Source organism: Sturnira hondurensis, unplaced genomic scaffold (genome assembly GCF_014824575.4).
Source record: "Sturnira hondurensis isolate 20B ecotype Veracruz unplaced genomic scaffold, ASM1482457v3 Scaffold0002638, whole genome shotgun sequence".
Taxonomy (NCBI): domain Eukaryota; kingdom Metazoa; phylum Chordata; class Mammalia; order Chiroptera; family Phyllostomidae; genus Sturnira; species Sturnira hondurensis.
In genome coordinates this window covers 10,601,384-10,735,936 of record NW_028075269.1, presented here as the reverse complement: position 1 = coordinate 10,735,936, position 134,553 = coordinate 10,601,384, and the positions used below count along the sequence as shown (strand labels likewise).

At 46.6% G+C, this 134,553-nt stretch overlaps 2 protein-coding genes and 1 long non-coding RNA gene across 4 annotated transcripts; 2 read left to right on the top strand and 1 right to left on the bottom strand.

The window, feature by feature from the left end:
* The first annotated feature begins 1,584 nt into the window (after positions 1–1,584).
* CUNH11orf91 (chromosome unknown C11orf91 homolog) lies at positions 1,585–3,606 on the top strand. The gene is made up of 2 exons (XM_037040479.1): positions 1,585–2,117; positions 3,348–3,606. The coding sequence occupies exons 1-2, from the start codon at positions 1,640–1,642 to the stop codon at positions 3,431–3,433; spliced, it is 564 nt and encodes a 187-aa protein (XP_036896374.1). The 5' UTR covers positions 1,585–1,639; the 3' UTR covers positions 3,434–3,606.
* A 9,803-nt stretch (positions 3,607–13,409) lies between these two features.
* Positions 13,410–110,453, bottom strand: KIAA1549L (KIAA1549 like). 2 transcript variants are annotated; one of them, XM_037040476.1, is made up of 20 exons: positions 108,166–110,453; positions 107,184–107,795; positions 105,047–105,162; positions 102,301–102,520; positions 101,353–101,486; positions 94,981–95,143; positions 92,591–92,650; positions 86,844–86,995; positions 81,591–81,762; positions 72,929–73,092; positions 68,189–68,379; positions 61,660–61,784; positions 56,704–56,882; positions 52,010–52,227; positions 45,402–45,531; positions 29,372–29,722; positions 25,270–25,367; positions 22,941–23,089; positions 21,403–21,554; positions 13,410–19,800 (listed from the first exon to the last, which is right to left on the bottom strand). In XM_037040476.1, the coding sequence occupies exons 1-20, from the start codon at positions 110,372–110,374 to the stop codon at positions 19,519–19,521; spliced, it is 5,877 nt and encodes a 1,958-aa protein (XP_036896371.1). In that variant the 5' UTR covers positions 110,375–110,453; the 3' UTR covers positions 13,410–19,518. The 2 variants fall into 2 exon arrangements, with proteins under 2 accessions (XP_036896371.1, XP_036896372.1); XM_037040477.1 differs by having other exon boundaries at positions 61,660–61,787; positions 108,196–110,453.
* LOC118983155 (uncharacterized) lies at positions 94,909–99,473 on the top strand. Its single transcript, XR_005065660.1, has 2 exons — positions 94,909–94,991; positions 99,183–99,473. It is a non-coding gene; the product is annotated as an uncharacterized LOC118983155 (long non-coding RNA).
* Positions 110,454–134,553: the final 24,100 nt, after the last annotated feature.

Genomic DNA, 134,553 nt, shown 5'->3' with positions numbered 1-134,553 from the left:
AAAGGGAAAGGACAGAGTGTTCCTCCTAAGTCTTCTGTTCCTCAGTTGCCTTCAACTTAAAATAATTTATGCCAAAGGGGCGTGTTTTGGGGTGGCATATTCTGATCCCTTTCAGTTCCTACAACCCATTACACTGTTTTTAAAGTTCCCAAATAGGCCCTGGTTGGGTTGCTTAGTTGCTTAGATCATTCTCCTGATACACCAAGGGTGTGGGTTTGGTCCCAGGTCAGTGCACGTAAGAATCAATCAATGAATGCAAGTGAACAACAAATTGATCTCTCTCTCTCAAATCAATGAATACAAAAATTTTTAAGTTCCCAAATATATATTGAGCCCTATTATATGTTCAGCATTATAGGATCCTTGGACTGGATGCAGCTAAATATGGGAAGAAAAGCTTCTCAGTATGAGACACAATGCTCCTTGGAGGTAGGTGCCCCTTACATTTATTTGGACAGAGTTTCCGAGTTTCCAAGTGCTTCACACACACGGTTCTGTCTTCGGTCTGGTCACCACAAACAACTTTATGAGGCAGACTGGTTCGCATGTTTCTATTGTACAGAAAATTGACTTAGAAGTCAAACAACTTACTCAAAGATCTGACTCCCTTTACTGCTCATACACACACACACATAGCATTTGCTAGTGGAGCTGGTACAGACTCAGATCCTGACTGGAGCAGCCTGAACTCATCCCCACCCATCTTTGTTGATTCACAGCATTGATGGGTCATTAGGCGGAGGCTAATTTCAGAGAAATTTACTTCCTGTCAGTCTAATACTGGCTGCTTATAGAAAGGAGTCTCTTTTCAAAAAAAGTGTGCGGGCTATTAGGGGTAGGTTCAGCAGAATTTCCTTTTGGTGGTTAGTTTTTGCTGCCTAATAGCTTCTGATAATGATTGTGTTTGGAAAACTAAACTGCATCTCATTGAAGACACTCTCCTTAAGATCTATTACAAATCTATACCAAAGTCCCTTTTTCCACAATCTTGCACAACACGGAAACTTAGCAGAAACATGGGTTGGCTCTAACAGCCATCCTCAATCAGCCCTCTTGTCTGTAGAGGATGAAAAGTCAGCACTCATTTCCCCAAACTTCTTTGTATCGAGAGATGGTAGAGGAAGGCGGGATCAGAGGACGGGATGGCAGAGGACGGGATCAGAGGCGAGGATTTTTTTCCCTCCCTATAAAAGGAGAGTTCCCACTGAAGGACGTTTTTCTCTTACAGTTCTGGCCAGCTCTCTGTTTCGCGCTTTTGTGTGAAGCCCTGTTAGGCTGAGACAGCTCGGGGCGAGGCTTGTGGACGTTAGGGGCGGTGCGAGGAGCTGGGGGGTCTAACCCGGCCGCAGGCAGGAGGGGAGGGGTGCTGTGGTCCAGCAACGGGAAAACCGCTCGTTGGAGCGGAAACCGCACTCCCTTTACTCACTCCACCGACGCGCCTGCTGTAAATGGGCGTGGCCACAATCGGGGCGTGGCCGATCGGACCGTAGAACCCCGCCTTCTAGGGGCGGGGCTAATGCGAAGGGCGGGGCCGCGCTCCCTCCGGGCGTGGTCTATGGAATCTAAGAATCCCGGCTACTCGAGGCGTCCGCGAGTACCCCGGCGCGGGGTTCCTCCCACGCAGCCTCCCATTCAAAAGATGCCGAAGGGGCGGCGCGGCCGCCAGAGCCCCACGATGAGCCAGCGGCCAGCCCCTCCCCTCTATTTCCCGTCGCTCTACGACCGCGGCATCTCCTCGTCCCCTCTCAGCGACTTCAACATCTGGAAGAAGCTCTTTGTGCCGCTGAAGGCAGGCGGGGCGGCGGGGGGCCGGTCCCTGCCTCAGGCGTCTCCGGCCTCGATACCCCCGCCGCCACCCCCCGGCCTGGGTCCCCCCAGCGAGCGCACCTGTCCCCCGCCCTGGCCCTCTGGCCTGGCCTCCATCCCCTATGAGCCTCTGCGCTTCTTCTACTCGCCGCCCCCAGGGCCCGAGGTGGCTGCCTCGCCTCTGGCCCAATGCCCCACGACCTCCCGGCTGGCCTCTGCCTCCCACCCCGAGGAATTGTGCGAGCTGGAGATCCGGATTAAGGAGCTGGAGCTGCTCACCATCACTGGGGACGGCTTCGACTCCCAGCGCTGTGCGTGACTTCCCTGGGGCCGCTGAGCCCACCCTTAGCCTGCTTCGGCCCACTCCTTGGCTCCATGTCCCCCTACTGCACTGCGGCCTCGGGCTCAGACTCCAGCACCCAAGAGTCCCAGATCCCAAGTCAATCCCCCATCCTGGATTTCAACCGACTCCTTTCCCCACGGATCCTTTTGTCCCAAACTCCATCCTGAGCCCTTTCCATAATCTGGACTCTGAGCCCCAAGCCTGGAACTCCATCCACCACACCCCCCAGACTGAACTTTAAACCTCCTACACAGTAATACTACCACCCCTGGAGCCACACCCACCGTAGACGGTCCCTCCCTCTAGAGACTTGAGATTTAGTGTTGATCTTAAAGTGAGATCCTTGCCTGGGAGTTAGGGGAGGTGGGTGAAAGTCAGTTGGAGTGTCTGTAAGGAGCGGATGGGAATTGTGCAAGAACCAGGGGGCCCATGGACCTTCATTGAGGGGCTTTGGAACCCTCCACTTCTCAGTGCTGGAAGGTAGCTTTCCTGTTATACCCCCCCCCCCCCCCCAACTTGTAGCCCTTTCACCAGGGTTCTGGACTCTGCCATCTGATTTTGGGATTGAAGTCTCAGGGATCTTAACCAGGGCAGACCAGGCATGCTGATGTGGGTGGGATTCCTTTAGAATGTAAACAGACTGAGTCCTCCCTAGGTGAGAGTAAAATTATCAAGTTCAATTATTCTCCTAGAGAACCTACTGCCTTGCAGAATATTCAGTAACCATAGGCTGCTCTGCAGACTTTGTCTTTCCCATCACCTGTTCTAACTAAGGCTAGCACTTGACCACTGGAGGAGGGCAGATGGTTCTAGAAAGACCATCTTCATTATTGCATAAAACAGGTGAAACTGCCCCCTTTCCCCACTACCACCAAACTGGGAAGGAGGTTATGAAATAAGCTAAATGTTTAGGTCCACATGGCTGTGAGTCCTAATTCATTATATACCTTGTAATGCCCCGTTCCCCATAGCTAGGGGAAAAAAACAGTTCTTAGAAAACTTGGACTTAGAATTCTAAGTCCTGAATTTCTCAACCACATATTCTCCACTTACACATGTTTTGGCTATTAGGGATTTTTCCCCACCCATGTTGGACCATAACAGGTTTGTGGCTCATGTGAGGAGCACAGAATTGCTTCAGTGGCGTTAGAAAAAGCCTTATCTCTACTCCAGCTGAGTTTGTTGTGCTCTCCTGCAGATAAGTTCTTGAAGGCGCTGAAAGATGAAAAGTTACAAGGACTGAAGACCAGGCAGCCTGGAAAGAAGTCAGCCTCCCTCTCCTGAGGAGCTGCCCACCGAGAGTCCGGGTAGCCACCTCCTTAGGCGTTAGTGCTTAGATAATGTGTCCTGTTCGTTGTCATTTCAGAGATTGTTATTTTCTGTTCTGTATTTACTGCTGTTCTTGTTGCTCCCAGCATGTACTCCACATACAGTGCCCACTTACCTGCTAAACCTCATGGTCTCTCTCCTTTTTGTGCTGCTGCTGAGGAAGGGCGGGGGCCTCTCTTGCGGGATCTGGAAGCTGCCACCCCGCCAGCATTCCAGGGGTCCCAAACCCAGGGGAGGGGGCCTCCCCACACTGCCAAGTCAGGAGGGAATTGGGGAAAACCGAGGGCAGTGTATCCTCGGTCCTGTTACTGTGTCCCTGCTCAGAAAGGCTCTTGAAGGACAGGAATAATGGGTTTGTTTTTCAACAGTGTGAGTCTTTGGAAGCGTTTTGTTTTTCAGTGGTTTTTTTTTTTTTGACCACAAAACTCTTTGATAATCTTATCAAAGCCACAGTCCTTTCTAGAAATTAATATATTCAGGAAGTACTTTTGAGAGCTTATTCTGGGCCAGTAACCCTCCTGGGTTCTTATGATGGAGGTGGGGGAGACACAGATAATATTATAAATATTTTTATATATAGATCATGGTATATGATAATATAGATCATAGATGATAACCAAATCAGGAGAATGACCTGAGACATGGAGAATGGTCAGGAGAAATCAGGTCATTGCCTGCTGCCATGAAGGTCAAACTCATGAGGGCAGGTACTTGTTGAGAAGGAAAGGTTTATTCAGGAGTCGACAACCTGGAAAGATGGCAGGCTCATGCCTTCCAAACCATCTTCGCGTCTCAGGCATCCTGGCCAGGTTATATACAGGAACTGTGTGTGTGTGGGGGGTCGCTAAGGACATTCTAAGGAAACAGTTTCTCAGCTTTGCTCTCAGGTGGTCTCATCGTCACCGCCTGCGTGTGTCATCACGTAGTTCTGTCGCTCTGCCTCCAGTTTTATTGCTGGTGTTCAGCAGCAGGACGCGCAGCCCGCATTTCTGCTCTGATAGGAATTGCGGGCGTTTGCCCAGGACTTGTCATCAGGGCTGTTCCCTGTCAGGTGGGAGGTGCACCTGCAAATACCTACAAATTACTCATAAGGAAGCTTGTAGTATATGCTTTTTCTATGAGTCTGTTAGTACAACCTATTCTGTAATTATTACTTGATTAGCATATTATTTTTTATTTCTGTCAATTACTGCTACAATAACATACTAAAGGGGGAAATGGAGAGCAAGGTAAGGATAGTCAGGAGGGTCAGAGGAAAGCAAGGTGGAATTTCAAATACGGTTTCTTGGAGAGGTAGTATTTAAATAAGATTTGAAGGCGGTTGAGGGGAACAGTCGCTTGGCATCCTAGGAATGCTCCAGTCACAAGAACCAGGGCAAAGGCTGAAGGTGGGGACACGCTGCGATATTTGAAGGTCTGCCAAAAGCCCAGATGGCAGGAGCAGGAGGAGAGAGAGGAGAGTGGCACGGCTGCTCGCAGAGGGGCCATTCATATCAGCCCTCGCAGCCCTGGTAAGGGCGCGGCATTCTACTCTCAGTGGGGTTGGGGCAGGTAGAGGGTTTTCAGCCAGGGAGTGACAGGGACTGACTTGTGCTGGAGGTTGAGAACAGACTAAGGAAGGAGGCGGGGAAAGCAGGTAGGAGGCTGTAGTAATTAATAGTCCAGCTGAGCGAGAAGTGACAGTGCAGCCCCACCTGCCCTTTCCCCTTGCTTAAAGAGAGGTGTCCACAGGGCGCCTGCTGCCGCCACCAACCCCATCCCAACTTGCCAGGAGCTGCCTCCACGGTGAGGAGGAGCAGGAGTGAGGTCTCAGCCACACAAGCACACAAGTACAGGAAAAAGTATTTTATGAAACAAATCTTCAATCAAGTATAACATTTTGAAGTTTGGCATCTAGACACCCTTGCGCCTTCACTATGCCAGCAGCAACTGGAGCTAAAGGATTTGTGAAGTGTGGGCTTCTCACAAAGAAGAATGAAAAGGAGAGGCTAGTGAGTCAGGTGTCTTTGAAGCTCAGTGTAGGAAGTGCTCAGACCTGGGGCCCGCTCTGACAAACAGGGCGGAGCCAGGTGGAGACTGGCAGGCTTCGGGGCACATGCCTGACTCTGGCGGGCAGCTGATAACCAGCTGCAGCTACCTGTTGCCCAGCCAGGGGTGAGGGCTCAGTGTCTGGTAAAAACTCCGGCCTTCTAAGTCTTAGCAATGAATTCAGATATTTCCAAACAATGCAGGCAGAATACAACAAAGGCTGGGTGGTCCCCCCAGAGTTTGCAACTCCCACCCCCAGGAGTGCTAGCCAAGATTCCAGAGCAGCAGCCTTGTTCTTCCAGAAAACCTGGGGCTGGCAAGCTCAGTGAGGGGGTTGGAGAATCTTGATGAGAATAAATCGGGCATCAGGAAAACCCAGTGCCTAACTCGGGTGGAGACAGAGTGCCCTGGTGGGGGGCCTGTTCGCTGCCCAGAGTCCCAGTAGCTTCCACTGCTCCCTGCACTGTGCTCACAAGATCAGTAACTAGAAACCGGCTGCAATGGCAGTATTCACATTGTGGAAATAGGCAAATGTACAAATCAGAGTTGTTCCTTCCCCCTCCCTTGGTTGTTAAATGATCACTAGATAAAAAGGAACCCAAGTACCACTTCGTTTATAACTGAGCTAAGGGGAAAGCTGCATTGGAGCTTTCCACGTTGAGCTGAAGGTATCAGAGAAGCGGCTGGCTTCCTCCGGCTTCCTTTGCCCACTCAGTTACTAACGGGCAAGAGGACGGACGGGGGAGGGCTCAGGAAGGCAGGCTTCAGCTCATGATGGGCTCTCCAGGAGCTCACGTGGACTGGCTCTGCAGGGGGAATAAGCCTGCCCCTGGGGGGAAGCAGTGCCCAGGGAATGCCCTGGACCCTGACCAATCAGATTAGCAACTGTCACTTTCGGGAAATGAGGGTGGAGAAGGGCAGAGGTAACAGCCTGCAGGGGGAGGACTGAAGTCCCTCCTTTGCAGTGACAACTGTTTTGCCCAAGATGGAGTATGAAACCTAATAGTCCCTGGAACCAGCTATTTATATCATGACCCTTTCTTCAGAGAAATATAAATTTCAAGTGTGACGGGAAACCCTCCCTCTGCCTTGTCTAAGTAGTCTGCACCCCGCTCTGTGGCTGAAGGGGTCAGGCAGGAGCCAGCGCCAGTCGGCAAGGGCCTGGCTTCTCAGAAAAGGCAGAGGAGAGAGCAAATCCCCGCTTCAAGACTTCCCGGCTCCTGGCAGGCGAACACCATCTTGGCGCCTCCTGGAAGGCTGCCCTCTTCCTTTCAACGGTGTCTTGATTGTGTAACAGACCAGGTCTGTGACCTTGGCAAAATTACCTAACCTCTCTGAGTCTGTGTCCTCCTCTGTAAAGTGGAGACGCCAGCTGCTCTCCCAGGATGGTTGGGTGGGGTCAACAAGTAGAGCGATATGAAACTTCCGCCAGTGGGGAGTCATGAGCGCTGTTCTCTGCGTCTGAAGACACAGCCCTCACTGTGAAACTACTGGTGCATGGAAGGGTGGGGACCACAGGAGACGAGCTGCAGGGGGAAGCCTTGAATTCGCAAAGCCCAGAGCTCAGCCTCACAAAGGTGGCTGGGAGTGAGCCCAGCTGGGAGGCAGGCTGGCTCTTTTTTAGAGAGGGCTGACCACTTTCCTCCCAGGTACCATCAGACAGGCAAGGCCAAGGGCACAACCTCTGTGCAGGTGGTTCCCCAAAGAGAGGGCTTTAGTTGTCACTAAAGGGCTTTAGTCCTTTTGTCCTGTCCACACCAGGGCATCAGCACATCCAAGAAGGTGCCTGTGCGGTGATGGAGGCAAAGTGACCGGAGAGAAATCCAGGAAATGCATCCGTGACTCACAGCTGGGAAATGACTGCTGTAGCAGCTCTTTGGGTGGACAGAGAAAAGAAGGCCACTCAGACTAGCTTACTTCAACAACAAGAGTGGCCGACAGTGGGGTTCTTTGTCTACAAGCAATAGAATCTAGTGCGGGAGAAACAGAAAAGGGAGGCCTCCAGGCCTTCGGAAGGAAAGGAAGGACTAGCTGCCGCTGCACAGCTAGCACTCCTCGGACAGGAAATGGGACTGGCTCATCTGGACTCTATGCCCATGTCTGTCCCTGGTGGGGATGGGTGGCCAGGGTCCTATGATTGCAGCCCCACCAGAAGCACTTGGAGTGGGGGAAGCCACTACAGACAAAGACATCACATGTTTCCTCAGGGGCTTCATGCCTCTTAGCACCAGGGCTTAAAAGCCACCAGAAGCCCAAGCGGCTGATCTCCTATCTCTCACTTCATACACCTGTTGTACTTGCCACCCTCTCCTGCCTTTTTCAGCTATCTGCCTCATAACTTATGTACTAATTGACTCATAGGAGCCATGTGGGTTGTCCACAATGGAGTGACTCATTAGCTGGCTTTGATCTAAGCTACAGGTTGGTGGAGAGGAGAGGCAGAACAGGAAAGATCTTATAATCAGCTGATGATTCAACATGATTCTCCAGGAAGGAGGAAAAAGGACTAGCTATCCCACCTGTCTGTTATCAGGCAAGGCACCCGGTCCTGAGTGAGTCTATTTAGGGCTAGCTGGTAGTGTGTGGGTTCTTGACTTCATGCAAAAAAGATTTCCCAGCACAAGCCCAGGTGACTATGAGGATGCATTTATTAAAGCTGCAGACAGTGAAACAAGAAAGGGCTTAGCACAGAAGAAACCACAGGAGAGCCCAGGCTGGGCTGCCTTAGCTCACTGGGGAATCGGAAGAAAGGGGGCCCTTGGGGACAGGTGCAGGGGATTAGTCTGTGATGAGCTCATGCCCATTGCTCCCCCTGGTTGCAAGTCTCTGGGAGACCCTTAGAATGTAGGAGCTGTGTGCCTGTGGGGGAAGGAGAAGGAAAGGGGGAAGCCAATGGCTCAGGCTACTCCCCAGGAGGGAAGCCTTTTATCTCTGTTGCAGGTGGGAATTTTAGGAGCCGTCTCAAAGGAGGGTTCAGCAGAATATCCATCGGTTTTCCAGGTGTGCCCCTTCAGGGTTGGGGTCTGCATTGACTGGTTGGTGCCAGGGCAGAGGGTCCTTAGTCATTGCAGCTGGGTCTGAGTTGCTCAACTGGTTTTGCTGCTTTTCTGGGCCTGGAGCTGAAATACAAGGAGGTCTAGATGTTATCTCTAAGGGTGTGAAGTTTTAGATCTGGCTATAAATTGCTCTGATGTTTTGTTCAGCCCTCTCTCTCAGTTTCCCTATTGCACTTGTCCTGGTTTACTGACCTGTCCCATGTCCATTCACAAACTCACTCACATTATTAATCTCATCTGAGAGTTTATCTGAATGCAGCATACACATTCTAGAACTAAAAACATCGCTCCTGAATTAAGCCTGCATTCATGTACTCAGAGGTTCATTCATTTATTCATCCAATTGTTCTTTTAATAAAGCAGGTTCTGAACTCCTCTGAGTCCCTTAACTCATCAGAAATGGTGCATGATAACCGCCCCTCCCTGGGTGGCTGGGAATGAACTGAGATAAGGTGTCAATTGCTTAGCTCTCGACCCTTAGGGTCTGTGGGGCAAATTTGCATCAAGGTTTCTGGTCTTTAACACAAAATCCTCCTGGGTGTCTCATGGTGGGATCCACCAGATGGCAGCATGGATTTAGAAGTGGGATGAAAGAGCTCACTCCCCCCATTCTCGTCCTCTCACATCCAGGGCTGACATTTATTAGCTTGCTCCTTATTATCCAGAAGAAAATCCAATTTGGAAACCTTCTGGGAGGAGGAGACCCTGTGGCCATTAAAGGCAGCTGGTGCAAAGACACACACAGGTGCAGCCTGGCCTCGCCCAGAGGCTGCAGGTAGCTCCAAGGCCTCGCCCTTGGAGAACCACGCTTCACTTGCACGGGGGTAATCGCTCTTCAGAACCAGTTTAAAGGTGAAAAACCCAGTTTACACGAATAAAATAAGCTGGATTAAATATATTATCTGTATTGATATGCTCTGGCTGCTATAACAGAATACTACAGACGGGATGGCTTAACAACAGATTTTTATTTCTCACAGTTCTGGAGGCTGGGGAGTCCAAGATCGAGGTGCTAGCCAGTTGAGTTCCTGGTGTGAGCTCTCTTCCTGACTTGTAGATGGCTGACTTCTGGCTGTGTCCTCACATGACAGAGACAGAGCCCAGGTTCCTCTTCTTCTTACAAGGACGTCCCATCGATAGGGCCCAGGCCCTCAAGACCCTTGGGTGAACCTGTTCATCCCAAATCCCAACACAATGGGGAGTAAGGCTTCAACATACGAATTGGAGGGTGGGGGCGGGGAGACCAAATTCAGTCCATGGTAGTATTTACAGGGTATCCCTAGTTATTCCTCTTCTATTATATTTCTACCTAGAAAAAAAGAGAAAGTGTGAACACAANTAAAATAAGCTGGATTAAATATATTATCTGTATTGATATGCTCTGGCTGCTATAACAGAATACTACAGACGGGACGGCTTAACAACAGATTTTTATTTCTCACAGTTCTGGAGGCTGGGGAGTCCAAGATCGAGGTGCTAGCCAGTTGAGTTCCTGGTGTGAGCTCTCTTCCTGACTTGTAGATGGCTGCCTTCTGGCTGTGTCCTCACGTGACAGAGACAGAGCCCAGGTTCCTCTTCTTCTTACAAGAACGTCCCATCGATAGGGCCCTGGCCCTCAAGACCCTTGGGTGAACCTGTTCATCCCAAATCCCAACACAATGGGGAGTAAGGCGAATTGGAGGGTGGGGGCGGGGAGACCAAATTCAGTCCATGGTAGTATTTACAGGGTATCCCTAGTTATTCCTCTTCTATTATATTTCTACCTAGAAAAAAGAGAAAGTGTGAACACAAATATCCACTAATGCCTTGGAAGGAGAATTCCCAGTAAGACAATGTGCTTTACATCACAGGCAGGTTTGTCGAGAGAAAGCAGCCACAAGTTCGCTTAAGTTAAACAGAGTGATGCAGCGAAGAGGTGGTGTCCCTGCACGGCTCTGCCTGGTGCGCCTTTTCCGAGTTGCTCCACAGAGCACTGTATGGCAGAGGCGGAATAAGAACCAAAGCCCAGTCACTAATCATCCAGCTTCTTCTGAATGGCACTCTACTGAAATAACGCAAAAGGAGAGTGTTCAGTGTACTGTGTTCTCCCTCATAAAGTATATGTTTCCTAAAGTTTTCATTTGGATTGCATAATACACATGTAATTCCCACATCGGTTTTTCCTCTTCTTACAGGTTGGGCTCCGGATTCCCTTTGGTGGGGACAGCGCTGGGGTGTGGGTTTGTAACACTTGTTGATTCTTGGCAGTGGGCACTTTGTTCCCTATCCCCGGGGGGCTCCTGCGGGCACCTTATTCACTGGATAAAACTCACTAGGCAGGAAAGCCGTGCAGCTTAATCAGAAGACACAACGGCAAAGTCTGTCCTCTTCTAAACCTCAATGTTTCCAAAAAGAAGGGGACTTTCGTTTTACTGGGCTGCCTCATGAGAGGTAGAAAAAGCACTGAATGAAGGGTGAGCCCTTCCTGTGCCGGGCTTTGGGTCTCAAGGATCCATCTTCCTTGGCCGTGAGCTCTGTGAGGGGCAGGTCCTCTGTGACCTGCTCACCGTTGGATCCTCATCACCCCACATGGTGTTGGGTGCACAGTAGCTCCTCGGGAAATGTTTGCTTGGCCCATGAAGAACCAAATGGATGGCTATGTGGAAGGTTCTATCAGGGTTTCCTGCACAGGGTCCGTTAAATAAGAGATGAATGACCAACAGGACAACACCACAGGCAGACACACGTGCCCCTGACAGGAAGACAGCCCTGCTGTGGCTCCGCAGGCCTCATGTCCCAGTCCTGGTGTCCGATTTCCGTTCTTGGCCTTCGGTTCCGTTTTACCGGAGCCCATTCTAAAGAGTGGGTCCTTGGGGGACAGAAGGCCTGTTTGGGACGTACCAGCTTGAGAGACAAAACCCTATTTTAAACAGAAACAAACTGTTATTTCCCCAAGCACCTGATCGTTAATACACGAAGTGACTTGGGCCATTTGGTAGCCCTTTGTTTGCCGTCTTAAGACTCCCAAGGCCCTTTGTGTTGATGCTGCTGAAATGTGACCTAGAAAATGGGTTTCTGCAGGAGCCTGCACACAGCTTCGCACTTGGCCTCCAGGAATCCTAGCAGACCAGGATGAAGCATGAGAAACCCAGTCCAACATCTGGCTTATTGGTAGACCTTAGGTCCCAAACCCAACTGTTTCCAAATGTCCCATAGGTAAAGCATCTGGATAGTAGTAGCCTTTTTATTAGGTTGGGTTGGTATGTCTGGGGATGTGGCCTCATGGGGTGTGGCTTTCACAGGCCCTTGGGTTTCCCAAAGGCCTTGGCCACCAGGAGTGGGTGACGGAGTGGGCACCAGGGGCAAAAGCAAGCTCTTGTATGTGTTCAGTGAAGGCCCATCAGAGTCCAGAGCAGCTCATATAAGCCCATTTCAGAGACTAGGTGTCCAGGAGTGCTTTTACCTTTGAGTGTTTGCCAGAGCTCTTTGGCTTAGAGGAGAGGTTAATGCAGATACTATCACACTAGCAATACTTTACTTCAGGTCCAAGGAGTCAGATGGCTTCTCTCCAAATGTGGGTGTGTCCATGTGCAAACATGGACACTGAAACGTTAAGATAAAGTGCCCAACCGTGCAACCAGTATTGGAGGTACAATGTGATAGCTCCAAAAATTGTTGTAACTGTACCTCCAAGAGGTCGTGGAGAGAGTCAAAGCAAGTCTATTTCCCACTAACCATCTGTGCACATTTCATAGGTAATGGACCATCGGCATCCCCTGCACTCATGTTTCCATTACATGGGTCCACACTCCTTCCTAGGCACGTTCTTTCCGACTTCCAATAGCCATCAGAGCTCATGAGCTGGATGCAGGACATTTACTCAGAGAAGTCCAGTCTTGATTCTTGAAAAGACTTTAAGATTTCATTTATTTATTTTGAGAGAGAGGGAAAAGGAAGGACAAAGAGAGGGAGAGAAACATCAGTGTGTGGTTGCCCCCGACTGGGGACCTGGCCTGCAACCCAGGCACATGCCCCGATGGGAATCAAACCAGACACCCTTTGGTTTGCAGGCCTGCACTCAATCCACTGAGCTACACCTGCTAGGGCTGCTCTCCTATTTCTGATGGGGACCTAGCAAGGAGAGGCCGGGGCTGCCGCGTGTCTCCTCCAGCTCCCTGGGTCTGTCTGCCTGCCATTCCTGGGACTGAAGGAGGCTCCACCACTTCCATTCCTTTGATCATTTCATTTGTCCTGAAAAATAAGAGCAGCCAGGGTCCAGAAGGAAAGAAAAAGAACATGGAGGAACAGGGAACCGCTTAGTTACTCCATGTGCCAAGCCACATTCTTCTGTGGGTGGTCCGCCTATGAATGTGTGTAGCTCTTGGGTTGGGTGTCTCTCCTGTCCACTCAGCTTAGGCCAGCGGCTGAGCATGCAGTATAACACATGGTCCCTGGATAGGGCTGCACATAAGACAGACATAGTGATTGCTAGGAGTGGCTCCCACAAGGTGGGAGAGGTAGGTGGTCTCAGGAGTTCGTGTCCCATACCATGTCATCCCAAGACTCCTTGGGAGCCACTGACCTGGATGGGACTTCTTTATGCACATGAGCAGACATTGGGGTTTTCTTCCCCAAGAATACAGTCATGGATAGGCTGCTTCTTTGGGATCCGTGGATGGCCAGGGGTGACCTCTTTTTGGCCAAATGGCTCATGCCCCGGGCTGAGATGGCTTCGGAGACCCCACGGGGTCTGCCAAGCCTGTTCTCTACCAGCACCCCGCGGGCCCTGCTGGGCAGCTGGGCCGTCAAGGGATTCCATCTCACTGTCTGGCGGAGGCAGAATGAGAAGCAGGCAGGTTTTGGGGGTATGAAAGCCTTTGCCATTTTATTTCACAATAAAAAAATTCTGACAGCATAAGAACACTCTGTTCCTGGCAGAGGCCAAGGACACACAAAGTTAATTAGAAAGCAAAGCCTTTAATGACAACAGCTACAGTCAGAGCTCCTGTTCAGTACTTGTCTTTGTCCAATGTGTCTCATGTGGTTGGTGAGGAGTCGCCAGTCTGGGTTCTCCACCCAGAAGCCCATGTACAAGTACTTCCGTATCCTTCAAATCACAGACCACAGCAACACAGTATGGCTCCAGGGGAGGCTAGCTTTTGTGAGCACTTCCAAACAGGAACGTCTCTTTTTTTTTTAATGGAATTATAAAATTTAAAAATTTTATAGCACATTAGTTCAGTGGCTGGAAGGAGCTAACATATTTTGCTCGATAAAACTGAATTATGCAGCAAATACTTTAGTAAGAATACACGTTTCAAAGCATTTGTACATACACGATGCCACAAGCTCCTTAGGAACACCACTGGAGGTAGGAAGTGCTGACGTTGTCATACCCATTTTACAGATAAGGAATCAGAGACTGGTTTACAGTGCATTGACCAAGGCCTTGACCATTCATTACGCCTTTTTCAACATTTCCAGACCAATGATACTCCTCTGATTGCTTGCTACAAACCTGCTCTCATTTCATGTGTGGGCTGCGGGTGAGTTTAGGCATCAGATACAGATGGGGGGAAATAAGGTGAGGCCGCAGTTAATTTATGCAAAATCTATTGATGGCCTCCTTCCATGGTTTACAAAAGGCTGGTCAAGGTCAAAGAACAAAAGTAATCAATTTCTAGATTTCATTGTATAATGGCTTTCACTGAAGTGTGGGTTTGACCTATGGAAACAAATTCTGCCACTTCCCAAATCTCTTGGTTTTTGAGACCTGCATCATCCCAGCAACTTAATATCCTCAAACTTGTTTCTAGCGCTATCCATTCTATTTCATACGTATGCCTTTCCAGAAACACCCTACATGTTAGCACTTAGCATAGACTAGGATCCTGTAACATTTCACCTTAAGAAATCAAGAGAACTTTCAATTCTAGGGAACATTAACTTATACTTGGAAGGGCAGAGCTACGAGAAAATCAATTTCTCTGGAAACCAATTTTGTTTCCAAAGACTCTGTTGAGAGGCTCATGGGTTTTCTCATCCATGCAAATGTGTGGCCCTGAGCCATGTTAATAGCACCTGAGCTGAGATCATGCATTTCAATTTACAAGTATTTATCGTCTGCTGAGCAAAACGTTGCTAACCGGGCCTTGGTGAGAAACCCTGCCTTAGACCCAGCAGCAGCATCAGTAGCACTGGTGGTGGGTGGCAAGTGGTTGGGGCAGGTCTGGCTAGTCTGCCAAGGTTTCCAGCTCATGCGTTTCACTGAGGCACAAGTCAAGGATGCCTTCTCCTCTCTGCTGCAGTATCCCAGTATCCACAGGGACTCTTCACCTGCAGGCTGGCATCCTGGGAGTACGGGTCAATTCCAGTCCACAGCAGGTTCCTTTTGAAGGTCCTTTCCGCTCAGGAGCCCTCATCTGAGTGCTAGCCCCCAACAAAAACCGTCAATGAGAGGGCTGGGCCAGGGAGCCATGCTCTATTACATGACCCTGCCCTCCTTGGTTATAGCTGATTGGATAGGCACCTGACCCAAGGGTGCCTGATCCACAGGCAGATGAACTAGATCAATGACACGGTGAGGAATTTTCCCCAGGGGTACAGAGATGGTAGTTAGGGAAGGATGGCTATTAAAGAGGAGAGATTGTGTGGAGTGGATGCGAGGGTGGATTTTCATCTGTACATCCACCAGTGAAAACACTGAAAGCTAGGAGGCCAAGGGAAGCGAGAGAACGGAGCAGAGAGGCAGAGAGGAGATGAAAGCCCATATGGAGAGAATGCAGTCAGCAGAAGAGAAGACGCTGTCTTCTCTTCTCCCACATGGGAGCTCTGTTTTGTTTCTATGAAAGGGTCCTGGATCTCCGGTCAACCCCTGAAAGTGTGAATTAGCAAGTGTGAATGGGCTTCTAGTCCCTGCAAAGTTCTTTGCCTGGATACCTGTAAGATCAACTCAGAGGCAGACAGAATTCAATCTCTAATTCTTGCATCCTGATTGGTCACCGATCCAAACTAAATAACTGTCCTTCCCCAAGAGTGTGTGACTGTATTTTGTAAGGGAAGTCCAGAGTATTTTCTGGTGTATGACCGAAGGAATGGATTAAGTTTAAATTCTGTTCTCAAACTGTTAAGCTAACATCTGTTATTTTATTCATTAAACATTGAGTGCCTGTGTGCTATGTAGGGGGAAACAGTAGCTTATTTATCTGTGATCAACGTTTAAACCTTTTGATCCATGTCCCTAATTTCTGCCTGTCAGAGAAGCATTTCCTTTAGTCAGGCATGTAAATTCCTCTCCTCCATCTGTATTTTCTCTCAGAAGTTTATACTTTTTAGGACAAATCTAACCATTTCCTATTCATTCTTCCATCAAGAGTACTCAGAAATTACGTGTCTTTCTGCCAAATGCACCATATAATACACCATATAACTTCTCCTGAGTCCAGAGTCCAGAGAACTGATTCTTACATAATCCACCCTATTTTAGTCAGCTCAGGCTGCCGTGACAAAGTACCATAGAGTGTGGGGTTTATATACCACAGAAATTCATTTTTTAAAGAGGGCAAGAGAGCTCTCTGGGGAGAGGGGTGTCCCTTTTATAAGGGTACTAATCTCATTCAGGTGGGCTCGACCCTCATGACCTGAGTACCTCCTAAGGCCCTGCCTTGTAATACAAGCACACTGGGGGGTAGGATTTCAACATATGGATTGTTGGGTGGGGCACAAACGTTCAGTCCATAGCACCCGATGAAAGAGGCCACTTCCTGCTCCATAGGTAACATTGTCATCTTAGGTCACAGGGACCAGGGAACACACACAGACTTTCTCCTGCACCCCCAGACACTCCCCGACACAGGGCACGGAATCTGCTACCTCACAATGACAAGCTGGCATGGCCTCCCTGGCTGCCTGTCTGGATCCGTGGCATTAAGATAATAAGAATGCACCCCTAGCCTGAACAGCAGTTGAGAATCCCATTCCCTTGATGGCACTCTCTAGAAAAAGGCAAAATGCATTTCTTTTCAGAATGCAGAAAACTCACATCAGAAGTACAAAGGTTCCAAAAGTGTTTATTACATCTCAAGTTCATTGTCCTCTAGACGCTTATCTGAAGTTCTTTACCTACTCCATCATCCTTTTCCTTCACAAGAGTGTAGGGAATGTCTCATATGACCCTTGTCTACTTTTTCAACTTCCTAGCATAATTCAAAAACCATAGACAAGTGGGCAGGCAGCATGGTGACATGAAAGCAAGTTGGATCATGAATCAGCAGGCTTGGGCTGGAATCCCTGGGCAGGTCAGTCTCCTTCTCAGGACTTTGGCTTCCTTCTCCAAGGTCAGCTGGGTCCTTGTGGCTTCTTCAACTCTCTGGAGGGTCCTGAGGAACACAAGCCTCTGAGCTCTCATGGAACTCTATTTTAACTTCCACGAGACACTTCTGACCATTTGCCTTTCCTCTGAGTCAGCTGTCCAGGGACCTGTCACCTCCATGAGGCCAGGAGACTCTTCAGAGACAGGACTACATCATAGTCACAGAATATCAAACAATGGCATCTGTCTCCCCATTGGTGGGAATACACGAACAGACTGACCTCGTCGATTTAAGGTTTCCTCCCATCTACTTTCTTAAACCAGTGGTGTCTAGTTTGAGGGAGTGTCTGATGAAGCATGCTATATTTTTAGCTGTCTCCGTTGACTAACCCAGTATTTCAGGGGGCTCTGTAAAGACTGCAGCGATTCGTTTCTCCATCCTCCCAGCCAGCTGGGGCTGTAGCCTCACTCTCCGTGAGTCACTGGCACATCCAAAGCTCAGACACTATCTTTGAAGCAGGTGCATATATTTTAATTACACTAAGGTCTTAAAACTTCATTTTCACATACAGTATTTCCAGGCATTTACCGAGTAGACAAAGTACTGGGTTGAATGTCATTGCACTGATGAAATCTTAAGATTATTGATAAGGCGGGACAATGTAGCTGACTTTATCAGACTCATACCATTTGCATGGAAAGGCTGAGTTTCTTTGGCTCTTTGTTCATTCAAGTGCATTGAATACCAATTTGGATAGAATTAGGCGTTCTGTTAATCTGTCGATAAAATCTTGCACTGTCCACAGTGTTTTGCAAGCTGATTTAAGTTTTGGATTACAACAACTGGCCATTGGTAGAAATATACCATATATACATGTGGAAATTACAAAAATACATTTTATTTATAGCTGATTTTTTCTGAAGTAACAAAAAACTAACACTATGAAAGAGCAATCAGCATACCAAAAGACACGACCTAAAATCATCCGAACAAGAGACTTGTTTGGGGATTCCATGACACATCTCCGAAAGGGCAATTTGCCAGTGGGAAATAAAAACAGCTTCTTTGAAAAGTCTGTGCTTTGACTTTGAATCTCCCGTTCTAATCAGTTTCTCTCCTACTCTTCTCTCAACGTTTAACTTTCCCCTTCCCTCAATAAAGACCAAAGAAACTCATGAGAATGGAAAGATGGGCTCAGGGAATGGATACAGCTGAAGCGGCAATGACCTTGGGTGAAGGCAGGACAGGACCTCGTTCCCCGACAGACACCAAAGGGAGCCCTCACCGTGGTGCATGGCTCCCAAAGCTGGCGAAGGGACCAGTGTCTTCTCCCCAAGGCCACCTGTAGCCGGCAGTGTTTTGTTTTGCACTGACAGGCGCCTGCGGTGCCTCAGGCTGGGAGACACTGTCCACCCAGGGCTCTGGAGGCTGACTGGCCACGGCAGGGTGGGGGCGGGTGACTTGCAATGCCACCCTCACAAGGTCGGCAGCCCTGCCCATTTCAGCAAATGTCCCCTAGTGTCCATTAACCACGGGAGTTGGGGAGGGAGGGGACTGGCTAACTCCATACACTTTTTAAAATGTTATTCACATTTAAATGTAATTCAACCGATTTTCTGCATTCAGAAGCTTCTGTAAGCAGAGGCTGCAGGCTGGGCAGACTGTGGTTCCACTTCCCCTGCTTCTAGCAGGCATCAATCACTAGCTCCTTTTGTATCACCTGGCAGCCCAGGCTGGACATCGCTGTTGAAGAGACAGAGATTTTTTTGTAAAAGTCAATGTGTTTGTTATCCCCAAAGAGAGAGAAGCTTTGTTCTTGGGCCACCTTCACTGCAGGGCAAAGAGAAAGCTCTACCAATAACTGCTTTTCTTTTGTTGGATCCTAAACACTCTCAGCGCTGCTTCTCTTTCAGTTACATCCCAACTTGCCGGGTACGCCGGTTCCGGTGTGACACCACCTTTCCAAAAACCTGTCAACGCAAATCAGTCCTTCCCTCTCATCTCCTCTCTTTCTTGGCCTTTGTTTAATTAATGGAAGGAGGGGATCGGACTATTTATAGGTTCAGTCACTGATAGCCCTGACTTTCATCCGATGCATCTGACTTTGAGTATGAGTCTTTAAAAAGAAAAGGACTCAAGTTTCTTGGCTGGAGTCCGCGCCTCCCTTACAGACCGGAGGTGACTTTAACGATTACAGTCATGGCTGGATGAGAGAGAGTACAGTCTGGTGCTTCATCACACACCTGCACTGCCTTTAACACAGAGACAGAGTTAACATGCAGGGGTCACCAAAGACAGAGCTATGTCCTTCGCCTCCTGGTGACCGACTGAAATGTGGCGTTGGACAGGAACCTGGAGATTGGCTAGTGTCTCTCGTGACTAAGGCTTCCCAGGGAAATGTAGCCACAGTTCCAACATCGAATATAACAGAACATCAAGCATACGGTCCCAAGCAGGGACTTCTTGACATACAATCAGTTAAATAAGTCGAGAATCCAGTCGTTCAAGAGTTTCCTTGTTCCCCAGAAGTCCCACTGTTCACCTTTTCAAAAACTAAGGATGAGAAAGACTCACCCATTGTGTATGCCTCAAGTCCCAACACATTAGGCTTGAGAAGCCCGGAGACTGTTTCCTCAGAGTCTGGCAGTCCCATGGGGCTAAGGCATTAGACCTGGAACTCAAACATGTCCGTCTGTTTCTTGGCCAGCTTGGCCACTTCTTCCCGGATGGCCTTCACGAGGGCCGCAGTGGAGATGTTGGTCAGGGGTGTGTCGGACGGGTCGTTGTCTGCCAGGCTCTGCTGGGAGGCTGCCGTGGAGGGCACCGGGGCCTGCTCCAAGCTGGGGTGCATGCCGGCCGGCTGGCTGTACTGGCGAGGGAGCCTGGAGGGAGAGTTCTGCTGATAACGTGATCGGGGGTAAGCCTCGATGTACCCTGGGAGGGGAACCTGCAGAGAATGAGGAGAAAGAAGAGAGGTGTCAGGGATTAGGAAGGGGCTCGAGTCATAAGCTACACCTGATCCTGGAAGCAGGCAGCAAGTGAGGACAAGGAGAAGGATTCAGAACACAGAGGCCACGTACCATTGTACAGATACAAAACTTGGAGTCAGACTGGTTAGAAAATAGGTCATTTGAACTCACTGGATAGGCTGGTGGGAATATACTTGGGTCTAGATCTGAATCTACCAGGTTACCTTTTTAATATAACCAGAATCCAGTGAACAGAATCATTAAAAAAATCACAGTACTCTGGAGAAGTCTGGTGGGGGCAATAATTCCGCAAACCATCAGAGACCACCTTACGAATGTCCTTTTAGTATAATAATGATACTGAATCATTTGCTAAAGGCAACTTAAATTATGTTCCTCTTTTAAAAATGGTATATTAAAATATTTTAGAAGTTAAAGGGGTAGGCTTTGGTCACCAGGAAAATTCATATATGTAGAATAACTTCACCCTGGTGATGTCACTTAGATGGGACATCACTACAGTCAGAATGCAGACACCAACACTGAGGTTGAGTTGAACCTGTAGGGGTGGAAAGAATGGACCCCAAGAGTTTAGGCACAGAGGAAAGATGACAAAGGCCTTGGGTGTCAACACTTCTCCTAAATCAAGAATAGATTTCAGATGCTGAGACCAAACCCTAACATGACATGCGGTCCTGGGAGCCCTCAGGTTCAGCCTGGAGAGACAGCCTGCCTCTCTTGCCCATGCTGGATGGTCCCACACAGGGACCAGGGCAACCTGCTCTAGGGGCCATCAGTGTGTCATTTTTGTTCATGGGGTTTGTTTGTTTGTTGTCACTCAGCAGCCCTTGACAGGTAGCTTGGAGGCAGGGTTGGGTGTGAACACCCAGGTTCATAGGGTCGCTCCCCTCTGTAGTTGGGCTGGGCCAGGCCCACTGGGCCACCCGCTCCTAGTTCAATGACGGAAGAAACCAGGGATGATGGCTACCAGTCTTCGGCTGGAAGTCAGGCAGAAAGCCGCAGGGGGTGCACGCACAATAATTGAGTTTCTAACACTTCATTTTCCTGGTATTTCATCTAAAATGTTTACAGAATTTTAAAGCTAAAAGGAACAGATTTAAAAGGCTTTGCAGCCAGACAGATGAGGTTTGGAATTTGGCCCTAGCCCCCTACAAAAGCTGTGTGGCTTTAGATTAGGCCTCAGTGTCCTCATTAGCAAAATGAGACCGATCACGGGAATAATAATACCGACCTGATTCAGTAGAATGGTTGTGAAGATTAAATAAGATCATATAAGTAAAATAACTGACATGGTGTCTAGCACATAGAAAACACCCCTCAAATGGTAGTTATTATAAACATTCATTAGATTAAGGTTGCCCTGATGGGGGAGGTAAAACCTGGCAGGTCTCCAGTTCCTCTGTCAAAGAACCACCCATCTTTCCTGTCCCCTTACATGTCCCCTTTCAAATGGCTGACATCAGCCATCTGGTTGGTGGAAGGCGGGCTGAGATAACAAAACGTCCAGTCTCAGCCTCTCGTCCCTTTCCCCCCTGAAGAGTGTCGAGCCAGGCTCTCACCGAGTCGGCCCACTGGCTCGGGAGCTCGTTCTCTCCCGAGTAGGACATCCAGGCTTGGTTCCTGTAGGACGAGGGAGGCGTCGGGATGAAGTAGCCGGTGAAGCCCGGTCTGTTGGCAGCTGGGATGGCAAACACGGCCGGCACCGTATTACCTGGCATGGAGGAGATGGATGGGAGAGGTCAGGTACACCCCACCCACTCAGCTGACATTTGCACAAGCCGGGGAAGCTGAGAAACCAGGGGGTGGGGGGGGGTGAGGTGAGGGGGGCAGACACTCTGGAACTGGGGGAGTTGGTAATGGAGGGCAGCAGACCTCCACCTGTAGCCCCAGCCTTGTTCACCTGCCCAGTCAGTGTGAAAGGCCGGAACTGCTATGACTCAGACCTGGGATTCAAGAGAAAGGATGGCTGAGCTCCCCTCACCGAGCCCTCACCAAGTCCGCCACCCCCATGCCAACAGTTCAGGCCTGTTGACCAGAGGAAAGGACACCTCTGTATCCGGGTGTCTCCCTCCCAGGAGGGTGGGTATTTTTAAGGAGCCAAGAAAAGGAACCAAAAGGAATGGATTCCACTGGCGACACTTCCAACCGGTGCTTGCAGTTCCAGCTTAAAAGGGAAGGTGTGAATAAAGTAAAAGACCCATCAGGGCAGGTCCAGACCTCCATGTTCATTTCACCATTGTTTGTAATAATAAAAAATGAGAAACAACCAATAGGTCCCTCCCAGGGGAAAGGATAAACTGTGGCACAGCACGCCGTAAAATTATATTATGTGGCAGTTTAAACAAGTGAACTAGACCTATCTGCATCCTGCAACCCAGAGAAATCTTAAAAACAATGTTGAGCCAAGACAATGAAGTGCGAAAGGAAATACATAGCTAGATGTCAGTTGTGTAGATGTAAAGTATATAAAGCATTAATATATACCAGTGATTTTCAACAGATGTGCCACAAGAGCTTTTAAAACATGCAATACCTGACTATTCGGTTAGGAGCACCAATCTCTTTTCCCTTAGATTGTCAGATAAAAAAATAACAACAGCTAAACAGAACAATAGCCATCTGGTGTAAATAAATCAAAAGTATACCTATGTTTTTTGCCTGATCAGAAAAAAAATATATTTTCTAGTGTCCTGCAGAATGTCAGCAAGTAGTTTGTGTGTGCCACGAGACGGGGAAGGCTGCAGATGGCTGATGCACACTGTTGTACAGACATACGTGTGCAGGAAAAGGTTAACGCCCGGGGCTCAGGGACTGTGTTTACCTCTGGGGAGAAGGGGGGCGAGATGGAGGTGGATGGTTGTATCTATAATGCTCTAGAAATATATACAATTCAAAAAAACCCTAAAACCTGGCAAATGTTAACATATACCCTGACTGTAACATATCAATATTTTGTCAGGTTTCAGATCTATTTAAGAAGTAAAAGCACTCGCTCTCCAGAAATACAGTCGCTTAGTCTTGCGGGCGGCAGGTAGAAGGCGGGAGTGTGGCTTTACGGAGGCGCGGTTGGGGCCGGGCCTTTTCTCTTCTTGCCCACCTGAGTAATTTAACGCCGACTGATCCAACTGCGCCACGGACACGGGGCCTCTGGACACGTGCGCGAAGGAGGGGCTGTCGTGTAGCTGGGTGGGCTCAGGCCCGGAGGACTCAGCCATCCTGGTCTTGCTGCCGACGTCCGAGGTGGACCTAGGCAGGTAGAGGCTACGTTAGCCGCTTTCCCGGGCAGGGCCCGTCACCGTGCGGAGCCGCAGCAGCCTCCGAGTCCCCGGAGGGTGGGGTCCTCCGGTCTGGATTTGCTCCCAGATAACAAAGGGGGCCAGTGCGCCCAGACCCGTAACAACCATCACCGAGGTGGGGCATTCTTTGCCATTCAAGGTTGGTGCCCCACTGAGGGTGGCTTTTGTGTCTTCAGGGAGTATCATATTTAATTTACATAGAGAAATTAAGCCAAGCAATTAGCGCTGGGTATTAGCTGGGGATGGTCGACCTGGCAGGTGATGACATCATCGGCAGCCAATGAGAAGGCTCCGTCTGGAGTGCGAGGGCCCTTCCCCCCTCCGGACACCAAGACTGGGACTTGGTGGGTGAGGGCGGGGGTGGGGATGTGGGAGCGAGGAGCCTAGGAAGCTCTAAGCACAGGAACCTACTAGCACTTTAGCATTTCCTGAGCGTTATGAATAAGGACACATTTTTTTCCTTTTTTTGGGGGGGGGCGTCCCAGGCAAGCAGAGAATCTGGCCCATTTAACAAACCGTATTTCCACTTAGTGCTCTGAAAGCCATGGAAGAAGAGGGCAGCCTGGGCTCCACCGGCTGCCTCTCCCCTTATTGTTACGGGTGCTTTAGCCACAGAGTCTGTCTTCTCTTTCACAGAGAGACTCCAGGCTGCCCTAAAATTAAAATGGCAGGGAGGCAAAGGCAGCCACCACAGGTGGCAGGCTGCCAGCCATAGGGCAGGGGAGGGGGCACCCTCAAAGCAGAGATGTGAATCTCTGTGAAGCAGAGGGGTTTGTGGAGAAGGCAGTGACCTCTGGCAAGGATGGCAGAGGGTGCAGAAGGACATGGGAGGAGATTGGTGGTTGGGAGAAGAAATGAAATAGACCCTGGCCTTAGGCAAACCTACCACAAATGGTGGGTGTCGAGCTCCTCCCAGCCGGAACCCTTGGGAGTAACCAAGAAGCCAGTGCTATTCCCCAGGGAGGGTTAAACACAGAGGCTGTGATGACTTAGCTGTATCTGGGCGGCAGGCACTGGAGGCTCAGCAATATGGGGTGGGCCTTGCTTTCTTTCTCAATCCCTTCCTCCTCTGGCCTGCTCATTTCCACAGCTCCTGGCTTCCTTCCTACTGTTCCCAGCATCTGCTACTCGTCCAGAAAACCCTTCCCAGGAGAATCCCTGGGTTCTGCACTGTACACTCAGTCCCCTTTGAGGATTCCCAGAGCCTCTGAGATCACTTAGGTTATTGCTCTCATTTCACAGATAAGGAACCAGAGACCAGACAGGTGAAGCAACTTGGCGTTACAGAGCCGGTTACTGGCCAGTTAGATGGAACCCTGGTCTGCTGCTTCTCAGCCCACTCCGAGCTCAGCTGGGGCCAAGTGGTGGTGTGTACACACAGCTGGGCATTCTAAACTGCTGCAAATGAGGGCAGGGTTGTCGCCGAGGGGAGGTCGACAAATGCCCACCGGTGGTTCACAGAGAGGGTGTGACCAGTGTGATGGGGGCAGGCGAGGGTCTGAAGGCAAGGGCAGTGGCCTGTACGTACCCCTGGGACCAGATGTGCCTCCCAGCCCTGCACATGATGACTATTTCGATCTCTCCCAGGGCTCAAGGCCTTTGTGTTGCGTGTCTATCTTTCTTTAAAATCGTGCCTTTTATATTACAGAGCAAAGAGAATGCTGGACACATCCGAGTTCATGTGCTTTCAGCCTCTCCCTTTTGGGAGTCATGAGTTGGGGTGGGTGCTGAGACATGCGGCTCCCTGGCCCCTTGGACACCACCCCTAATAACGAAGGGACTTCTGGATGTGCACACATGACAGGAGGTGCCCAGGCTGGGGGCAGGCAGTAAGCTGGAGTAATTTTTAGATGTTCAAGGTCAAAGATGGGGCTTTCTGTATATGGGGTGGTTGACACGGGGCTTCTTCAACTGTGGGTTCTACAGGACTTTCTGTTTACAATGACAAAAAGCCAGCAAGCCCTCTACGGCTCCCACTTCCTTCATGGCACTTGGGGCGCCCTGGGCACATGGTTGTCTGCCCAGGTGATGTGCCCAGCATGGGGCACAGCGCGAAGGGAGTGTGTCAGGTCGGGGTACACAGGACCGAATCGTTTCCAAATATTCTAAACAAAGACAGGACTGTGTTACCGCCTGAGAGAAGCGACAGCCACAGGGCCAGTCCGGGGAGGTACAGGTGGAGGAGGAGAGCCCATGACCATTTCAGGAAGCTGGGAAAACCTGTAGGCCTGTGAAAGAGACAAGAAAACAGAGGGAGATGTGTTAAAACCCAGAGTCGATTCACACTCCAGTTGTTATTTAAAAGGGCAGCAAATTTCCCAGGGGCAGGCTTTCCTTCCTTCCCCAGAGTTTCCCCCCAGATCTTCCTTACCATGTCCCCCAGCCCCTTCTTCTATCTCATCTCCTACCACTCTCCCCTTTGCTCAGGTCACTGTAGCCACAGAGCCCTTCCATTGTTCTTTGCCAAGGCATTTTTGGCAATCAAACATGCCGAGTTCTTCTCTGCCTGGGCTTTTGTACATGATGCTCCTTCTCCCTGGTGTGCTTTTAACGTTGCCAAATGAACAAATTTATTATCTACCACTGCCTAGCCTGTAATGAGCGCAGGGACTTTGTTGCCAGCTATATCCTCACTCCTGGAACAATGCCTGCTGTATCAAAGATGATCAATAAATATTAGATGAATGAATGAATGAGCCACTGATTGCGTTCGACTTTCTCACTCATGGAAATAAAGTTTAATGGGGGAAAGCAGTGGATTTGGAATCAGGATGTATGGGTGGAGGGCCTGCTTTGCTGATGAATAAACTTTATTCCCTAAGCAAGTCACGTGACCTCTCTGGGCCTCAGTGTCCTTCTCTGAAATGGAGCAAAGACACTTGCTCAGAGGGGTACTAGGGAGATCAGGCAAGTCGGTGCATGTGTGAGTATTTTGCAATCTATAAAACACCAATCAAAGATAAAGGGTTGGAACTGTCAGGAAAATGAAGCCTTTAATCAACACTTGAGGGGTAAGAGGACAACGGTCGGTGACAGCCAGGACCAGAGAGCCAGGCCACAGCCTTCTTAGCATGAGAAAATCCAGAAATGCTCTCTGGGAAGACAAAGCTTAACCTGTACTTCTCATTCATCCTTTTCTTTAGGTACCATGGCCTGCCAGCCCTCTTGGGGGACAAGATGACAAGACTAAAACTGAAGGCATCAGGACCAAAAGCAGCAGTAGAGGGAATCTATAAATAGGATTCTTCAGACCGAATGAGTCTAAAGAATTAGACATTATGGCGATTCGGCTGGGACGACAGCCGAACATTATGGCAGACGACATCCTTGTAAGGGCCAGCCCACTAAATAACAGCAAGGTCCTGGATAAAACATACCTCTTAAGCACAGTGGGATTTGCAAGATGAAAGGGAAATTTCAAGGACTCCGTTCCACCTTTCGCATTGGCTTGCTACTCAGTATTGCCACCTCTGGTTTCAGCTCATGGTTTTATTTCAGTTCACAGAGGTGTTGGGGGGGAGGGTGGGGGGCATGGTGCTCTGGTGAATTTGGCCCCTTCATTACCTGTATGATGACAATCCTGAACTCTCAGGTTTTACTGAGAATTTAAACATCATTGTCCTAGATGTCCCTCCAGCTTTGCATTCCTTAATTATCGACAAACCAACAAATAAGGACATGCCTTCCCCCAAACAAAGAAAGGGATTTAGAGTCCCTCTTCTCTCGTCTGACCTCTCACAATCAGCATTTTACAGTGGTTCGTTCAGAAAAACAATACAATACTTAATAAATAATAACAAGAATAAACTGTTTCACATACTCACAACTGTAAACTTCGTTTTGCCCTACCCTCCACGTGATAAGATTAGAGCGTTTTCTAAAATCTCAACGAGAAAAACCCTTCCTCCCCCATAAAAGTGCATACTCATTTAACGGGCAACTCGAAAACTGTCATGGTGCAGTATAGTACGGTGACAGGTTTGTAAGGTTCAGTGAAAATGGGTTTCATTTTCTGAAAGAAGGACTCGGACTCCAGACTGACGGGAGCGCCGTGGCCGCCGTGGCCGCAGGTGCTGATGCCCCTCTGGAAGGCAGTGCCTCTCGGACCTCCCCAGCCAAGTCCCTGGCGGCAGAGGCAAAGGCGGATTCCCGAGATCTGGGCATTGCCCTAAAGCTGGGGTGTCAAGCTCATTTTCACCGGGGGCCACATCAGCCTCCTGGTTGCCTTCAAAGGGCTGAAATAATTTTAGGACCATATAAATGTAACTCCTCCTTAACCGTTAAGGAATTACATTCGGCCCTTGGAAGGCAACCATGAGGCTGATGTGGCCCCCGGTGAAAATGAGTTTGACACCCCTGCCCTAAAGCCAGATCTGTTTCAGCTTCAAAATTATATTAAGAAGTTTACATCAGTCCACCCACATCTCAGGAAACAGGATGGAAAAAGATGTCCCCTGTTCGTCCCATTGCCTTTACTGTCTGTACTCTCTGGATTTGCTTATCACAGACTGAGAAGATGACTTCAAGACCAACCAGTTCTTCTGATCATGTCTCACTTTCCCCAGATTGGCTTTTACTTAGTGAAAGACCCTGCTGATCAGCAAACAAGTATTCTGGCCCCACTGGTTGTCTGGCTTCTCACTGCAGGTCTGTGAGTTAGTCTTCTTAAATAACAAAGCAGCGGTTCTGGCCCAGTCAGCGTTGAGTCCGCGTCCCAGGATCTGAGCACTCTGGTGCGAGTGGACAAAACAGAAACAGTGTACCTGTCGGCCTCAGGACCGGTCCCCACCCAAGCCCAGCCACCCCTGCCCCAGGGGTTCAGTTTCAAATGAACTTTGGTCTCTCCTGCTACAGCTTAATCAACAGGAAAAGATTAGGCTCGAGGATGCCCTTCTAAGGGAGGGCACGACAGAGAGAGAGACAGAGAGGCAGAGGGCATCTGCAGCAGTGCCAAGGGAAGACACCTCAGTGATCTGGGAGTGAGGAGAGACAACTGGAACAAAGGAGAATAAGGAGATTCACAGTAGTGTGCAGACTGCGCAGTTACACAGCACACCAGCTGTTTACTAACTGCTAGCATAGTGTGGACTTTGGGCAGGTGTAAGGCAGTTCGATGTTATCACAGGCTCCACACTCCCAGAGGTGTCCCAAGTAGGATGGATCACCCTGGAATCAGCAGAAAGCAGAAAAGCACGCTGGTTAAGAACATGGGCTCTGGCACCAGACTGCGTGGCCTGGGGCCCCAGCTCTGCCCCTTTCTGGCTCTGCGACATGAACAAGCTATGTAACCTCAGCTTCCTCATCTGTAAAACAGGGAAAAAACTAGCACCTGTGTCAGAGGCTTATAGTGAGAACGAAATAAAGGAGTTAACATACACAGGACACCTGGATCAGTACCTAGCAATGCTCAATAAATGGTGGCTTTTATTATGTAATTACTTATCACAATGACAATTTATAAAATTGTCGTATCCCCTTACCCTTGGGGAAGGCTATGACATAGTACAAGGGCAGAAACTGTACACGTACAAAGTGTTGGCATCATGGTCTATGGCTTATAAAACTAAGTCTGTCTTTTAAAATTGTTGTTTAAGTCATGGAGCTTTTTGTCATTGGGTGCTTTCTCAATACTGAAGTGCATGCAGTTGCCACTAAATGAAATAACTGTGACCGATACTTCGATGGTATTTACTGTGCACCTGGCATTCTAGTACCTCACATATATATCAACTCGTTCCATCTTTACAATAACCCTAGGAAGTAGGTTATTTTTATTTGCTGATTTCATCAGTAGAGAATTTAAGTCACACCCCTAAATGACAGAGCCAGTGAATGGCGGAGCTGGGCCTCCAAATCAAGCCACCCAGCCCCAGAGCACCTGCTCTGAACCCCCAGCTCTGAGATGTGTTTTGACATTTAAAACGGGTCCTCGCACTTGGAAATGTAGGAAACCAGCAGTGCATGAAGAATGAGGTCAGCCCTTCACAGGAGGGCTGCTAGGAAAGGAAAATCACCCTGAAATGTTACACCAGGGCTTCCTGCATGCCTGTGCCCACAGGACTATAAGACTGAGGCCTGGAGCATGGGCAGAGGATGGGACGAAAGCCCAGCAAAGTTCTGTCTCCAAGTCCCAAGGTGGTTTATCACCAGAAGTCCCCTCTCTGAGACCCCTGTTAGAAGCCCCAGGCAGGACTGACCTGATAATAGTGGACAGGCAGGATGTCTGACTTACCGGCCGGGGCAGACTGTACTGGTACATTTCTGGGCGGTAGGTGGGCACCCACTGCACCCCAGCCCTGGGCCTCGTCATGGTCCCCGGAGCGCTGGTCACCACCTCGGAGTAGGGCAGGTGCTGGGTTGAGCCGTAGGCCTCCTGGTGCCGGCTTTGGCCGGCATGGCCCGCAGACGCCAGGCTGAAGGCCTCCTCCAGCAGCATGTGCATCTGCTGCCTGACCTCGTCGATGGAGGGCTGGGAGCTCAGCGTGGAAGTCTCAGAGTGGCCTTTCACTTGCCTTGACCTGGCGTAGCTCCGGGGCTCATTAACCCGGTCGATGTTGGTTTCTTCTATGATCTCGGGCTCAGTCTGTGGGATCAAAGAAATGCCCATTGATTTGTTCATTAATTTCCCTTTCCACTAACGCTACCTGTAACGTGCTCTAAACTGTTCAGCCTGAACAGGTGATATTAGGCACATGTGCTAATATAAGTTCTATTCCAGGTGTCCTATCCAGGATCCACACAATGGGGTAGTCAGCTACCACCGGAGCAGCGAGGCCACACTTCAGCCATCCCCGGGCACTTCAGTTGCCCAGAGATCAAGCAATGCCACCGGCTTGGCTAACTTCATTGATGACATTAATGGTATTCTCTAAAACCCTGTAGAGACAGCCTCTGCTCTCATGCCTTTTAGGTAAAGGAATCGAGAACGTTCTGCTGTTTATACTCCAAGGGCTGGCACTCTAGATTCTAGACTAACTCTCTAAATGGTCCTGGGCTCAGCCATTGGTTAGCAAATTGCTGGTTGCCTGATGCCAGTTTCGGAAAGAAAAACAAAACCTGCCCCCAGATCGCTGATCTCGAGGAGTGGCGCCCACTGACGCAGAAGCTCTGGGGGCAGGGCACAGCCTCTGTGCCTTCACAAACCCACCCACTATCTAGAATGTTCTCCCACCTTCCTCCAGTGGCCCTTTCATTTGGGGAGCAGCGGCAGTACCTAAGTGTGCAGGGAGCTAGGGCTCAGCACGTCCGGAGCAAGCTGCATGGGCTGTTGTAGGCCTGCCTGCTCATGAATGCTTATTTGACAAGCCTTCAGGTGTGGCAGATTTGGGTCTGAGACGGCCTTTTGTGATAACCTAAATGGTGAGGCCGAGGGAGAGCAGTTAACCCTCGGCCATTTCAGGTACGTCTGTGGCTACCATTGTCAGCTAAAGGAACTCGGGGGCTCTGTGAGGGTAAACCGGCATAGGCCAGTGGGCCACCCTGCTCTCCACTCACTGCCTCAGCACAGTCGTCCCTCCTTATCCACGGCGGGTACAGCCCAGGGCCCCAGTGGATTCCTGAAACCACAGGCAGTACTGAACCCCATACAGGGTGGGGCAAAAGAAGGAGGTTTTAAGTTGTGAGTATGCAAAACACCGAGTTTATTCTTGTATTACTGTGTATTATTATATTATTTTCCATATGAATGACTATAAACCTATTTTCGCCCACCCCTGTACATACTGTTTTTTCCTAGGCATACATACATGCACACATGCCTATGATAATGTTTAATTCATAAATTAGGCATAGTAACAGATTAATAATAACAAAACAAATAATGAAATAGAATAATTATAATAGAATAGAATAATTATACTGTAATCAAATTTACCTGACTGTGGTCTCTCTCTCTCTCTCTCTCTCTCTCTAACTGCTCTGGTATAACCCTGATGGCTACAAAGTGATGCCTGGGTGGGGAGCGATGATTGTCGTATCCCCTGACTCCTTAGTCAAGGGTTGTCACGGAGACTGTCCTTGCACCCTGAGACCTGTGTAGGTGCCAGATGGGTGGCGAGAAGCCTTAGTGCAGAAGTAAGAGATAAGGAGCTGCTGAGGTGAGCTGTCTTCAATGGTTAAAGACATTTATGTGTGTTTAAAATGAATGAAACAGCCCTGGCTTGTGTGACTCAGTGGACTGAGTACTAGCCTGTGAGCTACAAGGTCACTGGTTCGATTCCCGGTCAGGGCATGTGCCTGGGTTGGGGGCCAGGTCCCCAGNGAGACTGTCCTTGCACCCTGAGACCTGTGTAGGTGCCAGATGGGTGGCGAGAAGCCTTAGTGCAGAAGTAAGAGATAAGGAGCTGCTGAGGTGAGCTGTCTTCAATGGTTAAAGACATTTATGTGTGTTTAAAATGAATGAAACAGCCCTGGCTTGTGTGACTCAGTGGACTGAGTGCTAGCCTGTGAGCTACAAGGTCACTGGTTTGATTCCCAGTCAGGGCATGTGCCTGGGTTGGGGGCCAGGTCCCCAGTTGGGGGCGTACCAGAAGCAACCAATTGTTTCTCTTATGCATTGATGTTTCTCTCCTTCTCGTTCTCCTTCCTTTTTCCTCTTTCTAAAAGTAAATAAAATCTTTTACAAAAAGTCTAAGGTAAATGAAACAACCTCATTTAAAATGGAGCTGAAGGGGAGGCATGAAGGACTCTTGAAGCCAGGTATTCTAGAATTCCCTGAGTTACGAGCCCCAGAGTGGATAGATGTCTTACAATGTCCTACTTTGCAGGATACACAAGTGTGTGCAATATTGCTTTGCCTCGCCCAGGCACTTCATTTCTGGAGCACAAGCATTTGAAGGCTCTCTCTCCAAAATTTGCTTCAAGGCAGTGATTTGCAGCTCAGTGTCCATCACTGTTTCATCCATCAAGGAGACTGGATTCTGGACAAATTCTGCCACTTCACAGCAAAGACCAAGTAGGGGTTTCAGCAAGACAGATTACTGGGCCCTTGGCCATGATGAACTGCTCCGGCTCCATATCCACTTTGTCTCCACCAAATCAGGTCCTTTGGGCCACCTAAAACAGTGCTGCCTCTCTCCACTTGATGCCTGCTCCGGCTGTTTAACAGCCTCATTGCAAGTGCTGCCTGTCATCAAGGAAACAGAGACATTTGCAGAACTGCCCCTGGAAACCAAACCTCAGGGGCTTTCACTTTCTCTGCAGGAAGAAGCGCTGTCGCTGTCGCTGTCGCAGCACGGGGGCAGCCTTCGCCCACCTCTCAAAAGCCTCTCCGACAATAAAGGGAAGTTGCCCCTCAGAATGGGGGGCGGGGTGTCAGAATAATGGTTTGATGACTTCTCTTCTGAACAGGTGTGCAAATGGAATTTAAATAAAACTCTCAGCAAATTTTCTAATCATCCTGGTGGCTTTCTGAGGGGGTGACCCACAACCACACGATAAGCATATGACCACAGCATGGTGCTTCTGTATTTCAGGTGAGTAGAAATGGCATTACAGGGTCTCTCATAGATTTCTCAGCAGACTGGCATATTTTTCAGTTGTCTGTTGTCTTTAACATTGAAATAGATGACAACATGTTTTTCTACAATTATAATATGGAGCTGTCTGTAAACAAAAGAGACCCACTTTTTGGCAAATGCCTAGGAAAGAATGGTCAAGTTCATACAGGGTTTTAGGAAGCAACATCTATGTAGCTGGAGTGTGGTCAGTATTTGGGAACAGAGATAAATATCCACAATCTGTGCATTTCTTTGATTTTCTTTCTTGGTGCCTGACTTGCCATCTGGTGATGTTGGGTGGTCCTCTTTAACTTCTTCTGACTCGATTTGGAGTTCAAACACTGCCCCACAGCCTCCTGAAATGTCAGGTGTTGAGGGCAAGGGGGAACTAGCCAGAGCGTAGCTATAAGGAAGTAAAAGTTGTTTTGCTAACTAATGCAAAGAGGCTCCGGGACACACCCGAAGAACAGGGCGTGCCAGAGCAACTGACAGTCAGGCAGATAGCCATCTGAACAGTTACTAGGGAAGGAAATTTTACCCCTGTGCGTGAGCTCAACTAACCAATCAAGTAAGAGAGCACGAGCCAGTGCACGAGGTAAACTCACCAATAATGTGAAGCCCCATTGTACCCCTGAGCCAATCGCTAACCGCCACATCTGCTTCTGTATCCAGCTTGCTTGCGCGCCTCCATAAAACCCTAGGCCTGTAAGCGTTTGGCGCGACTCCCGTTTGCAGCCCTCTTGGGCACCGTGTCCTTGGACACTTTGAGAGTTCGCCCCTGCGCAGGTTAAACTTGGCCAATAAAGTAACACTTTTGAAACCCTGAAAGTCTCCGACATTTGTTCTCGAGGTTTCGAATGCAACATCAGGGACTTTGATAGCCATAGCTCAGGAATGTTTTCTTTGAGAATCGTTTTCCTTCAGCTCCTCCTCTGTGGAATGGGCGTGCATTCACGGAGAAGAGGAAGCGTGCAGACCTGATGGAGCAGAGGCGCTGGCTTCCAGGCCTGGCCAATTTGACCTGCTGCCGAGGTCACCAGGGACTCAGAGCCCCAGAGTGTTTTTTTTTTTTAATTTTCCAAAGAAAGACCCGTATTCTACTGAGATTAAGGGGACGGACAATCAAGGGTAAGAGAAGGTGCTTCAATGTCCTCAGCAGATGGACAAGTCTCAGCACTACTCATTGCTCCCAAGGGTTTTATAAGGATTAAACAATCCCGTAGCAGGAGTGTCAGGCTCCATCCTCTCATTTTTTCTCCCCCTTAAACTGCTGCCCCCCACAGAGCAGTGGAAACTCAATTACTGAGCGAGTCATGACACCCCATTTGCCCTGGGTTCCCCCTGGCTACCCTGTGTGACCTTAGCGGTCACTTTTGGAAGTGCGGCCTGTGTTGGGATGATGAGGAGAAGGTTTGGGGCACCCTTTGCAGAGCCCTTTTCTAGTCCCATCATGCTGGGAAAAGGCGCCATTTGAAAAATACAATCATCTCTTTGGCATGTGACAAAATCCACAGCAGTTCTGTGGTGTCTAAAGTGTTAGAAGGGAAAAGAAACAGAAAAAAGCGCATCCTTCTCTCCCCACTGGAAGCTGTTAGCCATAGTTGTGACAGGCAAAGTTCACTGTGTGCTTTGCCTGCATCAGCTTGTTCATCCCTCACAGGATCCCGTGGGCAGGACCACCTGTGTCCCTGCTTTATGGATGGGGAAAGTACAGCGCAGAGTGGTGACGCAGCCGCCCAAATTCCCACTGCTCTCAGCGTTCAATAGCTGAGCTGGAACTTGAATGCAGCCCGGCTCCAGAGGCCGAGAGCTTGACCATCCTATAGTACTTCTTGTGAACACTGAGAATAATGTAGGAATTACAGTCAATTAATTTAAAATGCCTTTTTAAAAGGAATCAATCTGAAAGCAAACACAAAAGAATGCCTTTCTTTCATGAGACGCTATTTTGCTCTTTGTTTTTGAGGTGAGTCATCACCTGCTTCTTCTCAGCTGGGCGTGCGCTGCAGGTGGCGGAGACAGAGGCTCAATCTTGAGAGTCGGCGCTATTTCATAACAAAACAGCCTCAACCCACCGCCAACTCACACCTGCTTTTTCTCCTTTCACCTTTTGAAAAAGCCAGACAGACTCACAAAATCTCTCTTTGTCACTCTATCTGCCTCCAAAACACAGTCTCTAACCACTCTGGACTTCTCCCCGTGCTCTTGGGAACAGTGGCCATCGGCTCCTCACCAGGCTGATCCTTCTCTTTAGGGAGGGCTGACCCACAATGAGAGGCCGTGATGGAGGGAGGCCTGGCTGGGAGGATGCTGCTGGTCTGGCTCCTTACGAAGACCAGATGCCAGAGTTCTTCCAGTAGTGGGTCTGTGATGGCCTCAGCAGCTACCCACTATTTCCCTGGTGTCTCTCAGCAAAGGGGCCTAAAGGTCTTGGGGCTAAGCTGGCCCCAGCTGCACTGGTGAGAGTCTATTGGGTTAAATCAATCAGTGTAAACCCCCTTCTCCCCTTACCCCCTGCTACAGTGGTTGATAGAGGGGTGGGCACTCGACCTACAGTGGCTCAGTTAGAGAAAAACCCATACACCTTGTTTCATGTTTGGGAAAAGACAAATGCTCTTCTTGCACTGGTCAGAGCAGTATGTAGGGGTGAGGCCCAAGGCTGTGCAGCCATTTCCCATCAGAGAGAACCAACCTGCAGACAAAGCCAGTGCATGAAGGAGGACAGCACTGTAGGAGGTAGTGAAACGAGCAGGAGCCCCAGCCCAGCCCTGCCTGGATTTACTGTGCCCAATACACCCCCTTAGTGACTTAAGACAGTGAGTAGGGTGGCTTTTCTGTTCTTCTAGCCAAAGCATCCCAACGGATAGCCTCCATTTAGACTGAACTTGGAACACTAACACACATTTGTCTGTACTCTTCATATGCGGTCAAATCAAACGTTTATATGGTGTGGAGTTATAAATCTGCCCTATTTTCAGATCTCAGCTCGGGAGTCACCTCTTCTGGTTGACACGCTTGCTTGTTCATTTGCCCAACACACAGGGACACTGCACCTCCTACGTGCAGTTCCTGCTCCGAGTGCTGAGGTTTCCGGGACAAATAAAACATGATTCCTGTCCTTGAGGAGTCCAATGGGGAAAAGAGCACACGTGAACCTGCAGGGGGAGGATGGGGAGAGCCTTGACTGGGGTGAGTCCCAGGGGCTGCGGCACCCAGGCATCTGAGTCAGACCCACGGAGACACGGGGTCGAGGAAAAGATTCTGGGGAAGGTAACATTTCAGCTGAGTTCTGAAAGGAATGCCTGGACAGGCGGTTCTCATCTGGGAGCGGATGTGCCCCAGGGAACATTGGCCACAGCTGGACACATGTTTGGTCGTCACAATGGGGAGGTGCCACTAACATCTCATGGGGAGAGGGCCAGGCATGCTGCTAAATGTCCTACCATGCACAGGACAGCCCTCCACACAAAGAGCTGTCCCACCCCAAATGTCAATAGCGCTAAGGTTGAGAAACCTTGTCCTGCATGAAGCAGGAATGTTCTGGGCAGGGGCATGAGCACGTGCAAACGTGCGTGCGCGCGCGCACACACACACACACACACAGATGGGAAACCACGTGACAGGTCTGGGCTGGGCACGTAGGACTGGAGCCACAGCATGGCCAAAGGAGTCTCAAGCTTCAGCTTGAAGGGTTTGTCGGGGTCAGCCAGAGCAGGAGTCCTGAGCCCGAAGCTTGAAGCCTGAGTCTGTTCCCCAAGGCTGTGGGGAGCTACTGAAGGATATGAAACGAGGGCGTGTGGTTTAGCATTCCTCTGGTCGTTATTTGGCAGCTTTGGCAGGTGAGTAATGGGAACTGGACCTGGCAGAGGAGTCCCTGCTCCCACCCAAGGTCTCTGCCGCAGTGCACCGTGTGTCTCCCCTGTCTGTCCGTAAAAGCACCCTGGGCAAGCACTAGAGTTAATCCGCCTTTCTCTTCTTGGCAGAGCCCCCCCACAGGTACCACCTGTGGGGCTTAGATGCTAATGCCAGTGTAGTAGAACTTTGAAAATCCCTTAAACTGGCCACATCGTACAACGTATGTGGCCGATGTATACAACCTTATAGAGATACACATAAAAAGAAATATACAACCTGCACTATATAATAGGAAAAGAAACATATACAGAAGGTATTTTTTGCAATATTTAAACTACATTTTTCCTTTGCCTTTCAGAGCTTATGTTGTTGAATTTTCCTATAATCATTGCAGATAGGATGCAATGATTCCACTCAGTATGTGTCTGGTGGAGGAAATGAAAGAAAGAGCAATTCCCAAGGGCCGTTCTCATTTGCCCTCTGGTCTCCTGCTCTTGCAGGGGTTTGGAGGCCACCTGTGGGCCAAGAACCAGGGTTGGGAGGGACAGGTGCCGAGAGGACAGGGTGCTGTGTCCGCTCAGCACTGCAGAACATAGTCTCCCAGCTGCCAGACACACTGCCACCTGCCTGCCCTCAGCTAGCAACTGGGAATTGCCCCTGTTACTCAGGACAACTCTGCAGGGCATGGGAGCTCCAGAGCTTCCTGTGGGATAAGCTGAGACCTTGTAGCATCTGTACCATAGCCCAGCTTTGAACTCTGCCCAATCCTGCTTCCTGCCCTTCTTCTCCAAGCGTTCAGACCAAGAGCATGCAGGGGACCCTAACATGCAGTAAGCAACTACCCTGGTCAAGGGGCTACAAGGTCTCAGGGTCCAGGAGAAGCAGGAGGGTAGGCGGCTACCAAGAGCAGAAGCAGGCAGCATTCAGATCCAAGACAATCCAAGAGAACAGGCGGCCAGATGCCACCTGTGTGCTCACAATAGCGGGGAAGTTGTCTGTCTCCTGTGCAGTGGGAAACTGTCCTCACAGGGGGAGAGTCCTGGGCCTGCAGGTGAGGCCTGGCTCTGAGGGAGGTCACCAGGCCATTGTGAAACCTGGCCTGCTCCCTCCCAAACCTGCCAACAGGAACCCACCTCCTGCCCCACTTGCCAAGGGGCCTCTATCTTTGTGGGGTTAACAAGCATCTTCCTGGGCAGCTACCCACCTGGTGAGACCTGCACCACACCCAAGCACCCCTCCACTGCCAAACACCTCCACCTCTTCGCCTCAGGCTCAGTGAGGGACCTTGATCTCAGATGATCATATATTTCTTTTGGATTAAAAGTTGCTGTTAAAATACAATGCACTATACATTAATTTGAGATAACAGATCAAGCCAGGGCTATTAATAGCTTAAGCCAGCTGGCAGAAGTAGAATAAAGTAATTAAACACTGAGATGGGAGACACATGTAACTCAGTTCCAGGTGGGATGCAAGGGGGTGATGAAGGGGGGTGGGGCCGACACAAGAGGATCTAGTTCAGGGGACCACAAGCAGGCTGGGGTGAAGGACAAAATCCCCAAATCCACCCATTTGCTTCCCAATGAACCCAAAATGTACCTATCACTGGGAACACCACACGGTGGTGTCCCTGGACATCCCTGCGCTTTGCCCCGGTCTCTGACTATCACGCCAAAGCTGGAAGATTGCTGGGGAGGGGTGGGGGTGGGAGTGGGAGCAGGAGAAACTCCCTTTAATAATAGAATTTACAAATTTATCTAGAAGGCCCCAGACTTGGTATAAGCTATTGCAGACAGTCAGGGGCTTTCCGGATCATATTTCATTCTCCTGCAAATAGCATACATCAAAAGAACTGTTCTATGGTATTTGTCCCTTACCGCCTAGCTTACTTCGCTTAGTATAATGCTCTTCAGTTCCATCCATGCTGTTGCAAAGGGTTTAAGCTCCTTCTTTCTCTCTGCTGCATAGAATTCCATTGTGTAAATGTACTATAGTTCCTTGATCCACCCATTTACTGATGGGCACTTAGGTTGCTTCCAGCACTTGGCTATTGTAAGTTGTGCTGCTATGATTCAACAACAATAAAGTAGTGTAAAAAGAAAATGTTCTTAAACCTAAAAAAAAGAACTGTTCTGATTCTTGGATTCTTTGGCCTCCTTCCAGTAACCCCTGCTCCCCTGGAACAAAGGGAAACTGGCTGCTTTGTCAGCCGGGACAGGCCAGCAAGATAAACACCCCACTGCACAGGATGCAACGCACCTGGGCCTTCAGCAGGTGGCTGGGGACTGAGCTCTGAGTGATGCCTCCATCTTCCCCTTTGCTTTACTTTCCTCCACAAACTCCTCCAACTCCTTCCCAGTATTGCTCTGCCTGCTAATTCTCTCATTTCCCTTTCACCTGGTACCCACAGTCCGGACAGTGGACCGGCATTTGGGAAGCTCTTTGCAGCGGTGCTCCCATAGGGCTGAGGCTGGTTAGCTACGCACACTGCAGGCCCTCCAGGAGGCGGTGGCTGTGGTGGCAACAATAGCTTAGGTTAACTGGACACACTAGTGTGCAGTCTGGATGGAAGAAATGTGGCAGGGCCCACCTTTCTGCTCTTCATCAGATCCAGGGCAGCCGCTTCCCCACCTTCCTGCTGGGGGCAGAGGCAGCAGGCCTCCAAAGACTTGGGCAGCGCCTAATTCCTCACAGTCATTTTTTTGTCGGTTGACATGGCTTCATGTTTTCTGTTTTCTGCAGCTGAACCTTGTCTGATTTTGTATCCCCACATTTTGTAGATTTACATATACTTTCCAGTAGTAAAATCAACTGGTGTTCACTAACATTTCAAAACATCTTCCTGAAGAACGCCCCTGAAGGAGAACTTATGGCTGGGGTTGCTATAGCAGAGACCTTCGGTCTCGATTCTGAGATACATGGAACAATCGGTCATCCTTCGGAACATCTGCAACCCACTACCCGTCGCTGAGGGTCTGGGCCCGCCAGTCTGCCACAAACGGTCTCTGAGTGCCTCCAGGGTGTGGGACCTTGGACGGGGCACTGGAGAGAAACCAAAGGGCGGTCGCTTGCAAAGGTCTCTGCTTCTGAGGGTAGCATTTCTTTTCTGAGTTGTAACTCAGGCTGTCACTTCAGGCTCCTCCACAGGCGGCACAGGGCTGACCCCATTCCTGTCACAGGCTTCTAAACTCCAAGCACAAATCAAGGTTGAGGAGGTGCATTTTTGTTTCTGGGGAATGATCTGATTACTACTTGCCCTTTGGAAGCAAAGGCTGATTCCTCGTCCACATTCAGAGGTTATTAATGTGGCTGACAAAAGACAATATCACTTGGGTTTTCAACCCGCCTGAGAATTAACATTTGGGCCATGTTCTTTTCCTCACTGCTTCATTAGTTTCTGTGACTTTCATTTGGAAAACAGCATTCAAAAATACCTTGAAATAGAGATAGTTTTGCTTTTAAATATTAGGCAGACATTATCTCTTCTACCCGCTTTATGCACTGGATGAAATTAATTTCAATGTCAAAGTTAGTTTAATGATACAGTCTAGCCTTTTAGGGGTGATCAGTTTTGGACATCTTTCTAAAATCAGGCATTCTTCTGTAAAGGGGGTACTTCCTCCTAGAAACTTACTACCCAGCAGAGCCACTACAAGCCACTATGAGCCACTACTGTTAGGGTGACAACAGTTAAGAGGCTGAGAATTCTTGCAAAACACACTCCCAGAAGCCTTGGGGCTAAGAGGCTCTTCTGCCCGAACAGGTCCCGATCCATAGGCAAATTCTGAGACGATCCAGGCTGCCATCAGTCTGGGGGTTAAGATTTGCCTGTGGAGCATGTATTTGCTCGATCATTTATTTATTCGTTTATTTTTACACACAAGCTTTTCTGTTGGGACTCTGAAGTAGTCACCTTTGGAAAAATTCACAATTAAATCCATCTCCCAGTGCTTTTGTTTCTACCATGTTGGGGAGCAAGTCCCCCTGGTGTTTCCTAATTTGGCAGAAATGACTGGAAATTTTGGCCTGGCTTCAAGATTCCCAGATCCAGTAGGGAGATTGACATGTTTCCAACTAATGACCTGTCCACTGCTGGGCTAATGGGTTCTTTGCCAGGAGAGCCATGACATTTTTGGAAAATCAAGAGCCCAGAAAAATGAATGCACTGTCTAAAACTATGACCCTCCTCTCTTTTATACTTTATCTGCTGGCTTACTTTATTTTTTGTTTCTCTGAGTTATCCACTCAAGAATTTTTGTAGGACCTGACATAGAGCCTCTTTAAGAGATTCAGAAATAGAGAACACATATTATGTTATATGAAGGCAGATACTTAGTGTGGTGGGTGTAGATGGAAGTCATACTGCATGATGATTCAGTGAACGGGCTCTGGAGGAGGGCAGACAAATTGTGTAACTGCTCTGTGCCTTGGTTTTCCCATCTGGACAAAGAGCGTGAGAGTACCTAGCTGACTGGTGGCTTTGCAAATTAAATTAGACAGCACACATGGAAAGACTAGAATAGGCCTGGTCTACAGGGTGCAGTTAGTAAATAACAGCTACTTTTCAAATGATTAAAATAAACACAGGAAGAGATATAGAAAGCAATTTCATTCTGATAGTCAATAGTCTAAATTTTTTAAATTGCTCCCTAGATGACAATTCTATCTTAAGGAAACATATTTGCTTATGTTTCTGAGATCACATGCAAGCTTCAAAGAAATATGCATTTAAAAAACAAAAACAAACAAACAAACAAACAAACTAGACTTCCGGTCAAGATGGCGGCGGAGGCGGGCATGGCTCACCTCTTTGCACAACCACATCAAAATTGCAACTAAAATGTAGAACCACCATCACTCAGAACTGTCAGAAATCGAGCTGAATGGAATTAAAGATACCATATCTATCTGGACTGGTAGGAGGGGAGCAGACACAAAATGGGCTGGCCCCTCACCCACATGTGGTAGATAAAAATTCGAGAGGGATATCTTGAGAGCGAGGAGCTCCAGTCCAATACCAGGCCCCCTAGCCCAGGGCACCAGTGCCAGAAAGATAAGTCCCCATGGTTGCAAAAAACAGTGGGGATTTAGTTAGTGGAAGAAAATTCTGTAGCCCCAAGCAGGATCTCTTAAAGAACCCACACACAGACTCACATACTCAGACTCACTCCCTCAGAATTCCAGCACCATGGTAGCAGCTTGAAAGGCACCAGTGACATACTGGGAGATGATGAAGTGTTGGCATCAAGGTGACCAGAGGCTATTGTCCCTTTTCTAAACCTTACCCCCACAAAGCTATAAAGCTGGCAAGCTGGTGCCATATCTGAGACTCCATCAACCTGGCTAACACTGTTTGACCCACCTTGGAGATTCCCAGAGACTCTGCACCACCAACTTGCAGGCCTACCCAAGGTGCTTTTCCATACGAATGTCTCATCTTGGCTCAGGCTGCACAGCTTCCTAAATCCTCTCAAACAAGCAACAGCTGGCCTCAGTGAGTCCCAGGCCCAGCACCAGCAGCAGCCAGCCTAGATTCACAGCTTGGCTTTGTCTGGGAATTTGTAAGCCCAGGATAAGTAGCAGCTATCTTAGATTTCTTTATACCTCAGGCAGGATGGCCCTGGGCAAAACACAGGTGGGGGCTGACCTTGGCCTGCACCACCTGGGAAACTCCAGAGCCAGCACACCCAGTGGACAGCTACAGACCATGTTGGAGCACCACCACCTGGCCCTGCATAGCTGATCCTCTGCGGAGGGCAGGGGTTGGTGGTCAGGAGTCACAGCCAATCCTTGCAGCTGACTGGCCTGGTAAATCCTTCCCATTGACCTGCCATAGCAAGCAAGGCTCAACTACAAGAGGAGGGTGTGTTTGGCCCACATGAAGGGCACGCCTGGAGTACCCAGCTTGGGTGATAGGGGAGGTTGTGCTACTGGACCCTATAGGACACCTACTACATTAGGACACACTACCAAGACATGGACTCAAAGCAGCTCTACCTAATACATAGAAACAAACACAGGGAGATGGCAAAAATGACTAGACAAAGAAACATGGCCCAAATGAAAGAAAACTCCAGAAAAAGAGCTAACCAAAATGGAGATAAGCAATCTACCAGATGCAGAGTTCAAAACACTGGTTATAAGGATGCTCAAGGAGCTTAGGATCTCAGCAGCATTAAAAAGATCCAGTCAGAAGCAATGGGTACACTAATCAAAATAAAGAACAATTTACAGAGAAACAGTAGAGTGGATAAAGCTAAGAACCAAATCAATAATTAGGAACATAAGGAAGAAAAAAACAACCAAACAAAACAACAAGAAGAAAAAAGAAGTAAAAAAACAAACAACAACAACAAAAAAACAAGGATAATATAAGCAGCCGCTAGGACAACTTCAAGAAGTCCAACATTCACATCATAGGGGTGCCAGAGGGAGAAGAGAAAGAGCAAGAAATTGGAAATCTATTTGAAAAAAATAATGAAAGAAAACTTCCTTAATTTGGCAAAGGAAATGAACATGCAAGTCCAGGAAGCACAGAGAATCCCAAACAGGATGGATGCAAAGCAGCCCACTCCAAGGCATCTCATAATTAAAATGCCAAAGGTTAGAGATAAAGAGAGAATCTTAAAAGCAGCAAGAGAAAAGCAGTTAGTTACCTACAGGGGAGTTCCCATAAGACTTTCAGCCTATTTCTCAAAGGAAACATTGCAGGCTAGAAGGGATGGGCAAGAAATATTCAAAGTCATGAAAAGCAGGGACCTATAGCCAAGATTGCTCTCCCCACAAAACTATCACTTAGAGTCGAAGGGCAGATAAAGAGCTTCCCAGACAAGAAAAAGCTAAAGGAGTTCATCATCATCAAATCATTTTTATATGAAATATTAAAGGGTCTTATTTAACAAAAAGAAGAAGATCAAAACTATGAACAATAAAATGGTGAAAATACATATCTAGCAACAATTGAATCTAAAAAACAAACTAAGCAAACAAGAAGAAAAAAGACAGAATCATGGATACAGAGAACATTCTGATGGTTGCCAGATGGGAGAGGGTGGGGAGAATGGGTGAAGAGGTGAGGGGATTAAGAAGAACAAATAGATAGTTTCAAAATAGCCATTGAGATGTAAAGTACAATACAGGCAATGGTGTAGCCAAAGAACTTACACACATGCCGCAGGGACATGAACAATGGTGGGGAGACTGCCCGAAGGAGTGAGGGTGCTGGGTGGAAAGGAGCCAAGGGGGGAAAATCAGGGCAACTGTAATAGCATAATCAATAAAAAATAATTTGAAAAAATATTAAAAATTATAAAACATATACTGGTGCCTCCTTAAAGTAATCTGCGATTGGAATATTTATACATATTTGTGAGAGGTGAGCAACCTCCTTTTAAAAATCATCTTTCTCCTGCCAGGTAATTTACTACCATGATATTCCTGAAGTATTAAGTGAGCACCCTAACTCACGGCACAGTGGCTGAAAAAATCTGCAGTGTTCTCTTTTCATGACTAATAGGGGAAACCTCTGGCCTATTTCCTCAAATAGTAAAAATTTCTGTACCTAGAATCTCACAAGAAACCTCAGATATGCTGCAGCAGAAGAAAAAGCTCCTCAAACTACAAGCATCCAGGAAGAATATTTATTGTTGGTAGAAGAGATTAATTAATAAGTCAAATGCCCAATATTTGACCACGGCTGATTATTAAACTGAGTATTAAACTGACTGAGTTTGGTATAAAAATTACTTTTACGAGGAGAAAAGTTAATGTTGAATAATTTCACCTGGAGGAAGAATACGATTTGCCAAAAGCATCTAGAATTTTATAAAACTAAACTATCAAACTGTCATATTAAAAAAAGAAAAAGAAATGAAAGATAAAGCTATCACTACCAACACAAACATCAAGTTTAAACGTAAGGAAGGTAATTAGAAATTCAAATTAGGTAGAATCTCTCTGTTTCTAACTGGGCCATTAAAAAATCCATTTTAAGTTTTTGTAGAAAACAGTGACCAATCCTGAGGAGGAAAAAGTCTTCCTGCCTTTAAATGAGCAGGGTATAGTTAAGAAATCAAGCGTCGTTTTTAAATTGCAACCTCACAAATGATAACAAAATGTTATTCAGAAAAATATTTGAATCATAGCTCTTGTATACAAAATTTTTTATTTTAATGAGAGAATACATTTTAGGAGAATGGGGAAGAAACATTTTTCATAAGACTTAAGAGTATATTCAAGACCGCAGGGTGAAGCTTACTGAACCCCTCAGCCGGGTACCAGTCACGTGAGTGCGACTCGTGCACAGCTGCAATGATGGGACAGGACGTCCACAACCTGAGAGAAGGCACTGGACTGCGACCCGTCACCTGGGGAAGCTTGATGGGGTTAGCAGGAGTTTCGCAGTGTGGAGACATCCCTGCACACAGCATGGGCTTCACCATAGGAAACCACCGGGCCACTCTGTTGGCATCTCATTGTTTCCATGGCAGATTGAGGAGTTCAGAAACCAGGAACAAATCTGACTTCTCAACACTGCTATGAATTACAAGCAGCCTGTATTCAAATGAATTCTAACCCAAGGTCATGGTTCATACTAAGTATCTAAGAACAGAGGGTAGAAAAGTAAGGACCTTTAGAATCACTGTTGAGTTTAAGGTCAATAAAGCACAACTCATAAATGACTGAATTTAGAAATCGAGATCCTTTTACCAATAATTTGTTACTCTGGCAATTCCAAGTAGTCTTACTTTGCAAAATAGGTAGGAAGGAATAATGAAATAGAAGCTATCCCACTGAATTTTTGAATTCCACAAATAGGCGTATACACTAAAACTGAAACATATGGATGCTCTATCCTTTCTGCTTTTAGGAAAAGAAAAGCTTGTTTACCTTGGCCCACCAGAGACTTACGTCATATCCACTGTTACGAATTCCACGCCGGGGTCGCTCCCGGGTCACTAGAAGATCCATCTCGGTTTCCCCTGGACTCGGGCTGTTCAGAGACTGCCGGCTTCGGTAGACAGAGTTCTTCGTCTGTTGCCTGTAGCAGATTCAACAACTGTTATGATGCAGCAAATGCCCTGACAGATGGAATTCTCCACTGATCCGAAATACAGGCAACCAATGAAGGGTTTGGTTGGATTAGTCTCACAAATCTCAGAATTGATGGTATTTGTTCTCTAGCCATCAGAAGCCATAGAAATAGTAGAATAAAGATTTTTTCCCTCCGGATGCTGTAACCATTTGGCTGTATTGTAAATGCTCTTTCGTATGGTAACTACAATCAATTCCAACACTGCAACCTCATCTAAAATCCTGCTCATGTCAAGGCCAGGGGCTTGCCCTTGACCCTTTAATGCAGCTAACACTAGAAGGACAAACTTGCTTTTGTGGACTGTTGACTCAGCAGCCCCTGCTCCTTTGATTTTTCTGATTCCGCAGGCAGGGTTCCATGAGGAATTTACAAACCTCGAGGCTAAAGGGTTGCTGAATACTGGCAGGCTGATAGATTTTCTTTTCTACCTTCACCACAGTGGTTTCCCTTCTGGGCTAAGGAGTGCTGAAGGGCAATTTGGGGATCATCTGTCCATTGGTCTGTCCCTCCATCCATCCAATGTTCACTGAGTGCCTACTATGTTCTAGTTCACTGTGGAAGATGGCGAAGATCCACAGTGAGCAAGGCAGAGCTTACATTCTAACGAGAGAAACAGATTAGCCACATGATTTCTGAGTGATAATTTCAGAGTGATAAGTGCTATTAAGGAAAACAAGGAGATGAGAAGTACAGATTGGTGGTTAAAAAAGAGACGTGGCGACGTAAAGTACAGCACAGGGAATATAGTCAATAATGTTTTAATAACTATGTGCGGTGCCTGTTGGGTACTGGAAATATCAAGGGGACCACTCTGTACAGTATATGATTGCCTAGCCACTCTGCCGCACACCTGAACCCAACACACAATAATATCAATCCCAAAGAGTGGCGAACAATGTGCTAAAATTGCCAATTTCCTTCTTACCCCACGATGAGTTTCCCTTGTAAATAACTTGCATTTCAGAGCACCTATATTGAGAGAACCCCCAAATACCACCTATTTTATGTCTTGGTGCTAAGATTCTATCCATTCATGGGCTGAAGGTGAAAAGGTTGCATCATTTATTCACAGTGGCTCTGCGGGAAACCAGAAACCTGGCGGGCATATGTGCCTTTTCGTGATCACACTCCCAGTTGGTCACACATGACACTTAAACCCTGTTAGTCTAGAACAGACACCAGAACTCCCAAGGCAAAAATACTACTCTTGCAATTAGCCTAGGGAATAAGACAAGACACTGATAGACCTACTCCCTCACCATGAGGAGCTTACACCTATTTGGAGAGTACAGTGCTCTCCGCTTGCCTGGTACCCATATGCTATTCTCTGTGGCATTCCCTTCCTCCAGGGGTTGGCATGCGATTCAGGTTGCACGATCACAGTATCATGTCTCCATAACCACAGTGATTGGTCAGAGGGTGGGCCCATGAGTTGGTCCAATGAGACTGAGTCCCAGGGCTTTTGTTAGAGCAACCAGGAAAGAGGTATTCTCTTGGCATTGAGGTTTCTAAGAAGATAGGATAAAAGCCTAGAGGTGCTGGCAGCCAGTTGGTCACTATGAGGCAACAGCCTGACTAAAAAGGAGCCAATGAAGAGAGAGCAAGATAAATATGGGAGACATTGGATAAACCCTTAAATCTAGGCATGCCCAAAACCTGACCTTTCAATTAAGTTCAAACATAAATTCCCCTTTACTTTAACCAGTTCGTGCTGGATTTCCATCATTTGCAACCAACAGAATCCTGACTAACATAAGAGCCTAAACCTGACAATAATAAACCGTGCCCGATAATTATCCTATCGGACTTCCGATAGGAAGCTTCCCTTAGGAACAGAGAGGCTTTCTTTAGGAATGGAGCACAACTCCGTGAAACAGAATCTGTTCTGAGTGATTCACACGGTAAGAGACACTCCAAAGCATTCTCATCCTCGACCTAATTACAAATTGGTTTTTTGGAAAAAGCAGATTTCACAGCTGTCCTGAGGTTACCAATTAGCCCATTTAGAAAAGATTTACTAATAAGGGTAGTGGAGGGGGGAATACTAGGATTAGTCATTGACATTTGAAGCGGTTATTTTGGAGTGGTAGAAACACAATAGTGGATTGTGTAAGCCCTTTCAAGAGCCACGAATGTGGGTGAGAGATTGGATGCTGGAGTGCGCTCCAGTCTCCTTTTCTGTTAAAGACAAACATTCCATTATGACACACAGCTTAAAGGCCGCTGTGTAGCTCGGATCTCCACTGACCGACCGTCAGGGTGTGCATGGCATGCAAGACACTACTCAGAAATCCTTAGGCTCTCAGGTAGAGAAATGACTCATTTTAATCAAATAGAGTTCCAGGAGGTGTATTGATTTCTTGTTGGCATTTTACTATATTCTTAAAAAATTAATACACTTAGAAACTTGCAAACTTGAGAAGATTTTTTTGCCTCTGAAAATATTGCTGGGTATATAATGATAAATGTTATTTGGGTTTTGGGGGGCTTTTTAAACGCACTATGGTTTAACTGTCTGGCCCTCCTTCTGAGAAGGAAGTGGAGGAGGCCCTCCTTCCATCAGGGCAGCTCTGTCTTTGTAAGTTATTGCCTTAGTTTGGGTTCTCCCAGAAGCAGGCTTTATAACCATTTAAGTACAAGTGATTTATTTGGGAGAGGGTTCCAGGAAGCACAAAGTGGAAGTGGGAAGATGAGAGGGGGAGGGAAGGAGGCCAATAAGGGGTATGATATAGAGCAGATTAGTGTTTTGGGCAACTGGGCCTCAAACTCATTGCAAAAGTGTGGGAGAAAGTTGTTTCAAAGTATAGGTTTCGTTTTATTCAGGGATCGCAAGACCAAGAGCTCAGGAGACGACTGCTATTGAAAAGATCCCCCAAAGAAGGGGCATGCCACATGGGGCCACGTGAGGGCCACCTGGGGAAGCACCTGTCACAGCATCTGTCACAAGGAAGAGAGGGTGAGGGGAAACGTGGGCAAGAGCCCTTACTGTGCTTTTATGGGAAGGAACAGACAAGGCAGGTGCGCAGGCTTAGGACTGGGGCGTTGGAATAATTTCAGCAGACTCTGGGGCACAGGGGCTGCTCCTAGTCGTCTGGTACCTGGCTGAGGTGACCAGAACAGGGAGATGCGGGCCACAGCGGGGCAGCCCTGGGTTAAAGGGGAGGGCTGGGCCCTGGCTTTTTGGCCTGTGTATCAAAGGTGTACTTGTAGGTGAGCCCCTTACTTCCCTGAGGATTGGCTAGACAGCCCTGGGAAGGGCAGCTTCTCTGGGCTTAGCAAGGTCCCAAATGTCAAACTATGAGATACAGGAGTTACAAAATGTGATCGTTATAAGAATGTAGTTTATACCTCAGAGTTCTCCTGTCCCATCTGTCACTGATGGAGGCTGCCCCACGGCACATTAACTACCTGACACTTCTGGTAGGGGCTGCTCCCCAAAAGCCCTCAAGCCAGAGTCATAGATGTGGGCACAGTGGGAGCGAGGGGACCCATGGCGGGGGTTGGCCTCTGATAGCGTCCACCTCTGGTAGTACATCACACGCTTTGTGTCTCTGGGTAACATAACATAAAAATGGGGCACTCTTCTGACTGGAAAGAAAAACCTGTGAAACCTCTTTTAAAAGATTCCAGGATAAGTCAACCTTTGGAATCTAAACTTTGTCTTTTATTGGACTTATTTGAGCCTCGGGCTAAGATTCTGGTTACTGACGTTGCCTCTGGACTGTAGAGCGACTCCCTCCCCCGAGCCTTGTGGAGGCTGGGTCCCTGGGAGCAGAAGTCCTGGAGAGCTGAGCTGTGAGTGGCAATGAACAGGTCACTCTAACTGGGGACATCAGCCAGCTCACAGTAAGAGCCTCTGGAGTCCACGGCCGAGTGTGACCGGAGCAGCACCTTGGAGCTTGCTGGGTCTCTGTCACTCTCTTTTTCTCTTTTAAGCTTTCCCTCCCCTTCCCATCACTTGCTAATTTCATCTCTATTCCTACTCTCACCTCACCTGATTTGTACCACAAAAAAATTTAACATTATTTTTGGTGCCTTAGAGTCACTATGTCATTTCTTCAACAGACACTTCCTGAGACTCCACTCTACAGTCACGGGTCAGCCAGCCTGAACCTGTGCTAGGCAGCAGCAAGGCATCTCTATCGCAAAAACAGGTTTTGTTCATTCTCTTTATAAAAATCCTCAACTGGACTGGAATCCAAACACAACACTACAGAAAGCCACCACCACATAAGAGAAGAGACCAAGAGAATAAGACAGAAACAGAGAACTACAAAAATAGTCAGAAATAATAATAAAATAGCAGTAAGTACATAAGTATGAAGAATGAAATATAAATGGATTACCAGCTCCAATCCAAAGACAAATGGATGAAGAAGGTGTGGTATGTGTATACAATGGAATATTACTTGGTCATGAAAAGAACAAAATCTTACAGTTTGGAAAAGCATGGATGAACCTGGAGGGTATTATGCTAAGTAAAATAAGCCAGACAAAGAGAGAAAAATACCATGTTTTCATTTCTATGGGGAATCTAAAAAACAAAACAAATAAATAACAAAAACAGAAACAGACTCATAGGTAAAAAGAAGAGACTGACCGTTGCCAGAGGGGTGGGGGTTGGAGGACTGGCTGAAAAGGGTGAAGGAATTAAGAGGTACAAACTGGTAGTTATGAAATAGTCGTGGGGATGCAGAGTACAGCACAGGGAACACAGTCAATAGTACTGTAATAACTCTGTGTGGTGCCAGGTGGGCCCTGGACTTACTGGGAGGGTCACTTTGTAAGTTGTATAAGTAAACATGTAATCACTACGCTATACACTTGAAACTGAAATAATACTGAATGTCAACCATAACTGAAAAATGAAAAAATATTTCAAAGCCTCAACTGAAATTTTTACTTATTTCTCAAATAGCTTCCAAACTAAGTTCTTCTGTCTGCACAGGACCTTTGGTTGATTTCCTGAGTGTCGGCAGGAAACCCAGAGAAAACAGTCCCCCACCCAGACTACAAAAGACTGCTGAAGTATAGAGTCTCCAACTGCAAAGTAAGTGCTAAAGAAGCACCCCCTGGCCTCCCCAGAAAATCCATATCTTTTCTTCTCTTTCTTCTACGGTTATCAACACGGTGACACATGCATTGTGAACTCTGTCACAGTGTGATTTTGTATCAATAGCCTAATTAAAAGCAGGGTAAATGAAGCATAGGATTAGAAGCATAGGATTAGTCTCTTATTTCCTTGTTGAAAATAAATGATGTCTATTCTATACATAACATTAGCCCCACATCCCAGCGTGATTTCGTGGCTTCCACCCAAGCCTGCTACATGGTCATTTTTGATTTTAATAAATACCCACGCTGGCAGGGAACCATCCTGTCCCACCCAGTCTGTGGAGAGTGTGTTTGCCAAGGGAACAGGGTGGGTCGGAGCACTGGCAGGCTATAAGCCAAGGGGCTATCTCCAAGGAGAACGTGTATTTAAAAGAGATGGTCTGGAAGCATGAAAATGCTTCTGAAGAAGTGCTTCAGGGTGGGGAGGAAAAGAAGAAAGGTGTGCAGGTACAGCTTTACTAAAACCTTTAATCTTTCCCCAGGAGGTGAGGTCACTCTCTGCTTGGCTGGCAACAAAGCTCAGAAGGATGTTAATTCAAACCACCAGGTCTACCCTTCGCTCGGGAGGCCAACTTCCACTTACACACTGTTATTAGCACCTCACATCTCAAACACCCATCATGCGTGTGAGTAATAAACTTTGGAGGTGGTATCTTTCTCTCCCAATTCAGGCCTTAAATTCCGTAAGAGCAGCAATTCATCTGTCTCATCTGCCATAAAATGTTGAATGAGTTGAATGAATGAGTAAATGAATAAGAAAAAACAACATGACCGTGACAGTATTCGGCATCTTACATGGTGGCTAATATATAGTAGGTGACAGTAAATGTTGAATAGATAAACCAATCTGTGATTCAAGAGCAGAACCCAGCATGGAGCTCTGAGCAGCTATGTGGTGAATACATACTGCAGCTGAATGACAAGGTGAGGCATGACATTTAATTTTCTTATGCAAGAGCCACTAAAATAATTGAAAAACACCATGCCCTTTGATCTGGAAGATGCATAACCAGGTGGGTGATAATTCTATCTTCACCCAGCTCTGAAACAGCCACAGTTGGAAAATTCCATTAAGCTAAGGGACAATTATGGTTGTTTGCCAAAGTATTTTTTAACGGTTTCAGTTATATTCTCTTCCCGACTCATTATGGAGCACGTGCTTGCACTGAACAGCATGGTGTTGCTCAGCAGCCTTCACAGATGACAGTCCTCTGGTAACAGATAAAGGGACTGTATTGCCCAAGGCACCCCCTGCCCCTCATCCCGCCAATGCCATGGTGACCTTCAGAGACTCCCTTTGCTGTCGCACCTGTTTTTAGACTCAGCGAACGGGGCACACAGTTCTGGGTCTGGATCCAACACGTGCTCGATTTCTTTTGGGGCTTTTTCATACATCTTTTTTCTTTCCGTCTGAGCCTTGTTTGTCTCTACTGCAGGAAAATCATAATATCCCTTCCTCTTGGCTTTGAGGCGCAGCTTGTTCCGATAGTGCTCGATGTCCGACTTCTGCTTCAGCGCTTTGTTCACCTGGGGAGAAAGACGGTCTCAGGCCCACACCTGTCCCTGATGGCGACAGGTAGGAGGCTTCCATCAGAAGGTCACAGCTCCAGGAAAAGTTATCCTAGGCTTCCTGTCTGGGCCTTTGAGCCAGACAGATCCAACTGGGACCCACACCAAGACCAGCCCACAATAGTGGTCCACAAACATGGAGTCTGGCACTCACCTGGGACCTTCCATCAAGGCCTCCTTCTCTCTGATCTCCGAGTCTGTTCAGACCTAGGCCTGAGGCCAGGCTTGTAGCTTTGTGGTGTGGGCCTTAGTCCCACATAAACCATGCTGGTTCCCTATATGACAGCCTCTGACTTGGCAGCCCAGCTAGACCTTAGTGTCCTGAGCCTGACTTCAGCCCGGAGGAACCCAATGTTCTCCCTTGGCCATTCAGTTGGTGCCTAGCTGAATAAGCCAATGCCTGGAGGGGCTGAGCTGAGATGAATAGGGTGGGAAGGGGGAACAGACATCCTGTTCCCAAGGTCTCGCCACTCTATTGAGAGCTTATTTGTGTCAATCTATATTTTTCTCAAGAGATAGGGAAGGATGAAGCCTTATACAGCCACTAATGCCACCCAGTTCCTGCTCTGAAGGGCAAAGCCAGTCAGGACTTCTAGAAAGGAACATGGCCAACCTGTCCTGTCAAGATACAAGCAGATGACTATGCTAAACAAATCACAAATGATGAGGGTGTTATACCCATGAATGGAACTGAATGGTGAAATAAATCCACCTGACACTTATTGGATGATATGGGGAACCATTAGTGCTATTTGAAATCAGACTTGACTACATCGATATAATCATATACAGAGTTGTTATTATGTTTTCTTTAAAATAATCTTTAAGCCTTGGCTGGAGTGGCTCAGTGGATTGAGAGCTGGACCGCAAACCAAAGGGTCACCAGTTCAATTCCCAGTCAGGGCACATGCCTGGATTGTGGGCCAGGTCCCCAGTTAGGGGGTGTATGAGAGGTAACCACACATTGAGGTTTCTTTTTTCCTCTCTTCCCATCTCTAAATAAATAAGTAAATTTTATTAATAAATAAATAAATAAATAAATAAAATTATCTATAAATAATTTTTATTTAGAAATAAAATTTATTTATAAATAAATTTATAAGTAAATTTCATAAATAAATAAATAAAATTGAAAGGAAAAATAATATTTAAAAGAATTTCCTGTAATTCATAACATAAAAATGCATGTAGTGATAAGATATGTATCACAGCACCAGGACCACAGTCCACTCTCTTGGATATTTTAGTTTTACAACATTTTAAGAAAAAATAACTGGAGGACATGTTTTTTGTAACTCTGGCAAAGTTCCACCCATTCTGAGCTCTAATGATATTTTCAGGTGGGCAGAATTTCACAGGTCTTAACAGTTCCTTCATTCTGCTTGCCACTGGGAGAACCAGTAGAGGAAGTGAGTATAGCATCCTCTGAGACAGGAATCCCATTTCTGGAATTTTGCTTTAGCTGACATTCCAAAAAATGTCAGCTAAATCAACATTCCACGAGAGAGGTTCAAAATCAGAGCCGAAAGCTAACACCACCAGTAATCAGACATACCAGTATCAGGAAACTGCTGATAAAATGCCCACAAACGGGCACATCACTCCTATGGTTATGACCAAAAAATGCATATCAATCCAATCATAAGAAAATATTACACAAACCCAAACCAAGAGATATTCTACCTGATAACCAGCCAGTACTCCTCAAAACAGTAAAGGTCATGAAATGTAAGAATGGCCACAAAGAGTGATGGAGGAACTATCCCAGATTGGAGGAGATGAAGGAGACAATTAAATGCCACATGGGATCCTTGACTGGACCCCAAAATGGAAAAAGGACATTAGTGGGAAAACCAGGGAAGCTCAAAGGAGGTCTGTGGATTGGGCAACAGTATTGTACCAGTGTTAATTCCCTGGGCGTGGTCATTATTCTGTGGCTCTGACCAATGTCAACATTAGGGTTGGTAGGAACTGTGCTATTACTAAGCCTCTCTTGTAAGTTTAAAACTATGACAAAATAAAAAGTTTTTAAAAGTCTTGCGTGAAATTATTCATCGAAGTGTTACTTATAATAACCAAAACCAAAACCAAAACCAAAAAACACCCGGAAGGCTGGAACATCGAGTGTTCAAATCGATGGCGTCCCTTCTCAGCACAGTCATTAACAACGATCGTCAACAAGACAACAGCGATATGCAGGTGCTTACCATACAAGATAGAAAGCTGTCGTGATATGACGAGACTCTAAAATATCAATGAATTTGATCAAAAGCTTGCAGAGGAAGTGTAAAAATGAAAACGGGATGTTAGGGTAGTGAAATTATAGTGATTTTCTCTTATTTTCTCAACTTTCTTTTTTTTATATATATTTTATTTATTTACTTTTAGAGAGAGGGGAAGGGAAGGAGAAAGAGTGGGAGAGAAATATCAATGTGTGGTTGCCTCTCATGCGTCCCCTCCTGGGGACTCGGCCTGCAACCCAGGCATGTGCCCTGACTAGGAATTGAACCAGCGACCCTTTGCTTCACAGTCCCATGCTCAATCCACTGAGCTATACCAGCCAGGGCTTATTTTCTCAACTTTCTATGTTATGTTTTCTTTAACATAATCTTTGCAAGGATTTCCTGTAATGCAGAAAAGAAAAATTTATGGCTTTGGGGCTGCGCTTTCTTCCCTTAGACAAGGCACCCAGAAGAGAAGAAGGGAGCAAGTTAAAAGACAATTTGCCCTAAAATCCACACGGCCGCAAATTACAGAGAACCATTCAGGCTCTTTTCCCACCACAGTGCCAGTAAGGTCCATTCCTCTAACTGCCAATGTGTGACAGGCATCCACTTCTGGACAGAGAAAATGCTCATCTCTCCCCTTCTGTGATAGGGTGATGGGCTTGGCAGGAAAAGGGAGCAGTAAACTGAATTTAGTCAAAATGTGGAATCTGTCTCTGTGACATTGATACCATTAGGCTGCGATGGAAAGATCCAGGCATGGCGGTCATTGCCCAGGTCCATACCTGGGCAGAGGGCCCTAGTCAACAGCAGTTCCCAGAGCATCAGTGACAATCTCAGAGACTGTAATCACCGGGCTTGCGTGTCTGGTGACAGAACTGTGCCTAAGGAAAGATCCAGTGGGTGTGATTGACTTTGAGAAAACATGTAGGTTCCCAAATTATAAAGCAAAGGGACATACAGTACATGATCCATGAGTCCTTCCTCATTGGCTGACTACTTGATGATGATGATGAGGAGGAAGAGAATGTGCTTGTTGAATGCTAGTCACTATTATAAGTGTTTTACACTATTATAGGTGTTGTCATCCTTACGACCGCCCTGTTTTACAGGTGGAGATACTGAGGCCCAGAGAAATGAACTAACCTGCCTAAGGTCAAACAGATAGTAAGGAGAAGAGCTAGGATTCCAATCCTTGCAGCGTGGGCTGAGAGTCCAGATCTTTTAAGTACAATGCTGTTTTTCATTGTTGGGCCACAGTAAGTCACAGAGAGGGAAGGAGCTCTGGACAGGGAACCAGGGGACCTGAACATCATGGATGTCACAATGACCTGCAGTGTGAATTTGACTAGGCTGCTTGACCCCTCTGGCTTCATTTTACTTAAGTGTGTTTATATGTACACACGTGTAATGTAAATGTTCACGTGCAGGTTGCACATGCATGTCTTAAAGGCTCATAAACATCTTTAGCCCATTTAGACCATTCAGCTGCAGAAGATGGAAAAATGGCAGATGTCAAGCTGAGTGGTTCTCTTGCTCTCCCCTAAACTGCCTCTATCTGTCTATCTACCCATCCATCTACCCACCTGTCCATTATCCACCCACACATCCATTATCCATCCATCTATCTTATTCATCCATCTGTTTTTCTTTGTACAATCATGATTCTCCATGTATGTTATAATTTTCAGAACCTTAGGAAATTGATTACCCCATGATATCCACAGATATCCTTCTGAAAGCAGGCAAAGGGTTGTCTGAAGCTTGCTCGAAGGAGAAAAAGTCATTTCAAAGCCTCTGCAGTGGGCCATGTCCCTGTCCAAGAGACAGTATCTTCTCCAGTTCCTCACATCCCCACTACAACTGACCTCCCATGATGCATGGTTCAGGAGTGTTACCAAGAAAGGTAGACTATATGTGTGTGTGTAAGTAGTGGGGAAAAATTCTGATGTTTCTCTCCTCATAACTCCAGCTTTTAAAAAGGCTCCCACTGGGCTTTCTAGTAAAGGTAATAATGCTCTGAAAATACCACCCCACAAACTCATTTGGGGTGACTTGTGTCCTGATTCATTCCACCAAGGCCTGTGCATGCAGAGGTAAAAACGACCAGCGGAGCCCTATATATCTGGAGGCAACCTGCCCCCAGTATTCCCGAGTGGTGCTCCTGGCCGCCCTGGCTCTCACCCGCTCTGGGTCCTCAGGTGCTCACCTCGCCATTGAGCACTGCCACCTCCTGGCTCCGGTCCGAGGTGGGGTGCACCACGGGGAGGGCCGTGGGTTTTATCGCAATCAGCTGCACAGATCCAGAAGACGTGTCAAAAGGATCAGCAGCCACCTTGCCAGAGTTGTCAAAAAGAACTGCTCCTTCCTCTTCATCACTTGCTGGAACTAAAGCACAAACAAACACCTCAGTTTTATGGCTGCAGGGGAGATGCATGGCCGTGGGGGGATCTATGTGGAATGCTCACAGTCTCGGGACATCGCTCAGAATGACCTCAGAAACAACAGCGTCTGGTTTGGTGCCAAGGGCTCACTGCTGCTTGTGTAGTTCTTTTAAATTGAAGATTTACACCATGCAGTCCTTCACTGTGTCATCAATGGGGAGGAAAGAATTTTAGACGTTGAATTTAAGTGGTAAAAACCATTCTTTCAAAGGTATGACACTTTAAAAAATGCAATTTGGTTAGAACTGTGACTCTTCTTAAAATATGACAATCAACAGAATAACAGCATTCAGTTCGGTCTTTGCCACCAAAGCTACCCATTTTTGCACAATGTTAAGGTGACAAGTCTTCCCAGGTCAACCGGCCTCAATAATTGCAGCAGACAGGTCATCATTTTTCTAAAGTGCGCTTCTCAGTGATTTAGGTGTTAGTTTTGTTTGTCCAAAACAAAACTCAGAAATAACCATCAGAGAAACTAATTTAAAGCTACAGACAACTCCCTTAATTAAATAGAGCAATTTTCACCTACGCTCTTTTAAATTAGTTCTCACTTCTGACAGGTAATTCTACCGTGATTGCTGGAAGACACCAGCCTGCCTTGAGCTTCCAGAACTAAGCAGACAGAAGAAGTTCCAGGGCCCGTGGTACCCTGCTGATTTAGTTGTTCCTAAAGCATAATCCCATTAAGTAACTATAAGAATGACAGTTTATTGAGTGTGGCTGGGCGAGAGATAAATGAAGCCTGTTCAAAGAACTAAACCAGTAGGCAATTTAGGAGCAAAATAGGTGTCATTAAAATATGAATGTACTAGAAGTATATTTATCTTTCTTCCCGTCTGCTCAAGAGATTGGAATGTTATTTAAATAATTGAGAAACACATAGTTTGTGGCACTCTGTCACTTATCATAATTACAGAGAATCTGTCAAATTAAGCCTAGTAAATTGTTACTTCATAATGTGGCTAAACACCTCAGAGTCTAACAGTGGCTATAACTGGAATATTTTTTTTTTTTTGGTTCTGGGGGCTTACTCGCAAATAGCAGCTAATGACAGAGGACAGTTTCTCCTCAGGCAAGTTACCAGATGCATATATGTTTTTAGAGTAGAGCTTTGCTCAGCATCATTATCTCCTACCCGGACACCTGCAATGAAAGCCACCTGTGAGACCCAGCCTGCAGAATGGCAGCCAGTAATTCTCACCTCCTGCTAATAACAGGACTGACCTGTGTAACCGAAGGGAAACTTCGGAAATGACAGTGTGTTACTTCTATGGCGAGGTCACTAAACATGTGGCTTCTACCTGGCTCTCTCTGGGATCGCTCACTCTGGGAAAAGCCAGCTGCCCTGGGATGAGGACACTCAAGCAGCCCTATGGAGAGGTCCAGGTGGCAAGAAACCGAGACTCCTGCCAACAGCTATGAATGAACCACCTGTAAGTGGGTCCCGCAGGCCCAGCCAGGCCTTTAGATAACTACAGGCCAGACTGTGACCTCATGAAATTCTGACCCAAAGCTACCCAGGTCGCTCGTGAATTCCTGACCCACAGACGTTGTGCGACATAATAGATAGAGACTGTCGTTTTGGTCGCTAGGGCTTGGGGTAATTTGTTACACAGCAACACAACAAGTAACTAATATATCTCCTAAACAACCCCCCATTCCTGTCCTCCTACCCCTAAAATACCCACTCTACCAGCAGCCAGGATGGGTTATCTTCTCAAAAGGCCACCAGATCACAGTACTCCTTTGATCCAAGCCCTCTGAAGGCTTCATGTCTCTCAGAATAAAGCCCTGAGTCTTTAGTGTGGCTACCAAGGTTCTGTACAGTTCGGTCTTGGCCACCTTGCTGAGTTCACGTCCTGCCTCTCCTCTCTGTCCCCTCTGCTCCGGCTACAACAGCCCACTCGAACATGTCAGGCTCGTTCCCCCCACCTCTGGGAGTTTGCATTAGCTGTTCCCTCTGCTCAGAAAGCTCTTTCCCCAGATCTTTATGTGCTTAGCTCCTTATTTCCCAAGTTGCAGTTTGGAAAAGACTTTCCTTATCCACCCATCTAAAACAGCCTGAGTCATCACCCCGGTACATTTTCTTTGTAGCATTTGGTACAATTGGTCTGTGTACTGGTCTAACCTGCCCCAGCCCTGCACTAGAATATGAGCTCCACGCTTGCCCATCTGATTAAAGGCAATATCTATTACCTTTAAGAATGCCTCATAGGTGGCTGGCTTTCAGTAAAGGCTTGCTTAATAAACGATGACTAAAGGAACAGCTAAAATTTCCTGACTTGGAAAGGAGATGTTAGTGTCTGCAGAACAGGTAAACAGGCAGAACATGCTATGGCTAAACCCCTCCAACGAAGAGTCAGTACTTAACATTTTTATTGTTTCTGGGTTGTGACACCCTCACTCCCTGCCCCCTGGACAGGGTATGGGGAGGTGCATAACTGTAAGGAGAAAGAAAAGAACACTCTGGAAACTGTACAAACTACAGTTCTTTTTCATTCTCACTCTCAAAATAATCATATTCAGATTTGCATAACAATCCCTCTAGGTTTAAGAGAGAAGTAATTAGTTATCTTCCCCCCAAAGACTATATGTAAAAATGCATGAAAGGACATTACATGAAATACGAATACCAGAATATTGTGTGGGTACAGCAGGTTCATGAGAATATTTAGTGCATAATTAGTCCCTAAAGAAAAAGCAGGGGAGAAGGCTAAACACAGGGCCACAGTTAAACCGCGGAGTGCCCTGGGGACTATCGCCATCACGCTAGTAAACACCAACAGCCTGGATCTGGTTGTATCTGAGTTCCACTGTTGGTCTGAATTTCTGCAAATTAGGCTGGGGAGGGAGATTTCATTTCTTCATGTTTAAACTGGCATGGGTGGGGAGAGCCCGCCCATCTGAGGCAGAAAACGCTCTCACAGGAAGCGCGCTCTTTTTTTCTGGAATTTCCAATAACACGCAGAGACAATATATAACTAGCATTGCTACCCTCTGGTGTCGTTTATCAGATAACAGGCAAGTCCTCACCTCATTGGGAAGGTAAGGAAAGAAAACTGAGACTGGTTTTGAGTTAATAGCGCTGACACATCCCCAGGGGCCCCTGCTAAGGAGGTGGCAATTCCTCCTCTAAACGCTCTCGTCCTTGTCCTGCTCTGTCTGGGCCAGTGCACTATTGGCAGGCAAGGTCTGATTAGCTTCTGAGCTTCGGCAGGGAAATCTCCCAGTGACTTAAAGGAAGGTGCACACATAAGGGTTTATGGAAGTTTTTGCTCCTCGATGACTGAAGATTTAAATACATCAAATATTGTGCTCTCATCTGGCACTCATTTTTAACTCTTCTCCTGGAAAACACTTTTTTCCACGGTGATGTTGGTTTTAATTCAGAAGTTGAAGTGTCTGTATTTGGTTGAAATTTTTCCAAATTCTTTTGCTTTCCAAATCCTAGCTTTCCCATCTCTCTTCCCCACTTACACTTTAACACCACCCTGGAACAGACCCTAAACTAGCCTTGCACCTGTGGAAACTAATGAGGCCATTGGGCTACAAGGACCCATCCCAGCCACGCTGCTGGCAGGATAGTGTTTTTTTCCCTTATAGAGTTCTTATTTTCACAAAAGTGGAATATTAGAAATTACAAATGCAACAAAACTGGTGGGAAACAAGACCAGTTTTAGAACCGCCTGGTACGTGAACATTTATTAGTCAACCTTAGTAACTCTAACCTCTAAAATGGATACAGAGACAAATATCAACAGCCTCTGAATATTCCATACCAAGAGAATAGTCTATTCTCAGAGGCCACAGTTACAAACGCCTTTTGCAAGCTGACAATATGATGCCTTTGTTTACTCCACGATTCTACTCAGTGTTATTTCCTTCCTTCCTTCCACCCTCTATACCAATAAAATACACTACTGATTTTTACTGGTGAACTCTAACCTAGTATTATGACAAATAATACTTTATCAAAGTGGAGCCCTTTGATAAAAAAGGACAAGTGTAGGTTCCACGGAAGGACCCAGTGGAGAGGCAGATGAGAACACAGGCAGGACCAGGAGGACAGGAGGCTGCACAGGTGACCGACAGATGTGAGCTGCAGATGGTGCCACAGCACAGCTGGGTGGCTCCGAGGACTACCAACAAACCCTAACACCAAACTGTTATAAGGAGGGAGAAGATCTGTTTGAGAAACTCAAAGTTAACTTTCCCTGGAGAACAAAGGCAGAAGCACAGGCTTGTGTTTACAATGACGGGTTTATTTCTGTGCTGTTTTTCCTGGGAGAGGTGCATTTGCAATATCTGGACTCACTGGCCCAGACTGAACTGCTGACACATATCTGGGAGTCAGAGCAAGAAAAGGAGGGAAATCTCCGAGACAGACAGCATTTCAGAGACCTGCCACCCTAGTGGACCTGGTGTTAGAAATGTCTATTCACCTTAGAATTAGAAAAATCTCTATGCAAACCTCAGTTCATTCTGCCTAGTTTTTAAAGGCCCTGCATGGTTCTGTAAGAACAGGGGGCAGAATAATTCAGAGAGGGAGGTAAGCTGATACCTAACAGGTAGGTAGGAAGCTGAGTTCTGACCTTTTAGGACGCAACAGAAAGAAGAACTGAGGGTGAGAGCACACTGGTAGGTGTGAGCATGTGCAGGCTTGTGAGCACGGATGAGTGGGATGGGCTTAGGGGTGGTGCTTGGCAGGGAAGGCTTCTCACCATTTCTCTTCCTTGCCTCCTCCTTTGTCACTTTCTGCTGTGCCATTACATTCTGGGGTGAGCGCCTCCCCGAGCTGGGCTTCCCTGATTCGTTGCTGATGATAGAGCCGTTCTCACTGGGCGACCTGCTGGAGGTAACCATAGCAACAGGGAGATGGTAAGTTCCGACCAGAGCAGCCTCTTCTCAAGGTTATTTTATTTACACAGTTTATGTCTGTAGACTTTCATTCTGGTTTTATCCACAAAGAAGAAATGATTCAGAAATTTAAAAAAATAAATCCATACTACAGCACGGGTTCCGTAGCTAGTTGTTCTGAAGCGCACTGACTGGTGCTTAGCTGTGCAGAGAAGTTCAGTGAGTGCAGGCCTCAGTTCTTTTTCATTAACCCCCAGTGACTATGGAAATGGTGGTGATGGAATTTTAAGTATGTCCTCTTATTAGAACACAGCGCTTTGGAGAGTGTTGCTGAGTATTTGATTCACACAGCATCTTTAGGGACAAGTATGAATCACGGTTCTCTTGGGCTACTCTTAACAGGATATACCCTGACTACTAAACATGAAGTCACTGCACTGTTAAGCTCTCTCTCTCTCTCTCTCTCTCTCTCTCTCTTTCTCTCTCTCACACACACATACATTCTTAACCCTGCTAACTGCTAACCACTTCCATTTGAAACTACCAACTGAGCTATTTATTCATTCAGAAAATACTTTATGTGTGCCATCTCTGTACTGGGCATTCATTGTACAGACACAGAGAGAAACTAACACTGCCCACTCTCTCCAAGAGCTCTGCATCAGGAGCAACTGCAATACCAGTGGTCAAGGACAATGCTGAACACTTTTGAAACTGTTAAGGAATCATTATAACAATCCACAGATTTGGTGATTGTCACCCTTGTTTAGCTAGTGAGAAATGTGAAGTTCAAGGAGCTGAAGTATTCTGCCCAGGGCAGTGTTGGGAGGTGGCACATCAGTTCTGGAAGCTAGAGCTCCCCCTGCAGGTAGGGAGCTTCTTTACATGTCAGAGCACCTTCCCTTTACCGTCTCTCTACAGTGTTCCAGCTGAAGCAGGGGTAAGCCACTGGGTCTTCTTGCCCTCCTCAGGGGCTGGACTCTGGCTTCCTGGAACCCGGTGGGAAATGAGGCTCTTGAGAGCCTTTCTGACTTCCTGTTCCCTCGGGCCTGAGACCATGCCAGCCTATGGGTGGGCTGAGCATAAAGACCAACTGCCTTCCCCTCTGTGGGAGACAATGAGGAGGCAGATATTGGGTCTCATCAAAGCTCTGGTTTGTCTTTTGTCAATTGGCCAGATTCAGAACCTACCGGCATCGGCCCTTACAATGGACATGTACTATAGTGAAATGTAGCACTTGACCTAATGGACGCCCCTTTTCCTCCTCTCTCCTCCTCCTCTGGGAATTTAGAATTCTCAGTTCGGTACACTCCCATGCCCTTTAGCACCCTAAAAATCATGAACAATGATAGTGCCCACTTACAGCCCCGGGATAAGGCAGAGTCTGCCAAGAGCGGACCGCTGGGGCTGAGTGCGATGCTCCTCACCAAAGCCCCGCACGCAAGTACGTTAGGGAAGTGCTGTTCACTCTGTCCCTTCTGTGGATATCCCTAATGCACATGTACACATCGAAGGCTCGGACCGGTCCTGTCCCACAGAGACTCATCTCGTTTTGTTTAATTCAGCATTTCCCAGTCTATTTTGCTATAGATCTCTTCCACCATCAAAATCTCTTAATTTCCTATAAAACTAGTAATATAAAGAATAAGTTTGGGAACATATGGATAAGATATTAACGTATGGACTATCTTTCGTTTATTCTTCACCTATGGGGCTGCAGAATACTGAAAGTACAAGTACACGTACGCAGGGCGCACACATGTCCTTTGGTTGTTTTCAGAAGCTCCCAGTTAATGGCACGCACTCCTCCAACCGGCTTTACTCGGGGAGGTCCCGAGGAGGGGGAAGGGAAAGGCAGAAGCCTTTCATCTATTTTACACTCACTGGTTACCTAATGGTTTTCACAGCATTTGCATACCCTCTCCCTCATTTGATCCTGAAACAATTTTCTGGCTGTTTCTCTTCAAGGGAAGATGTGAGTGAGCAAATTTTTGGAGAGAGAGGAAAAAAAGTACCTTACTTTTCGGACCATAGGATGCACTGAGGTTTTAGAGAAGGAAAATGGGGAAAAGAAATTTTAAAGCAAAAAAAATGTGGTAAAATATTTAATAACATAAATAACATAATATTTCACCCATGTAAATGTAAACAGAACTCAGCGGCAGCATTAACAACCTTTATTCCTCCCAAATTTGGGGAGGGGGAGGTGTCTTATAGTCTGAAAAATATGGTACTTTGCTTTACTCTGCATCAGTTTATAGGCAGGCTTATGTGGAGCCATCAACTCAAAATTTCTTAAAACAGAGAGTGAGATTTGTATGTGTATGTGTGTCCACTCACATGACAGTCACGGAGATGTTTTTGAAAGCAAGATGTCACCTGTGAGGTGGCAGTTTTGGGATACCGACCTCAGTAGCCTCCATTCTGAGGATGTGGGTGTAGATGAAAACTGGAAGAAAAATCTTACGGTGAGGATTAATCAATTGTTGAACATTTATGGCCAATCACTGCACTGAAGCAAGCATTGCGAATGGCTGATTCTCCATCCTTGCCCCTTAATCCCAACTGTGGACCAACAAAATAGCATCAGCAGAGCCTACATAAGGCAAAGGACTCACTATGTCTGTCTGGTTGTCTGCAAGTGGTTGAGTGCTCATTTTCCTTCACTTTTAAAACAAGTTTTGAACAGTGAGATATTTTAATGACCACCAAATCACTGGTTTTCCCTATTATTCACTTGCGAAACTTTTCGGATCACCTAACAGGCCCATTCTGAAAGGTCACGCAGTCCTGATCTCGCAGGAATGAGGAAACTGACGGGAAAGTCAGAAACGCAGATGCATGAGGGGTTTGTTCTCGGGTCTGGCATCTTAAAATTTTCCCAACTGACCAGACTCCCGTGGTCGGCTGCACTTGAACAGAGGTGTAATTTTTCCTTTGGCAATGATACAGCCAGATTATACCTTTACGGTAAAATCATGAAGCAAATTTAGAAATCACTCAGCAATGTAGGCATTTTCTTTATCTGTTTTTGTTTCATACACTAGTATTTGTTGATAAAAACCTGGAGGTAATTAAATTTTGCTAGCAAGAGTAGATGTCTTGCTAATTCAAGGTGAAATGCTTGAAATAAACTTTTAAAATAAAAAAAAAGAAATGATTTGTCTAAAACCAATTTTTTAAAAGAAACTTACACAACTTAAACTACTCAACTAGAATGGGTAGAAGAGAATGTTCTTCCTGGCAATACTAATATCCTAATTTTAGTAATCCTATTTATTCCTTTTCATTGCCCTCTAAATAGGTGATAAATAAGTTGTTAACATGTTTTTATTGTACTTGGTAAAAATCGTAATGAGAGTTATTATTGTAGGTAATACTGTTTGCCAGGAAACTCAGATAAATCATCTATCACAGGACTAGATGTATGTTTCTCTGTATGTTTAGATTCTGCCCTGCTTAGGATCCCCCTTGTGGGGTAGACAGTTTGCAATGGTCCCACTTTGTCCACATGTCCCTGTAACCAAGCTCTGAGTAGTCCTCTCTTACACTGACTCTGGACTTGACCACATGTCTTATGTTGTCCAATAAGACAGTAGCAAATATGCAACAGCAGAGACGTAAGAGGTGCTTGCCCTTTGGGGCTTTTTCCTGATGTCCTTGGAATCCTGTAACCACCCTGAGAGGGAGCCAGGGCTGGCCTGCTGGGAGATGAGAGACCCATGCCAACCCAGACAAGGCAGCCCACCTGACTACCACCTGACTGCGGATGCGTGAGCAACCCCAGCTGAGCTCAGCCAAGCCAACCTTGGACCAAAGCCACCACTCGACTGGGTTCAGACTAAACTGCTGCCCCACAAAACACTACTGTCCCTGAGCTCAGTGGATGGTTGTTAAGCTGCTAAGCTTTGGAGTGGTTTGTTGTGGAGCAGCAGGTAACTAGTCCACATGCCCTGAGCCTTCTTTCTGACACAGCCCTCTGAAATCCAACTGCCTGTCTCTCTGTGCCTGTTTCTGAGTTACCATAAACTCCTGGGGAAAACGCACATAGCCCTGCTCCTGGCTCCAACCCAAAAACTCGAGTATTTGATGCGGACCATCTTCCCTTTCTCCTCAGACTACTCTGTTCTCTTGGCTTCTCGGATTCCGCTCTTGCTTTGTTCTTCTCATGCCTTTCTTCCTGACACTTTTTGGTCTCCTTTGCTGATTCTTTTTCATCATCTGGGCCTGCAGTCATTGCAATGCTCCAGGCGTCAGCTCTCAGACCTTTTCTCTATCTATGCTTTGGTGGTTGATCCCATCCAGATTCTTGGCTTTACACATGTAAACGCCGACCACTGCCACATCCACATTTCTACCCTGGCCCTCTGCTCTGAACTCTAGATTCATGCGGTTAACTGAGTTCCCAACACCTCCACTTACATGCCCAATGGCATCTCAAACTTCACATCTAAACTCTTGATTGTCCCCTACAAAGTCTTCTCCCACATAATACACGGCAAATTCATTCTCCTACAATACAATAGGCTCTCAGCAAATCCTGTCAGCTCTTCCTTCAAAACATCTCTAGACTCCAACCACGCCCCATACCACTGTCTCTCAACAGGACTAGAATAGCCACCTAACAGGGCTGCCTGCTTCTATGCTGTTTCTCTATAGTCCGTTTTCCACACGGCAGCCTGAGTGAGCCTTTAAAACAGCAAGTCACATTACGTCATTGCTCTTCCCCAAACCCTCCAATGACTTCTGATCTTCATTCACAACAAATTTCAAGTCCTGACTTTGGTCTAAGAGGTCTGACAGGATCAAACTTCAGGCAACTTCTCCGACTCGGCTTCAACCACTTCCTCCGAGGTTGAACACCAGCCTCTTTGGCCTTCTTGCTCTCCTCTGTACAAGTCAAAAGTACCGTCTCTGGGATTTGCACATACTGCTCCAGCTTCCTCTATATAGCCTCGAGGCTCACTCGTCATTTCAATCGGGTCTTTCTCAAATGTCACTCCATCACTGAGGCCTTCCCCGACTTCCTGCTAAAATAGCATCACCTTCCCTCTGTCCATCTCCTTATCCCCTTACCAGCTTTGGTGTTCTTCATATTCATCACCATTCGACCTACTGTCTATCTATTTCTGTTTGTTTATTGTCTATCTCTCCCCACCAGACTGTAAGCCCCACAACAGCAAGAATTTTGTCTTGTTCACTGCAATATCCCCAGTGCTTGATACACAACAAACAATACATATCTGTTAGGTAAAGGGAAAGAAAGAGGGAAGGAGGCTGGAAGGATGTAGCTTTTGTAACTATTGTAGTCTCAAGGCAAGGGGGAAGGGGGCTGGCAACGGGAGTCGGTTTAGCAGGCCAACAGGGCTTCCCATAGGGGTCATTACCTCTTTATGACGCCACTGCTAAGTCCTTATAATAAGATAATGAGTCTTCTGGCCTAGCCTCTCCCATCTATCTTCTACAATACCACCTGTGTCATCTTTCTCAGGTATAGGCTGGACGTTACTGTCTTCCTGAAGAACTTGAGGTGGCTTACCATTGGCCAGAGCATAAAGGTCAAACTCCTTAGTCTGGAAGTTAAAACCCTCCACAATTTTAATCTATCTTCTGCTGTTATCCTTCACTACGTCCCAGTCCCTGTGAACTCTAAACTCCAAGGACACCTGCCATTAAGTGGACACACCTGTCCCTTCTCTCCTGGCTCTTTTGGACTGGATGCCTTTATCTCTTCCCACCTGTTGACGCTCCTCTCAGCCTTCAAGGCCCAGCTAAAACTCAGCCTCCTCCACAACATCCCTCCTCACCAGAGTCAAGTTCTTACGTCTCTCTTTCCCCTGACATTTTGTTCAGACTCCCCTGGGGGTGCCTGCATATCCTGCTTGGTATTCTAGCTATTTCTCTCTCTGTCTTTCCAGTACAAGATCCTTGGAGTCAGGAAACAATTTTAAACCACTTTGTAGTCCTCCCAACGCATGTCAGCGTACTGTGTTCATAGTAAAAACTCAATAAATGGTTTCAAACTAAAATCCTAAACCACTGAGGAACTGCCAGATAAAATACAACTACACATGCTAAATCAAAAGAATCACTTTTAAGGTAAGTTAAAATACATTTAAGTGCAATGTCTGTGCCAAATTCATTATCGCAAATGTAAGAGCTAAAGCTCCACTGTTGTGGTCCATCTGCGAGATAAAACCTTACGCAGGGCGGCTCGCGAGAAGCAGGTGTGACTCTCCCCACCTCCTTCGGTCTCCTTTTCAAACATTCACAATGAGCAGGAAGGGGGGTTTTCAAAGAGAACAGTGGAATTAACTTGAAGGCTTTGGCTCCTCTCACCACCAATTATATCTCCTGCTGACAGGGAGAGGCAGAAGAGGGCCCCCTGCCTACCTCTTTCTGGTTTCGGTGGACTTGGCTGTCTTGATGGTGCTTCCGTCTTGGGCAACGTCCCTCTCCTGCAAGGCTGGAGCATCTCTGACGGGCAGTGGGAGGACCACCGTCTCCTGGGTCACGGGGATGACCTCCTCATCCGCCCCTTGCTGGCCCAGGTGCTGTTTGGCGTAATCAAAGCCTTGCACAGGCTGCAAAGAGGAAACAGATTTGCAGTCGTCTTTCTGACACAGTACGCCTCTAACCACGGCTTTGAGAGAAGACAGGTGGGTAAGAGCAGGTGTCAGGACCATGCTCAGCTTTCTGATAAATAGGGGTTTTCTCATCTCCATCATAATCCGTCTCTGCAAAATCAGACTCCATGGTAATTCCACCTAGCTTCAGAATCTCTATAGATAAGACTTACTCAGAAAAATGAATAGTGAAAACAAGATGCAAAAAAATGTCTGTGAGAACAAACTTCATGCGGGGATTTTAGACCACTAATTTTAAGTCTCTGGATATGGCTAATTGGAAACTGTCCATTGGTACGTTAAACAGGTTCTGTATTCTCTCCTACCTGGGAATGTTCTGCCATCTCTTAACTCTTGTGCAATAATGGGTGTGTGACTTTGCCAAGTCGCTTGAACACAGAACCTCAATTTCTCATCTGAGAAGTGAAGGTAATCTGTTTCACCTCCACCACCCTGAGTATTAAAGTGGAGGCACAGCTCTGCAAACAGAGGGAAAGAAACATGCCACCACATGGAACTTACGGACTCGCTATTTAATCCAGACTCTCCCTTAAGCAAGTTGGTTCCCCTATAGTTCATTACTGGGAAATTAGCAAGGCTTTTACTGTACAGTGTCTGAAATTCCAAGTGAAAAGGGCAGCTGTGAGCAAAACCCAACAGACATCTATCGGTGGTGGAGTAATGAAAAACCAAGAGGCTTGTTTAAACAATTCCTGGGAGTGAATTCTGCTTTACACTCCAAAGCAGCACAATACAGGTTTGAGGCAGTACAATGGGGTGGTTAGTAGCTAGAGCTCTGAAAACAGACTGCCTGGGTTCTACCACTTATTAGCTGGATGACCATGGATACGTTACTGAAATTCCCTTCACACCAGCTTCCTCATTGGTAAAACGGAGATCATAATAGTGTGAACAGGACACCATGTGTATGGCTGTGAGAGTGACAGGCAACATCTTTGAGGGATGTTGTGTGGATTAAGTAAGTAATTTCAAGTGCAGCATTTAGCTAAGTGCCTGGCACCTAGTAAGCATTCCATTGATATTAGTCAATATTGTTTGCCTTGCTGCTAAATCTCAGTCCAGCTGAAATGGACACCAGTGATTCTCTTTAAGAAAATGTAGGGATGAAACCAACCTCCACCATTTGGGTTCTACCAGAACTCGATATCATCAGAAGTTCTTTCTTCAGCAGCTAATTTAGTTGAGAAATATTAACAGGAAGGCTCCAGCTAGATTTAATGGTCTAGGACTGTGGCCCACCTGGTAAAATCTTGCACAATTCTTTTTATTTTTTATTTTATTTATTTATCTTTAGAGGGGAAAGGAAGGAGAGAGGAAGAGAAACATCAATGTATGGTTGCTTCTTGTGCATCCCCTGCTGCGAACTCACCCCTGCCGAGAACTGGCCTGCAACCCAGGCATGTGCCCTGACTGGGAATCGAACCGTATCATGTGGTTCACAGGCCCGTGCTCAATCCACTGAGCTACACCAGCCAGGGCACAATTCTATTTTCTTTTGCATTTCCATTGCATTTTTACCTTTCTTGGAATAACAAAGCATTATATGCAGAAAATGTTGCTTATTTTCTCCTATCCTCAATATTGACATGGCTACACAAAAATCTACCAATTTTAATGTTTTTTTAATGTACACTGATGTGACAGCTGTCACATTACAATCTAACAAAACTATTTTGAATGAAGTTAAAGACAACTAAGCACTACTAGAGCCATCATACAGAAAAAAAAAAGAATAAACTTTTTGGCCAATCTAATATTTCCCTTAAACCATATCAGGGCATTAGAAATGATTTATGACTCCTAATCTCTACAGCAAGGCATTCAAGGCCCTCCAACTTCTGGCTGAAGCCACCTGCTCAGCTTCATCTCCTGCTGACCTCTTTTCCATGATACCCCAAGCTCCCCGTTATCCTGTTTGATTTTGTTCCAACTATAGTTATTGAGCAGTGGCTTGTGCCAGGGACTCTGCTTGGTGTTGGAGATACAAAGGTGAATGTAACTGGCCCCTGACTGTCAAGGGCCTCACCGCTGTAGCTTCACTTGATATCACGGGTACAGTACCAAACATATTACATACACGTGTCACTTCATCCTCACTATTGATCAAGGAGGGAGGTATTATTATAAAGATGAAGATGAAGAAACTGAGGTTCAGAGAGGTTAAGCAACTTCCTGGGACCACACAGCTGATCCGTGGAGCCAGAAACCTAACCTCTGCTCATGATTCTTTGGGCATCTCCTACCGTACTAGGCCTTGCTTTTGTGCTCAGACTCCTGGCATGTTAGTGAGGGACTAGGAGTCTCTGATGGCAGCTAAGACTTCCCAAGAGCCTAGTAAGGAGGACAAGCTGGTTCTGGCCCCTGGCCCACCTCCAACTCTCTCTCCTTTGGCTCCTCACACTTACATGGGGCTGGAGTTCCTTGCTGGGTACTGCAGGGGCTAGGTTGAGCACAGGTAAGCAGAAGGAATGGTCTCTGTGTGTGTTCAGTACTTAGAGCCTGCAAAATGGTGGCTCTGTGCTCCCACACAGAGGTCGTGAGGAGCGATGCAGGTGGCCTTCCTCTCGCAAACCACAACACAGAAGGATGCAGTAAGAAAAAGTTCCACCCTGCTGGTTTCCTATGGAAAAGGGTTTTGGCAATCGACGTGCATAGCCCAACCTCATTGAGGAAGAAAATAACGAGTATCACCACACCCAAGTGTGGAATTCAATCATCTCATGCAACATAAAGTTGCTCGATTTCCAACACCAGCCAGGTATCTCCTGAAGCACAATGCACCAGGCAAGAACATAAAAAAGGGCTATAAGAACCTACAAACATTAATCTGTTCCAGCTGCAGATAGCTTTCAAGCCAGAAGCTATGCTGAAATCAAGTGCTGGCCAACTCACCTTGGCAAATTCATAAAATTCTGACTTAATCTATAACACAAAGATGGCATTTACAACCTCAGTATGGCGTGTTTTGCATTCCAAAACCGGGCTGCAATTAGATTTTGGTGATTACCACTGTGTCTGAAAGGCTCAGGTTGTAAGTAAGCTCAGATGGAAGTGAAATGCCCCCGCTTGGGAGAGTTTCACTTTTCACTGCTTGGGTAATTACCAACATCGCGATGTGTCTGGGAAGCGGGTGGCTCTGTGTCAACAGAAACAGAACGACATTCTTTGGGGACTGGCTGTTCAGTACACAGAGTGTCTATTCAGGCTGCAGCTTCTCAACAGGAGGATTGATTTAATAAACAATAAAATTCATTTGATTTCTTTTGCTGAAGTGAGGGGTGATCACCCAGAAAGAATGAGGCATGCATGACTCCCAGCAAGAATGATCTCCATGACATGCCTTCCAGTGGACATGAAATTCCAGTCACGGTTCCATTCCTGCACAGAGGGACAAAGTTCAGGGGCTCAGGGCTGGAAGAGGATTCTACCTGACAAAGCTAAGGGATCAGAGAGGTGTAGGAAGTAGGAAGATCCTAAAGCCCCAGGCAGAGGCTGGAGTCGCACGCACCTCTGCTGAGAGCTTTGTGATTTTGGTCCAGTCCCACAGTCTCACTTTCCTTGGGGTTTCTGAGCAATAAAATAATAAAACCTTCCCTGACCACGACCTAGGAGAGCCCAGAAAATTGTAAGGCCTTATTTAAACATCAGGTATTACAGATGATTGCATTTTTTTTTATGAAACACCATGGAGGGAGCCATGTGACTGGAAAATGAGCCTTTGGAATTTTCTCAGTCCATTCCCCAGAGGTGACTGGGGCAGACCAGCGGAGGCTGTGAGAGTGGATGGGGCTCCTGGCCAGGCTTCACTGGAGCCCCTGGAGTGTGACAGCTGACTGGCCAGGGCCCTCTGCAGCTTGCCATCACGGCACCCTTTGAGAGTGAGCCACTCTCCTGCCAGCGAAGCAGGAAAATTCTGATGGCCTACAGTGCCTCAAGCACCCTGTATTATGAGCCAAGAAACCTAATTCCACTATCAGTTCTGCTACTTACTCACTGTGCCATCTAAAGGAGTCATTTCTTAGTAATCAGAGGGAGTCAGATTAGATCAAAGCCCCTTTTAGGTCTGTCTAGTTTTCTGTGCTTTGGTTTCCTCATCTGTAAAATAAGGGCCCTTCCTCAAAGGGTTGCTGTGAGGACTGAGTTGCCATCTAGAAAGCACTTAGAAGCACTGATGGCAAAGAGTGAACATGAGCTAAGCAGTAGCTGTCACATCCTGATTGTAAAAGTGAAGGGCGTACAACTAAGTGACTATACTTACCGACCCTGAACTGTACACTTAAAAATGGCTAAAATGGTAACCTTTGTTATGCATATTTTACCATAAATTTGTAAACATTCAAGCACATAAATTAATACACAAAGGGTCTCCTTCAAGTTAGGATGTTTCTGAAGGTACTTGTAACGGCTCCAAAGCCAAGAGAGAAAAGGCAGCCAGAGCCCCCTGCAGGCCAGGGCCCCATTCCTCTCCGCCTGCTTCGCTGCGTACCTTCGCCCTCTGAGGCAGGTTCATCACGGTGTCCGGCTTGAAGTCGTTCTTGTTCTTCCGGCAGAGCACGGCAGTGATGATGATGATGATGACCGTGACCACGGCGATGGGTGCCAGCACTGCGGCGATGATCCACAGGTTGTTGGGTGGGTTCTTCACCACAGCTGCAGGGAAGAGCCAGCGGGAAGCACATGACAAGGGGCACTGGGAAGGGGAAAGGCCCCTGGAGATAAATCCCCCCCGAGTCCCAAGTCATGAAATGGGTAAGAGGGTTTGGGAGTAGAAAGGCTCTTACACTGGGCAAGTGACTCAAGGTCTCTGAGTCCCAGTTTCCTCATCTGTAAACAGGGCTATCACACCACGAGGCATCCGTGAGACGAGACACATGTGGCGCTTCGGGAGGTGCTCAATAACATGTGAGGCTCCGAGATCGCCACGAGGAGGAGGAAGATGGATACGTATGAGCTTTCCCCATTGGTGATGTCCATGAGTCAAGAGGGAAGAGAGAAGAAATCTGAGCACTAGAGTGGTGCTGGAATGAGGAGGCAAAGGCCACAGAGAGATGACTCTATAGAAGGTCACGACGTCACCCTCTGAGTGGGCAACGATTACAATGTAATGGGTGGAGACTTCCCTCCCGCCTCCCCAGATGGCTTGGCTGGGGACCTTGGATATGCCTTGGTCTAATCAAAAGGATCAGGCTGTTCTCAGAACCCAAGTAAAGAAAAGAGAACAGAAGCCAATATCAGTAGGAAGAATGTACTATTAGGACAATAGGTGCCTCCAGGGGGTGAGGCTGGAATTAGTTAACCTGCAAAGGGCAACAGGGCGATGGTCATGTAGGGCTGGGATTACCCAGGTGTCTACATTCGTCAGCACTTATCAAATGAGATACGTAAGTTTTGTGCATTTCACTGTATATAAATTTTACCTAAAAACATCATAAATAATTGACCTCAAGGCAATGGTATGTATGCTGAAGTGTGTAGGGTTGAAGTCTACAGATGTTTGCAACCTCAAAATGCATAAGAAAAAAGATGGATGAATGGAAGGATACATAAACGAACAGATATGTGATAATAAAAACACAGTAAAATGCTCATTGTGGAATCTAGGTGATGAGAACATGGGTGTTCACCACATGATTCTTTCAACTTTTTCAGAAGTTGGGTTAGAAAAATACAAGAAAAAGAAAAAAGACCCTGACATGAGATGAATGAGAGCCCCCTATGATCACTGATAGGGGGAAGGGAAGCTTGGAAAACACTTCAGTTCAAGCAAAAGAACCAATATGTTCTTAGAACCAAAATAAAGAAAACAGTAAGCAAAACAACTGCCTGCAGGAAGGCATTAATAGAAGGAAGTGGAGTCTGCAAAAAAAAAAAACCTGGAGAACCGAAGGCCAGGCAAGGACTTGCCCACACCAGCAGAATGTGCCCTGACGGTAAACATGGATCACCCGGACGGATGGCAGGTCTATCCTGGTGGACAAGATCACGGCGCCTGGCTGGTGCGGCTTGCTGACACTGTCCACTGACAACGCCCAAGCACGCTTCTCTACACTCCCTAGATGATCTCACAGATTTTAAATACCATGTACGTTCTGACGATGCTCGTTTATATTCGTATATATCCAACTTCTACCCTGAGCTCTAGATTCCTACATTCAGCTGCCAGTTCAACTCTCCAATTAGATATCTCAATTTAATATGCCCCAAACCCTCCCCCAGATTCCCTTCACCCCCAAACCTGTTCTTCCTATGATATTCCCCACTCCAATAAATGGCAACTTCTCCCTTCCAGTTTCTCAGGCCGGTGACTTTGTTATCAGTCTCGGCCCTCTCTTTTGCTCTCACCAAACATCCATGCATCAACAAACCCTGTCGTCTCCGTCTCCGACACACATTTAGGGTCTGCTCACTTCTTTCCCTCACTGCTGCTGTCATGGTGGCTCAGACCACCATGTCTCTCCCCTGAAGCATTACTCAGTGGCCTCCTACCTTGTTCCCTGTTCCCTGTGGTCTATTTGTAACACAGCGGCTGGAGTGATACTTTAAAGATTTTATTTATTTTTAGAAGAGAGGAGAAGGGAGGGAGTAAGAGAGGGAGAGAAACATCAATATGTATTTGCCTCTCACGTGGTCCCCCCTGGGACCTGGCCCACAACCCAGGCATGTGACCTGACTGGGAATGAAACCTGCGGCCCTTTGGTTCGCAGCCCACGCTCAATCCACTGAGCTACACTAGCCAGGGCCGGAATGATACTTTAAAAACTCAGATCACAACACTCCTGCTCAAAACCCTCTGGAGTGAGAGCCAGAAAGTCCTCAGAACTTCTATGAGGACCCTAAGTGACCTGCCTGGCCTGATTGCCCAGTGCTCTTCCCTTAACTCGCTCTGGCCTCCCACTGTCCCCCAAATGCACTAGACATGCTCCTGTCTCAGGGCCTTTGCCCTGGCTGATTCCTCCGCCTAGAACATTCTTCACCTAGATCTCTACATGGCTTCCTAACCCAGTTTCCCAGGCCAAGACTCTGTCACTGGTGTTGACCCTTCTCTTCGGGTCTCTGAACAGGCTGCCCTATCTGTGAGGCCTTCCCTGTACTCCACAGGAAATAAAAATCCCTGCCGGGCACTCTCCACCCCCCTCACCCCACTCATTTTTTTCTCTAAAGCACTGCTTCTGAAATTCAAATGTGCGCAGCCATCCCTGGGACCTGATTCCTGTGGGGTGGGGTGGGGCCTAGCGTCTGCCTTTCGAGGGAGCTACCAGGTGGTGCCCACGCAGCAGGCGCCCAGGCCACACTGGGAGTGACAAGGCTCTAAGGCACTTATCACTCCCTGACATGATTCATATGTCCTCTGTCACCCCTGGCCCCTGTATCAGAATACACACTCTAAGAGGGCAGGAAATGTTTGTCTCTTATTTACTGCTCTGTCTGCAGGGCCTAGAATAGGGCCTTGCACACAGTATGTGTTTAATTAAAAGCTGAATGAATGTATAAATGAACTATCATTACCCCTGTTACAATTTGGCTCCTCATACAGATTTTCATACAGGATAGAGTAATGGACAGTTAAAAGAAGCACCATCTCCTTGGTAGTTCTAATCCATATTTCAAGTGAATATACTGCCAGTCTGGTTTATACATCAGTATCTTGGTACATCTGGTTAGCATGAGTTGGCTCTCCTGATTCTGCTGAGCTCTGTGAGCTACCAGACTGGGAAAGCTGAGGACCAGAGCCTGGAATATAAAGACCGCACTGGTGAGCGCCCCACGGGGAGGGCCTGCCTGGGGAGCCAGTTCTGTCTCTCTGACTTCAGCGCCCCCCACTTCACCTGGTGCCTCAGTTGCCCAGATCGGCCTCGCATCAGGCAGTGCTTAGACCTGGAGTGCTCTCGGCACAAAGAATTTCTTTACCCCAGTTTTTGTCAATTGGTGATTAATCACATTATTAACTTCTGAAAACACCTCATTAGATGGTGTGCTTCTGTTGACATTAAGCATTTAATTGCTCCTGCTTTTAGTAATTTGGTATTTATATGTGAGTTTTATGCCTTCAACATTTTCCAAAGCTCAGACCTGCTGTGACAAATATGAATATGCCTCTTCTTGGCTGTGTTAGTCTATCCTGATTAAAAAAATGTATAGTGTATCACAACAGGATACCCTAAATATATATCGATTCTTTTCATTAGCGAGAATGAAATATTTACACGTGCCCTGCTTTTACTCAGCTTTAATGTTTGGGTGGATATGTTCTTTCTTGGTGCCATCTGTAAAATCCTTCCACCTCGATTTAAATGAGGAGAGAATAGATTCACCTCAGGTACATTAATAAATTCATTTTAAAGTCAAAGAGAGAGTCAAGTTAGGCCAACGGAAGTCATCCAAACACGATATATTCATTGGCATAAGGATCTGAAACTACAAAGTCACGGACAGAGGTGAGAAAAAATGTTTATTTAATTTGCAAGAGCTGCAGCAGAGGAAGGACAAGAAAAGGAGACGACGGGTCCCGGACACGCACTGGGCACCGGGCACAGGTACGTGGCAGACCCCCCGGCCTGGGGGGTGTTCTCATCCCCAGTGCGCGGCGAGCAAACTGAGCCCTGGGTAGGTTAGGTGCTTCTGTGGGAACTCACTCTCCGACATACACAGTCGAGGACAGTTCTGAGTCCACACAGATGTGTGGCAGTGTGCGTGTGAGCACACCACATGCACACACAAATGCTCGTCAGAAAGGATGAAGTCAAGCATCCGCGTCACCCAAACCAAGAAACTATTCTCACGTGGAACACATGCCGAAGGAGAGAAAGCCATTTAAAAAGGTCTCCTTTTCTGTGGCTGACACAGCATCAGAGCTCCTGACGGTGTGAGTGGGAGAGTAGGAGGCCCCCCCCGGCTGGCACATGCTGGGTGCACATTGCTCTCCTGCCCAGGGCGCCCAGCTGTGGCTGGCACCCCTCCTGGGGTGTGGCTGCGAGGCTCCTGTGCTCCTGCTCCTTCATCTGTGCCTTAGACCTCCTTGCCGGTCTCAACCCCGACCCCTGCCTGGAACCTTGTCCCCAGATAGCCGCAGGTGGTCACGCAAAAGTTACTGCCTCAGTGAGCCTCTTCTTGACTCTCCCACCCCAACAATTTAAAATCATGACCAGCATCTCCTTGATGCTCGCTAGCCCCTCCTGCTTCATTTTCCTCCGAGGCACATATTAGCATCTAACGTGTTATTTATTTTATCTGATCTGCCCACGCAGAAACGTAAGCTCCATGCAGATGGTTTCGTCTGTTCCGTTCACTGCTGTATCTCCAGCGCCTAGGATAGTTCCAGGCACGTAATGGGTGCTCAAAAAGTGTTTGTTGAAAAAGTGAATGCGCACACATTCCCTTCACCAAAGGGTCAGTCTATTGCTTTCTGTAAATGTATTTTTTAAAGATTTACATTTATTCCCAGAGAGAGGGAAAGGGAGGGACAGAGGGAGAGAAACATCAATGTGTGGTTGTCTCTCATACATCCCCCACTGGGGACCTCGCCCACGACCCAGGCATGTGCCCTGACTGGGAATTGAACCAGCGAATCAAAGGTTGGAGCTCAATCCACTGAGCCACACCAGCCTGGGCTATAAATGGTATTTTTGAGGTGAGCCTGATGGCCATGCTCTGGTCTGGTTCTGTGTGGGGAGAATTGTTTTTCTGCTACATTAGTTACATAACCACTATGAAGAACCTCTCACTCCAGATCCTGCCTGGGACCTGCAAAAGGAGCCGATGAGAACCTTCATAGGAGATGCAGCCACCTCTTTAGAATTCACTGCTGCCTCATTACCTAGAGGTGATGGGGTCAGGTGGCATTGTACACCCCACTGTAGGGCACTGCACATAGGGCCTTGCACACTGGCCCCAGACCTGGCGATTTATAAGACACTGGAACACACCGAATGTTATCCGCGCCCCCCTGCCCTTCGAGAAACAAGGTGTCCATTCAACACTGACCCTATTCCACGTGCTGACCTCAGACTCACACTGCAGGCTGATTTTCAAACTATTAGGAGAAAGTGGGATTGGCAACATTTCGGTTCCTCTTCCTCTCCATTGGATTCGGTTTCTTTTCCATCGGATCCTGGGCAGGGAGGCACTTCCCAGGGCCTGTCCTCTAGCTATGTTCTCTCTCCAGAATTTTCTCCGGGGTTTTAACTCTAACCTGCATCTACAACATTCTCAAAAACCTGTTAACTTTAACCTCTCCCCTGAGATTCAGACTTGAATTCCAACAACTCTGTTAACTTCAGTTCTCAATATCCCATTGGCACGCCCTCAATATATTTTTTAAAGATTTTATTAATTTATTTTTAGAGAGGGGAAGGGAAGGAGAAAGAGAGGGAGTGAAACATCAATGTATGGTTGCCTCTCACACGCCCCCACTGGGGACCTGGCCCACAACTCAGGCACGTGCCCTGACGGGGAATCGAACCAGAGATCCTTTGGTTTGTAGGCAGACAGTAAATCCACTGAGCCACACCAGCCAGGGCTCAATTATTATTATCAGTGCCCCCTCAATATTCAAATAGCACCCCTTCATAATCTCATCACTTTAAACTCGACATGGTCCAGAAGAAATAAATTACCTCTCCCTCCTAAAAATGCTTCTCCTCTCCAATCCCCTTTCTATTTTCATCAATAGCACCCTATTCTGTGAATTGCATGGGTTCTTAATCTTCAAATCACCTTTCCTTCTTCATTCCCTCTCTCCTTTAGTCCTTTCACCTTATTGGTAAATGAGTCATTCAGCTACCCCTTACTAAGTACTTAATAGGAGCCCCAGGACCCTACTAAGCCCTTTACATAAAATAATTATCTCATTTAGTCCTATCAGGTCTGTTTTAAAAATATTACCACTTTACAGACGAGGAAAATGAAGGTAAGAGAGGGTATTCATTTATCTCTGAGCTCCACAGCTGCAAAGTGGAAGAGCAAGGGCATGAATCCAGGTCTGTTTTATTGCAAAGGTTCAGCTCTGCTTAGGTGTCTTCCAATCGTGTGCCTCCCTCGGGGACTGGCATAGACACTTGGCAATGGTTTGCCTTCACAAGAACAGAGCCAGACAGTAGTTGGGGCTGGATATTCAAAGACAAATGAGATGTGGTACTGGCTTTTAAAGAGCTCAAAGGTCGGTCATTTGCTCATTGTGATAAGGGCAATGGAGGCCCCTGGAACTAGGAAAGATTTGGGGGTGTCTGCTTCAGGGGTTGAGGAAGGCTTCAGAGGAACAGGAATCGTTAGGGATGAACACTCCAGTGTGGCTGTAAGATCAGAAGCTGTGTGTTTTCCAAAGTGTCGATAATGACTCTAATTATAGTACAGACAGCACATAATGGCCAAGTGACAGATTATTTGGAAAATACCTGCGAAGTCCAAGAAGGCATAGTAATAAAATGGAGAAGAGGGAAGATATCTGTGAGTCATTAAAGAAGGGAACTGAGAGGACCATGTGGGTTTGGAGGAGACAAAAAATGAAGGCTGAGGGACAGCAGCTGTGCAGCTGGACGGAACAGGGTCTGGCTCCCATCTCTCTGAGTCATAATCAAGCCTCTGGGGAACCCCCCAGATGATCCCCGACTCCACGCATCTTCTAGTCTGATACGATCTCTCTCCTTCCCGGGCTCTCAAACTTTCCACCGTTCCCCTTCAGCCGCCATCAGCAAGCTCCCCTTGGCCTAACCACTTCCCCTGATACTCCATTTACCTCTTGCTCTTATAAAGCCAGCCCTGGCCTTTCTGTCCCTTCCCAAGCGCCACCAGGCCTCAGATAGAAGTGAGGAGGCCCCGGAATGAGAGATCAAAGTAGAGGATGGACTGGGACAGGGAAGCACTGTAGAAGAGACAATGAGCCAGCAAAGCTCCAGCAAATGAATCACATTATGTACCATCTCCCCTGCCAACCAAGGCCTGGCTCTCTCATAATACACCTCCCTAATCCCATCAACTCCTCCTCAAGTTTCTGCACTCCAGGCAATTCGAACCCCTTGTTTTTCCAGCACACCCAGTGCTCTTTGCTTCTATTCTTCTCATGCCTCTCCCTCTGTCTGGAATACACACCCTTCCTCTCCCTCCATTGAAATCTTAGTATATAACACAGTTAAGAACACATTTGCAGTCAGGCAGATCCAGATTCATATTCTGGAGATCTAGGTACTAGTTCTGCAATATTGACCAAGTTAGTTAACTTGTCTGAGCCTCGGTTTCCTCACCGGTAACTTGGAGCTGAGTAAAGTTGCCCTAACGAGCAGAGAAAGTGAGAACACCCACATAAAGCAATGAGCATAGCAGCTGCCAGGGGGGAGGGTATTCAAAGGGGCAGCTATTACTTTTAACATCCTCTCTCCGTTCATTCTTCCCAGATGCCCTTCAGAGCAAACTCTCCCTCTGCCAACCCCTGTGTCACACTACCTCCTCGTGGCACTTCCCTGCAGTCCACTCTTCTGCATTCGCATTAACTCCCTCTCTGCTCCTCAAAGGCAGGGGCAAGGCCTTGCCCACTTCTGTGCGTCTTCCAGCACCACGGCAGCAGTTCATGAAGGACTCTAGACATGTTGGTTGAATCAAACTATCTTTCATTCCCCAGACAACAAATATGATCTCAGCTATGGTTATTTTTTTAATCTTTTAAGTTTTTATTTACTTATTTTTTTAGAGAGAGGGGAAGGGAGGGACAAAGAGAGGGAGAGAAGCATTGATGTGTGCAGTCAATACATTGAATGGTTGCCTCTCACATACCCCCAACTGGGATCCCAGCCCCGAACCCAGGCATGTGCCCTGACATGGAATCAAACTGGTGACCTTTCGTTTGCAGGCTGACACTCAATCCACTGAGCCTCACCAGCCAGGGTAGTTATGGTGATTTTTCTAGCTATTCACTATAATGAGGAGGAGGAGTGGGTAGGATCTGGGCATAGCAATTATCATGAACATCTTTCTAATACTTAAAACCTATTCCTTATTTCAAACTTATTGCTTCAAACACAGCTGATTGATTTAAAAACCTTCTAGGACAGAAATATGTTTAGCTCTGAGTCCATTAACAGGAGCTTAGGGTATCACTTTGATTTGCAGGAAACATTTAGTGGCATTAAGAATAATGAATGGAAACACTATCCCCTTACGGTCAGCTTGCAGAAGGACAACGTGATGCAAGGTCAAGGCCATCCTTTGGGAGTCAATGGTGCTCAGGATCTTGGCAGCTGCAGTCCCCAGCAAAGGCTTCCCGTTGTACAGCGTGTAGTAAGTCAGCTCCGCTGGGTCCTTGGGTCCAGGCACCCGCTGCATCTTTACCATCTTTCAGAAAAAAAGGGGCCATGGTTATAGGACATCTTGCATAGACCCTGCAATCACTTGGGCAATCAGCAGGCTCTCTCCTGACTGCTGAGGCCTTCCGTGGCCAAGTGGATCCACAGCATCTATTTAAGACATCAATCTTAATGTACCTCCCCTACCACCAGAACTGCAAGAAGCCCTGCTGTCGCTGGAGGGGGAGACAGGAGGAGAAGACACGGACATCTGGAAAGCACAGTGTGACTGGAGAAGAAAACGCTGAAATGGTGATGTCTTCCAGCCTCCAGAGAACTCTGGCCTCATTAGAAAATAGGCCTCCACATTAATTCAGGGCATGTTAGGTTATCCTCAAACAAGATCTCTAATTTCAAACTCCTGCAGTTGCCAGGGAGGGAAAAAAATGAACTTCAATGTCTGCAATTCAAAAGATCTCTGATAAAAACAGTACCTGGAGATTCAAAGTCCTTTTCTAAAATTACCTCTCTTGCTTTTTCTCACTGTAGGAGTTATACATATTCACTGTAGAAAATATGAAAATACAGAAGAACATCAGGAAATGAAACAAAATAAAAACAACCTGTAATCCCTCAGCCATAAGCTAATGACTTTTATCATTTGGAGTATTTGCTCCTATTCTTGGGAGTTTTTTCCCCCACACAAACCTTTTATTTATTATTTTACCAAATTATTTATAATACTCTGTATATAGTATAACATATCGCTGTTTTTACTCATATCCCCAAATGATCTTCGATACAACAAAGGCATAGTGTTAATTCCTACATGCTAACTCACACCTCACAAACTTACTTAGCCAAGCCTTTCTAGTTAAACACTTCAATTGTCGCTCACTTTTCAGTCTAGTAACTTACGATCGGAAATCATTCCAAATACATAAAACACAAATTTTAATACTTAATCATGTTCTACTATATGCATATCTCATACATTAACTAACCATTCATTTTTGAACATTGAGGTTGCTATCAACTTTTCACTGTTATAATTAACAATTGATAGACATCGTAGTTTTTCCAAAGTGCATATTATGGATTCTGAGTTTCATAGGATATTGAACGGTATTACAAAACTGTTTATAGCAGCATTAGTAACACAAAGAAAACCCCCCTGAAAATTCAAAAGTTGCTAACGGTAGAACAGATAAATGAGTTATTGTATAGTTACACAGTGAAATATTATAGAGTAATGTACATAAACTCTGGCTACTTGAATACAAAAGCCTGACACTAAGGAAAAATATTACAGAATATAAAATTCAAAATCAGGCAAAACCAAATGATGTACTGTTTAGGGATATACACACATGGATGGTAACATACCTACAGAAAATTTAGGCATGATTTAATGCAAAAGTCAGAAGCACACTCAACTTTAACAGAACAAAAGGAAGTATGTGTAATAAAAGAAGACATATAAAAAGCTTCTGAGATTAGATAATAACATATTCTTACCCTCTGGGTTGTGGCTTCTTTTTATTAGTGGTCTTTAAACTCTACAGATTTTTACACCCCTTGGTATGTATGCTACATGTAACAATTAAAAATAGATGTTACTACAACCCAACAAAAATGGTTTTTAAAAAAGTATGATCAGACAATTCACAAAGGAAGACATCTAAACAGCCAGTAAGCATCTAAAATATGGTCAATGGTGAAATTCGAATTTAAGCCATGAGACACGATCATCACCCACAAGGACAGCTAAAATAACAAGGACTGACAACACCAAGTGTGGATGAGAACGTACAGTAACTGGAACTCCACATCTGGCTGGTGGGGGCATAAAGCGGTACACTTTGGGAAAAGACCTGGCAGCTCCTTACAGAATGGACATACGCCAGTGAACCAGACGTTCCACTCCTATATACCCAGGAGAAATGAAAGCACATGGCCATAGAAAGACTTGTAGAACAGTGTTCGTAGCAGCTTTGTTTATAACAGCTAAAATTTGGAGAAAGCCTAGGAATCCATCCACAGAAGAATGAATAAAATGTAGTATATTCATAAAAGGGAATATTATTCAATATTTATATTATTTTTAAAAATATTGAATATTTAATATTCAACATGATAGGAATAATACAATAATACAACATGGAGGAATATCAAAAACACTATACTGAGTCAAAAAAGTTTTACATAAAAGAGAATATAGTACAGGATTCCATTCACATGAAGTGCTAGAACAGTCCAAACTGACCTCTGGGGTGGAGATGATATATGTGATCGAGTGTAAAGCAGTGACATAGTACACACTGTTAGTTGCAGAACCTAGACGGTCAGTGTGTGGGCACTTACCATATCATTTTCTCAATGTTTCTATGAGTTTGAAAATGTTCGTAATAAAATGTTGGAGAAATGTAGATATTACTAAAAACAAAGGTCTCGTTGGCATTTAAATTTAGAATCCATGTAATACGGTCAAAGGAGATTTCTTTACTACAGGCCTTTTTAGAGTCTGTGGTTTGCCAATAGGCCCTGGGAACCGTCCAGAAGGGCCAAAGGATGCAGCCTTACCCAAACCTGACCTGGGAGCCCCTTGGCCTCAGGGCAGCGTACAAGGACCATTTTCCGAACACTGTCTGAGAAACATTGTCATCCCCCATTTGTCTGTGTGTGTTTGCCTCTCTTTCTTCAAGATGACCACCCATGAGTAGGTCTGTGACTATCTGAAAGGTTCTTGTCTCAACTGCTCACTTGTCAACCAGAGAGGTCATATCCATTTACTGTCTGAAAGTGCCATTTCCCCACATCCTCATCGACACTGGAAAGCACTGTGTCCCTAATCTTTTATAGATGAAAATGTAATCTTATGGTAGTTAAAGTCTGCATTTCTTTCATGGCAAATGGAGTTAAACATTTGAAAAGGTTTTTGGCCACACGTATTTCTTTGTTGGACTTTCTTTTTCAAATATATCTACTAGAGAAATATCTTTCAAGTCTAGACCTCTAAATTTCCATATTCATGAAGGTGGTTCATCTTTTAAAATGACCAGATCCCCAAAGGAAGGCCTCTGTGTGGAAAGAAGATGTAAGTTCCGTGGAGTGAATTTTACCTGGGAAACCTGGGCACGTTCGTCCTGTCCCTTGTGGGAGAGGACGTTGGAGAGCGTCAGTACAACCAGGTAGAAGGTGCGTGAGCTTTCAAATATCTAATAACTTCACTCAACTTCAATTTATTAGCCAATCCTTCTTACCAAGATTCCTCCCAGGGTCATGTTACAAGCTGATCTACAGCCTCTGTAAATTAGGGATTGGCAGAAATAAATCCCTACTTGCTTCCCTCAGGTATTCCTGGCCGCCACTGGGGCCACGCACACTGGGAGCTTGGAGGAAAGGAAGGAAGAACATCTCACTGGACCTTCTCAACACAAAGAATGCTGTTAGATTATTAGGTTGCTAGTGACACCAAGATTGTAGGTGTTATTAGTAAATGACTCCCCTCCCCCTCCAGCAGAGGCAAATCCCATTTCACGGTGTTGGGAGAGACTTCCTTTCTGGTGTTTGGAGAAGTGTGAAGTAGAGGGCTGGCACGGAACCCACTGAGGCAAAATCAACCTGGCATGCAAAATTAACCCTCGTTTTACCTCAGGACAGGCTGTCACAGGCCACAGAGGTGTTTAGAACTACAGCAACATGCAATGGGACAAGGGACCAAAGTCACTGGCTGTGGACGTGAGACCTGGAGTTTCCCTCGGGGGCACGATACAGATTCAGGAAGGAGTGTTCGGGAAGATGGGTTGTTTGTACTCACAAGACTGCCTGGGGACATGATCTTCAGATAGACTGTGGGGATGCCTGTAAATGCCTTTAAAACAAGCTTTCTCTTAGTGTGATATTATGCCTGTGTGTTCAGGTTAAGTTGCACCCACAATGCGGTGACTTACCAACCAGAAGTTCACACCCCAGTGGCTGTGGGCTAGATTCCGACTAGGAAGGCCATTCTGGAGTGGTCTCCCTAACTGTCCTCTTGCTCCACAGAGCTTTGTTCATTAGCATAACAAACATTAGAAATGGGTTCTCTTGGTGAAATTAGGGCTATTCAAGATATGTGGATTGGCTAGAACATGCATGCTAGAGACAGTTCCTCTCCTGCTTGAACTAGATAAAGAATCTGGGGGCTGACAGTCCTTATCTTCGAAGGGCCACTGTCTTCTGTTAGGTTCCCTAGGAGCAGACTCAGAAGAACCGAGTGCTTACAGCTTATTTGAGCGATGCAGAGAACTGGCAGGAAGGTGAGTAGGTGACACAGGGGTGGGGAGGGAGCTCACAAAGGGTGTGTTATTAAGCCACTTACCACAGGGGGTAATTAAAGCTTAGTTCTGTAAGAAAGGTCTGGAAATGATCTAAACCGTACATTTCAGAATTTTCCTAGCTAAGAGACAAGGGAGCTGGGGTTCATACCCCCACCACGGTTAATTCCCAGGCACTCAAGAATTGAGTGGGCAAGGTGGGTTCTGGCATCTCAAGAGCAGTCCTTCCACAAACATTCAGAGGTGGCAGCTGGCACTGACAGAAACAGCGAGGGGACTCAGGCAGAGCACCAACAGCGTCTGCAACGGTTCCCTAGTCTAAGTTCCTGTGTGGTCATGTGTCCATTATAAATCAGAAGGCTCTTTTTGTCAAAACTGAGTGAAAAAGAATAATAGAATCCTGGACCTGGAATGCTGATTGGCCCACCTGTGGTTTCCCAGCAGCGGCGGGAGGAGGGCCTGGAAGCTCCGAGAACTGGGCCATCATCCAGCACACAGACCAGGTTGGGGAGTATCCCGTGCCTGCTTACATTCAACTTTTTGTTGAATAAATACCAGCACACGTACAGACTCTGTTCCAGGACCGCCTTTCCTTATAATCCGACAGTGAGACCGTCGGAGGAGTAGCTCTCACCCTCCTTCACGATTGTGATGTTATGACCCCCAGCCCCGAAGCGTCAGAGCCGTGTGGGTTAGATGGCATGGTCAGTCTGTGGTGTAGCTGCTCTCTGCACACAGCCAGACAGTTTAGTCTCGGGCAGCACATCCCCCCACAGTTATTAAAGACCCCAGCGGCTTCCCACACACCCACCTGCACGGTGTAGCTTCCCAGGGTGGTGGCCCGTTTAAACCGCCGGCCTTGTTGCTGGGACATCATGAACAGCTGGGCCAGGCGCTGCTCCATGACCCGGGCGAAGCTCTGGTTGTGCAGACCCACCAGGGAATTGTCCACGCCCTGCAGCACTGCGGGTACAGAAGACAGAGCGACTGCTCAGAGGACAGGCTAGCTGCCGGCTCAGAACCACAGCCACCACCATCCCAGCACCAGCCACGGGCCCTACTGCATGGCAGGGCTCGCCAGCCTCTCCTCGCTTTACCCTCACAGCAGCCCCAGGAGTTAGGAATCACTATCCACGTGTTACAGATGCTGACAAGGGCAAGCGACGTGTGAAGGTCACAGCCACTAACCAGAAAAGTGAGGGTTCAAACCCAAAGCCTGGGCTCCCTCCCTCATGAGCTGTGACATGTCTAATGCTGCTATATTAACTCTGATCCTTATCACAGGTTAGAGTCCCTGTGGGCATGCAGCCCAGGTATGGGTATGGCTAACTGGTTTTTTGCTGGTTCCCACTTGGAAGCCCTGGCTCAGGGCTACCCTTATTTTTCCTTCTCAACAGCTTTACTGTGGAATCTAAGCTCCATCCTGCAATGCAGCCCTTACACCTTGGCAAACCGCCCTGTTCAATGTCCTCATCTCTCCCTCCCCAGCGGTCCTTTTGAGAGCCGTCCCAAAGCTGTACAGGGCCTCTCGGGCAGTCTTCCATTTGAGAGCAGGGCAGCATGCCAGAAAGAAGGGGCTCTTGCCTTTGTGAAACTTTCTGCAAACCACTGGCCCTCTCTGAGTCCAAGTCCTTCTCCGTAAAAGGGAGCAAGTCTGCATCACAGCAAATACACTTCTAATGAGATCTGCCGTCAAAATGAGACAAACTGTGTAAAGGGGCTTAGCACCAGCCCCTCTCTCCTTCTGCTGTCAACCCCCATCCCCAGTTCCAGTCCTCCCTCCAGGTCCTTTGGGAGGCACATGTCATCCCGAACATACAAACACTGCCTTCAAATGCAGCCATCCCAGAAACTAAAAATGCTAAAAAGAATTCTCATCTCAAAGAAATCAAAACTTACATGGGCTGGGAACCTAATACAATTTTTTTCACTTAACACCATCCAGCAAAGGGCCATGAATACCTCCCATCTACTGGGATATGGAAATAGCTCATGCATTTCCATATGTATCCTCACAATCACATTCCACTCAGGGTGAGAACAAGCAACTGATGACCACAAGACACAGAGAATGAGGTTTAAACTGACCAAGAGAGAAGTGAAACTCAGAGCTGAGTTTCAGAAGTTACTTCCTCGGTGAGATAAATGCCAAATAAACCCCAGTGGAGGATACGGGGCAGTTCTCTTTCTGGAGTCCCTGTGAGGGACTCCCAGCTCAGCTGCCAGCAGAATTCCTGCCGACAGACAAAACACTCCTGCACCGTTCCCAGTGTGGCAGGTCCCAGAGGTCCCTGGGAGTCCCCTGACACAGCCTGCCTCCTGGCCCCAGACAGGAGAGCCCGTGGTCTTGATAATCCAGAGATGCCCCTCTGGGAAAGTGATGCGATCAACTGCTGAAGGACTACTTCTAAGGTGGCCTCTCCTGGCCGATGGACAGAGTAAGAGAGGAGACAGAGGACATTGAGGGCATCATCAAGAACCGATTACTGCCCTGGCTGGTGCAGCTCAGTGGATTGAGTGCAGGCCTGTGAACCAGAGGATCACGGTTCAATTGCCGGTCAGGGCACGTGCCTGGGTTGCAGGCCAGTTTCCAGCAGGGGACGCATGAGAGGCAACCATACATTGATATTTCTCTCCCTCTCTCCTTCCCTTCCCCTCTAAAGATAAATAAGTAAAATCTTTAAAAAAAGAATTGATTACTTTATGGGAATCTCAGTGATGGCTCAAAGGCAGACACCAAAGAGAGGGAGAGCCAGAGGCCCCCCAGCTGATGGGAAAGTTCTAGAAGTAGATAGCAGTGACAGTGGTATAACACTGTGAGTGTATTTAATGCCACTGAGCTGGACATTTGAAAATGGTTTAAATGGACAATTTCATGTTATGTGCATTTCATTACAATTTTTAAAATTGTGAGAAAAACAAAGAAACTTCCATAGAAAGCCTGTGGGAACCTCCTGGAGTTCCATGGAATCAGCACCTGGACAGTTCCCGCAGGCTTCACTGCCCTGTTGGCGAAGATTATGTGTCCTTAGGAGGGGGCTGAGGAAGAGTGGGGGGTTGCAGCCAGGGCCCTGGGTTTGAATTCTGAGTCCCCCTTTCACTGCGTGTTTCTGGGCAAGACGTCTAGTTCCGTTGGGTTCTGTTTCCACATCTGAAAACAAGGGATCATATTCTACTCTTGAGTGTGTCATCGTAAAGAACAGACACTTTATTTTTAAAAAAGTGCTTCCAGCACAGTGCTCTAGGGCACTTGAGAAGGTGCCCATAATTGGTATCTTTGTTGTTGTTCACACGTCTCCCCTTCTTTGCTAGACACATCCTTACCAGGGAGCAAAAACCTGACACAGAACTGTGCTCCAGGACTGTGGCTCCTCTCCTTCCCCCCAAGAAGTGTGCCAGGTCTCAGGCTCCTGGGCCTCTCTACTGGCCAGGAAGGGAGTAGAGAGGGGTAGGCACCCACAGCTCCCCCAGAGGCACACAAGCACTAGGGGAGCTTGGACCCTGGCTTCCCACTCTTACCCTTCCTGCCACTGACTCAGCTTAGAGGAAGTAGGCAAGTCTCCAGCTGTGTTCAAAGGAGCTTTGTCCAGCACATTTGGTGACTTTTACATCACTACTCTCTTATTATCCTTTATTTGCAAGTGCACTGGACCCTGAAGTTCCGATGATTGGGCCTGGTTCAGCTTCCTGTATTCAATCGAAACTGTTTTATTTGTGGTTGAATCCCGCACATTCAGAGCCAAAAGAACCCAAATGTTCAGTTCTTATCTTCTGATTTTAAGGGTGAGGGTGTGATACCCACAGGGTCTAGTGACTGGCTCAAGGATACACTCAGGTCATATGTAGCAGAGCTGAGACCAGAAGGAATCCTGTGATGGCTGGGTCTGCAGTATTTTTACTCCAGTGGGTGAAATAAAGACAGGTTTCAAACCCACGCTGGGCTCTCACCTCGGTCAGGGGGCAACGGTAAGTCTGCACGTCTCTATCCCACCTGATGGCAAGACCCATGGACAACAGGGTAGCTCCTGGATTCTCTGCAAAGACGCATTGCAGGAATCACCCCAGCCAATGATTTTCCACCAAGGAGGGACCACGCCCAGGGAGGGCAGAAGCGCATAGTGTGCCAGAACACATTTAATGCAAGCTCAGTGGGCATACAGGTGAAAACATGCCAGAGTATTATCATACCCACTGACCAAAGGAAAGCGCCTCCAAGTTAGCAATGGCCAGGGATGAACGCCTGGGAGTGAACGCAGAGTGGTTGGGAGTGTTCAAGGGGCTGTGGGTTTGAACAGGATGCACAAAGCTGTCTTCTTCTCTCAGTTCCCCATCCCTACCCCTTCTGTAACTAACGGGAAAAGGCTGGTGGTGCCCACCCATGGGCTTAGAAAGTGGCCACGAGCCAAAGCGAAGGAAGGAGGGCCATGCTGAGGATGATTTCAGTCCCCCCAAATACCAACTGATCCAACTGGTCCAAAACACAGTGAGAGACCACTGTTTCTTCTGATCACGCACGGCCACGACAGCAACAACAAAGGAGGGTTACAGAGGTGAGGGGACAGAGCATTCAGTCCCAGAAGAATCCTGAAAACAAGCCCACATGTGGGGGGTATTAAGTTTATGTCCCTACAGTTGAGGCAGGGCAAGACACAGGTACATGAGGACAAACTGAAACAAGAAGTTGTCTAGGACATCCTGTGTTTAAGAGCAGATATGTTCCCATTTAATGCAAACATTAAGTTACTAGAAGGACAAAAATCTCTGCAAATTAAAAGGCAGCATTCCTGGTGGAGAAAAAAAAAGATTTTGTGTTATATAATCTGCTGCCTTCAAAGATGTGTTGCTGGGTTAGCATTGTCTCTCTCTTGGGCATAAACTCTGGTGAATTTTTTTCTTTCTTTTTAAAGATATTTCTTTAGTTTGTCTTCTTAGCAGGTAAAAAAAAAAAAAAAAGAATCTCTGCACGTCCATGGCTCTGCGGGGGAGAAAGCAANAAGTAAAAAAAAAAAAAAAAGAACCTCTGCACATCCATGGCTCTGCGGGGGAGAAAGCAAAGCAATTTTCTGCAGTTTAGGGAGGTCCCGAGCAGCCTCCTCAAGCAGGACTGTGTGCTCCTTCCTCGGTGTTCAGGCAGAAGCCCACCTGGCTCGGGACAGCAGGCGAGGGGGAAGGCGGAGAGGGAAAGGGGTTTTCATTTTTAAATTGATTTTAGAGAGAGGAAGGGGAGGTAGGGGAGAGAGAGGGAGTGAGGGAAAGAGAGGGAGAGAATGAGAATTTGTTGTTCTACTTATTGATGTATTCATTGGTTGCTTGTTGTATGTTCCCGGACCGGGGATCAAACCTACGACCTTTGTGTATCCGGCTGACACTTTAACCGAGTTACCCAGCTGGGGCTGGAGGTGATTCAGGAGGGCCTGCTTGCCCAGGCATGTCTTCCATGACTTGCAGGGTCTTCCTCCTTCCTTGTTAGGGGCTGAACCGTGATCTCCCGAAATTCGGATGTTGAAGTCCTAGTCCCTCAGAATGTGACTGTATTCTGAGATAGGGCCTTTAAAGACCTTACTGAGGTAAAATGAGATCATATACGTGCACCGGAACCCAATATGCTGGTGTCCTTATAAGAAGAGGAAGTTAGGACAAACACACAGGGGGAAAGCCATATGAAGACAGGAAAAATGGCCATCCGTAAGCCAAGGAGAAAGGCCTCAGAGAAACCAACCCTGCTGATACCTTTATATGGGATGTCCAGCCTCCAGAAATGGTGAAGCCCCCTCCCCACCCCACCTGACCCCACCCCAGTCTGTGGTGCTTTCTAAGGCAGCCCCAGCCAACTAATACCCTCCCTCTCCTGTCCCTTCTTTTTACGGCTGGCCTGGTCCCTTTCCTCCAATGAACACCTGCCTTCTCTCTCTGCTTCCAATTGTGGCTTCTCTGATTTTTCTGAGCTACTGTCTGACTTTTGAAAAACAAGAAATGTTTTTGCTGTTTCAGAAAGCTCAGTTGGGAAATGTCAAGGGAAAAAAAAGAAAATGCCACCAAAACACCCTTCCACTTCCATCCGCCCTCATTGTCAGGACACGCCACGCCTGGGCTCCACCAGGGCCAGAGTGGGTGTGGGCCTCATGCCTGGGGACAGAGGAAAGTACACGCCTGGCGTTCCTCTGGCCTTCACTGGCATTTTGTAGGGCAGTGCAGGAAGGCCCATCTTCCACATAGACACGCCCTGGATGGCCACCGGTAAACCCTGTACCTTCTGATCAGTCCACTTTCTGCAAAGGGGAGGCTGCTAGGAGGGATTTGCAGCTTGCTATTTTAGATTGGTTATCTAATACTCATCCTCAGCATGACGCTTTTTCTTGTTTTAGCTTACTCCACCCACTCCTGGTCCTGGGACAGTAACTCCTTGAATTACGGGCACAGGACCAGAGAACAGATGCCAATCCTATCACTGAGTACCATGCAGTTTTAATTCTTTTAGGTTTTTTTCCCTTTTGACATGCAGTTAAAAAAAAAAAAAACAACCTAATGAGGGAAAGGGGAAATAAAATAAGAGATTACCTGTAATTACCCAATAGTCTCTGGTTGTCTCTGATATGTCAAGGTTGGGGTATTCCAGCGCTACAACAAATGAGAAACAAATTACTTTTCTGAGTTTGATAGGTAATTACTGTTATGGGAAATAAACACAAGTGACGAAATATGAAGGAGCTGGAGCCTGCTGTATCATCCTTAGGAATTCTATGACCTCAGGCTAAAACTACCCTGCTGTTCAGAAAACTAAAACACTCAGCAAAGAGCTCACTTTCAGATGAAGAATTTTCTCAGGTTTGTGGATTTCCGCACTTTCAGCTTTCCATCAAACCCTCCTTATGTTGAACATCTTCATTATTAAGATCCACAGCTAGAGCCTGTCTTAACTGTAGCTTTTTCTTTAACAATATCTAACCATCACTACCGTTTTTAGGAATGATTAGCTCTTGAATGGATTTTCCCAATGTCAAGGACTGAGTTTAGCAGCCAAATGCTTGTAACTAACATTTTTTCACAGGTGTAGTGGCCACCGGAGTTAAGGCACATACAGGGCTTAGCACAGTGCCTGGCCACAGTAAGTGCTCAGTAAATCTTAGCTGTTGTTACTATCAAAATATCAAGATGGGAGAAAATAAATTATTCACATGCTGCCATGTGTCATGAAGCCTTCTTTTATCTTTTCCATAAAATCTTTTCCATAAAATCCAGTTATCTGTCCTTACTACATGGAAATTTGCAAAAGCTTGCTATTAAACCAACATTCAAAAAAAATTCTGAATGGCTACCGTGGGCTGAAGTATATCCACATACATCATCACATGTATTTGTAATATCTAAAGCAACCACGGAAGGAAATAGAATTTTGCTAATATGTGGTTTAAAAGAGAACTTGCCCAGTGACCTTGAGAAATGTACCAACAATTACACTTAAAAGCAGATTATTCCTTCCTTTGGCTACCAAGTAAGTGTTTGGGGACAAAGGGTAGGCTGCATCGTCCTCGAAGCCTGTGCCTGCTGCGTGGTAATGAGGATTGTGTAACTGAAGCATTAGAGGAAGGTGAGGCCACAAGGCTATGGGGACTTCATCAAGAGAAGTCATGGTGCTGAATGCAAATGAACTGCCCTGGAACCTGCCGCCAGGGCAAGGGCTGCCGGCCCAGGATGTCTGCTGATGGCAGGAGCCGGGGAACCACAGCACTCCACATGGCCATGAGGACAGATGCCCCGCCAGGCAGGACTGGATGCTCAGAGGCAGACTGCTTGGGTTCAAACTCCAGATTCCAGGTCTCACTAGCTGTGTGAGCATGGATGTTTTATTAAATGTAACAAAGTTCAGTTTTCTCATCCGCACAATGGCGCTAACTGTGCACCTACCTCACAGGGGTGGTTATAAGGATTAAATGAGATGACAGACGTGTGAATGTTGTGGACCGCTCTGCCTGGTTTCAGGAATTGTAACTACCTCCCATGGCTAAGGATGAGCAAGTGACCTCTGGAATGCGAGCCACAGGAGACAAAGCTTGTCTCTGGTAGCAAATGCTGCCTCAGTTTCCTCCCTGCCCCCAAAGCATGGTAGGAAGTCCATGACGGGTAAGTCTCCTCACAGGGAGGAGCAACCTAAGCCAGACTCAATCACTTAGGAGGCCATCATGCAAGGACTCGGCGGGTTGCAACAAAGAGTGAGCAATGAGCAATGGACCCTTCCCCACCCCCACCCGGCTATGTGACATAGCCCAAGTCCCGATGTCCTCTGGGAAAAGCACTTTCTGGCTCTAATCCACTTAAGCCTGAATACCTGATGGGGAGGGGTGCAGCTCCTTGCCTTGCCAGAGAGGATCCCACGGAAAAATCTGGCATCACAAAGAATTCCTAAAAAACTTGTGAAACCTACTCTGCTAAGAGTGCTTTCATTCACATGTTAAGGGTCTGAGCAAGAAATGAGTATGTCTCCCAAAGTTTCTGCAACCCCCTTCCCTGACAGACACTGACTCAGACTGAGCCCTCAGGTTTCTTTGAAATGTTATCTCCTGTTTGATCTTTACCACCCGTATCCCTGTGTTTTACAACCCAATAAAAGCCCCTGGAGGAAGGAGCCGAAGGCCCTTCCCTTTCGAGGGATCGGCCACCTCTCCTCCCCAAGCAGATCATGTCTTGGTAATGTTTACTTTCATCCATGGTGGATGGGGCGGACTTGCGGGAAAAGTTGCCCCCACATGTAAAGAATAAAGGCACCAGCAAGGGCTTTTTTACAATGTGCAATAAACTCGTGATCAATTCAAAATCCCATGTATCTCTAATTCCAGTTGCTGGTTTATGACCGAAGAGCAAGCATGCAGCCTGCCACCGTGATTGTCTGCAAAATGAAGAAAGGCCCCCGGGAAAATGGCAGAGTCCCAGTAGGACGGGCGCAAACTCACGTTCAGCAATAGTGAGCGGTGGGTAGGTGAGGTAGAACCCTACCAGCTCAGCCGAGAGCTGGCGGAGGAGGCTGCTGGCCACAGTGCCGTTGAGGAAGGAGCTCCGGTTGCCCACCACGTACACCAGCGTGACAGTCTGGGAGGCATTGGATGTGCTCACAATCTGAATCGACACAGGAGGAAAGGGGGGGGAGACATGCCACATAAGATGAGGGTCTGTTTCATGGAGGCCGTGGGAGAAGAAGTTTAAGCAGAAGTTGAGGGTAGAAATGAAAGGGAGGTGGGGAAAGAGCGAGGAAGAGACAAGAATAACGACAGTCGTCACTCACAGATGGCTTGCTATGTGCCAGGCATCGTGCTAAGGGCATGTCCCCTCATTCAATCCCCACCACGACCCTAGGGGGTGTACCTAATTATGACTCCCTTTTACAGAGGATGAAACCGAGGCTTGCCCAAGCTCACACAGCTACAAAGTGACATAGCCAGGATTCAAACCCAGGCACTCTGCATCTTTCCTGGGGCTAAATCATTTCAGATTACTTTTCTGGTCCTGCCAATACAAAGGAGAGCAAGGCAATATGAAATTTAAGGAGCGCTCAAGGGGCTCGCACAGAGAAAGCCCATGTCAAACTTTTAGGGAACTTTAAAGTTGAAAGGAGAGGGAATGTACACCAACCTGTTAACAAACAGAGTGACTGAACCTCATTACAAAGAAATTTAGAAATATAAAATAGCTTCTTTGGAGAGTGAGTATATCTCCTGTGGTCTGTGAGTGCAATGTAGGACATGTAAATATGAATATGAGATGGTGTGGTTTTCTTCTTGCATGTTGTCTAAGCCAGTGTTTCTGTCACTGGAAAAGGAGGTTTTCTGGGTCAATGTATGAACAAAAATATCCCGCAGATGAGGCGTGGAAACCAGATGCAGCAGGACGTCACTCCACTTGGCGAGACCATCTTTGTCTGCTCCTTCCTCCTCCAGATCCGATTGCCACCCCCTCTCATCCTGCTCAGTGCCCCCAGAGGTAGACCCTGTGGACCACCTAGGCGGGTTCCTCTGCCCTCTGGCTTCAGCTAAAGGGAGATCAGTGGGATGAGGAGAGAGGGAGGGAGAAAGCAGAGTATCATTGTTGGGGACTCCCTGCCCATGGGGTCGATTTCCCACTGGGCAGCTGTGGCCTCTGGTTTCCTGTAACCGTTGCTTCCCCTCCTCTGTCAGCCCCAACTGTTCCAGCTTTGGGTGCTGCACTGTCCTTGTGGTTTCCCTAGCAGCTGCCCAGGCTTCTGCAAAGGGTCCCTTTCACTGGATTTCCTTAAAATATCTTCATCTGAGCGTGTCCTCTCTTCCTAACAGGAGCTGACTGCTGTCTGTCTCTCCTAGGCCTTTGTGTGCTCAGACACCAACATGCCTGCAACTTTCCTTTTAAACCCTATTTTGAGGAAGACTGTCAAGAATCGCTTCTTCATGTTATTTCTCACTTTTTCCCATGACTGGAAATTACTTTAAAATTCACTATCACAGAGTACATATAATACAGTCCAGTGGTCCCCAACCCTATTGGCACCAGGGACCAGTTTCCTAGAGGACAATTTTTCCAGGGGCCAGGTGGGGGCAGGGATGGCTTCGTGATGATCCAAGTGCATCACATGCAAGCTCACCTCCTGCTGTGTGGCCCAGTTCCTGACAGGCCCGGAGGTTAGGGAGTTCTGGTATAGTCCCAGGATTAATGACATACACTTACACTCCTGTCTGCAACTATTTTTGGAATATGGTTTAGCCACAGGTATTCACACCTCTTTCTCACGCTACCAAGAAGAAAGGTACTTCTTTCTGAACAATTCAAAAGCCCCCACTGCACTGCCACCTATAGAAGTAGTAACTAAAATAATGTTGTGACCTTTATCTCTATTGTGAACATTCTATTTTCTGCTCAACAAAACTCAATTTCACCGGGTCCCAAAAAGCCAGCAGCATGGGGGCCTCTTTGCATATGACACTTGACTGGGTACTTACCCTTTTTCAAGCTAAGAGTATTTTTATTGAAATATAACTGACATATGACATTATATCCGTTTCATACATTTTTATTGTGGTAAAGTACATGAATGTTACCATTTTGAGTGTACAGTTCTGTGGCATTAGGTGCATTCACATTATTGTGCAGCCATCACCACTGCCCGTCTCTAGAACTTCTTCCCCATCCCAGGCTCAGCCTCTGCACCCATGACACACCTCCCCACCCTCCCCACCTGTCAGCCCCAGCGACCCCTGTTCTACTTTCTGACTCCATTAATTTGATGAAACTAAATACCTTTTATAAGTGGAATCACACACTATTTGTCCTTTCATGACTGGCTTATTTCACTTAGCATAATGTCCTCAAGGTTCCTCCAGGTCGTAGCACATGTCAGAAGTAAGCTCCTTTTTTAGGACGAAGGGCATTTCACGGTACCCGTACACCACATTCACCCACTCATCTGTGGACGGAGACTAGGGCGGCTTCCACTTTTTTGGCTGTTGTGAATACTGCTGCTATGAACATGGGTGTGCAAATAGCTGCTCACGTTCCTGCTTTCAGCTCTCTTGGTTACACACCTGTGAATAGAACTGCTGGACCATATGGTAATTCTGTATTTAATTTTTGGAGGAACCACCATTCGACATGCTCACCAGCAGTGTGCCCAAGGGTTCCCATTCCTCCACATCCTTACCAACGCGCTGTACTCCATTTTAAATAATCGCTTCCTCATGGGTGTGAAGTGGTACCTTGTGGTTCTGATTTGCATTTCCCTAGTGATTAGTCATATGGAGTATCTTTTCATGTGCTTATTGGTCATCTGTGTATCTTCTTAGAGAAATGTCTAATCAAGTCCTTTGCTCATTTCTTGATTGCGTTGTTTAATTTTTGTTGTTGAGTTTAGGAGTTCTTTGTGTAGTCTAGATATAAACCCCCTATTAGATACTATATGATCTGCAAGTATTTCTTCCCATTCCATGGGTGGCCTTTTGATTGTGTCTTTTGGTCCACAAAAGGTTTTAATTTTGGTGAAGTCCAATTTATCTATTTTTTCTTTTGTCACCTGTGTTTTTGGTGTCATATCCAACAAACCATTGCCAAGTTTAATGTACTGATGCTTTTCTTCTCTATTTTCTTCTAAGATTAATAGTTTAAATCTTACATCTAGGTCTTTGATCCATTCTGAGTTAATTTATATATGTGATATTAGGTAAGCGTCCAACTTCGTTCTTTTCCTTATGGATGTCCAATTTTCTCAACATCATTGGTGGAAAAGACTGTCCTTTCTCCATTGGTCTTAGCACCCTTGTCAAAAATCATTCGACCATATATGCAAGGGTTTGTTTTTGAACTCTCTATTCTGTTCCATTGGTTTATGTGCCTATGCTTATGCCAGTACCACACTGTTTTGATTATCATAGCTTTGTTGTAAGTTTTGAAATCAGAAAGTGTGAGACCTCCAACTTTTTAAGATTGGTTGGCTATTTAGGGTCCGTTGAGATTCACTGAGTTTTAGGATTTCCACAGAAAGAGTCACTGGAATTTTGATGAGGACTGCACTGGGTCTAGATTGCTCTTAGTAGTACTGACATCTTAACAAAATTGCCTTTCAATTCATGAGCACAGAATGTTTGCCATTTATATGTGTGTCTTCTTTAATACAGTCATTTTTTATAGCTGAGAAAAGTGTGACCATTGTGTATGGCTGCTTAACACTAGCTTCATAAATAAGAGGTCCACAGGCCCATGATCAAGCTTGAATCACTGTTTCCTGAAAGTCATGCCATGTCCCCCATCACTTCTTTATTCTTAGACTCTTGTGGCTCCTGACTTGATCTCTTACTTCCCACTCACTCATACTGTGACTCATGAAACTGACCCACAAGAATGACCAAATGGAAAACTGCTATTTTGCCTACCCAGCAACCATTATCCCTTTTATGACAGCATCACCATTTTTCTTGGGGAAACTCATTTCCCCTATCAGTCCACGTGCTTTGGGTGGCACTGCCCTGGCCAAGTTCCAGAAGTGGGCATCTGAGCCAGCACTAGTTGACTGGGACATCTCATCGCCTTGGTCACAGATACTGGTCCAGAAACAGGCACAGGATCCAGGTGGGTCCAAAAACAGCTAATCTCAGGATTTTTACTGGAATGACACAAAAAGGTGCTTTGGTTCCATAAGACTGTGAGCAATAAGAAGGCAAATGTGTGGGTGCAAGGGGCCACCCCGCAGGGCCTGAGGATGATGGCGGCCCAGAGCAAGGTAAGCCAAGAACAGAGAAGAGAACTGCGTGAAGAAATTATGTGAGCACCTGAATCCAATTGTCCCCGAAGTAAATAAACTTTGAACTTGTCAGTTGCATGAACCAACCACTTCTTCTATCTGCTTTTAAACCTGTGAACTTGCATACTGTCATTTGCACCAAAAAAATCCTGATTGAGTCTACTGTAATCCAGCCTCTAGCATTCAATACTATAAAGTAAAAAGAATTATAAGTCACTTTTTAAGCAATTCTCTCAACAAATTAATTAAATATTGATGCAGTCTTACTCCACAGAGGATCCAAGGTTCTCCACAAATTATATTTAATACAATAAAATGCAAAGTTATAATTACAAAACCAGATCCTGGAAAAACACATTAAAGACAGCCCCAGGAGAATGGCTACCATACACGTAGCCATGCATCTAGCTACCATACACCTAGTTATCTATGCATGGTGATAGAGGGGCTTAGAGGGTCCTAAACTGAGGCAACAACTTTGTCTCTGGGCTTCCTGTTGGCCAAAGCAAAAAGAGAAATGGGATTAATAAAACAATTCACCCAATTCTCCAGTCATTTCAAGAGCCGTTGATATATTCGAGAGTTTTAAAAATCTATTTAGATACAATTTTCAAGTTGCCTGTTGTGGTCTTCTCCAAGGAAGTTTTCTCACTGGCTAAGGCCGAGGGAAGCTTTTTTTTTATGTTGGTGTCCATCTCAGGGCCTGATGAAGAGCAGGTGCCCAGTAAGTCTGTGCCTCCTGAATACGATCAGAGTGTGTTCTGAATACCATCCGAGCATATTCTAGTTGTAACCAGACTCAAGGACCTGTGAGAATCCAAATACAGTCAGAAAACAAAAGATCTCTCACAAAAGATCTGAGTCACTCTCCTTACATAAATGTTAAGCCTGTGACATGTTTTTAGATGTTAGTCTAATACGAACCAAATCATAATGAGATCCTTCCACTTGGGATGGATGTAGAAAAGGAAAGCTTCTCCTTCAAATTAAATCGCACGCTTTCTACATCATATTGGCGTTGCTGATAATTCACCGATGCTAAAGGTCAGTTTCAAAACCACTGAGTTTCATTGCAAAGGCAAACCCTGGAGGTGCCTTTTAGTTCAGTGAAAATGGAGATATTGCCTAGTACAGTTAATTAGAGCAATTTGGGGGCTGGATAAATGTCATTAAGAAGCATCTGTCTTCAGTGGGATGGTATCTATACAATTGCAAAAAAATGGGTCTGAGAAAGGCTTTTTTGAGGGCATGCTTACTGTAAATCCAGAAAATTGAAATACAGTGCTCCAGGAGTGGGATTTTCCTGGGAAATAAATCACACATTTGCCAAAAGTTTCACCATGGGTCCCATTTCCCCCTTGCATTGATGCTGGTGTAGCATGTGGATAAGAGTGGGCTTTGCTCAAGTCTTTATTCTATTTTTTAGCAACTGTGTGCCCTTCTGGAAGTTTCTCTCCCCTCTTTCAGTTCCCTCTTCTATAAGATGATGATAATAATACATCAGAAGAAATGTCTTAGGTATTATGTAGCAAAATACTCGTGAAACACTTAGCACTGTCCTGGCACACAGGAAGCCCTAAGTACCCAATGTGTGTGTGTGTGTGTGTGTGTGTGTGTGTGTGAAGTAAGAGACTTCATGTGGACATTTGGAAAATAACTCAGTGGAAATCACAGAATAGGCATATCTTAGTGCATGAGCTATTTAGAAACAATTCATTTTATATGGGACATTTGATACATCTTATATAGTATATTCTAGCACCATTTAAAAAAATAATAAATGTATTGGAAAGGCCTGAGGAACCTTCCCATGGGAAAATAAGTATAAAACCCCAAACCACAGCAGGGACACAGAGACACGGCTTCTACACCGCAGACATCCTCACCAGTACCGGACCACCTCTGCTCAGCGGCCCAAGCAAGAGGCTCTGTCTCTTGCCTGCATCACATGCTCAAAGTCCAAAGTAACATTCACCCCATGCAGCTTGGAAATTGGAGACCGAGTCACCCCTTGCCAACCCCTGATTGGCCTCTGTCAATGACATGGCTCAAGTGCCCTCGTCCTTACCTGAACTGTCAGGTTGCTTTTGGTGCTCAGGACCTTCTTCTCAGCATCCTGGAAGGCCTTCTGCAGTCTCTGTTCCATCGTCTGAGCAAACTTGCAGGACTGGATGTTGTCGGACTGGCTCACGAACTGAAGCACTAGAGTGAGAGCAGTAAATCAGCACTCACCGACGTGGTGTCTTCATTCCTGGGACTCAACAGCCGTCATAATACAAAATCGCACTTTTTACATCAGAGCAATTAGGTAAGTGAAGGGCGACATGGTTTGGCTGCAGGTCTGTAAGTGGCTCTTAAAATGATTTATAACTCAGAAGAATTTAAAGTGTGATTGGACCTGAGATTCCCTTCAATGCAAAGCATTTTGTGATTTCACCTGATTGGAATATGTAGACATCTGCTCCAAGACTGCTAAAAAATAACCAAAGCAAGGTCTTGCCTTCTGATTCTTTGGGGGGAAAAAATAATCAATTGACCTGCATCATTAAGTTCACTGTGTCTTTCCACATCAATGGCTTCTCCAAGCTTGGGGTTTACAAACCACAAGACTGGAATCAGCAGGGAGCCTGGGAGAAAGATTCCAAGGCCCGGGCTCAGAGATTCTGATTCAGTGGCATCTGGAATGCGTTGCCACAAAGCACAGGTTTTATGGATATTCAACTCTAACTGGTATTCATAACATGGAAAAAAAATACAGCACCTGGTACATGGAAGTACTAATTAAATAACTAGGAAGAAAGGCTCCTGTGAAGAAATATTTCCAATAAGTCCAGGAAAGATTTAGGCTGATGTGCAGGGCATTTGGACATTTGCTTAGCAGGGCTGTTTGAGGGAGGAACACAGAGACTTGAAGAGACGACAGAGCAGTCAGCGATGGAGTTTTTACACAGGTGTTTTCTTGGTACTGTCCCCAGTCCCAGAAAAGATAGAAAAACTTCCCTTCTACGTTACTTGCCTGTTTTCAGCTGGAAGTAGCCTGCAGGCTGGGGGTCCCACGGGGAGGCGAGTACCGCCACAGACTGCAAGTTCGGGGCATGCTGCTTCAGATCCGCAGTGACATTGCTGACCCCATACACACCCAGCGTTTCGATCACTGCGGAAGGCAAGTACACCAGCCTCCCTCTGGCAGCGTAATAACCAACAGTGACGTTGTGAGAATGTTCCAGAATGTCCACCTACAAAACAAATGGACACCAGAACTCAGTATTTGTTTCCACAGAATTTTAAGTTATTTAGCGGGGCTGGGGAATAGGATGTTCTCATTCAACAACTATTCTAACAATGCTGTCAAAACAACATGGATTGGCAACTCTGAAAAGCTCAGAATACAGCGAACTATCATTACCCTGAACCTGCATGTGGATAGAATTAAGGTGCCTTAAGTGCCTCGTATCATCCTGTGAGCACCAATTACCACCTAAGACGGTAGACAGGAGACAGCAGGCAAAAGAGATTTCTATGGAACGAAATGCTAAAAAAAATAGCGTTATTGTACTTCTCATCATTTAAAAATTGAAAGGCAGAAATGAGCGATTAATTGGGGCAGCACCTTCAGGACAGGGGTTGAGTAATATATGAGGTGAATTCCTCTGGCTAGAAGCTGAGAGAAGAGTTGTTCAGACTTAACTCCATTCTTGACTAGTAAGTTGGTTCAGACCAAGGCACGGTGGGCCATGAAGAGTCTCTCTTACAGCTGAGTCCTGGGGGATACTGCTGATCTGAGGTCTTTTTGACCCACATGGAAGACCCGAAGGCTTTAGATTTTATTCTTATTTGTGTTTGCTCTCGTTTTATATTAACAGGTCAGGGTGTTTTTAACATCCACTCCCCTCCACCGCCCCCTCACTCTTCCATCTCCATTGGTAATGTCATGTGTATTTGCGAAGGAAGTCGAGATAACTGATTTTGCGACAGGCTGGGTGTGCCTTTGGTTTCTCCACACTGTGTCCCAAGGTGCTGTTCAAGATGGCCCAGGTGACTGGTGTGCCAGAGAGGAGCGGGGTTGGGGCGTTGGGTGAAAGAGTTAAAGGGACTAAGCAGCAGAGATGGGTAATTGCAAAAGCAGTCGTGGAGATGTAAATTACAGCACAGGAAATATAATCAATGATATTGTAATAACTATGCCAGGCGGGGACTTAAAATATCAAGGGATCCCTCTATAAGACATGTGATTGTCTAAGCAGTGTGCTATATACCTGGAACTAATACAAAATAATACTGAATGTAAACTGCCATCGAAAAACAAAAAAAAATTTTAGAGGTGGCTTTAGGTGGAATGAGATACTTCTGGATGGAGCACAGACACAACACCAAGCAACACCAGAGAGCAAGTGACCCCTGTTCAAGCCCTTCTAATGACCTTGAGGACTGAGTCTCTGGTTGGGGATTACTGACTTTCAATACCTCTCCAAGCCTTACAAGTCGTATTTCTGCCAAGGCCGTTTAGCTTCAATTTAACAAGCTGTTCCCATTAATCTTGTTTTCGCAGTTATATGTTCTTTGTGGCCAATGATCCTGATTTCCATTTATGGTGGTAATATCAAACACCTTTTCAAAAGAAATTGTATTTAATTTTTTAAAATGAGCCAATTGAAAAACTAATAGGGGGATTAGGAGGATTGAGGGATCGAGCCAAAAGGAAAAAGGACTCATGGACATCAACAACAGTGTGGTGATTGTGGGGGAGGGGAGAATGAGTTATAGGGGGCTAAATGGTAATGGAAAAATACAATAAAAAAAGAAAAGAACTAACACATACTAGTTGTCACAGTTGTCTGTGATGATATGCAAGGAGGGCAACAACTTGAAGATCATTTCCAGACGACAGAAGTTTAATGAAACCTATGTCAGGCAACCAGTGGAAATATTCACATTTTCTACTTTCAGATGAGATTGTGTGTGTTCAGGGCAGTACAGATGCCTCACATAGAATGCATTTCTTTCTTTTTTGTTTAGAATTATATAAAACAGGTTGACAATGACCGACAAATTATGTACCAAAACATATTCCTATTCCTTGCTGTGGTGGTGAGGGGAAAGAATGGGGGGCACCACCAGCTGAACACGGCTGTAGAACAAAGCATCAAGGGGAGAGGCCAGCGGTGCAAACGGTACCCACCAACTGCCAATCACATTTACTGCTGTCAAACATGGAATCAAACCAAACACACATAAAGCAAGGCTTCCATCACTGGGACGTGCCTTCAAAATCATCTAGCAGTTGTTGAATAGCACTTGGCATTAAAGTGGAGGAAAAAAGCGTTCCCTCCCCCGCCTGTTGCTGGTAATTTCAGCAAAGCTGCACTCAATTTACAAGACAGAGTAATTTTTAAATGTCCAGAAATAAATTGTTAACTCTTTACAATGGCGAGGGAGATAAAGGAAGAAGCAATGGATGGTATCTAGAGAATTACACTAATGATATTAAATATTTTCCCCAAACAATGAGACAATAGGACAATTTAAAACAGTATATCAAGGCTTTTTTAAAAAATCTGGACATGGGGTAATTAGCCTTCATTCTCCATCTCAAAATTTTTCTACAACCACCACACATTCACTTTTGATCAAAATGGAAAAAGATGCTACTTCCGGCCAGTGTACTTATGGTACCCAGGGAGGGGGAAAACAATCTAAACACAACCTGGACCCAAGAGGATGATGTAGAGGAATTAGTCTGATTACAGAAGCAAGGGGCTTACGTGAGCTGAGACGTCGTTCTGCTGGAAAGCCTTCCGCAATGCCTGCGTGAGCCCCTTGGCCACACTGAGCTTCAAGGTTTCACCGATCTGCCCTCTCCTTTGCGTCAGAAAGAGAACTGGGACGAAACCGAAGTGCGGTAATCAGGGTAAGGCAGCAGACGTCCTAATGAAAGAGCCCTCCTCTCCTCCCCACAGCCGCCACCTCTCACAAGTTCTGAGCGAAGCCAGTCGAGGGTAGGTCCAATGAAGTGGGCGGGGCGCTGGGGCAGCACTCGGGTAGGAGCTCTGTTGGCCCCACTCAAGTCCCAGGGAAAGAAGGCCCTAGCCATCTGTGTGGAGAGACAGCTCTCAGGCTGGTGGCACTTCATTTCTGACCAATGCTGCCTCTGACTTTGAAAGGTGGGGCTCAGCAGGACCTGCCCTGATGGGTCTGCATGCTAGGGAATTCCCTCAGCAGTGGTCCTGAGACCTGACTTAGATGCAGGCCCTGAGCTAGGTGGAGCAGACAAAAAGGACCTTGTATCAGGAAGGCAGTCCCCACCCCACAGGTGCAAGAGATGGAGACCAGCATGAAAACAGGCAGTTCTGACTGAATGTGACAGGTGCTATTTGAAGGGACGCCTGGGGTGCTGCTGGAGACCCTAGAGAGAGCAGCCAGCTATGACCTGGGCAGGGGTGGATCGAGGAAGGATTCCTGGATGGAGGACCTGGAGATGCTTCTGCTGAGTTCAAAGGATCATGGGAGTGAGCCAGGCCAAGAAGGGGACGAACGGTCCCCACACTCCCAGCAGAGGGAAGACCAAGTACAAAGGCACAGGGGAGAAAAGTGAAATATTTCACTGTTTAAGCTTGGCCCTGAGGGTAGTGGGAAATGAAGGGTTTTAAATAAAGGCATGCATTTTAGAAGGCTCCTTTAACTGCAGACTGGAGAACAGGCTGTCTGTGTCTGTTGCAGGGTGAGGAGTCTGAACGCAGACAGGTACATTGGCTGTTGTTGCAGAAATTGAGGTGCACGACTGTGACGATGTGAACTAGGGGAGCGGCAGCAGTGGTGGAAAGAAGGGGCATTCTGCTGGTAGACCTACAAGTAACTTGTGGTTGGCTGGGTGTGGCGGGGGTGACGGGGGTCAGTGGAAATGAGGGAGGGGGGAATGTTCTAGACTTCTGCATCGAGGTGGCGGAGGTTGCCACTCAGAGCAGGAGGCACAGATCTGGAGGGCGATGGGAAGGGAAGGTGGAAAACCAGATGGTGTCATTTCTTGAGATATAGAAAGAAATACTGTGCTTTCCGCTAGTCCTAGTTTCACAGTTTCCCACTTTAGAATAGGATATGTCTAGAGAGATGATTTCATTACATTCTTTGTGGGGCCAAGAGGAAGGCAGGGTGCGAGCATTCAACGTTGGCATGCTCTTTCAAATACTGTGTCTAATGCTTCTGAGAGCAAGCACTATTGATAGTGTGGTAACACTATTAAAAGGCCCCCGTGCCTTCTTGGTCTGCTGTGCTGCAGTTGGCAGGTGGGGGCCAAGAAGATAGCCTCTGCCTCCCAGCATTTGCGGGGCCTCCTTTTTAACGTTAAAAGAAATCCCAGGTTCCCCCAAAGCGTACTGTGGCTGTACTTTTCATATCTGCTGATTGAGAACATGCAATGACAACAAGCCTTTCTGAATTCTGTAGTAGCTCCCAAGGTGCTATGTTTTACTAACACAGCATTCATTCACAGGAAACATCACTGACCCGTCTGCTCTACAGGCAAACCTTGGGGCAAATGTGCTTTCTGCATGTAATGCTTGTCCTCACCTCTGCCACTTGATAAAGGTTGAGGGTTCTCAACCCTGGCACTACTGAGATTTGGGGCCAGCCTGTTCTTTGCTGCCAACCATCCTGTGCCACGCAGGATGCTTAGCAGAGCCCTAATCTCTGTTTCACTAGATGCCAGCAGCCTCCTCCCCACCCCTGAAATTGTACAGATCCCCAAATGTCTCCAGATGTGGCCAACTGTCCCCCGCAGAAGGGGGAGCCAAAGTGACCCTGGTTGAGAGTCGCCAAACTCAAAGAAATCTAATAATTCTGTTGCATCTCTGAAGACATCACGTGCTTGCTGCTTTCAAGTAAACCAAGGCAGTGGAGTCTTACCTATCTTTACCAAGAGTTTACTGGACATCTGGCACTCCAGGTTGGACACTACCTTGCCAGTGGTAATCACAGCTGTTGACACAGCGGGAAGAGCAGCATTTGGGTTCTCTGCCAGCAGAGGCGGCAGCCGGGTCGCCCTTACCGGCGCAGTAATGGACGTCAAGGCTGCTGTGATTGTCAGCGAGCGCGTGGTGGACGCCCTGGGCAGGTCTGAGTTGGTGGGGTTCGGGAAGTTCGTGTGCATGGCTTGCGGTTTCCTGGGGAGGTGCGTTGTGGACAACAGGCCAGAGGCGGCGCCCAGGTTCCCTTGCATGGCTGTGTGAGTGTTCATAGTGTGTGCGGATCTTGCAAACATATAGGTTGGAGTGAATGAGAAGGCTGGATGGACCACGCCTGGGGTCGCCTTTGGGCCGGACGCTGTGTTGTTTGTGACATTTTTAGCTAGAGCAGTGGTCAGACTGCTCTTGACCAATCCTGAGACCCCAGCTGACGGGTTGCTGCCAGTGCCCTTGGCAACCAGGGCCGCAGACAGTGCTGGACTGGATTTCCTCGGAAACAACGTGGAAGCTGCTGCTGTTGTTGGTTCTGCCTTGGGTGACACTGCAGAGTCCACTGTAAAGAGAGAAAAAGCAAAGGTTGTCACTGGCCCAGAGTGCACACATCACTTGTGGTGATGAGTGGATATAACTTATGGGTTTGCTGCGGTGAAAAGTCTCTGTGCTCTGAAATTTAAGCAAAGCAGCTTAGGCTCATTAAGTCAATTAAGCATAATGAAGATGACAATTACAGCAAAGCCATGGCTGGTAATAAAGACGCTTAAATTGTGAATACTTAACACAAAATCAGGTCAGCAGAGGGTCAAGGACATGACTGCTTGGGGCTGCTAATCCATTCATCAGTGAGACTAGGTGTGTCTGCTCACGAGCAAAGCTGGGTATCTGTGTTGAGCTTGAAGATGCTTTGGCCACAGAAGCAGTCATACCTGTTTTCTGGGTACCAGGAAACAAACTACCTGCATTAGTGGCTGCCCCTGTCCATTTCTTGGGGTGCTGAGAAGGCAGAAGCACTTGGGATGGGGTCCTGAATAAGGCACCGGCTGACAGAGGAGATTCGGCCGTAGAGTGATATCTTGGGACACTCTGGAATGGTGTGGCAGCATTTATCACGGGAGATGGATAGATGCTGCTGGAAACTCGGAAACTTGCATCCATTCCATCTGAAAACACTGCCTGCAAACCAGCTGTGGAAGGCAGACTTGGAGAGGTTAGCCAGAGCGAGCGTGTTGGATGGGCAGGCGGCTGCAGATGGGGAGGAGACTTGACGTGTGGACTGGTGGGTGGGTGACCTTCAACCTCAGCTGCTTGGAAGACCCCAGAGTGGTTGTCATTACTTATGGACAAGATGTCTGCATGGTTTCCGACCATGGTAACGTCTGACTGTTGGACTGGCTGGCTGGTGCTTGTGTCAAGGACTGCATCCTGAATACTAAAGCCTTCTGCAGTTGCTGAATGCCCAGCAGTGTCTTTGAAATGCTGAGATTCTATTGTACTGACAGCTGAAGCTAAATCGTCCGGAGCAGTAGAGGAGGCTGAGTGAGTATTCCCGCTTGTGGAGTTAATTGTGGGCCCATTTACATCGTGATTTGTTGGCTGCTGCATGCCAGATATGGTTGGTTCTGTGGAAAGGGATCCAGTTTCTGCTGAAAGAGAACTCCAGAAAACATCTGTGACGGCTGGCTTTTCCCCGTTTCCCATTGTTGAGAAATCATGGACCTCGGTGGACGAGAGAAACGCTGTCACCTGTTTGGAAGCTGAAACTGGCAGCTTGGAACGGTCTGTCGCAGCTGCGTAAGTCTCTAGATTGCTGTTGGAAGAGCTGGGAGATGGGGAAACAGTCTGCGTGGCTCGTCCGGGGGGGATGGAATACGGAGGTAATTCTGAAGGAAGGGTTGTGCTTGGTGTTGTAACGACCGTGGGCGAAATACGATCAGTGCTAAAACCAGAGGCGAATCCATTTACAGTGTGAAGACTCCGAATCTCTTTCCTTGAAAGGGTCTGGAGAGCAACCGTGAAATTGGGCTTTTCGTTTTCCTTTAAAACAGCTGTCACGCTACTCTCTTTCTGCCGGGGAAGCGTCTGAGTTGTGGCAAAGAGGTGAGGAAATTTGCTTGAGAGGAGGAAGTCTGCAGATGCAGTGGTTCCATCATGGCCCTCGTCCTGAGGAGTCGGCATTCTGGGCTCGATGGATGGAAAGGCATGATTCTGCACCGGCTGCAGGAAAGTAGGTGTGAAGCCCTTCCATGGAGATGCAGGAACCGCCCCAGAAAGGCTGGCTCGTCCTTGACCAGCTGCAGTGGGAGGCACAGGAGAAGGCACCCAAGAGAAAGATGTGTGTTCTGCTGAACGGGCAGGCCCTTCAGAATCCTCTGGGGCTGCTGACAAATGCGGTAGGTTAGCAGAGTACTTGGCGGTGGCGGGGGCTGGCTTTCTGCTGGTCGTTTCCACTGCCACTGACTCAGCAGTCTGGAAAAGTGAAGGCACAGCCTCACTGGTGGCTGCTGTTGCCGCGCTCTCCCAAGCTGGCAAAGCCACCCCACTGTGCCCTCTTTCATCCACCTCAACTTTGATTGGCTGGGTGGATGCCGGGCTTGAAGCCATTTCCAACCTTGACCACAAGGGAGTTCCACCTGGCAGCTGAAGACTTCCAGGTGCTAGGGGAGGGGGAGACAGATGGGCCAGTCCTGCCCTGGAGCTCAAAAACTCTGGTGTGGGGGAGCTTGCTGAGCGAGGACTCTCTGTGAAGGACAGCTCTGAATGCTGCTTTGTTGAAGATCCAGAAAAACCTAGATGAGGGATGCCTATTAAATCCTGAGCATTTTTGGATGGGGTATAGTTTGTTTCATCAGCAAATGGGTTGAGGGGATTAGCTACACTCTGACTTGAGGAGGAGTCGGTTGGAGCTGTTTGGGGGAATAAAGGCACTCTGATGGGTCGCTCGGTTGGCTTAGAAAAGATGATGGAATGAGGTGAGTCAGGAGCCAATGAAGAGGATGGAGATGGAAGAAGTGGAAGGATGTCTGACCTCAGAGAATGTCGTTTTGAGATGGAAGGAGTCCCTACCCACACTGGCTGAGATGGGAGGGCAGGGCTCAAGGACGGCACTGATGGGGCGGTGGGCAATGGGGGGAGCATGCTCGTGTGAGGCAAACCTGACACGCTGGCTGTCTCTGTTCCCCCTTGAGGTCCTGGTTGGACCAGCGACTCAGTGGAATCCTTGTAAGGCTCGAAGGAGGAGCTATATCCGCTTCCTTGGTAAAGGGAAGAAGAGAAGTCCCCATGAGCCCTAGCTCTGCGGTGTGTCTTGGGAGGAGGAAGGGTTCGTGTGAACTGCAGCACGCTGGTGTTGTCGGGGGGCGGTCCCAGCACATTCTTGATTCTGTCCCCTGCCGAGGAAGGCTGGACTTCTGAGAAAGGCCATGTTGGTGAAATCGGTAACAATGTCCCAGGAGGAAGTGACGCAGGGTTTGGGGTGACAGTTACGGGTAGATCGGCTGTTCCTATGAAACAAAACATCAAGCAGTCAGACACAGTCAGTCATTAGGCACCTGCAGGGGTAGGTCCCGGAGAGAAGGGGTGGGCCAGCCAGGCACTGTTCGGTCCTCTTCCACCCATTCCAGACGTCGCATTAGACGCACACAAACAATGAATTATGTAATTAGAAATACTCAAATACTGCAGCTGCCACACAGGGCAGGATTGGGGACGACTGGCCTCTGTGAAGTGATGTTTAAGCAAAGACGTGGAACATACTTGAGTATTTTGAGTTCTTTTTCTGTACCAGCTATGAGAGCTAAACTGTGAAACTCACAATCTAGAAAGTCAAAGATGAAGGTGGCTACCTGCCATGGCCAATGACCCCGAAATAAAGCTCACCTGGAAACCCAAACTGCAAAATGAAAGGGCCATGTATCCAAATGCAAATCTTTTTTTTTTTTTGGACCCTAAAGCATCTCAAGCAGAATCAGTGAGGTTGCGTACGTCTGGAAAGACGGCAGCAGGGAGACAGCTATCTTGTTGGATTTAAAAGGATTCCTGACGCTGTTATTCACCCCATGTCAACCAACAAGCACCGGGGATTTCTTTCGGGTGAGGCTATTTCTGAAAGAAAAAACTGCTCACATCTGACCTGGGACCAGAGACACGTCTCATAAAGCCCGGCGTCTCTATAGGCACTGGCAGCACCTATGGGTGGGACTGCGGGCCAAGAGGCAAGGACTCAAGGCACAGAGCTGGGACCTCTACAGGAGAGGGAGCAAGGAAACAACTGATTGCAAAGCGGAAAATGTCACACTTGGGAAGAGAAATGACATTCTCTGTGACCATCCTCTGACCCTCTTTCCACGGTTCTGTGATGTTGATGACCTCACAGGTGGCTAAGTGCTGTTAAGTAATATTTTTAATTAAACATGAAAAAGAAAGAAAAGGTATTTCTAGAGCTTTCTACATTATTCACTAAAAAACTTTAGAATTGTCTGATAGGAACAAACAAACAAGCCAAGCATTGCAGCCAGAAAATCTGGGTTTGCTTGCACCCCCCAGCCACTGGGAGCTGCCTCTCTGGATCCCTGCTGTGTGAGGTGGGGGCAATAGGCACTAAACACCCTACCAGGCTGCTGCAAGGAGCAGATGAAATCAGGGACGTGGAAGGAAGGGCTCTTCAAACAGAAAAGCACTAAACAAATGCAAAAAAAAAAAAAAAGCACTACACAATGAGCTGTCCTTACAGGCTCTCAGCCCTGTTTTCCTGTTGTTGTTCTTGTTGATTTGTTTAACAAAAGAGGACACTGTGGCCCAGAAAGGGGACACCATTTGCCAGAAGCCACAGAACTGATTAGGGACAGAGGCAGGCTCAGAGGCAAAGTCCCCTGCTCCCTGGGCACTGTCTTCAGTTTCTGCTGCTTCTCTGACACCAGGGCCTGCCCTTCACCGCACTGGATTCTGCCAACAGCAAAAAAAAATTCAAAGTAAACCCAAAATCTTAAAATACTTGGGTGTTTAGAATATGCAATGTACTCTGCAGTCACAAAAGCTAAACAGTGACAGTTTTCTGAAATACTATTTTCTGTTTCCTTTTAGAAGACTTGGAATTAGTTATCAAAAAATTTTCCTTTTTGATACTTTATTTTTTTTAATTGCCCATTCTTGGGATTTACAGATACCCAAGAAACAGGCCTTCAGTTGTTTTTAGAACAAAGCAGGACATAAATCAACACTACTGTAAAGGTGGGTCAGTGGACTTGTTCATTTGGCCTGTAAGCAAGAAGCAGCCCCTGGTCCGGAGCAGGCAGTCCTCCGAGGCCCCAATCAGCTCCTTTGTCTCAGAATCACCAGACACTAAAGAAAGCCCTTACCTACAGGATCCAATGCTCCCTCAGGTCCCTGTTGGCCAAAACCCCTTACACAGAAATAGGTGGCGAGATGCTCTTATAGCCACAGGACAGCAAAGTCTAACAGCGTGTCATTCAAATATCTGTGCTCCTTGGGAAATGCCCTGGTTTGCAATAAAAATTATATTTCCACATTGCCACACGCACTCGGTTTTATATGGGAGTTTTGCAATTTTACAGTTATTAAAATTTTATTTTTGCAATTCTACATGGAAGGCTGATACTGCTTTCATCACTCAATCCTTCCTATTCATGTTGCTTATCTTCTAGTTGGGCTCAGCTGCATTCTTCTCATGCAGTCTTGCCTTGTAGCCAGGGAGGAAAAGCATGTTCACTGAATTGGCAAATGACGCCAAATTCAGACATGAATAACTTCAGAGAAACTTACTTCCAAGACTTAACAACTGACTGAAATTATTGCTAAAAGATAGAAAGGCTAGCCCTTTGTCCAAATAGTACCAAGACAGGAACAGGCTGGGATCTTCCCTTTACGAATAGCTTACGCTGCCTGTAGGCAGAGTTAACTGGAGCTCGTCATGAACTAGAATATGAATGTAGGCTAGTAAAGAAATAACAGATTCTTGGGTCATGTTAAAATATTTTCACTTCTAAAATAACAAATATTTCATACTTAGAAAAGAATTATCTATACTGTCTCTAGGTAAGGTATAGAGACTAAATAATGAAAAACCTACGTGGTCTATGGCTTATGGAACTCAGTTTTATGGGTGATGGGGACTTAAACATTCTCACAAATGTAAAAATAGTCAGTGCTATGACTGAGAGATGCTCTGGCCTTAACGGGATGCAATAGGAGGAAGTGACCTGATCAGGGAGGTCAGAGAGCACATCACGGAGGCAGTGACTATCAGGCAGAGATCCAGAGAATAAGCAGAAGTTAACTAAGCAAAGCAGTAGGGAAAAACACCCCCTGTAGAAGGACACACAAATACTAATGTTCTTCCTTTGTGACAGGAAGAAGCACAAATAGTACAGGGAACTGAAAGAAGGTGACCAGAGCTAGATTGGGGAGAACATTAGCAGGCATGGTGCGAGGTAGGTGATGGCCTGACCACTGTAGTGTCACAGGTTTTAGTTTAAAGAGGTGGGGGATGGAGGGGAGGCGGGTGATGCGCAACAACAAATTTGTGATTTAGAGCAATCGTTCTGGCTATGGATGAAGAACAGACTGGAAAGCAGCAAGAGTGGATGACAGGGGACCAGTAAGGAAAACCTGCCGTGGTCCAGTCATGTGAGGCCAGCAAAGCTGTAAACAGCAGTTGAGCCATGGGTGGGAGACCGATATAGAAAATAATCCCCCTATGGCCCCTTTCAAATCTCAGAGTTCAGGATAATGCAGCCCTTTAAATAGGTCTGTGTTTGTATACATGATAGTTTTGTTTTTTAATGGCTACAAATTCTCCTAAATGCCTCTCATTGAGAAGTGGGGTCTGTGTCCCCTCCCCCTGAGTCTGGGTGAACTGGAGACTGCTCAACCAATCAGAGTATGGCAGAAGCAATGCCATGTGACTTGCGAGGCAACCATCAGGAAAGGCCAGGCAGCCTTCGCCGGGTCTCTTGGAACGCTCCCTCTCCATATGCTCCCTCGCTCCCCCTCCTGGAGCCTGGCCACTGCTCTGTGAGCAGCCCGGGCCACATGGACAGGCCATATGTAAGTCCTCCAGTCAACAGTCCCCACTGAGCCAAGCGCCCCAGTCATTCCAGCCTGGGCCCGGGCACGTGAATGAAGAAGCATCCAGAAAATCCTAGCCCCCAACCACCTGAATCACCCTACTGAGCCTTCCATCTGAGTCCTTCCTTCTGAGCTCACAGGCATCATGAAGCAGAGACGGTGCTCGGTCTGAATTCCCTCCCCACGGTGCTCGGTCGGAATTCCCGAAACCACAAGCCTTAGTAAGATGGTTGTTATTTTACGACATGAAGCGAGAAGTGGTTTGTCACACAGCAATAATAACTGAAACAGTACTGGGTTGTGTCCCTTGTGTCCGGGAAGTGGGTTTGTACAGATTTAATTAGGTCCTCAAAAAAAAAAAATGCAGAAGCCAAAATCAGTTAGCTTTCATTTCAATAAAAATTACTTCTGTGGTTATACATGAGGTTTTAGAAAGATGTCAAAGCTAACAAGTAAAATATATCTGTATTTATTAAAGTTGCGTCAGGGAACGGATAAGAAGGGAAGACGTGTTTTGAGGGGGAACTGAGGGTAGATGGTATTTATAAAGAAGGGAAACGTAAGTTAGGAGAAGTAGGGCATGACAAAATTGCAGAGTTTAAAACACTCAAAGCCCTGGCTGGTGTGGCTCAGTGGATTGAGCGAGGGCCTGCGAAGCAGACAATCGAGGATCGATTCCCAGTCAGGGCACATGCCTGCGTTGCAGGCCAGTTCCCAGCAGGGGGCGCACGAGAGGCAACCATACATTGATATTTCTCTCCTGTCTTTCCCTTCCCCTCTAATAAATAAACAAAATTATTTTAAAAAAACACTCAAAGGAAGGCAGTGAAGCAGAAGTTTGACGTAGGGGGTGTGCTGGACACTCTAAGGCAGCCCCACAATCCCCATGTCTTGGTGGCCGGGAAGAGTACCTCTGTGTGACCCCCTCCTATAGAATGAGCAGAACTTGTGGCTTGTTTCTAACCAACAGAATATGGCAAAGGTGATGGCCTGACACTCTTGTGATTACATCATCTTAGATAAAACTCTAGCAAGCTAGCAGACTCATTCTCCTTGATGGCCTGATGAATTAAGAGGCCATACTGGAAAAGCCCATGTGACCAAAAAAATGTGGGTGGCCTCTCGATACTGCCACAGTTTCTGAGAACTATGAACGGCCTCTCTGAGCAGAAGGTGGCCTCCAGCTGAGAGGCAGCAAGAAGCCAGAGCCGGCAATACAGCAGCCCCAAAGGAAATACATTCTTCCAACAACTTGAGTGAACTTGGAAATGGACTCTTCCTCAGCCATGCCTCCAGGTGATAGCACAGCCCAGCTAACACCATAACTGATGCCGTATGAGACCTTGTGCAGAAGACTCAGAAAAGCTGTGCCCAACCTCTGGATCCCCCATTGGTTTAAGCCACAGAGTTTGCGGTAATGTGCTACCCAGCAATAGAAACTAACACAGGTGGGCAGTAAGGGGCAGAGGCAGGTGCGTGGTGAAACTGGGTGTAGAAGGAAGATGTGAGCACGAGGTCCCATGACGGCAGGGCCGCATGAAGGATGGTGAAAAGACGATCAAGACCATGGAAAAGAAGCCCAAGGGAATATGTTTCGCTTGGAACATCACAGAGAACAAGCTGTGAAATAAAAATTCTAACCTAGTACCCGGGACACGGAGAAAGTTACCTGAAGAGAACAGAGAGCTTTGCAAGGGTAGAAACAAAGCCACGCAGCAGAGAGCAGCAGACATGTTGCGTGTTACTGTGAAGCAGGGTGTACTCTTCTGCCACACGCCTTGTTCAGGGGGGGAAAGAGACCACATCGTTCTAGTCCAACGACCGAATTCTGGTTTTTCTCAAAGAACTCCTACTGATTCTCCAATCTCTCCCCACCAAGTACCCCCATCACTTTCTTCTACTTAGAATGATGTGGATTATTTTTTGCAGAAAATGTGATCATTGTCTTCAAAGAATGCACAGAAAGCAAAGGCAAACCCCACCCCCAGAGAGGGAAATGAGGGACTGGCTACCCTTTCTGATCATCGAGAAGTCCCACCCATTCCAGGGACAACCGGACAAGTACCTTCTGTTCGCACAGTGTTTCCCACACAGGAGCTGGTGATTTGGAGAACGTTAAAAGGAAGTAGCTTAAGTGGTAAGAGATTTAAGGGGGTGTGGGATGAAGACTGATGGGGAGCAGAAATGGATCTGCGTTGGAAATGAGTGAAAGCAAGCTGAGGACCTCTCCCCTTCCTAAGGAAACAAGAATGGGTAGCCCCACAAAGCCTACTTGACAGACAACTGACACACACATCTCAAACTCAGCCTATCTGAGCCAAGTTTAAACAAATCCGTGGTTCTCAGAGCTTCAGGAAAGTGTTCAGTCAGTCCTGTAAGGACAGCGCACTTCATAATAACCTGCACAAGAACCCCCACACAGGTTAAGGGTCAAATGCTTTTGTTGCTTACCAAGTTTGCATAGAGTCCCATGAAAGCTAAACTTAGCCTCGAACCAAGAGTCAGGAAGCAGACCATTAACACGGTAAAACATAAAGAGTTTAAAAAGTGCCCGGTCAGATTGGAGGCATAGTCTCAGTGGCTGGTGCCCAACGCGGTGAGAGGTGCTCCCCTGTGCTCCCAGCCCTCAGCGCCCCATGGGAAACACCATGATGTGTAAGGATGGACTGGGCAGGCCTCTGCCTTCCCCAGGCCCTTCAGCCTACTAGTTCCTCATTCTCACTTGCAGGAGACTCAGACCTGAGCGGTGATGCTGCTGTGTGTGTTCAAATTCACCCTGCCGAGCACGCGGCAAACACACTTGGACCTCACCAAAGCCCTCAGGGACTCAGGCTCCTCCTCCTGCTGCTTCTTCCCTCTGAGACTCTGTCTTCGGTCCCTAGAGCTGTGTCAGTCCCCTGCTCATGGCTCTTCTATCCCAGACCTCAACCGGAGGCCCCGCTTTCCAAAGTCGTTAGAGTCCGCTACCCTTAAGTAGCGGACTATACTTAAGGGTCGCAGACTCCACTCAGGTTTAAAGAGCTTCCCCACGCTGCCTTGATCTGCTTCCTGTGTTCCTCAAAACGCTTGTGACCCAAACATAATGACCGTCTTTCCCCACGCAGTGCGGCTCCCTTGACTGCTGAAGACACTGTGGAGGAGACAGCTTAGGTTTCCCACTGTGGTCACGAGACCTTTCACTCCATCCCACTCACTGCCCACTTGTGAGTTTTCTTATTTGCAGCTCTTAAAGAAAAGCAAACCCAATCACCAATAGCTCCAGGTGTAGGAAACTAAGGCTACCAATAAATACACATTAATAAACATCCCCAACCCCTCTTCCTTGTATGACGGAGAAAAGTATCTACAGCTTCCTGCAGCTTTCTATCAGGCCCCAGAGTCAAACTGCCTGGCTTCAAATCCCACACCTCCATCTGCTAGCTGTGTGACCTTGGACAAGTTAGTTAACCTCTCTGGGCCTCATTTCCTCAATGGTAAAACGGGGATAATTACAGTACCTACCTCATGAAATTCTTTTAAGGATTAAAAAGAGGTGATACATGTAAAGTCTTAGGACAGTGCTTTGTGCTCCAAATGCCAGCTACTATTGGTATCGCTATTGGTGCCACGGCCATTATTTATTCAGCCCAAGGTAGGCACAGCTGGAAGTTTTCTCACAAGCTTTCTCAGAGAACCTGGATGCCATCGGGACTCGGAAATGCCTGCAGATCATGCACTGTCACCACCCCGCACGTGTGGAAGCGCTTATCGTTTGAGAATATCTTCACACCCTAATCCCTCCTTGAGGTGGAGGAAAGGTTATTATCCCCACTTTACAGGTGAGGAAACTAGGGCTCAGGGAAGTCAAGTGCTAACTTGGCCAAGGTCACATGGAGAGTTATCCTGCAGTCGAGTATGTCTCAACTCTTTTGACTTCAGCTCCAAGGATCTCTGCTCCCCATGGGGAAGAACGAGTCTGGGGTGGGGTCCCTCCTCCCAGAGGGACCCCACCACAGACCAGAGCCCACACAGGGGCTCCCTCCTTCCCCTGAGTCTGATGCCGTGTCCCCCTCTGGCACTGCTTGGGCAAACATGACTGAGCACAGCTCTAAATCGCAGACCTGCCAGGCTCTGATTCCCAGAAGGTCAGAAGAGATGGATGAAGCGCCATTTGCTATGCTGATGCATTCACCCCATACCCAGCAGTTCTGAAGTCTGGCGCCTGGGACACTCTTGCCTAAGATGATTTCTCCTGGGGCTTTTTAAAGCAAAATGCTTGAGTTAATAGAATCAAATTGCCATTTCTTGAAGGGATGCCAGCAAACAGAAGATCCTGTTTAATGCTTCCACAGAAGCATCTGCACTTTTAAAGCTCTGTCAAGAGTTGTTTTCTTTTTTGCAAAAGTTCACTGCCGGCAAATCCTGTGTGAAACAGGTTTAAAGATAGATAAAGGTGACTTCCCCCACCCATTGGGTACAATTTCACTCTCATTTTTTTTAAACCTCAGTTTATGTGAGGTTTACGATCACTGCAGAAAATTTAGAAAAGATGGAAAAGTAGAAGGAAAAGAAAAAGAAGCCCACGCCTTCCTCAGCCCTCTCCACATCCAAGTCCCACCACATGGAGAAAACTGGGATTCATGCTATGGCCACCTGGACATCCAGGCTGCATTCTGGGAAATGCTTTGGTTTGCGTGTTTCCCAGATCGGCAACCACACCACGTGCCCAACTCTGCGCCTGCTCTTTCTCTTTGAGCGTCACATGAAAACGTACTCCCATGTTGGCGAAGGCTGCACAGCATTTCCACTAAGTCATGGTACGTGTTTTCTGTTTAAACATCCCCCAACTGTCAAGGAACAGCTTGTTACATTTTCAGTATAAATAATTTATAATTTTCATTATAAATAATGGCCTCATCTCCTTTCAATTTTGTCATTACATGTGGCAGGTGGGACAGTGATCATGTGGTTCGCAGGCCCACGCTCAATCCACTGAGCTACACCAGATTAGGCAAGAAAGACTGAAGATACAACAAAGTCTATTCCTAAAGCAAAGCAGCAGCAGGGCCTAGAGAGCTGGACAAAGACACAGCATACCACTAGGCTTTGCACCATGTTGGAAGGTTTAAATGTAAACCACTTCTAATGGTAGTGGGAGCAGTTCGAATTCCTTCTGCTAAAACCCTTTTCTCCAACCGAAATGCTCCAATGCACCTGGGTAATCCACCTGGCTTTCTTAGCGCTAGTACGACTCACCGAGCTTCTGCATTAGATTTCTCCCCTGAAGCCTGCCTAGTGCCACAAGTAAGAGTGTGGCTTGGGGGGTGACTTATTCAGCAAAGCTGCAAAGTGAACACTTTCCTATTAAAATTCCTGACAAATGTAACTACAGCTGGAGCTGAGATGCTAAGAGGAGAAAGCAGAGACAGAACAAGAGCCTCTCGTATATAGATATATATGTATATGTATTCTCATATTATATGTATGTGAGAATACTTTTGATACTTAATTCAGAAGTGAAAAAAGCTAAACAGGCAAATTGATATAGGAAAGTGGAGCCACTCTTGAAAAAGGCACCGGGACTAGTCATATTCAGCTGAGTTGTAACTTCTAAAAAATAGGTAATTCTAACGTTATTAAATCAATTCAGGCCTTTGAAATATACGAAAATGTCCAAATTCATTTGAAACCAGTCCTGCTTTAACATCAAAATCCAATAAAGATATCTTAAACAAATAAACAATGATCAAAACATGTAAATGAATACAGGGCAACCTAGCAAAAAATGTATGTGTGGGGGAGAAAAGTGCAATAAAAAATAGAAGGCTGGGTGTACTCCAGGATCACAATTATGCAATTATATAAAAATTATGCATGTGTATGTAAATAATAATACATTATTTAATGCATAAATTATCAAAAAAATTTTTAAAGTCTGTGACAGCCCTGACTGGTGTGGCTCAGTGGTTAAATGCCAGCCTGTGAACCAAAGGGTCACCAGTTCAATTCCCAGTTGGGGCACATGCCTGGGTTGCAGGCCAGCTCCCCAGCAGGGGCATGAAAGAGGCAACCACACATTAATGTTTCTCTCGTGCTCTTTCTCTTTCCCTCCCCCCCTCAAAAAAAAAAGTCTGTGACAGTCAATCAGCACAAATACATATACAAGCACAGGCACCAAACGCACCTGCACACGAAAGGGGAATGCATGACTTTTCATGGCAGTTACAGACCAAATAACATGCTACCGGGCCAAACTCTGGACCCCCAATGTCCCGCTGCTGTCATTGGCAGCCCCAACCTTGCACCACCTACAACGCTGCTCACGAGAAATAAAGACCTTCCCATTCCTTTTCATCTCATGGGATATTTCATTCAAGTGAATAAAATATACCTCTACGAAAGATATCCGGACAATATGACATATTCTAAAACTGAGGGTAAGTAAAGATAACCATGTCAGGATAGCTATTCCAATAAATACTGGTCCTATGCAATGGTCTGAGGCAAAAAAGTTCCGTATTCAAAATCACTCAGGAAATCTCTCTGGGCAAGTGACCGTGTGTGTGGACGGAACACTAAAGGCTCTGAACAGCCTTGTAGTAAACCCCCCTCTGTTTAACCTAGAAACCCCCCAAACTAGTTGATTGTGGAACTCATTCTTCCTTTTCTTCTCTGCACGATACAAGTTAATATCCCAAGGAAGCACTGTTCTGAAGGACACCTCATGGGAATTGTAGCTTAGGTCATTGCAAAGGGCAAAGCCGTTGCCCTTGGGGCAATTTCAGACACAGAGACAACCCAGAGAAGAACTGATGGGTGGAGGGAATCCATCACAGAATCAGAAAACAAGTTCTCAGTCGTGTAGTTGGCAAAGTCTGCTCCTGTGTGCTTGTTGCTCAGGGTACTTTGCCAGACGTATACATGAACTCTTCCATGGATGTCGTCACCAAGACAGCATTGGGGTGAGCCCCAGGAAGACTGTCAAGTGCTGTTGTAGATGTAAAAGGACCATCATTGTTACACCAATCAGCTCCAATGCCATCTTGGATGTTAAATTACTTTGGGTAAAAGGATAATATCAATAACTTGATTGTTTCCTTCCCTAACTGGAGACATACAAGAAAAATGCCCTACTGGAAGAGGTGGTGTGATACTCCATGGAAAATGATGTGAGTCTTACGGTTAGACATTAAACATCTTCAAGTATTATGTGGGGGGTCAAAGGAGCAAATATGTTGCTAATATTAATAACAAATGTTATTATTAACTCTTAATTCATATTCATTGACGACTGATTTAAGTTTTACTTCAGAAATCTAACTTCATTATAATGAATATCACCAGTTTGGAATTCATTAATGCAGATTCTTATAAAAATTATCAACCAATTCTAGCAGCACTGAATACTGATTAAACATACTGAGCCTAAAATTTAAAAAAATCTATTCTAAGTAAATCATTTCCAAACCTTTGAGAAGCACCTGAATTAAAAAAGGTGGCCAATATGTTTATAGCAAACAATTTCATTTATCATTTACTTGCCTTTAGTGTTTACATACGTAGCCACAGCAAGATAGCATTTATTTAAAAAAATTCTACAACTTAGGAATTTCTGAGACTACATTTTTTCTCATTTGATATAAAATAATAAGGTCTATGTATACTAAGTCTCAATTTATTTCATCATCAAAAGTTCCACTTCTATCCCCCAGTATTCCCCTAGTAACAGCCAAAATCATTACGCACAGTTTTTCAGGATTGGCAGTGGATTTTCCTTTACCCTCCCAGTCTCCTCCAGGCCAGTCGGTGCCTGGCAACAGAGTTTGCCTGGCCAGAACTAGGGGTGCCTGTAAGAGGGAGGCAAAACGAGGGCACTGTCCCCACGTGACCTAGCCAACACGGATTCCACTCTTCTCTGGGAGAAGCCTAGGACACAAGCACACCATTTGGTGGGAGTCAAGATGGAGATGCCACATGTGCCTGCCTAACTGCCACCTGCTTCAAAGACAAGGGTCCCCAGTCAAAGCATCCTACCACAGACTGCAAGTTATCCCGTCTACATTCACTCGCTAGATCAGCAGAGCTCCTAATGCGTGCCAGGCACTTACGCTTACTAAATGTTTCCTACAGTTCAGCATTTTTCTGAGTGTTTATAAATAAGAACACAATCTTACAATGCTAAGGTTAAATTTATGTGTCAATGTTCCGGGGCCACAGGGTGCCCAGATTAAACATTATTCCTGGGTGTGTCTGTGAGGGTGTCTCCAGTCGAGGTGAACCCCTGAACTGGAGGATTCAGCAGACGGCCCTCCCCTGTGCGTGTGGCCATCACCCTGGAGGCCTGCAAAGAACAAAGGTTCTTTGTTCTTTGTTTGTTCTTTGAACAAACCAGAGCGAGGGAGGACTCATTTCGGTCCTGCATGTCTGGGCTGGGACATCAGTCTTCTGCCATTGGGGTTGGGGTTGGGGTTTGCTTCACCAGCTCCCCTAGTTCTCAGGTCTTTGGATTCAGACTAGAACTACATCCAGGGTTTTCTGGGGTCTCTAGCTTCCAACTGCAGATGTGGGACTTCTCAGCCTCCATAATTACGTGAACCAAATCCTCACAATAAATCTCCTTTTGTATATATACATACACATAGAATAAATAAATTTCTTCATTTCTTAAATGCTCTTAACCAAAACTGTGTGCTGTCTCAATACAGAGCAGCATGGAAGATGAGGTCCCTACCCCAAGGTGTTTGACTTTCTTTAAGGAACTTGAGAAAGGTTCACCGCCTCAAGATGCCACTTTTTAAAACCAAATTGCTTAACACAAGGTTTCCAAATGCTCGTCCAAACTCCAATACAAGGAAAAGTTTTCACCCAACCAAGACAAACCAACAAAATAACTGGAGTGTGTGTGTGTGTGTGTGTGTGAGTGTTCACCAACTGCTTTTCTGGATCTAGAGGACAATCCTCCTATTTTGGTGTTAAAATTTCCTTTCTGTGCTAAATAATGTCATTGTTCATGTCCTGCCTTGACAAGATTAAAAGTCAGCAAATATAAACTGGAGTTCCGAAGTTCTTCATTTTACTAGTCCATGAGGCCTCTTGGAGTTGAAAGTCAGCCATCTTTTTTGAAGGAGACCTGAAGTTTCCTTTCACAGGTAAGTACCACCGACAAAGGCACTTCACACCTGTTATCGATGGAGCGGGGGAGGCGGGAGGGAGTGTGGGGAGGGCTTAACGGGAGCAGCAGTGTCCACAGAAGACTGTCTGAATGACCAAGGAAAAGCTCACAAACTTGGACTTTTGAAGGGATGGAAAACTCTCCTTCTCTGATGGCCCCTACAGACAGCAGCTCTCCTCAGGTCAAGGGTTTATCTAGCCTGTGATTTTCTACACTTCTTGCTGCAATATCACTATTCAACTTCTTGAAGCTCAAAACATACACTATTACCCTCGAGATAAATAACACACAATTCTCTCTTTTCTCCTGCATTGCTAACACTATTATTTTCACAGTAAATAATTGCTGGAACCGTTACTAGTGAAATAGTGGTATGTTCTGTTGACTTCTTGCAAATACCAAGAGAAATTCAGTGTTTCTTGTGGCACAGTGGTTCGGTTGTGAACTAATTGTAATTGATTCTGAAATCCTGGCTCTTTTTGAAAATAAAAATAATGACACATCTGTGACACTAGCATATAGAAACCAACATTTTTATTATAGAGGCGTCATTAAAATCTACCTTTCTCTCCAACTGGATTGAAATAGTGAATAATTGAACCCTAAATCTATTTCAGTAGAGTGACTATTGGCTGATCTGCCTGCATGGCAGTGCTACACATGTTTTTATTCAAAAGTCTGAAAAGTTAACTGATTACTTTTCATGCTGACCTACACCAGAGAGTTCCTATTTTCAAAACATCCGGTCTATTTAAGAGTGAATTCCCCCAGCAAAAGTGCTACACATGTAAACATAAGTGATTTTAATCAGTGCCCAAGAATGATTGGGAAACAATGAAATTTAATAACAGAGGTAAAGATTATTTTATAGCTTTAATTGCAACGTTAGAGCATTTTAATAGTGCTGAACCACGGAACTGACTTTGTAATATCAAATCAAGTAGAAAGCAAAAGTTTTTTCTATGAATCCAAAAGTCTGAGGACACCAGAGTTCCCGGGCTTACAGCCACTGCACATAGGACAAGGCCAGAGCCAACTTGGCCTGAAAAGCAACTAACAGAACAGATGGACACAGCGCAGACCCCAGTATGTAGCGGACCCCGCTGTGATTTTGCCTATGTTGGTGAACTCCAAGATCAAACTAATGTATGATAAGGATCCTAGTCAGGGAAAGGAGTAGAAACCTCACACCTGGGCCCGGGGATCTGGATTCTCCCCAGGCTTCTCCCACCTGCTTCCTTTTCAGTGCGAAGCAGATCACTTTGCCTGACTGAGCCCCGTGTTCCCTCCCGCTCAGTAACACAAGAGGGTAAGATCAGGTCATCGGTAAAAGCCCATTCATTACACCATGATTTAAAATGAGAAAGGGTGTGTTAAAAGTTTCATCACCCTAGACATAGATCACTCTTGCCCAACAAAAATTTTTTTCTACGTCTTTTAAGTCTCCTTTAATCTCCAGATACCCTTCTCCACTCCCTTTGTTCCCTTAAAAGGCACCTGATAAAGAACCTGGGCCCCTTAACCTGTGGAATTCCCACCGTCTGGACGGACAGACCCATACTCACGCTGAAGCTCAACGTGTGCCTCTGTCCCCTGCATTTCCTGCAAACGGACAGCTGGCTCCAGAAATGGAAGGATTTAAGTCCTTGCTTTCATTAATTTATAATATTGTATTTTAAACTGAGAAGTAAACAGCAACAAAAGCAGTCTGTATGAACGGTACCCTCCTGCTCGTCCTCATTCTCCCAGAGCACTACCCTTTCCAAGAAAGAACCAAATACAATGACCAAGTCTCTACCAACACCAAGGATTCTTTTTACTAGAAAGCCAGCTCTGGGCTCCTCTGCATTAGAGACAGGGGTTTTACCCCCTGCCTGGTCTTTGCAAGATTCCCTCCATCCTTCTATTTGCATTCCTCTCCTTTCCTTCTAGAGCTACCACCTCCCCACCTACAGCAGTGTTACGTAAGGTGGCCCTACCACAGGGAGGTTGCCACCAGCAACTATTCCAGGAAGCAGCCTTTCAGCAGAAATAATAGAAATATGCTGCCTTGGAAGTTTAAGCCCGTCTCTCTGGGGGAAATGAACTCCGAAAGGCAACTTTAAAAAACAGTGTCACACAAGAGAGGCAGGGAGGCAGAGACGTTTCCGAGCACCGTCATCGAGGAAACAGTTCGGTCACCAGCCATTACAGCTGTGCGTCCTTGGCACAGATGAGTGTTCTGCGGGCAGAGCGGATGTCCCAAAGCTGCATCCTTGGCAAGTAGAGATGAGAAATGTGAATTGACGATATGACCTCGCTCAATACCATATGTGAGGGCAACGGCAATTAGAACATTGAATGCAATTGGAGCTAAGAATGCAAGGATCTTTTTCCAGTCCAAAGATAACTGCAGAAAACATATTTTCAAGAAGTAAAATAGTTCTCACTGTTGCCTGTCACCACACAGTAGCAAAGCGAGCCAGTCTAAATCTGGGGCTCTTAGACCAGCGTGGCTGATCCCACATCTCTGCTGAAACAACGGTCAATTCTTCAGCCACAGAAGAAATGGAGGGCTGAATTGGATGGAGGCCATGCGTAAAAAGAGTTTTTGCAAAAGGATGAATAAATAGGAAGAAAAGAGCCGAGGAGGGCATTTATAGTTCCTTCAACATTTCAGGGAAGTAGGAATGGCTGGACACACCCCAACCCTTCCTCCTAAGGCGGGTAGGAGGAAGAAAAGTTGGTAGACATCTGGACCCCAATTTCTTTTTAGTTTTCAAATATATTTTTATTGTACCAATGGAGAGTCCCATTCTGCTTAAAAATCCAAGAGGCTCTTTCCGAAGATACAACCAAAAGGAAGGGAGGAGACACCAATGAAGGAAGACCACCAAGAGATTCAGAGATAAGTTATCATTTCTTCTTTAAAGAACTATTTTAAAAAATGATGGGCAGGTATGCCCGTGTCCATACATAAAAAAATGCAAGAATAATGAAAAGAGCGAAATTCCAACAATTTCCTGAAATTCCAACAATTTCCTGACTGTGCTTAGAGTTTCTCTTGTACTTTTATCTGCCATATTCTTTGTGTTTTAAATGGCCCAAGGAAAAAAATCACAGATTCCATGGTTTATGGACTCCACCTTGACATCAATCATTCAGAGGCAGAGTTTAAAGTTATGCTGGAAACCCTGCTCCAACGCAGGCAGCTAGAATAAGCACTCACGGCCCTGGACCCAGGTGTTCAAGACCTACAGCGTTCCCTCCTTTTACAGACACCACCCTAACAGCAGGCTTGTCTCCCCAACGCCAGAACAAAAATCCCCTTGGAGAAGTCCTTCTGGAGCTATTCTCCCTGCCGGTTTTGTTTCAGTTCTGGGATTGCCCAGATGGCACAGTTGGTGGTAATGGCAGGGAGGAGGTCCTGTCAGTCAGGACAATGTCTTGTTTTCATTTGTTTTCATTCAGACTTTGCACTGGGCACCTGCCTCTTGGCGCTCGTGGTGCCTCCAGAGGCCCCGTGGAGCCTGGCAATCAAGTGCCACCCACAGGACAGAGATGGAAAAGCCCGTTTGGGGTTTCCACGGGATGGCTACTTCTCCCTGCCTTGGCCTTGCTCCAGAACCTGGTAAGTGTTCCTGGATCCTCTTCCATCTGTCACTCTGGATCTGCCGCCCTGGAGAAGAGGCCTGTATCGGGTGGAAAGGATGATGCCTCCCTCCTCCTAGAGCTGAGGCCCTGGGTATCACTGCAGCAGGTCGAGCAGAACCTGAATTCTTTTTAGCTGAGGGGTGATTCCTGTAGTCCTGGAGGCTCCTCTGCTGAAGGTGCCCCATTTAGAAGTGTCTGTGCCTGGTCCTAAAGATCTGAAATTGGGTCTCAATTTCTTGCTTAGAGATAGCTAGTTGGTTACATTTCAAAGGTGGGTCACTTCCAACTGATTGATAGTGGCTGTCTGGGTTGTTGGGAGGATTCTAAGCACAGTCCCAATTCAGCAGGTAAGTGTGCTGGCATCAATTAGTTATGTCTGCCATGCAGGCTGTATTGTAGAATGGAAGTATGAGTGGACAGATATTTAGCATCCTGGACAAGGTGATCTCTGAGGTTTCTTCCAGCATCTAGCCTCACTGTATTCACTTTCAGAAGATAAAACCAGATCCAAAGGTGGTTAAGTGACTTGCCTGAGGTCTAGCACTGGACAAATCTGAACTAGAGGTTGGTCCTGGCTTCCCCATGGCAGTTCTTTCTAGCACCAGATGTATCCTGTTACTTTTCTGAAGCGCCAACTGGGAGACTGAGAAGAGAAAATGAAGTGAGGAGAGCAAAGAAACTTAAACCATGATTGAGGGACCAAATGAAAAAGAGGAAAAGATGAGCAGGATTGGGCCAGCAAACAGATGGAATTTCCAGGTTGCGGCTGGTATGCAAATAACGTCTTTCCACACCTGGTAAATCAAAGATACTGATGATTTCCGCCTCGCCACCCACCTGAGAAAACCTGCGTGTGGCACACACTCCCCTCCCAGCCCCAACCCTGAGCAAGCGCTGGTCACGTGAGTGTGGACCAGAAGCTTGGGCCTGGAATGGATAATTGAACTGAGCTGGTCTAACTGAACTTTTCCCCAGAAATTTGAAACAGGGACCTGGAGACACTTAGCATTCTATACTGGGTGCTTGACTAGGGATGCAATATAAACCGGGAAGCTGTGTTTGGCACAGATACACGCCAGAATAGAGAATGCTGATTTGAAGAGAGAGAGAGAAGAATGAAACAGATACAAGGTGCTGCAGAGGCAAGAGACCATGTGACCTTGAGAAGAGAAAGTCGGAGAGGTCAGTGGCTCCAGTTCCACATTTTAGGGGGGTTCGTCTGTACCACTAAGAGGTATTTTGCATGCTTTCCAAAAGATAAGCATTTTGCTTCAGCTAGCTCAGGTGGGTTCTATTCCTTGCAAGCAAATAGGAGTGCTGGTTAGATCGACCAAACCCTGGTTGGTTATCACCTTCCACGAACACAGTCCCACTGCTGTGTGCTGTGGGAGAGGAAGAGATGACAAATGGTACCCTATTAAAAGTCAAATGCTCTCAGAAAATCCAAATTAGTATGCTGACCTTTGCAGTAACACAGTACTGCCTTTTATCCACCAAGTAAGGCATTTAGGCAATACATCTAATTAAACAAGATATCACCCACTTAAAACCTATTTTGATAATTAGGTTCATAAACAAATGTGAAACAAGTTTATGTCATTAATTTATTACCACAAATTCCAGGTACAACAACCCTAGAGTCTGAGCTGCAAAATCCAGAGAACATGGCATCCATTTGCTATTCACAAGTTGCTAAAAATCTCAGATGGTAAAGCCTTTAAAATCAACTGCTGAAAAAAAAAAAGCAGTGCCTGATCAAGATCCTGGGGCTGTAAAATTCGCTGGTGGCGGATGAGGGAAGAGCTCATAAAACTGTGATTAAATAAAGCACCAGCGAGTGCTTAGGCAAAGCCTGTTGAAAGATGACTCTAGAGTCTCCTTGTACAAAGGCAAACTCTATAAAGTCGGGAGCAATAAACTCTTCTAAAAGACAATTCTCTTTTGCAGGGATTGGATTTTCACCGAAATCCTGCACATGTAGCGCAGAGAGTGAGAACACTGAGGAAGAGCCCTGTGGAACTGTCACCGGGCTAGCCCACATTAGTGCCACCAAGGAAAAGTCACGAGGGCCGTGAAGGATTCGTCTGTCCACGGCTTCCATGACACATTCTGGGGAAACTAAATTCTCCAAACTAAAATTTTTCACTATTTCAACTTTTTTGTGGTGGTTTTGCAGAAAATGCCATTCTAGTCTTTTTTAATTTTAAAAATATATTTAGTGACTTAAGAGACAGAAGAAGGAAGATGAGAGAGAGAAATATTGATAAGTTGCCTCCCATATGCACCCTGACCAGGGATCAAACCCACGATCTTCAATCGTATGGGACAATGCTCCAACCAACTGAACCATGAGGCCAGGGCAAAAACACTCTAGTTTTGCTGTTTCTTCTTCCTTTAGTTTAATGTTTAATCTTTAAAAAGATAAACCTCCATTGCTTTTCCAGGCTGTCAGTCTTTAGGTACTTCAAAAAAGATATGTGGAACAGTAAGGAGCAGATAGGCAGCTCATACTGCAACATGACTTGGCCTCTCCAAGGGAGGTACCTTGTACCTGGTGCAGAGAGCTGTAGCTTCACCTTCCCTTGTCATTTACCTCCTTGGAACCTATCAGTCCAGATACCTCAGAATGGGGCATAAATAAAATAATACGGACTAAATAGTTAGGGCAGTTTTGATCTTTCATTTTCACCACTAGAAGGCCTTGTACAAGGTAAAAGACCAATAAATGGGCATCATTTTGTCCAGATGTAGAAGACACCTTTCTGAGCTCTGTCTAGCACACAGTCCCTTCTCTAGAAATGCCCCCTTCGGAAAACATGAAGTTGGTTTGCTACCAACCCCAATTCTGACTGTCCCAAGAGGGAATACCTGCCCCGAGGGAAGCCGATCACTCTTGGACACCCAGCCACCAGGGTGTCCCTGGCCACAGAGCACTTCAGGGAGTTGTGTGTGGGACACTAGATTCCGTGCTACCACTTCATGTTGGCTATGTGTACCCCGGATTCAGGGAAAGTCTCCGGATAAACAGAAAGAACAGCACCAGAGAGAAGTAGAAACATAAAAACCACTAAAAATAATTGGCTGTCCTTTGCAGACATGCCCATGTGACTAAGTCTCAAAAATGGAACATGAACTAAAGTAATCTCTGTTCCTTCCAAAGAAAATGCTGTCCCCCCACTCTCTTACACTCTCTTTTTGGGTTAGAAGATGAGGTATGTAGTTGGTAAGCCAGCTTGTACTATATAAACAAGGAGCACATCTTAGGACACGGCTCAGCATCAAGAGAAACAAGCCTGGGTCACTGGGTGGCCTCATGAAACAGACCACCTCCTGCCTGCACCTCCTGTCATCAGAATAGTTACAAGACAGAAGAAAATAAGATTATCTGGAAAAGTGGCTATTACATTTATTAACCACTACCACCACAGCAGCATCAAAAGCTAAATACTGCCCTGGCTGCTGTAGCTCAGTAGATTGAGAGCAGGCTGGGAACCAAAGGGTCACCAGTTCGATTCCCAGTCAGGGCACATGCCTGGGTTGTGGGCCAGATCCCCAGTAGGGGGCTTGTGAGAGGCAACCACACATTGATGTTTCTCTCCCTCTTTCTCCCTCCCTTCCCTTCTCTCTAAAAATAAATAAATAAAATCTTTTTGAAAAAGCTAAATACTTTCTTAAATGCTGGCCAAATTCAAAAGTGTAATCAGGTTTATAAAAAAAATAATAAGCCCATATTATCTATGCTCATTAAATTGTCAGATATCCATCTGGATATCACTCTGAGAAAGATGCATGGATATGTACACTTGTTATCTTCTCTATTTTAAAAACTACACCTTGCCCTGGCTGGCATAGCTCAGTGGATTGAGCGCGGGCCTGCGAACCAGACGATCGCGGTTCGATTCCCAGTCAGGGCACATGCCTGGGTTGCATGCCGGTTCCTTGCAGGCTAACTACCAGCAGGGGACTCACAACAGTCAACCATACATTGATGTTTCTCTCCCTCTCTCCTTCCCCTCTAAAGATAAATAAATAAATAAAATCTTTAAAAAATAAATAAATAAATAAATAAATAAAAACTACACCTGACTATTCTTTACTGAGCAATTCTCTCAATAGTACAATCAACTAATCAACCTAGCCACTGGAATTTTAAATGATCATCTATAGTGTTAAAATCAGAATATTTTAGTCATAGCTCTACAGCTTATGAAAAAGATCCAGGGCAAATTTCCTCCTTAGAAGAAGCTCTCTAGGTAAATGATCACTCTCAACCTAATAAGAGCTAACATTTACTGTATGCCTACAATGTTCCAGGCTGCGCTGAGCCTTTCAGATGTACCCATTCATTCACTCCACACAGGAATGCCAAGGTAGATACTCTTAACACCCCCATTTTACAGGTGGGAAAGCTTAGGCTGAATCTAAGATAGAGAGGTTAACAAAGCTTTTGAACTTGTGCAATCGGACCCCAGAGCCTATGTCTCCAACACACACCATCTATGCAAGGAGATCCCCCCCCATGGACTCTACAGGACACTCCAATGCCAGCATGTACCTGGGACTCAGATTTTGCAGTCATCCATCCTGGGTGCCAGGGCTTTGCCTTTTGTGGTATAAATGACCAGAAAGCTCAGATTCACCTGGGAAACCACAAATTTTAATGTTGTGATAGAAGTATGCACAGGTGTTCAGTAACACCGCGTGATTGATTGCCTGATCAACAGGGAATTCCCCAACAGTCTGCTTCAATGTCTTCTAGTTGAAATGTCATCCCTTTCTGAAAAGAAATTACCTGGTCTGAGGGCCAGCTACTTAACGATGTTTCACATGTTATCTCATTAATCCTCCCAGCAACACTTGGACAAAGATAGTACCGTCCCCGTGTACCAGTCCGACTTCCAGTACAGGATGAGCCGGTAGAAGCAGGAGAGGGTTTGCTAAGGATAATAAGCGACTGAAGGGACTTGTTGGGAGTTCTGAAGAAACAGCCTTTAGTGACAGAGCTTCGAAGAACACACCCGAAGTCTCCAAAGAAGTGGGATGTGGCAGAAAAGAAGCCAGCACAGCTATACCTGTGCTTGTCTGGAGGAACAGCAGCTGCAGAAATGTGGCCTCTCCTTGGGGCATGGAAAGTCATGGAAAGTCATGGAAGTGCCTCTGACCCCTGTTTGCATCCAGAACCCTCCCTGTACTGGAGCCACAGAAAGTCAATTTTTAACTTCCTAGTTTCCGAGGCCTCGGAAGGCACACTTGGTAAGAAGGTCGGGAAGGTGGAGTTTCCAGTGGTAACTTCCCTAAGTGAGGCCTGAAGTCAGACTGAATGACCCCTAAGCCGGTGCTTCTCCCACGGAGCTGTGCTGCCCCTACTGGCCTCCCCTCCTGTTTGCTTCCCTGTCTTGGTGGCTCTCCAACTCAGCTTCACATCTGGCCACAACCACACCCCTGACTGAATCAGACGTGAAGAAGGGCCACAGTTGGCTCTGAGGAACAGCCAAATCAGGAACCCTCGCAGCTGCTTCATCCTGTTTCTTACCCCCAGGAGCTCAGGGTCTTCACAACCCCACACTTTGGGTGTTTTCACAAGCATCTCGGCCGCCCCCTCCTCTCCAGCTACGCCTGCAACCTCTCCAGCACCGCCACGCCTTTGCTCTCATGGCTGCCCCCTTCGGTTCTTGAAGCTCATTTTCCTGTGAGCATATCAGAGGCCTGAGTCCAGTATCAACATCCCTGAACCCTGGTTACTTTAGAGACAAACAGCCCTGAGATTCTAAAACCAAGCAACTCTGTACTGCCCGGCCAGTCCCTACGAGGTACAATAATGGAAGCTCCTTCTGCAGATCTTTGGCCCACGTGTGATCACCGATTTGCCATAAGCAGTCAATTTCCAAAGCCTCCCTCAAAAGCCGCTCTTATTCAATGCTGCATATAGAATCCCCCCACCGCCGAACAAACCTGGGACCAGCACAGTGATCTCCGAAGCAGAGAACCGTGCCTCCCAGGTGCTAAGAGATGAGAATACAGAACTTCCTGGGGGGGGGAGTCACTTCCACGGGCCTCCAGTTTGTGAGGATGATCAGAGCGACATTAGTGAGGGCAGCCCGGGAAGGCAGAGGTGGCCACATTCACTCCAAACACAAATCACCAGGTCCTGGCTATAAATCCCAGGAGAGGCGGGTGTGTGCTTCAGAGGAATAGCTACTGCAATTTAAAAAGTGACATTTTAATGGATTATGCAGATCGGCTAAGGCTCTAAATCACACGCCTCCTGCCTTAGATGGGATCCCGAGCACAATCCAAGCAAGAGGAGGCAGCACAAACACGATGAAAATTTTATCGCTCCTCATGACCTTTTCATACTTCCCTGTGAAAATGAACATTAACCTTCACTTCTGGAGAGGCCCCTTGTGTACTGCTAAACAAAGGCAACAGTTCATCCACCTAACAACACATGAGCTGACTTGAATTTGGACATATTGAACAACACCAGTGTTATTGGATAGCGTCCCATTACCCCTGGAAATAAAGTAAGTGGTCTTTTTTGGGAGGGGGGGAGAACCAGAAGGGAGCAGGTGCAAGGCTCACCAGAGGTGAAGTGCACAAATGGAAACTAACACAGGGCCTACAAGATTTTTTTGTACTTTCTGTTCACGCATCAGCAGGGTAGGATTGGCCTTTCCTCCTAAAGCTAAGAAGGTAGGGAGAAAGTCTTTGTCTGCAAAGATGGTGGGAAAGACAGAGGGGCCAACAAATCATTAGCAATACAACGCAGTGAATACGGGAAATGCTGGCAGAGCAATGGACATGGAGTAGGTAGCGACTGCATGCATGGGGTGTCAGGGCACAGAGAAGGTGGCTAATTCACTGGTCTCACTTCAGAAAACAAGTGACCCCCTCGACTGTCACTTAAGAGTTAAAGTCTCCCAAAGAGAAAACAGAATCAAAGAGCTGAAAGGAAACTGAGAGGAGGCCCAATCCTCTCATTTTATACTAAATGAAGAAACTAAAGCCAGAGGTTAAACAACTTATCCAAGATCACAGAGTTATAGTCTAAATTGTGCCCTCTCCCCAATTCATATATTTTTTAAATATATTTTATTGATTATACCATTACAGTTGTTCTATTCCCCCCCTTCATTCCCCTCCACCCGCACACTCCCTCCCCCACCATTCTCCCCCCTTAGTTTATAACCACGTGTCTCAACTTCTTTAGATTCTATATTTCCCCCACTATTCTCGCCCTCCCCCCTATCTATTTTCTACCTACCATCTATGCTATTTTCTGTGCCTTCTCCCCCTCCCACCCCCCTGTTGCTAACCCTCCATGTGTTCTTCATTTCTATGGTTCCACTCCTGATCTAGCTGTCCTCTTGGTTTGCTTTTGTTTTAGGTGTGGTTGTTAATAACTGTGTGTTTGCTGTCCTTTCACTGTTCATATTTTTCATCTTCT

Excerpts from the sequence above, each read along its gene's own strand:
- CUNH11orf91 (XM_037040479.1), top strand. The coding sequence starts at position 1,640 with ATGCCGAAGGGGCGGCGCGGCCGCCAGAGCCCCACGATGAGCCAGCGG. Across the intron at positions 2,118-3,347 it reads CGGCTTCGACTCCCAGCGCT|ATAAGTTCTTGAAGGCGCTG; the intron begins GTGCGTGACTTC and ends GCTCTCCTGCAG.
- KIAA1549L (XM_037040476.1), bottom strand. The coding sequence starts at position 110,374 with ATGCTCCCCCCATTGCCCACCGCCCCATCAGTGCCGTCCTTGAGCCCT. Across the intron at positions 95,144-101,352 it reads AAAGCAACCTGACAGTTCAG|ATTGTGAGCACATCCAATGC; the intron begins GTAAGGACGAGG and ends GTGTCGATTCAG. Across the intron at positions 73,093-81,590 it reads TGTCCTTCTGCAAGCTGACC|CTGTGGTGAAGAACCCACCC; the intron begins GTAAGGGGATAG and ends TCTTCCCTGCAG.